The following is a 117,266-nucleotide window of genomic DNA, read 5'->3' as shown; positions in this document are numbered from 1 at the left end:
GAGGAAGAGTGTGAGTATGTAAGGGTGAAAGTAGAGAGGGGGATGAGGCGGAGGAGGAGGGCTGGTGTGAAGTGGTGGAGTAAGTTTCCCCCCTCATCATTTCTCTCTACCTGGCATAAATCATCCTCATCCAATTATGATAAAGTCTGTAGCCCAGATTACGTGGTTTTACCATGAGGCAGGGGAGAAGATCATTCTTACAGACGTCTTCTACAGTGAATAAGAGTGAGATTTCATTTGGGCTTCAACGGGGCATGTCCTTTTAATTAATGGGGCTCGGCTGAGTTGGAGATGGTGCAGCTATTTAAAATGCTAAATGGTTTTTCGGATTTTCTCTTTCTCGCTCAACAGACCCCCCCCCCCCACACCAGCACTGCACACACACACACACACACACACACACTTCTCTCTCAATGCTGTCAGACTCACTCTTGGTGGCATCTGTGATTAATTTTGCCTGTGCTGAGAGGAGGGCTTCGTTGTTCTGGTACGGTATGAAGCGTGTATGTGTGTGTGGCCGAGATAGAAGGAGGTGCAGAGCAGTGATGGGTTGATTGATTGAAGCCTAATGTCATCTGCAATCTGGTATTACCCCAGTGTTTTTTTAACAGGTCCACGGACATTGAGGTGTATTGTTCAGGAAGGATTGGAAGCCAAATCACTCACCTGGCATCTGGTGAATTTGTCCTGAAGGGAGTAAAGGACAGACCCTTATGTAGGGCAGCGTCACATGGGAGGTTAGAGAAATAGGCCGGTGACAAGACATGTATGTAGGAGAATGTGGTAACAAAAATTCTCAGCTATGGAAGCCTATAGGGACACTGAAGTATTGAAATGTCATTATATGTCTTGATCAGTATACTGTATAGTGTTCTGTTGTTGGAATAGCACATGGAAGAAGCTATATGACACACGTGTTTCGTTGTGATTCCCTGTGGATAAACTGCAAGCCATGTTTGAATCATCAGGATGACAAATCAGGAGATGTAATGATTTTCCATTTGTGCATCATGATGTCATACATTACTAAATGCCTGTTACAGGAATGCGAAAGAATGTGGCTGTGGAATAGTTCTACATTTCGGTATAATATTTGCTTTCTCACTGAGTTTGATGAGAAGGTCGGTACCACTCTAATATTTGTGTGCTAAATTTGAAGCTACACCCAGCAGCCAATTAGCTTAGCTTACCATAAAGACTGGAAACAGGGGGAAACAGCTAGCCTGGCTTTGTCCAAAAGTACACCTAACCTCACCTCTAAAATTCACAAATTAACACATTCTCTATCAGGTCAATTTGTGGTTTTTCAGGGGGTTATTGGTGCCTTCAAATGAAACTAGTGAGCTCTTGTTTACAACATGGGAAGTCGTGTACACAATATGCTTGGCGTTCAAGTGGTTAAGTCGTGAGAACACCGCTGCTAAGCAACGCATATTAACGTTACTGTCGGCGTCTAGAAGCTACAGAGGCTAACAATTTAGCAAGCTAGCAAGCGTGTAACGTAATGCAGGAAATGCAAACTAATAATGACCGAGGAACTAGATGAGGCCGTTGGGAATATCAACATTTTCCTCATCCTCATCACATATTATAAAATTATGAAGGAAAACAATATACGACTAAAATTACAATATACTGTATTAACTTATTGTACGCCGAAAAATGAACATCCATGGCTCCGCAATTTCTGACAACATCGACAAACACGTCACAACTCGTTAACATTCATATGGACTGTTCTCGTGAACACGGTAAACACAACGCCATTTGGAGGCACCATATGTGTGGGGTTGTTTCTTGGCTTCCTTCCTGAGTTTTGTCATCAATGTGAAGTTGCCAAGCAACCAGCGGAGACTCCAGGAAATCACTGCAGATTAAATAAAAATGAGATAAAACATGTTTATTTGTTAGCTATAGATGTGCTGGTAGATGGATGACTTCTGACTGTAGTTTCATATTTACCACACAGACATGAGCGTGGTATCAATCTTGCTGTGTAACTGTCAGCAAGAAAGTAAAATAAAAATATTTCCAAACTACTGCTTTAATCTTGAGTAGCTTGAAGTGACCACATGTATTGACCTTGTTGTTGACCTTGAATAATACCTTGTGCTATGAAGGCTTCACACAACTATCCTTATAGCTACAGAGTGTTTCTCTCAGCTGTGTCTCATCACAGAACTGTAGCTAATAAATGGTGAATTGTGGACAGTTTTATTTGGACATCACAACAAAGGGCAGAGAGGTTGAGGGAGAATCCTGGCTGCACTGCAGATAGTTTACCCTCGCTAGCCCTTGATAACCCCCCCGACCCTCCCTCCCTCCCCAGCATGCACCGTCACCCTCTCACCCCTTCCCACCTCCCCCCCCCCAACCCACTGGTCCCTAGGGCTACCATTTGTGAATTCATCTCTGCCCTCACAGCCCTGCTCAGCTGTCACATCGCATCTTGCACGCGCAGACAGTCAACGATAACCGTGTTAGGGCTTTTCATATTCCATATACACCCAGTTTCCACCTCCCACTAGACCGACATGCAATGTTACCCACAGTCTCTCTCTACTGTTACCCCTGTATCTGCCTCTATATTCACCCACCCACCACAGCTGTGGTTGAGTGGCAAGGGCTCTTCCCCTTGCCTTGGCTTTCTGTTTTGGTTCTTCTATTTCTCTCTCTGGAACGCATTGGATGTTTCTTTTAGGGAGATCTGAAGAACGTTGGCCTTAAACTCTGTATTTACACATGAGAAGCTGTTTTTTTCATTCACACTGCTTTCAGTGCTTCTTCTTCAAAATAATTACAAGAAATATTGAATATAAAAATGAAACTCTGGCCTTGAGATTTCATTTTTACATAATATGTGAAAGTGTTGTCATTACTGTGTTGTAAGTGGCTACTGCCTCCCTTTTTAAATGGATGTTAAAGGAGTTAATGTCTTACATTTCATTAATTCACAAGTGATGAGTGTATAATGTTGGTGCCTTGCAATGCTCAACTTCACTGCTGTAGTTCTGTGCACCAAGCTGATTGGCAATAACACAGTTTTCAAGTAGTTCTGACCCCGGTCATACTTGTATGTAAAAAACAAAAAAGAAGCATTCAAATACTGATTTGGCAATGGTCGAAGCTTCGAAGCATTCGGGTCAGCCCTACTATGTAAATTCACTTGATATTCTCAAGCTAAACAAACTTACATCTTCTCCCCTGCATACTGGCGACCACCCTCTCTCTCTTGCTTCACTACTCACTTCCCATGTACACACGCACTGGCTCTGCTATTCTTCAAATTACCTACACTACTCTTACAACAACTGGCTCTAGATAGGTCCATTCGTATTTTGTATTGGACACCGTAGTTCTCCTACGCTTGGCACACGGGAGAAGTTAACATGGTTGCAATCGGCAACCTCACCTCTAGATGCCGCCAGATCCTACACGCTGCACCTTTAAGATTCTTCTATCCTGCTTTTACAGAAATTTGGACTTAACTCGCATACCTCATCTCTATGCTTAGACCCAAACAAAGCTTGAAATAATAGCTGTTCATCCAGCTGCCAGCTAAAGACAGCTTAAAACCAGGGCCCGCTTATAGATGTAGAGAATTCCAGTTGAATGTCAAATGAGTTCCAGATAATTGTCAGAACACGGGCAGGGTCATCACCACCCTGCTGGTCAGCCTCACACTGTCCCCATCATTATCAAGCATGGTTGATATTTGATATCGACTTGCAGACTGTGCCTCTCTGGCCAATCGGCAGTGTCTGTCCACTAGTATGTGAAATCTCAGCAATGCCTGCTACATAAGTGAAGCTCTGAATTGTACAGCTATTTTTAATTCAGCAACACCAATGAAGACAGAACCAGAAGTCATCTTGTTGATAGGGGTGCCTGCCTGATTAGAAAATGCTCATATTGGTCGTTTGGAAGGAAATCACACACGGCTTCTTTTCAACTTGTTGGTGTATTAACTTACAGTATACCCTGTGTTATCTTTCAGTGTGTCCACTGTTCCAGCATCGGGACAAAACGGCTAATAATAAAATGAAAATGTAATTTTGAAGTAGTTCATAGCCTCTTTTGTATCACTACAGATTTTGTACTAGTTAGTCATAAAATGGGATATATATAAAAGCGAGAGAACATCAAAAACATCTAATCATAAACCTTAGGGATCTGTGTTTTAGAATTTAGGGCAGGATACAGAAGAATGGGCTTAGCTAGAGGAAAGAATATGTCTTGAGAGCTGGTCGAATGTATTGTAGAGAGTGCAGTGTAGGGACAGGAGGCCTAGTGGGATCTTCTAAAGTGGAAGGAGAGACATAGTGAGAGTTTGACGGAATACAGAGAAAAAAGGAAGAGAAAGGAAGATGAAACAAAATAAGAAATGTCTGTTTAGTGCTAGCTGAACAGGACAAAAGACAAGGTGAGAAATGTTTCTTTTCTTTCTCTTGTTTTATAACTTGGGTCTTACTTTCATAATTCTGGCAATACATTTAATCAGTTATTATACTATTTTACACTCAAGCTCAGTTTTAAAGACAGTCTACATCACCATCAGTCCAGTTTAAGCCAATTACATACATGATCAATTTTATTAAAATTATTATTTGTTTTTATTATCAGAAAACAATGGTCAATTGTCCTGAAATTACTGTTACAATTGTCTTATATTGCATTGCAAAATTACATGTGCGCACAAAAACAGCAGGTTTGGCAGGACAAAGCAATGGAAATCCTCCCAATGTCCCATTTAGCACCTTTAATTGTATCTCAATAATTCTCCTTTCAAGAAAAATGTTATAAGCAATGACAAACGGAACCATGGCCAAAACTATATCTATAATACACGTGGCATAATTCCCAGTATCAGCTCACTCCAAAATACTCTATAACAAGAGAAATGAACAGTGTATATTGACCTGGGGATGTCAATCACTTTCAACAAAACAGTTAATACTGTCAGAGTGCCCAGGCAGAAAAGACAGGTGTTCTTTTACTCCAAATGAAGAATTTATTTTGTCAGTTAATCCCCCATTACAGTACCAGGGAGACGAGGCTGAAGCTCAGTAGCATGGAGAGACTTCAAAACACATGCTTTAGACTGGAGTCTGTCAAATCGATAACACCTCCGTGTGCATTGCTGCCAAAACTACTCCAATGACCGCATGAGAGGCCAGACAGCACGGGGAACTTTTCAACAAGTTATGTGGGCAGTAGTTGAAGCATCAAGCCATTGAACTAAATATACACTTTCATTAGTGGGGAAAACATTGCAGTAATTTAAAACAGAAAAAAACGTTTTCTTGTAACATGCCAGGCTGGTCTCATACATACTGGTTCACAGCTATACCTATGAAAGGTAATGCACTCTAATTTGTATATATCCCACAAAATCATTTCGTATGTAATCCGTGTAATCGTGAACCAGGAAATATAAAGAGCGATAAACGCTGCATAGGGAGGAGGTCAGGGTGGATGGGTGCGTCAAAAAACACCGGATATTCGCCCAGAAAACCAGCATTTGTATCCTGCATGAGACCAGAAGTCAACATTGATTTATTTGTCACATAACTTCCGTACTTAAGTTACGTCACATCCGGTGTTATTTCAACCCAAACCACGATCTTTTCCTCAACCTAGTAGTTTTGTGACCTAAACCTAACCAAGTTGTTTACTGTGAACACAGAAGGTTATTTTGAAAAGACTGGAGTGGGAATTGTCGGAAACACGTGCATCAGGTTTTACTTTGACATTTGTAGGAAAACGCATGAAAAATGAGGAATAACTTTGAAAATACGTTGAGCATGCAGAATAGTCACAAGTGACAGACGGACCACAAGACCAACGATCCTTAGAGCCCTACACTGTTGCTACCAAGTCTTAAAATGGTTCACGGTGGCCAATCAAACAGTTTAATAGCTACGTAACTGCCTTGTTTTACATTTGGAGTGGAAATGGGTAATACTAGAGGGGACAGGAAAACCCTTTTAGGGGTATCCGACAGGGGGAATCCTTATCAATGAAAAAGTCCTAAAGAATTTAGAGACTAAATGTATAATATTCTTTATATGTGTTGCCACTAAATAGAATCCTATGAAGTGAGACATGTAACACGTTGAAAGACAACCCAATTTGCATGACAACCAGAATAACATTTTTGACACAAGCCTGAAATAGCCTTGCTAACCCAGATAGATTCTGTTGGTTCAGACGAATGCATTATTTCAGAGATAAAAGTCACGCAGAGCCGTGTTTGAAACGTTGTCGTTGTGAATAACTGCCAGGACGTGGTGAACCACTGAACCGTTGCCTGTGTTGTGTCCCGTTGTGCTGATATTCATTTTTGCTGACAGCCCCTTCCCAAAACCCCTTTATCACCCATTCTCCTGGACATATTTTTGTAGCATGTCAAAGGAAGGTCTCTCTCCCTCAATCACGGGGATTCAGCCTTCCAGATGCAAACACACAAGTTTTCAGATGTCACGAAAGTGTGTCGCTTCAATCGGCTGCCCTATTGAGAGCGACGATAAGGGAAAAGTTGAGCATGAGAGGAAGGAGGAAAACAATAACACGGCGTCACTCGACTTGAGTGAGTGACTGACTCAACTTGTTATTGAACTGCGTAAAGCTGACAAATAAAAAAGGGAGATGAAAACACAGTATGTCAGTTCTTCAATTTCACGCAAGACTACCTTGCATCATTGCAGTGTATCCCTATAATAAAGAGCCTTTGCGTTCTGAATAGTGATTACCTCTCCTCCTTCAGTGTGCCACGCAGCCGCACCAAGGATTCTTCTTCTTCTCAGCTGACCTCGATCCAGTCGTATGAGGACACCTTAGTGTTTGTTTGCGACTGATGTTTGTTTGTGTGCTAAAGCGTTTGTTAGGCGCGAGCGTGACTTTGGGTACAGGTCACTGGCGACATATTAAAGAGGGAGCCACAGAAGCAGGTGTCTTTCTGTTTCACCTTTGTATTTTGTCTGCGCTTTCCGTATCGACTGGGACACCTGTCACGCGAACAGCCCCCTGGGGTACCGCGCCCCGGTGAGGAAAAGAGAAGGAGGAGAGACAAAGCGGTGCACGAGGAATTAGGCCGACAAGGACACCTGTCAAACTAGCTGGCAGGTTGCCCAACATGGTCTTTCAACTGTGAATGTGATCGATATTAGGCCGACGTTGTAGACGGATACACACACACAAGCACACACATACCCGGGGATGCTACTATCTCTACTCCGTGATTACCCTAACTCACTTATTTACGTGTCCACTTATGCCAGCAAGAAAAATGTCCTGCATCAGCATTGTGCCGCTGGGTCGTGTTTGCCATTAAGCTTTTGATTGCATTATGGGACATAAGCATGATTGATGCAAGTGGGGAAAATGGTGACGCTGCAGAGGGAAGACAGTGCGCCCACACAGATAACTCAACCCATTTGCAGGTTTACCATTTTGATCATTGTATAAAAGTCTTCTAGACCATATAAATACACACCCTGTAGATTCTGCTCCAAACAATATGGAGTATTTAGATAGCAAATATCATATGGCATTTATTTCATATCAATGCCTAGGTATGGGGAATTTAAATAATAAATAAATACATGTAAAAATAAATTAAAAATAAATGCTATAATAATTTTGAAAGATAATAGAATAAATAAATAAATACAAGGGAAAATTAAATAGAAGAGTAAATAGGGGAATTAATAGGTAATTAAAGGTAAAGCAAATTAAAACATAAATATATATTTATATCACATTTAATCAATAAATGAATGCCTACATTTATTTTTAATACTATTTTTTGGGATATCTAATGGCATATTTATTTATTTATTTATTTATGTATTGAACCTAATTTATGATAGCCTACACGGGTACAAAGCATGGGGAAAATCTTTATATTATTATCAATATTTTCCAAATGATAATAAAAACTGTTATATTGGGTTATTTTCAGGCGGCCTTCACTCTTACATGACGCAGCGTGCCTCAGGATAGCATTGCACTTTAAGAAATAATCCACCATAAAATGCCTCTCAATAATCCCCTTGTAAAATCATTAATTCATAGCCTGATCAACAGAGTAAGTAGTAATTTGCTTTTATAATATGGCATTTGCCCTTTGCATTAGGCCTGGATGCTGAGTCAGAGCATTATTCTACATTGTTACTGCCTAAGCCTGCTCCTCAGGGCAGGGTCTGCGAATGATGACCATGACTGATGACTTGGTCGTGCTGTTCTTGCCATCTGTATTTCCGTTTCTTAGACCTAACATAGGGATTACTCCCATATCACTTCTGATTAAATCAGATATATGCCTGATGCTCCATTGTTCTTTCTTTCTCATGATAGCTCTGTCACATCCACTCATCGTTGCCATTTAATCGACTCCAGAGCTCCAGCTCTTTTTATGTATATCCTGGTTTTCCTTTTTCTTTACGGGCTTCAGCTAAACATTAAGCACATTGTCATCGCGTTTGGAGGGATTTGTTCACATCTGCAGTCGAGTTCACAATACGATACGATACATTGTCCTTCTCTGACACTCATCCCCTCTCCTCTCCCTGTCTTTTTCCTTCTCCTTCCCCAGTTGGAGAGAAATGACAAGCCGATGTTCTGGAGCCAGCCAGACACGCTCTAGTGGATGGACTTCGGTGTAATGAGTGACAACTGCAAGCTAGTCAGTCCCAGCAAATCAACAGTGAAAACAGAGAGAGCTGATCCGCGGGCCTAATGGAAACCACTGGTCCTGTAAGTGCTCGTCTAATGGGCCACAAACACACACACACCACAGAACTCAGTAAGTCACAGGGGATCAAATCCGAGGATATTGTCTGTTCTTGCTAAAAATATCTCTCATGTTATGAAATTCGACAAATTTGTGTCACCACTACCGCTTGACCATGTGAGAAAAAGATGGACCTTTTAAAACAGCAGAATATGCCTGTGCCAAGGCTCAAGGGAACAAGTGTGTCCATTAATAATTCATGGACACACAATCAGAGAAAGGCAGGTTTTCAGTTAGCAGATTTTTTTTTTCTTCACAGTGTGAAAATGCAGGATACTCATTGCTGCGGGGGAGGGCAACTCCACACTTCCTTTCGCTTCTATTCTTTTCTCAACTTCCTCCAATTTTCTTCCTGATGCACCATCTGACCAAAACCATTCTTCAGTTCCCGTAGGCAGAGCTGGTGTCAGACAGGGGTCATTAGTAACCATCTGGACATTCTCCCCAAACAGCACCCACTGTGGGAAAACCACCCAATATTAGGGCCATGCGCCTATCATATCGTATTTCCTGCAAGCCGATGATGGCTGGCACCTCTGTTGACAGGTTTAGACTCTACGGCCCCCAAATCCCCAGTCCTGACAAGATCCTGAAAATCCAGGACACCTTGTCTCCAACACCCCTTCAGTCATCCCTCAGAGGCTGGCTGTGGGATGGATGGAGAGAGGCAGGGATCCAATGAAGGGAGGACTCTGCCTGCAAAGGGCTCTTAGCAGCTTCTTGTCCGTGCACTTTGATACACATGAGACTGGCAAAAAGTGAATAACAGGGAGCTTTGTGAGAAGTAATCAGCCGGAAAGAATCTGACCTTATCACAATACTGAGATAAGTCCCTTCTTCTTTGCTGTCACTTGTTATAGGGACACATCAGATCAGACGGCTGTATTTGGCCTCTTTATTGAGGTGACAGTCAGTCATGTGAAACACATGCAGCATGCAAACCACTTTCCTGCTCTTGAACACCCAAACAGCTCTTGTTGATTACAGAGATTGCCAGGTGGCAAGGCCTATGAAGAGCCATTTAATAAATGATGATCTTTAATGGCGGTAGTTCACAAGTGCATTTAACCCGTGAGTAATGCTGTCATTTTCTCACTTGTGTGGGTGCTAAAAGGCGGGGGTCCCCATTTGCCCTAAATGAGTAGTGCAAATGGGTTGCACAGTAGTGGGATTGTGGTCTGTGCTGAGCTAAATGGAGGCTGTCTGTAGAGGGAAATCACTGATCTTCTACTTATCCCCGCTGATGCATCTCACTAAATATAACGGGGCAGGAATCCTATCAGAGAGAGGCATGTAGCGTAACAGTGTGCGATCTAGGTGCCCACCAGCATAGCGTGAGATTCAACTCCAATTATGATGTTCACTCTAATCTTGGGTGCGCTACCCTGCTTGGGGTTTTGCTTGTTTGGCACCATAAGATAACTGGCTCAATTACAGAAGTGTCTGGATGTAAACAGTGTTGCCTCAAAGAAAGAAAGGTAGACAGAACAAATGAGGAAGAAAGAAATGTTGAAAAGTGGTGGTTTTCTGTGTCAGACCTAAGCAAATGTAGCCTTTCCAAACCCTTGGGGTGATTCATACTGATGATTTTCTGGCGCATGTTTCAGAAAAAGAGAGAATATTCGGTACCTGGGCAGGTAGTCAAAGCTTGCCCGGCTGTGTGATGCTAGTTCCCTCGGTGGGCACTTAGCCAACATTTGCATTTATTTATGCCGGAGCTCGCTCACCCAGCAGGCCCCGTGATATCCTGCCAGTATCAGCAATCTCATCTGCTGCCTCGCGACTTGCTGCAAACTTCTGTCCTCACCTTAAGCCCCCTTACTTAGACACGAGTTGAATTATGCATGTTCTCCCCCACCATACACACATACATACACAGATTCAAATGATATTATGTTGTAACAGGACCGTATGATGTGTGTGAGGTCAAGTCACATATGGCTAAACTTTTCACAAATTTCCCATGAAGTCTAAGAATAAAAGTGTAGTTATGGCACCTGCATCGGGGGGTACCAAATGATTAAACGTCCCATATTATAAAAAAGTGAGATTTTCATGTTTTTTTTATTATAAAGCAGGCTTACGTCCATAAGCTAAAATACTGTGAAATTATCGAAACACTCAATCCACAGGGAAATACACACTGCCCGTATTCAGAAACTCTGCATTTGAAACAAGCTGTCCGGATTTCTGCCCATTCGTGATATCACGAATATACAACATTTAGACCCTTGACACAATTTTAAACGTAAACATTTTAAATGTGTCCCAGTTTATTACTAGTTGCAGTGTATGTGAATGTCTTCAGCTGACAGGAAGTACACATGGACCCAAGCTGTTGCCTAGCAACGCAATTCTGTTGCAATTCCATCAAAATGCACTAAAACGGAGCGTTTCAGACAGAGGGTAAATACAGGTATATTCAGACAGACAGTATGAGGAAAATAAAGTTGTTTTTTTAACATTACAGCATGTAAACATGTTCTATTAGAAAAACTAAATACAAGTATGGACCTGAAAATGAGCACGATATGGGACCTTTAAGACAACGCCTAGACTTTTAAAATATTTGTCATGCTTTCTATATATATATTATTAACGCACAAAATTTGATATCATATCAGACATATTAAAAATGGACAGACTAAAAAATGCAACACAATCACAGCACATAGCCACAATTAAAAAAAAATGTGCCTGCTATCGCAAGCTGTCAAAAGGGGGAGGTGCGTAGAAACAGCTGTTTGCGTCTCTCTCTCTCTCTCTCTCTCTCTCTGAGGAATTAGGGCTAAAAGTTCTATTTGCAGCCATGAAAAAGCAAGCACTGAACTAAGTGATGTGTTCTGTCTTTTTATCGATCTCCTCCGCTCTGTTTCAGTGCTGGACAACACCACACCCTCTCTAAAGACAACTAACAGGGCTGTCCATGGTTCTGAAACAACAGCTCGGCCACGAAATGTAGTTGTTTTTGCTATTTTTCTAAAGCCTAAACAGAGGGGAGCAAAAAATACAGCTGAAGGAGCTAAGCCACCTCAAGGCTCCTCACGGCACCAGTGTACTATAAGTGCATGTAAATCTATGTTTTTTATACCCATAGTAAATCTGTAACCTCACCGCTAGATGCCGCCAGATCCTACATACTGCACCTTTAATTATTGAGTAGTACTTGTTATTCATGTCAGAAGGTTGGAGCATTTTTGTAATCCTTTGACCACTATAGTGGTATGTCATGCCGCCCAAATTGCCAGTAATAATTTCTGATGCATGTGTCAAAATATATCTAAATATTAATTGACATCTAGAGAATGACACCACACCAATTTGGTCTTCATTGGGATTGATTAAAAGACAGAAATGTTTTTTTACGATGAGAGGTAATATTCACAAGACAAGAAAAAAACGTTTTTCTTACCGCTCCTCTTCATTAGTGTGAGATGAGTGTTGTGTATACAACGACATCGCCTCAAACAGTTGGCGACGCTCCACGTTAAATGTGTACCTTGGCTCGCAACATCAAATAAACAGCTAAAAGCCTGGAGGAAATGAGGGAATGGCAAATCTCTGTTAATAGACTGTTGAAGAATGTAGACAGGGTTAATGTCAAGGTTGCAAAGATTAATATAAAAATCTGATTTGCTACAGTTTACTGATTATCTGATGAAAATCATAATTACCAATGTCATCCACTGAAAAGGTCAAAGCGACTGAATAAATGGTGTTAACCCTTTTGTTACTTGCAATCTGACTAATAAAACCCATTATTCAGCTGACAGAATGTTATTATTCTTAATATAAAAAAATATCTAATTGCATTTCATCCCATTATCGTCTTGTTTGTACTTCTTTCCTGCAATTGAAACTCACCGGGCTCACTCCGACTGAACTGTCCATGTGATGCAATATAACATATAATCAGGACTAAACATCGGAGTTTACACTAAGGGGAACCATGACTTACTGTAAGTGTAAACAGAAAATGTCCTGCCTTCCGGTCTGGATGTTAAGTTTTGCTTTGTGTCACATAACCTGCCGTTTTAACGGAGACCAGCCTCACAACGTGTGAATGAACACCGTGGCATGTACAAAAAGCAGCTCTCTTTTCTGTCTTTTCTCAGCTTCTTCCTCTGTGTCTGTATTTTCCTTTGTGTGCTTGCATGATGAAGACAGAGACAAAGTTAGTTGCTGTCGTGTGTGTCTGAACCAGTCCCTTTCCTGGATTCATATATCTATAAGGCAAGACATTTTTAGGAAACAGAATCCTGAGAGTTGCCATGCCTACCGGGTCTCCTTGTTCTCTGTAATTGCTTCCACTGCCATTGGCCCGACCAGCTCTCGCTGCTCTGCGCAGGACGTTGCTCGTCATCGTCTCAAGCAAGGCACTGACCAAAAATAAACGGCCACACTTTCTTCTCCACAGGCCCATCGCTCAGCACGCCTCACAAACAGATGTCCAGGGATTACCCCATCCCGGTGGAAACACCGTGGGCTCTGTTTTTTGTTTGTGAATTTGCTTTAGTCCCTCGAAAATGTCAAGTATTTTTAGACAAGACTGTGTTGAAATGCTGACTGAGTGGACTGCACAGAACATGCATCAACACACTGGATGTCTTCCATTGTGACAGGATGTGATGCTTCATGCTCTGCTGCGATGTGGCTCTATCTGCTCCTCTGCAAAATACTGTGTATTTTGTATGTTGCTGTCAGTCCCATCTGGGATATGAGCTCCCCTTATGTTACTCTGTGACTCTGCCTGGATATATTAGTTATTCCGTGCAGTGATTTAAAACAGAGAGTAACGTACATAGTGGTGAGGTTACAGGACTACCCATTGCTATGAGTTGCTATGAGTTTGAAAAATGTATTCCTCCTTTTTTCGTTGTGTTTTCCTACGAATGTCCAGCAACACTTGTTAATATCCGCTTGTTACGTGTGTACAGTCTTTTCAAAATAAACTTCCATCCTCACAGGAAACAACTTCCTTAGGTTTAGGCAATAAAACAAACTAAGTTAGGTTTAGGAAAAGATCATGATTTGGCTTAAAATAACTCTGGAAGTGGCGATACTTAAGTAAGTAAGTTACGTGACAAATAAATCAACGTTGACTTCTGGTTTCACACGGGACACTAACGCCGGCCTCCATATAATAATAAACCGATTTAATATATGTAATTAATTATGATCTATATAATAACCTACTATATATTGCAATATTATATATTCTATATACAGTATAATGATGATATCATTGTACATTTTACCACATACTGTATATTCTGTTGTTGTTTTTCTGTAGGTCACGGGGTGTTTAATTATTTACGTAGTAGAATTTCATTGTGTGTTGCCTCTGCTTCTGCCCGTCTCTCTCTATCTGTCTTAAAAGCTCTTCTGCCTGTCAGTTATTCTATTCCCACAATGACTCCCTGCCATCTGGCTTTCTGATGTATTGATACAGATTAGCGCCGGGGAGACACGCATTAAGTCGTGAGAGAAAATTTAGTTAACCCTCTCTCGTATGAGAATCCATTTCCGCCAAGTTGCTTCGCAAACTATTTATGTTCCCCGCCTCCCACACACCTATTAACCTTTTGTTTCACTCAATTGAATTTGCAAATGATTCTCTTGTGAAGGCGAACCCAGAGATAAATTCTCCTCCGGACTGGAGTAATTGTCTATCGATGGAGATGTAGCCGCTTGAAGTGGTAGCTCATGTGAGGCTCTCGAAGACGTATGAGTATGTGTGATAATACAGGCTACACACACACACACATAATCAAATGTACTCTAAGGACTGCTGCTTCTGTAGAAAGGGAGACAGGCAGGTCGGCAGAGAGGTGACAACATCCAAGCCAAGGTGACCTTCTTAAATCTATCAGCTGCTCCTAAGTGTGTGTACAGCTGGGTAATACAATGAGCTCCAGAGGCAATAGCATGCCCACTAAATGTGGTTTCATCCTGGCATGAAGACACCCAGCTCTGGATGAAACCTTCCCTATATTGGTGATGTTTCAGTGCTTCAAGGTCCAAACTGCTTTTGCTGTACACATTTTACTATGCTTCTTTGTTTCTCAACTAAGTTATCATATCTGACACATGAATAAAATGTTGTTCTATTGAGTTACAGTGGCTTAAAGGAAAAGTTTGGCACCAAGCTAACCAGCTACTGGCTGTAGCTTATTATGCACCAGGCAGATATGATGGTGGTAATGATCTTTTCATCTAACGTTTAGCAAGAAAGCAAATAGCTTATTTCCCAAAATGTCAAACTATAGCTTTAAAGGAACCGTGTGTAACATTTAGGTGGATCTATTGGCAGAAATCGAATACAATATTAATAAGTATGTTTTCTTTAGTGTATAATCACCTGGAAATATGAATCGTTGTGTTTTTGTTGCCTTAGAATGACACGTTTATATTTACATAAGTAGCGGGTCCTCTCCATGTTTCTACAGTAGCCCAGAACGGACAAACCAAACACTGGCTTTAGATAGGGCCATTCCCGTTTCCGCGTTGGCCACTGTCGTTCTCCTACATGCTTGGCACACTTGATAAATTTCAGCTGGTTGCAATCTGCAACCTCACCACTAGATGCCTCCAGATCTTACACACTGCACCTTTAAGAAAGGTTTAAGAATGTATTTTTAATTTAAAAGACAACTTCTTTTTAAGGATGAGAAATAATAGAAGTCTATTTAACATAGTACGTCTTTAATGATGTCACGTCTGCGCGTGATCCATCATCACAGGTTCTGGTTTTAGTGTGGGCATCAGTCGCCAGCCCTTAACCAAGATTTATTTTAGTAAAACAGTTTCTTTTGAAGGATATTTAAACTCAAGAGGTTAAACATAGTTTTTTCTTGATTATATCTCCAATCATTTTGTGGCCCCCTCAGATTTATTTCATTGAACCCTTAGATTAGCAAAATGTGTAAAAAAAAAAAGATATTTAGAAATGAGCTTGCATTTTGCTCAGAACTACCAAAAGCTTTTAACTCTGTAAATGAATATGGGGATTAAAAGTGCTCTGATATTAAAGTGCAACCAAGGCTTCTCAGCCAAGCTCCTAACAAAGTCATAAAGACATATATTTAACTTCCTTAGATGTAATTAAAGTGCTCGTCCACTGGGGCTGTAAGAGAAGCCTGCTTCCTCTGATATGCAGCTAATTGAGACCACCTTCTGGTTCTTTAAAGGTCACAAAGTGCTCCTCCCCCATCCTCACAACCGGGTTCCTACAGTGCGGCCAGAGAATCCTCCTTCAGGTATTGGTAGTACTGTGTTGACAGTAGGGATTGAGAATGCATTCAATGAACCATAACACCTCTGGGTCACTTTCACTGCTGTGGTTGTCCTTGGCTTGTTGTTGAGGGAGGGCTTCTTTAAATGGTGCCACTTTTTCTTTGTCTCAGCTTATCCCTTTTTCCACACTCGGAAGCCAGCTCCTCTCTCGTTTCCTCTCACTCACTCTTACCCCCCACTGGTAAGAGCGCCGGCTTTTTCCTCTAGTTGCTTTGAGCGGACTAATTACAATAACTACACCTGCGGGAACCATTTTTTGGTTTGACACATTGGGTAATAGAGAGCAGCGATTAACTGCTGTGATTCATTGTTCACTTCACCGCAGACTTGTGACATGATGGTAGTTGGCTCTCCCTGCCCAGTGTGAGCAGGGATTTGTTGTTAGTTTTAATCTTGTTTTGTTATTGTTTTTAAACCGTAGGCCATAATTAGTATCAAATAATAGGGATTTTATTGTATTTTTCCTCAAAGGTGCTTTGGTATGCCAGTTCTCAACAGAAATTAGTGATGATTCAAGTTTCAAGTTATTTATTGTCATATGCACAACAGTTACAGAGAAGCAGTCATTAGCCATGTTTCCATTTGTGTATTTTTATGCACATTTTGAAGTATTGCATTAAAAAAAGCTGTATGGAAACTGCAAAATTCAATAAAACATCTTCAATTGCGAAAAAAAAAAATGTTTTTACGCTTGCTTGAGGTGGTTTTTGCCTTTGTCGAAAAAGAGTTGATGCGCTAAATGGTTTATGGAAACACCTTTGCACCTTTTGAATAAAATCTGACATAGTGAACATTTAACCCACATGACTGATCAGCTATTTCCGCTGTCGGTGTCTTCTCAGTTATTCACGTGTGAGCGCTTGTCTTCATTTCTGGACAACATGTAAAATGGCCAATATGAGCCGACATGAAAGAACAATTTAAACTAATTCCTGAAGACCTCTCTCAATTTTTCTCTCGCAGATGGTTAGATGGCCAAGCCAACTTTTTTTCTGTATTGTTTGCAACCTCTACTTCTTCTATTTTGTTTAATTGGGGATCACAGCCATGCGTAGTCTACAGCGCCAACTTCTGACCAAACCACGCTGTAGCCGAAAAGCCGAGTTAATTCGCTCCAAACCAGTTGATGGAAGCGCGTCTAATTCCTATTTCTCTTTTTGTGACATTTCAAAAGTTTTCTTAAAATTCGCTTGACAATCGAATGGAAACACAGCTGTGATCTCAGGCTCTCTCCAACAATGCTCATTAAATATGTATATTATATGTATGCAACTAAGAATGAGAATCTAAGACATGAAATAGTGCAGAAGTTAAACTACAGAGATAAGATACATAAATACATATTTGTGATAGACAGGTGTAGCCTACAGTAATAGCAAAATGAATAAACTGAATGTAATCTGGAATGTAGTAATCTATATATGCATAATGAGAAGTAATATATATGTATACAGATATGTAAACAGGCTGTAAAGTGATAATATAATGGGGTAAAGTGACGGTGTCAAAGTGCATGAGCTCAAGAGTTCTTAAAGCAAGACAAAATCAAAGAATACAAAAATGTTTCTGCTTATTACATTATTTTCATTTCATCAATGGGCAGCTGATAAACCTTAATGTTATATAAAGTGTGTCCCCAATGACATTGGCCAATGGGCCCACTAATGTGCGCTGTAATTGTATGCACTAAGTAAACAACACTCCAGCTGAGAAATTAGCCGGAGGAGCGCATCAACAAAATGTGTCCCTAAGCTTGTTAGCCCACCTCCTATCACAAACTAATTACAACAAAGTTTGACTTTTCCATAAAACGACACAGCGTGTCCCTGGAAATACAAACAATAGGTCCCCGTGAGTGACACCTGCCAGCAGACAAGGCTTCTCTCTGCATTTCCATTAAGAAACATTCTTCAGGGCTATGGGCTCTCCTTCCTTTGTCCTTTAAAATCAAAGGGGCAAAAAAAATCAATGCTGCTTTATTGTGGCTCTGCATCCACACATACAATAGTAGGATAGCATCGCATAGCGGGGAGGGGCTAGCGAGGATATCTGGAGGAAATCAATACATAGTCAGTAAAAATACTACTAACAATGTCACTAAATTCCACGCACAAAATAATTTCTACTGCAATGTTTTGTTGAAAGCGTGCCCTTTTGCTTTATTGATTTACGAAGCTTTAGTACTTTACATGTCAATAGCAGGTGCGGTATGAAGAAAATAAATGCTGAACCACAAAAACATAGGTTCATTTTACTGCTCCAGTTATGGCAAAGGGATTTGATTTGGCTGTTTTATGGTCATTTAGAGGTTATAAAACCTCTTGGTAAGAGCTGCAGAGGAAAAGTTCCCTCCCTAAAAAATGAAAATGATGAAAGTAATCACTTCTTGAGTGAAGACAGATAAGAGGGGGAGAAATGAAGAGGTTTGCTCCTTGGGTTTAACCCACTCGACCTCATGGCTCTTTAAGATCAGGCAGCCAAAGTCAAAGCTTGATGTTGAAGTCAACCTTATTCTTACAGCGTGAAGGGGAATATTGGATGTGTCTAGGAATGGGGATTTACATCATAAAGAAATTCTTTACAGATGTTCCAATAGCACTTTTTTTTCTTCACATCTCAGGCACCAGGGAGGAGTGAGTGATGTGTTCAGTTCCTGTGTGTCCTACTGTATCTCAGTCAGCAGCAGTACATGATGTTGAAGAGTCCTGAAGACACCTAATATACCGGTGACTGTTCTGAATGGGAATATCTGCCAGAAAAAAAAGAAATTGCCGGAGGATGGAAAAATAGGCCCAAATCTTCTCAATTCTTCAAACTTCACTAATATTTGAGCATAATAATGTAACGTCTGGCCCGAGGGTCAAAGGAGGAAAGGCCACGTTCTCACCTAAATCCAAAAATTGTATGTCTGTCATTTTAGTCCAATGAAACACGATAACACATCCATTGTCAGATAGGATGGGTACTGAATCAAAGAAATATAGCAGAATAAAACAGATAGATCCGCACACCAAATAGCTCCAGTTTGAAGGATCTTTATTATACAGTAACGTTTCGAGCACCAGGCTCTTCCTCAGACTTCTGATAAGTGCAGAGAGTCGTTATCTTAAATACCCATACTGCTTACAAAACTGTTACATCATAATCAAATCCTTCAAATCAGAGCTATTTGGTGTGCGGATCTATTTTGTTATGGTGGCCTTTTAAGGACATCTCAGGTTCACTCTCCACTCTCTTCAGCTTTTGGTCAGACTCAGCTAGGTGCTCTGAGCATTAACATAATTCTGCTAACATTAAGGTGTAGCATGTTAACGGGTTTCATGCCATGAACTAATTGGTACCACAAAATCACAAACGTTACATCTTTTGGGGAATGTAATGTACCAAATATTATGGCAACAATAATTGTTTTTTTTTACTGTAATGGATGTTGAAATAAACCAATACCAATGTGATTATTATATTACTGTATTTGATATCCAAACAGCATATAATCTTTATTCTTTTGTCATATTTGACTTTTGTCTCCTGCTGCATCCTTGTGGGTTGAAACTGGAGTAACAGGATTAGTCACTCACCTAATGTACAATGTTAGGCAGTTACCTACTTTCCATCCACAAGACTTCAATTCTCCAGAGCCCAAGGGCATCAGCTGCCCTGTTAAAATCTCCATCTGTCCAGTCCCATCTGTGTAGACACAAGGATTTGCTCTCTGCTTGCTCACAGGTGCTCTTCACCAGTCATCAAGGTGAGCAACCACCTGCACCGCTATGTGTGACAGTTGGGCTGAATAGATTTTCAAGCACAAATCAAAGTGTTTCTCCTGAGTGAGAATGAAATTACACACTTCCTGAAAATGGCATGTTTGAAAGGTGTTATGATGAGTGTTAACAACGGCTGCCAATCCTGCATATTGCAAGGTCAACACCCAGGGCTACTATCAATACTGTTTTCTGGAGATGGCTGCAGAACATTTTTTTTATGTGTATTCACAAACAAACAAGGTGTAATACCGTACTTTAAACGTCCTTGTGAAAGTATATGTTGGTTTCATTTGTGTGAAATAGAGAACTTGGACATTACAAGGGCTGGTGCTAATCTGTATTGGGAATGTGCTGAGAAGACAAAGTGCTACAGGGCTTTTCTTTTTTTCCTCTAATGTCAGCAACGTGCCGACATGGGGACAGTCCATCAAATATTCCTCCCAAAGTCATAGTCCCACTGACTCAGCATTATGACCTTTTTTAATGCAACTGACTAATCCAGCCGTGCCGCTCTACCATTCAGCATTTTTTTTTTATTCGGTAGACACAGCTGAAACAAGACAAGACTGTGCTGGAAGCAACCATGTTGCCTACGACATCGATACATTATTGAAAACGTCCCAAACACAGCATTGTCTTGCTCTTGAGTTGCTGCCTTAAGTCCCATTAAACAATTACGCAAAGCTGCTAAGGAGTCACTCAAACTTGCCTTAGTCATTCATGTTGGATGACGATCAGCAGAAGGTCTTTTGGACTTGAATTGTAAAGGCAATCTATGTATCTCTGCTTGACGAAATGTCTTTTGGTGTGTGTTTGGATCCTGAGTTCAAAGGAGAAGATATGTCCATTTGGATTACTTTATAGAATCTGAGCAAAAACAAAATATCCCTCTCTATCCTGTTTTTAGTTTTTCAGCTGTCAAGTACATCTCTGTTCCTCTTGTTGACAGTTCTCTGAGCTGTAATTGCGCCTGTAAAACAGAGGAAGTCTTAATAAGTTCAACAAAGTTGCTGTCATAGTGTAAAAATGCATGACTCATTCACAGCACATGTACTGTGGATTAAAGAGGAGACTGGAACATGGCCTGCAGTTTTCACTCGCAGCAATAATCATACGTATCTTCTGAACTACTTTCCAGTAGAGCTAACAAAGACTCCATGTCCCTGAGGGAGAATGACTTGAAACACGTTATCCTAGATTTTTACATTGTACCTAAGTGTTCGGTAGACTTGTAGAATGGGGGGGATGTAGACTTTAGTCAGAAGTGGCCCATATTGTCTCTGAATCAAAGACTTCTATTTACTTAGTTGTTAATGTTGCAGTTTTTGTTATTGTAAGGAATAATCGTTGGCCACTCAAAATGCCAGCATCAGATATTTAAAATCTAAAGTAAGGTTAGATTACAATTGTTGTGAAAGTCACAATATTCCCTCATCAAGCGTACTTTGTAGCTAACTAGCATGTTTCATTATTTTTTGGTTGTGTACATGAATTTTGTAAGATATCTCATGTCTATTTCCAGGGTGCCTTTTTAACACCTGGCCAGGGACAACAGATGAAAATTATTTTTTTCTTTTAAAGGGGACTTATGATGCTTATGTGCTTTTTTCCCTTTCCTTTAGTGTATTATATAGTTTTTTTTGTGCATGTGAAAGGTCTGCAAAGTTGCAAAGCCCAAAGTCCACACCAAAGGGAGTTACTCTCTCCCACAGAAACACTGCTCCTGAACTGCCTGAAACACCTTGCTTGAAGTCCTGCCTGTTCTTCTGTAACATGGTGATGTCACCAAGTAACACATTTGCATAATACCTGCACGCCTTCAAACAAAGCCAGTTTCAGACAGAAGGTGAAAAGAGGTGCTGTAGCACAGCCGGTATGAGAAAAATAATGCGTTTTTGGACATTAAAGCATGTAAACATGTTCTAGTAGAAACCCAAAATAGAAGTATGAACCTGAAAATAAGCATAATAGGTCCTCCTAAATCAATAAGTACTTATGGTGCAGATTTACAGAATCTGTCTGTTTGATGTACCTTACACTAGTGTCATAATTTTGCTTTAATTTATGGCTATATATTTTTCACGAGCACACCAATGAGATCAACACTAATGAGACAACGTTTGTTCGTCCGCACTCGAACAATCGGACCATAGGCTTGCTTCAGACTCTTGAAAGTGGAGTCTGTTTTTCAGGAAGTGAAGTTTTAAGCCCCGCGGAGGACCAGACTGGAGCCTCATGGCAGCTCCGCAAAAGGGAGCTTTATTTTTAGCAGTTGAACAACAGGAAGGAGAAAAGGAGGCCAATTCTACCTGGCAAGATATGTAGGAATGATAACATGGGCTCAGTGGAGTGTAAAGTGAGCACGGAGAGGTTGGTACAGTTTGATAGGTTGAACACTGTTGAGGAAGAGAGGGGGTGAAAAGTGAGGTAAAGAGAGAAAACAGACAGTGGAGCAGTGACAGAGGTCTCACAGCATATAGGACTCAGGTCAGAGAGCTCCTCTGATGATCGGCCACAATGACCCACAGAATTCCCAGGATGCTCTCTGGCAAAGAAGGGAAGAAATGTTCAGTAAATGCAGTTACAGTTCATGCATACAAATTCAAACCCCCAGTCATATACTGGATACGATATATCTTTAAATATCATTGTATCTGCAATTACTGAGGAGAAAAAACAGTAAGAGGGTTAAATGCTTAGCATCCCAGTTTTCTATCATGCATGAATGTATAATCAGAATATGACCTTTTACTGGCTGTTGGCAATCACATGCACATAATATTACACAGGATACATATCAAAGTAGCATCAGAATATTAGCGTAGAACAAGTAAACACAGTAAAATCAGATTGTGTCATTCAACCTTTTCCCAAAGCCAGAGAGCCTGACCATCAGTGCAAATGTTTTGTATAACCTAAAGCTGCCCAACATGCCCATATTTTAATGTTTTCCTATATCTCTCGTCTTTTTAGTCACCATTAGCAAATTCAATATTTTGAAAAATATCAATATCGATGCATGAAATAGCAACTTTACTTTCATATTGTGACAGACTCCTCTGCGGTCTTGTATTCAGCAGTTTACCTCTCTTCCTCACAAAGCTTTTGTACACACTGGAGTTTACTGTGTGCTGACAGCTCTCGGTATGGACACGTGACCCGTATACTGAAATCTCAGACTTGGCTCAGTGTGTCATCGTTGGTACTGCACGTTGGAGATACTGCTCGTCTCAGTGAGCGCTGCTTTTCAGCGATTCGTTCAGGTACCAGAGACCAGTGGATTCAACGCTCATCTCATGACAGTCTGCAGATACTGTGCCTGCAGGGTTTTGGCGAGGCAAGCTTTTGTAGCTTTTGTTGTTAGTTTTGTTGTTTTGAGCATTGGTGTATTAGAGTATGAAAAGACTTGAACTGCCAGCCACTACGACAGTATTCACCTGCACGGAAAAAAAAAAAAAAACACAGTACATGCTCTCTGGAAACTCTTTACACAGCTTTTTATGTGTCACCCAAGATATCATAACATTGTGCTCATAGCAGAAAGAATGGATGGCATCCTGGGTTTGGATTGTTTGAGGTTTGTCAGAGTGAGAATGCATTTGACATTCCCACAATGAGTAGTTTAAAAAGAGAGAACAATATGCAGGCTCTGAATCCTAAATGATCACAGCAGACGAGAGTCATCTTAGCCTACATTTCAGTTTGTTGTGTTCCCTTTGAACCACCTGTATCCTACACAACCCTCTGCCAGACCCTCCTCCACCCGCCTACCCCTTGAACTACTGCCAGTGTTTTAAATGCAAATAATATATCAGGCCAAACTGTACAGCAGCCTGTTTAGGAGGCCTTTTTTTTGTAGATGGAGATTAGTGAATAATTTAACAGCAAATCCAATCTGCAAGTCACAGGGGTGGCACGCACGTGTGTTAACTTGGCTTACAAGGCAGTGCTGCAGGGGGAGGCCTTCTCCTCTTTTCATTACAGAGGGCGGATTGGGAAATGGATCAGGCTCTGCATTCATTAGCGTGCACAAAGAGGCGTGATTACGCCACACAGACCTCCAATTCCTCACATGTCAGGCTTTTTCTCACAGGGAAGTATTTATCAAGGTGGGAAATGAATGTTCCCCCTCATAAACACCTTTTGATTCCAGCTTTCTCCAGGTATGACGACCATTAGCGGTTAAATGGCATTAGGGGCAATTAAAAGAAATGATGGGGAGGTAATCACTGGGTGCCCGGAGCTATCACCTCCACTGATGTGTCTGAAATATGCATACTGTAAAGGGGGGAGAAGACGGAGGCTCTGGAACCAGGTTCAGGCTCTAATTAAGTGAGAACGCCCCCAGTAACTCAGGTGTCACGGAAACAGTTTGATAGGTCGAAAAGTCAAGCTAGAAACCCAACAAATCAAGATACTGTGTGCACACGTGGTCTAAGACTATTACTACATTCCCTGGGGCAGACTTTTCAGACTCCTCAATTATACTGTAAAATAGTCTTTGATTGCACTCTTTTCATCCCGTGTGGAAATCATTTCGATAATTGGAATCAGAGTGCACAATGTGCTAATTAACAGCACAATCTTCCACAGTTCTTCCCCACTTTGTGTATTTTTCTTGTCTCCAAATGTTATCAATAAGTAATGCTGGCGGTATCCGAGAGTGTGACTGAAATGTAAATGAGATTTCTAACCCCCGTGTTCCACTGTTGGTTTCTGGTCTACTTTATTCTTAGGCAAATTTGGGTCACGACTCGCAAGGTGTTGTTCGTAAACATCAGCCCCTTTGGCCAGTGTCTGAGCCACAATAAATTCAGCCAGGCTTGATTTGCATTTTTAAAAGGACAGCTTGGAGATCTGGTGTTGGTCTTATTCCTGTTTTTTTCTCTCTCTCTCTCTCTCTTTACATCAGAAGGACAGCAGGAGTTGTTGTGTCTGGCTTTGGTCGCATCCATTGTGATGTGGAAGGAGACAGCACTTGAAGCCGCTCTGTGTCTGTCAGCATATTGAAGCGAAAGTGGTTGACTTGGATGCTTGCACGGCATCGTGCGTCACACAGACGGGCTTTAATTAGTTTCTAGGTTCTGTGTTACGATCCTCAGTGTCTATATTTGGATGTTGAAAGGCTTACTTCTCATATTTGTTCCGGAGTTTAGCTTCGCCATTAGTGCTTGGCTCTGGTGACTGACCACATTTTGGCATGGGGGTAAATGATATGCGAAAAATTACTTTTTTTTTTTAAGGCGTGCGTGTCGTCGATGGCTTTTCCACTTGACCCCTTTTCCATTACAGAGTTTGACAGAGCTCGTATTTAATATTCTGCTACTATTCTGGGCCTTCCAGAAATCCAATTAGACTCCTGAATTTACTGGATTATGACACGACCATTTGGGATTTAAAAAGCCTCGGTTCAGTCTTTGTAGAGGAATTATCAGATATTTTAGAGGGAGAAAATTTAATTGGCGCTCTATTTGTGTGTGAAAACATACAAACGTGACACAGACAATCAATTTGCCCTCCGTTGTGGTCACAAATGCAGAGTTTTTACGACGTCTACGTTTCACAAATGAGGAAAATGTGGGCAATTATGTGTGTACTGGCACACCAGGTATACGGCTGTTATGATGTTAGGTGTCAGTAAAATGTGTTTAATAATATGATGATGTTTTATTGTTTTTGCCTTTAGTGACAGAAATGATTGTAACTAATATAAATAAAGCCAGAACACCCCCAAACTGTTCTCTGATTATAGTAGAAGTTTATTTATATTAGCATTACTGGGAGCCTTCAGAACGATCGCACTCGTGACACATTGAGAGAAATTTGCTATGTAGTACACTTAATTATGCTGTTTGGTTCACACTCGCTCAAAGTAACGTACACATTAATTCATTCTGTTCTGTAAATGTAAGCCATCTTGCTTCGAGCGATGCCTTCAGACATTTTTGTGGAGGTTGCTGTTAGGGAGGAGTGTGATCCGCATGTTGTTAACAACAGCCCCCCTGTCACACCGCGCATCCAATTTACACCTTCAGATGTTTTATTTTGAAAACCGCGTTTACATCGCCAAGGCAAATAGCAAATTAGAAATCATATTGCAGACGACCGGCTGTATTTGTTTTCCACTGCCGCCTGAATTTCATCTGCCGTGCATGAATGATGCCCCCCCTTCCTTTCAAGTGGCGCAGGAGACCACGCCATTTGTCTGAGCTCCTCCATTCTTTATGTGCACAGGAGACACTTTTTTTATTTTTTTACTGTCACATTTTGAGTAATTTGTTTGCTGAATCACACAAAAGGCATTCTCAGTTCAACGAGCATCCCCCAGGTTTGGCCAGGGGAAAGAAAAAAAAGTGTGCTCCTTCAAGCACAACTCTCATGTCCATGCAATGTTCTGATATTTTCTCCCGGTTGTTTGGCGTGCCAGGGGAAAACACACATTGTGTATTCACCAATCACAAACAGCAAGTGACAGATGATATTCCGCCGCAGTGGCCAGATATGTAAAGTCTCTGGGAATGAGTTTCAGCCTGCGCCGGTGCCAGAGTGATCTGCAAGTCTAATGGTTCTGGCCCTGCATGGGCTAATCCAAAGTAAGGGAAGTATTTAATGAATTTAAAAGACCTATTTAGTATCACACCATTGTGGAGGGAAGCATCCATCATTTGTTGGACTATTCCCTCAAGGCCATGTCTACCTGGCCATGACGTAGCTGCTCCAGTGGTACTTTGTAATGGATGTTATTAAAGTCATTGGACATTCACACAATCAAGTGGCCCGAGCTTCTAAAGGCCGCAATGAAACATTTAGAAGAAGGTCCGCACACCATCTTAAAAGGTAAACGCTGTGGTCACATGATAGTCACATGATACCGGCAGTGACCTCCTAAAGGTCAACACATTCTCACTCCCAACTCGTCAAATACCGCCGCTTGGTCAGTGCCCCTTGGTATCGGAAACTGACGCACGAGGTACCCCTCTTGCGTTACTTTTGGACGTGTCAGGGGCGGCGTGTCAATATACGCTCGTTACACGCATAGCGTCCTTTCAAAATAAACACGACCACTTAGTTAGGGTGAAGTTAACGGTCGTCGCTGACGTTAACTTCACGTGACTAGCGACTCACGTGACTCACGGGACTGACAATACCGACGAGCCACGTCACTAACGACTGACGTGTTTCCTTTAGTTTCACACGGGACACCAACAACGCTCTCCTGACTGAAAGTCTTGTGTTTGTTTGAGCCATCCACCAAGAGCAGACTCTTATGCCATTAATACTGTCACTTGCTCCGACTGTCGAAAAACGCCACGGGTGGGTTTACATGGATTGTCATTAAAGGGTGCCTCCGTGCGTCAGTTTCCGATGCCGGGGGGCGCTGCCCGACCGCCGATATTTGACGAGTTGGGAGAGAGACCGCGGTGTAAAGGTTTTCCTCTATAAGTGCACTCCTCACTTGGCTCAGGTTTTGATATTCAACCAGGCTCAAGGTGAATTCTCTCACTGTGTTTTATGGCATGTCCGGAAATGATTCTTGTTTGCTTTGGACAAGCAAGCCATATATCACCTTTCCGATTCCTCTCCATGTACTCCATTTCTGCCTGTTGGAGCTCATTAAACGGGGCTAAGGGACTGGGTGAAGTGAGCAGTATGTCCTGAGGAGGAAGCCTGTCTTCCAAAAGCATTACCATAACCTAGCGCATCTATCCTCCAGGCATGCTGGTCTGCTTCCCCCCCCGCCCCCCCTCTGTTTGCAGTGGCCCTGAGCTATGTGTGTATATTTGCTATTATTAGGAGGAGAACTGCTGGAAGGTATAGAAAAATGCCAGGGAGGGCAGCTATTTTTAACAGCCGGTGCTTGGCCTTGATCCTTGTTTTCCCTCCCTCTTCTTCTTCTTCTTTTTTTTCTCATATTTCAGCTCGCCGTATGCTCCGTTGCAAATCGTACCATGTGCTGGCTGGGCATCGGTGCAATGCCCCCTCGTTCAACTTCACGCCCTGTCCACCTCCGTGTCCACGTGCTGATGAATCACAAGGTGGCACGCTCCTCCACCTCTTTTATCTCCCACATGGCAACAGACACAGAGGTTGACTACGGAGATAAAGAAACTATATAACAGTGAGCCATACAGTAAGAGCACCATATAGGTGCTATGTTTAGAAAACTTATCTTGCGTCTTTTAATTTGACTCAGCCAGCGGCAAATTAATGAACTGCATAGCCGGGCGTTTAAATAGTTTCTCACCGGAGCTGTGCAAGAAATCCATTCATACAGTCAGTGATATACGCTAGTCCTCACTGACATTGCAGTGCTAATGCAGGCAGGAGAACTCCTCCTCTCACCCTATGCAAGCACCACAAGCTGAGAGCAGCAACAGAAGAAGCTCCCCCTCTCTCTCTTTCTCTCTCACGTGTGCTTTCTCACTCTCCACTCAAACATTTGGCTTCTCAATTTTGTTTGACTATCATTTCTTTCTCTCTCTCTCTCTCTCTCTCCCAAAACTACTCTCTCTTTCCATTCAGTTTTTTTTTCTTTGACCCCCTAACTATCCCTTTCCATCCTGTCAAAAGAGAAGAAACAGTCACTGGAAAAAAAAAATCTCTCCCCTTTCCCCTCATTTCAGCTGCTTGCCTCAGACGCACAAAGCACACAGTGTTATCAACCACTTTAAAAAATCATCAGATAAGATAATCTCTTGATTGCCTTGATCATATTGTTTCTGGGGCACTTTTGAAGAGTAGAAGAAGAAGAGAGGGGTATGACTCCGTGATTATATCATCCCCTAAAAATATCCAATTTGTGAGCTGTCATTCTAGACCAAGAGAGTAGCAGAGCAGCGGGGAACCGCTCCTCTATTCATTCATCTGGAAGAGAAAAAAAAGAAGAAAAAAAAAACATGATTTAACTGTTCTGCTTCCAGCGAGCTATTTTGGGTTCTGAATGTGACAGGTGTAATTATGGCAGCCATATGGCATTTTCTTATCTGTATTTTGATGGCGGCGCAGAGGTCATTCCGCCACCCGTGTTCAACACTGAAGTTAACAGGGTTGTCAAGGCTACCGCATGATGTGAGAACACATCATTTTCTCGTTCCATTTTTAAAGCCATGACCACAGCCTATGTGCTTCACGCTTATCCCAGTGTATCTTCCTCATTATGAACTTCACATTAAAAGAAGCTGCAGCATTTGTCTCATTTTAGTGATGGTCAGAGAATCAAAGTTGTCAAAAATGCATATCTATATATGTCTATATATCTATATATAATATTTTGTGGCACTAAGCAGAGATTTTATTAAGGCTGAAGTCCTGTACGGTCTGCCTTGGCTATTACACACACACACACACAGCATAGCAGTGGATGTCCTCAGCTAGAGAGAAAAAGCCGAGAAAGGGAAGGATGAAGGTTATGAAAGACTGTAGATGGAAAACGAGAGAGGAAGTGACAGAACGAGAAGACGGAGAGGCTGCACAGCTGGCCTCGGCCCAACAAATTCATTTTGTGGGGCCACAAATCAGTCAGTGTTATGTGAGTCACAATCCGCAACTTGTGTTTGCAGTGAAACGGCAGCGAGGGCTCACAGTGTTGGAGCACGATCAAAGTGGATTGCGGTGCGAGTGAACACACCCCACCGGAGCGGGCCTGGAAAGCATTTTGCTTTAAATTCACTTAAGTCCCTTGTTTAGCTCATTTAATGAATGCTTGTGTTAGAAGCATTAAATACAGCACTGTTATCCACCTACAACACAGCTGTTGACCCTACGTGGTGCAGACCAGTTCAGTCATGCATAAATGGCAACCATCCCCACGGGGCGTGTTGTGTACAAAAACTACCTTGTTTAACCTCATCTTGTGAGTGTACATTCAGTAAAACTGACTTTCACCATTTCATAGAGGAGAGTAGCTTTAGGTCTGACACTTCCTATACCAGTGTGATATATTATTAGTGAATATTATTAAGTGTATAAAGTTCATACGACACAGCACCAAATCAAAACATACACATCCTAAAATGCAAGGTGAACACATGCCAGGATTCTTCTGTTGTACATCACAGTGTGTCTCTCTTAGAAATACCTCTATGGATTTTTATTTCCATGTGCAGCAGCCATAGCGCTCGGTACAGTAATGAGCTAGGTGATATTTAGTGGGTGGCCCTCCCGACTAAAGCAAAGTGACAGCTGCATGCTAGGTTGTAATTTGTTTCTTATAAAACCCCAGTTCGGTGTCCGAGCTCATTACTTGTGAGAATGTGTCACACAGGTTGTATTTCACTGGTAACTAAACAGCACTTTGAAGCACACAGAACCTCCAATCTCCAGGGCTGATGCAAGATGCAATCATATCTCTGCTAAGCTACATTGTGCCAAACTGCAGTTTTAATGCATCTGACACAAGACAACTGCAATTTTTTAGTGCAATGTGGTGTACTGTCGGGAAAAAATGATTGGTTTACAAGTTTGTTTGTTTTTTTATAAAGAATTGAAAATGAAAACATGATTTTGTCATTCAGATTTATGTATCCATCTCGGCGATGTATTCCAGGCTGCTTTCTTAAAAAGATATTCAGATATGGACCACTTAAAGCTAGAGTTGGTAGTGTTCTTCAAAAGAAGTAAGAAAATCCAACATCTGTGGCGGTCACAGGACTGGAATAAGCCATTCGGTCCGAATGAAAAGATGTATTCCTAATTTGGGTGAAAAAAACTGCCAGAACATAATTCTTGTCCTATTCAGTGTCAGATTTTTACATTTTACCACTTTTAACTGTTGACTATGTGGTAAAGCCAAGCCTCGATTCATTGTGTAGTATTGACAGCCCATGTTTTCGATTAGTTCTCATATTTGAATTGCACCATAACCTTTACCCCTCACCTGCCAATCAATTACACAAACAGGTGACTAGTGCTTGCTAATTACCTATTAGGATACATTTCTTGACATTAAAAAGAAGAAGGACATTTAATTATAACACATGACACTTTTAGGATTACCCCACTAAATCTATCTAAGTTTAGAATATGCACTGCCTGTGTTTCTGTTTAGTTTTTTAAGCTTGCGCTTTCACAGAGGCAGGCAGCTGTAATTAGCTTGATTTTACAGCATTTACAATGGAAACCAATGCCAACTCAAACCGCCCATAAAAACTTCTCACACCAGTCTTGCAGCATAAGCATTATTTCATGTGTTCAATATGCTCCAAATGCACAGCTTATTAGCAAAATACACTTCTTTCTGTCATGATATCAACAGCGTTTACTAAATACTCAGCAGCAGGACTAAATTGGAAAAAGTAATTATTATTACGATATACCAGTGGGCAACTTCCGAGTCTTAAAAGTGAAGTCAATGCAGAAGTGCCTTAAACTTGAATTCTTTCTAACAGCCAGCAGGGGGCGACTCCTCTGGTTGCAAAAAGAAGTCTGATTGTATAGAAGTCTATGAGAAAATGACCCTACTTCTCTCTTGATTTATTACCTCAGTAAACATTGTAAACATGAGTTTATGGTCTCAATCACTAGTTTCAAGTCTTCTTCAATACAGCATTATGATGTTCATTTAATGTAACCATTTTGGTCGCCTAATAATGTCTTATTCAGTGTTCAGTTGTTCTTAGCTCCGCTCTCTTGTGTCACTTCTGGTTGCAAAAAAAACAAGATGAAATGCCGAAATAGAGGCAAAAAACAGCAGTCCACAAACTTATCAGTGACATCATGGTGACTATACGTCCACTTCTTATATACAGTCTATGCTCTATGCATAGCGTTATTCTGTAATGCAAAACGATTTACTGCAAAACAGGATAGATTTGAAAGCTTTGCCAGCGGAAGCATATTTAACTGATCACTCTCCTCACCGCTCTCTATTACTTACTGCTCATTCGTTTCATTTGTCAGAATAGTTTTACAAGTAGCATTTTTCAAATATATATATATATATATTAAATATCTAATTTTGAAATAAACCTCTTTGAATTGTTGTTAGAAATGTCTCTAGAAAAGTGCATGCATGTAAGATCCAACCAATTCTGTTGTGGTTTGTATATTTGAATAAATGGAAATAGCGCTCTATTTTTGTAGCAAGAGGTTGAAGCAATCTCTATTTAGAGTTTGCTGCAGGCAGCATCCCAGAGGACTCCGGGACTTGTAGCTGCACTTGATTGTGTTTCTTCTATCCATGTCTCTGGAGCGTTTGCATCAACTCAAGCGTGATGCTTTCCATAGCACGTGCCACTTTCCCTGATTTGAACATGATTGACATATGAGGCCGACCAAGCTTTCATTATCATATTCATTACCTGTGTTATTGGAAGCCACACATACAGGGCCAAGCTTTCCACCGTGTCTGCAGGCGAGCCTTCCCAGGAGACACAAGGTTACTCGTGCCTCTTTTTCTCTAGCTAATGTTAGTCTTATATGGAACTACTCTCATCATGACTTGTCCTATGTGAGCTGTGACTGGGTGTGCACATGGAGAGATCCCATCAGGACAAATTAGGAAAACCATGAATAAGCTTGTCCGTGAGGGAGGAGGCAGGGAATCAGGATAGACATCAGAGTAGTACCTCCAAGCCTTTAAGCTGATGTGATTTACCCCAAATGGCTGGATAAAACCAGGATGTTGCTGCTAACAGTTGTGCTTTCACCACAGAGACGAAGGAGTGATCTATAGAGATATCTTTTTTTCCAACTTTAGTGATAAATGAAACCTGTACCCAGTCTGAAAGGTGAGGACAGAGATGGAGACTTGTGTTCGCAGCCAGAAAGGTGATAAATCGAAACAGTGATAACCAGAAATGAACTTTTTATCCGTGTAGTCGGTTGCTCCGTTTTTGATAATTTGTTGCTGTAACACCCCATCCATCAACAAAAAAACGAGTTGATATGAGTTGGTAGGCAATGTTAATCATTCGAAGCGTTTGCTGACAGCATCATGAATGAGGAATGAAAAGAAAACTCTTCTTTACCTTAGGCTATATCTTAGCCTTTTTTTTGCATTTTGTGTGATCATGTAATTCCCTTCAACAAACTTATTTTATGTGTGTGTGCTAATTCAGCTGTTGCTTGTGAGAGCTGAAGTCAAGAAATCATGCGGAACCAAACACCAGTTTGGACGCCGTATGAATGGACGGATCGATTGATTGATTTGTGTAAGTGTGTAAATCCTGGTTGCCTGCAGATGGTCCTAAAATCCCCTCAGCATGATTAGCAGCTTCCCACTGAGAATGCGAAGTAGCCCACATAATGTATCAGGGCTCAGACAGAGGGGGTCGAGTGTGTGTGTGTGTGTGTGTGTGTGTTTGTGTGTTTGTGCTGGCAACCTTTGGTATTTCTCTAAAAGCCGATTCTTCTGATTGTTTGATCGCTGCACTGAGACAGTGTCACTGCAGAGAGGAATGTGTGTCTCTTTTAACCCGTGAGAAGGGAAGATATTTATGGAGCATCACTGATGTTTCATCAGAGTAACCCCGGCTCAGTGAGGCACGGTGGATTGACTGGAGCCTCATGATCATCTGTATCAAAAGAAGTCCCCGAACAGTCAGATGTGTGTGTCACATGGTCCACGCTGGCCAATAAGGGTATCATTGCTTTGTGCTGAACTTTTCATTTCTTGTCAGTCTTTCTTGGGAAGGCTTGTCAAAGAAATGATCTTGCTTCACTGGTCACTGCATCAGTCACGCCTCAGCCCATAGTTGCTCTGGAAAATTGCCTGGGCTTTAGAATAGTCCCCAGCTCAGGGCATGGAATTGTCTGTGACCAATATCGTTTTTTCCTTCAGAAAATGTTTTTTTTTTTTTCAATTCTGGGGTTATTGAGGCAGCCCCCAAAGCATACGCAACATAATCCTACATCATTTTTTTGTGCCTAGTTAAAAAAAAAAAATGTTATCCTTCGGCTCTATGTGTCCCCACTTTATTTCATTTTCTATAAACATAACATTGTCTTTTGTCATGTCTTTATCAGACAAGAGTTTCCTTATCTTCATGTTGTAGAAATAAGTAGCCAAAAGCACAAATCCGGGCCCGCGTAGTAGTGCGATGTAGTTGCTACAGCACAAAAAGCCAAAGTGAGCCAGTCCCTCCTTGATTGCTGACCTGTCAAACTGCCAAATGTAAATATGGAACGGAAACGTGAATATTGTACAACATTTCTTACAAATCAAGACGTACCTTTACTGATCCATGTCTAATTAATCAGACATGTTGTAGTGAAAATACAAACTTAACTAAAAACGTTCAATACAGCTTTCAGTATTTATCTTCTTCATTCTGATGAATGGAATTCCATTCATGTCTCATGCATGTCTTACATACTAATTAATGTAAGTCCAACATTCAGTTTTTTTGCTCTGTTTTTGGTCCCTACCAACTCCTGAGGGAAATATCTGGCTCTTTAGCTGCTAAATGTTTACATTTGCGTTATCAATGGTTATAAACCTCATAGATGTGGGTCAATAGAGGCCTACTACAGCCACTAGTAGGTGTTTTCATTGATTCACATGGGCGATCAGCGAAGGAAGGAATAAAAGAAGAGAACAGCGACCTCTAGCGACTGTAGTAATTATGACAGGAGCAAAAGCGGAAAGTCAGGCTCTGTTGTAGGCCTATAGACAGCGTTAAAGTCCATAAAGTATGGAGGTCAGGGGGGATGGGACACAAAACACAGGACCTCAAGTTTCACTTTCGCTTTGCAAACAGTTATTTTAAACCGAAACAAATCTTTTTCCCAAAACTTGTGGTTTTGTTGCCTAAACCAAAAGAAGCTGTAGTTTTGTTGCCTAAACCTAAATATGCTGTTTTGTTTTTTTGTTAAAAATGTAACATTTATTTCAGTTTTACATGTTAGAACATGTTGCTTTTAAGTTTCGCTTTCACTTTTACAACGTAGTAGGTGTAGCAGGCACCTACTGACCCACATCTATGAGGCTTATAACAACTGATAACACACATTTAATGAGCTGATAACGGTCGATTTGTGTGAGCTGTATCTATCCGCTGCTTGTTGCTGGACAGGTAATGTACAGTCAGTTTTAAAAAATAGCTGCTGCGGCCAAAAAAACTTTCACATTCAAGTAGTCATGTGATCTATTGCTAACATAAAAAATATTGATTATAGCCACTTTAAATATCTTTTTTAATGCATGATATTTAAGTGTAAAGGGATACTTTTTATGATGCATAAATTTCTGCTTTTACTACCTTAAATGATTTAAATACCTTGACCGGGGTATAATTATTCCTGACTTTGCAATTAGTTTCTCTCAGTCTCGTTCCATATCCGATCACTTCATGACTATAAATTGAAATAAAGTCATTTTGACCTTTGCTAAGTGAAGAATCTTTCGACACAAATAATCCTTTCAAAAAATGCAATCACACATTTGACCTTGCAGGCTCTGCTGGCCGGGAGAAAGCGTAAGGGGATAGAGAAGCATCCTTCAGTCATTTAACAGACTAATGGAACAGATTTGTTCAAAAGCCCCTTGACATCTCAAAAGAAGCCTTCACCTTTTAACACACAGTATCAGTTGGCCTGGTTGCCCTTCACTCTTGAAATAAGAAACAGTGGTGTATTTTGGTGCAGAATTGTGCGTCAGTTTCCGTCAAATGCAGATTTAGATAAATATTTGGTCCTCAGTGGAATGGTTATACAATGTGAGACTGAGAGTAATTCATAAATATCGCTTTTGGTCAAAGTGTTTATCAACATCTTGGTCATTTCCTCAAGTGATGAATAGACACGTGTAGAAGATGGATGCCCTCCAGCTACACCCGCACCTGACATACAGTATGATGCAAAGCGTCTGCTGATTTACCACCATATGGCTCACATCACTCATTCCCCCAATGACCAGGATGGAGAGCACTTCATCAGGGAGAGAGGGCAGCAGTCGTAATAGTTGTGATTGGGGTTTGGTCAGAGCAGAGAGGGGGAAGGGATAGGGGAATCTCAAAGTCAGCCAACCCAAAACAAACACCTGCTACTCCCCATCACCCACCTTCGCTTATTCCTCAATCAAGCTGGCCTTTGTTTGCGTTTGTTTGCTAAACAAAAACAGCCTCACGAGCTCTCCATCCCGTGTCAATAAACCTGAAGAGGCAAAGCGATCAATGACAAAGACGGCATTCAATTTGCGTTTAAATCCGAGGCTAATCAGCTAATTTGCTTGGTTCAATGTGGTATCCTAAGCTCCCCACAAAAGGCTACTCAAATGTCCTGGTAATGAGCATAAAGATTGTTTTCTCATCTTACATGAGTCAGTTAACTGTGGTCGGAGGGGTCGGGTTATATAACCGCCACAGTTTTTCATTATTATGTGTCAGAAAAGTGTGCCCTCGTTGAATGGTGAGGCTGCAATAGAACAGAGAAGGTGGTTTTGGGGAGCAAAGTGAGCCACACATGTATAATTTTATGCTCTGGATGTATTTTTTGTTATCAGTAGATCATTGCAATAATGCACAAATTAGTTTGTTTTACTGAAATTAGGTTTGTTTGTCAGGAACAGCTTTGAAAATGATCCATTTTTATTTTAACGCAGGCTGTATATGTGGCTGATTAAGTCGTTTTTTTATGTTGAATAAAATGAAATAATTGAGAGTTTTATTATTCTATTTATTATTATATTATTGCAGCTTTCAGGTTACATACATACATATTGTAGTGTGTTGTTCATTCATGCCATCACACTAATGAAAATCCATGTCTAAATAGCCCAAACAACCTCCTCTAATTAAAAATGTATTGAATTTTTCTTTTTGTATGCTAGAGACGGGCAGGATACAGCATTTCCCCCTAACTGCTGGTGTGGAAAATGCCAGTGTTGAGGAAAACAAATTCTAATGTAGCGTACAATGTGGTGGAAATTATAATCAAACGTGATTGATCTGTTTATCCTGAACTGGTGCAGGCAACAATTTAACATCATTACTTTCCCCAAAGACAGAGTATGCGCTTTAAAATAAACAACAATCAGTCTTATTTCACTCTCCTCCAAATGACACCATCATGTGTGTTTGGTTTATGCAGCCATTTACTCTTGCTTTGGTCGATGAATTCATTCATTCAATCACTCCCATTCAGCTGATTCATTTACCTATCCACCGCCGCAGACTAACAGATGTAAAAGTATGCTGCTGGGTTCGTGGATGCGATGCAGTCGCCCGCCTCGTCTTTAATTAGAGCATGATAACATGTTTTTAAACTCTATCCTTCACTGGTTCATGTTCCCCGTGAAAGGCTCATAAATAAATTGAGGAGGAACATCCACTTTTGAACTCACTGGGCTCCACAGTACAAGGAGACAAGTGCTGCGTTTGCAGGACTATGGAGCAGGAGATGACAGGAAGTGGTCTAAAATCACATATTATAATATGTAAATATGTAAAATACAATAAAATAGAAAGTGTCATGGGCTGAGATTTTTGTCCTGTAGATCAATAAGCCTGCCTCTGTGTAAAAACCACATGTAAAAAAGGAAACCTAACATTTACAGTAGTCTCAATAGGACCTTTATATCCATGGCTGCGTTCTCTACACTTCATGGCACTGCAGTTTAACACATCTCTGACTGGCCGTCACGATCTGCTGTATGTTTAAAGAGAGACTAAAATAATGAACATTGACTCAGAGTGCATTTATTTTATTGGCTTTAGGAGGAGCTGACAATTTGAATATTCCTATGCTGGGGTTGCACGGTACCGGAGGGAAAGAGCTTTACTGACCCATAAACAAACATCAGATTTGGATCAATATGCCGAGTGGCCAATGCCGCCTTGAGTCGCTCGCCATAAATCTCCGAGGGCCGCCCTCTCCCTCATTAAATTATAAAGGATCTGCGAGCCGTGAAACACTAACGGAGAAGCATCACACTGGTTGCTAAAAATAGAGGCCTAAACAAAAGAGGGCTTTTTTTTTTTTTTCTTTCTCCACATCCATATTGTTACTCAAGAATCCTTTTAACTATCCACTTCTTTCGTTCCCTGAGGTCAGGAGAGAGAGGTGGCCAAACCCAGGCATCCCGGCGTGCTCGTGTGTGTTTGCAGGGTGTCGTCCGTGCGCATCAGCAAAACAGGAACACGTCCCCGTGATGTCATGATGAGGGAGATACAGCTGTTCTGGAGGATGGGAACACTCTCGCTGAGGCGCTCCATCACTGCCAGCAGGTCTGAGGGGCATCTTGTTGCCCAAATTTAAATTGCAAATCCACTTAAAGTATAAGTCAAGAGTGCTCCCAGCTAAAATGCAAGCCGTGTTGGGTCTGGAAGACTTTAAAAAAATCATGGTCCCTGCACTTAGGAGGATTACATTTTCATGAGATGAAAAGGGGGGGTCCCAAGACATCGTCGTCGTCACCTTAAAAAAGGGGCACACAGCAAATGATATTCATTCCAAAACAATATCATATTTGCTCCTAATGTCTCATAATATACATTTCACAACCGGTCATATGTTTGCAGTGCAGTGAGAAATGGGTGCCGTGTTCTTGGTGATGTGAAACTAATCAGGGAGAAAGAGCAGTTTCCACACTAGTGACTTTTCAAGGCCCCGTGGTATAAATATCAACCATCTGTGATGCCATCTGCATTGGGGTGCTATATCATGCACCAAGGCCAGGCCACCAAACGCAGACAGGCTTCCTCTAGTGGCACTGTATCTGCACCGCTAGCATGAGACAAGTAACCTATCGCCGAATCACCACTATCAACAGTGGATCTGCCCCATACGTTATGTAGGGTTGTCATCCCTTAAGTGAGGTCATCTTTTAAAGGAGCGATCATGATAACCTCAGCGCTGTATAATGCATTGCACAGCTGCATACTCAACCCTGTACGCCTCCAGATCTCATCTTTCTGTAGAAAAGCCTGCTTTATGGGGGAAAATTGAACATAGATGTAATATATGTTGGCTATCAGGTGCGTTTTCAATCAAGTGTTTTATCTGAACTTCGATTACAGTAGGGCTGCGGTGATTGCAGGGGCAAACGTGTCTGTTACAACCAGCCATCCATCACAGTTTGACAGCTGATATTGCAGCAGTTTAGAGTTTTGTACTTTACTACACTGTGTTTGGAGCTGGCTTCTGTGAATACCGACTTCTGCGGAGACGAGTCGCATTTAGACCGTGACCTTTTATATTCAGCAGGAAATACAAAGGTAAACAGAGCAACACAAGCAAAGAAAAAGGACGCAGACGAGTGTCGTTATCAACAAAATACCCGACCATGAAAAACTAAAGACGTCACATCACCGCGTCTTATCTTTTCTGCCTCTTGCAACATCTGGAATTGTGTTGTGACCTCTCTGTCTCATCAACTGTTCTCTGCTTACATGTGTTTCTTTGTGTCTGCAGCGAGAAAGAGGGAGACGGAGTGTATGTGTGTGCGTGTCTACTTGAGCATGTGAGACATTTTTTTTCAAGCTATCTAGTTATTGGAACGGAAAGGAATGGAGGATGGCTGGTGCTGAAGAGCAGGCCACTCGAGGGGGGAAGAGAGAGCGAGAGAGAGAGCAGAGGGCCCGCTGGCGAGTGAAAATCCTTTTGTTATTTCTGTAGATTGTTGAGACACAGAAGAGAGGGGGGATTAATTTGTCTCAAGGTCTGAGAGCAGCAGGCTGCAGCACTCCCCCTTCCTGTTTGTTTGCCTAACTTAGACCACGCTGCTCTTGTGAAATATCTTACCCAAAGCCAGCGATGGGATAAATATTGTGTGACAGTTTTGAAAAAGATTGATAAAATAATCCTAAAATTGAGAAGCAAATAAAAAATGGTAAGCGTGCAAAAACATGCCTTCTGGTTCAAAACAGATGTTTAACGTGCCTTTGATCACAAGCATGTGTCATCACAGCCTGCCAAATATAAATAGCGTGGAAAATATATCATGCTTTGAAATTTAAACGTTTTTCTTGTTTCTTGATCTGAAATCACACCAGGTTAGCCCGACGATTCAAATCCTTAAGAAATAGTAATAGTAGTGAATTCACACAAATAGGTCTGCAAATAACAATTATATCGATTAAAAATTAATCTGCAGATGATTTCCTGGATTAATGTATTATTTGTTTGGTGTATTAAATGTCAAATGACAGTATATCACATATGCAGAGCCCAAGGTGATGTCATGAAATTGCTTGTAATGTCCGACCAACGGTCCAAAACCCAAAGATATTCACTTTAGGATCACATAAGGCAAAGAAAAGCTGCAAATCTTTTCATTTTTAAATTTTAAAGGTGCTAAATGCGATGTTGGAAGCATTTCTATCACCTCCGCACGGCTCTCAACATGGCGACGCCTGAGCCGGCGTGTCGCAGCTAACGGTGCTAACATCGCTAACAGTAAAAGCAAGTGCAACATTGCTGACAGAGCTAACAGTGTTAACCAGAGGGTGGGTGCTACGCCTCTGTGACGGTACCGCCGTTATCAGCTGTAACTGCCGTATGAGAGCAGTGCAGAGTGGCGGCCGTCAGCTAGCCAGTGGGGCATGCTCACATGCATGAACGTGCACTGAAAGGCACGTGCGGCTGGCCCAGCTATGTCAAAAAAGCACGGAGAAACTCTGTGTGATTACAACACACACAGAGGGAGAGGGACATTATACTCTGCTCAGGTAGACATAACTCCTCTATATCTTTACATATCAAATAGTTGTTTGATCATATATTAATGCTCTGGATATCGTAAAGAGCAGCTTTAAGATTTTGGCATTTTTTGCTTTAAAGATTATTTAAATGATTAATCAATCATTAAAACAGTTACTGCTTCATTTTCTGTCAATCAAATCATCATTTAATGACTTATCATTTATTCTTCTATACTTAATTTTTTCGAGGTTGTTTTCATATATGCAATTTACAGTTCGTAATTACAATAGTTTATAAACCAATTTTTTAAGTTGTTGAGCTTATAGACAAACTCATTAAGTACACTAGAGAAAACAACTTCAACATTCGAAATTGAAATAAAATTAAGAAAAGAAATAATAATAATAATAATAATAATAATAATAATAAGAATAATAAATAATAAGAATAATAAGAATAAGAATAAGAATACGAATAATAATAATAATAATAATAATAATAAATAATAAGAATAATAAGAATAATAAGAATAAGAATAATAAGAATAAGAATAAGAAAGAATAGAATAAAAAAAAAAACACTTATCATTTCCGCCCTAAAATACACAGCACACTGTTAAACTACAGTATATCTCAAATCATATATAATATTTTAAAGCAATGTCACAGTGATACTATATTAAGATAATAAGAAAATAGAAAATACTTTAACCCCCATGCTCTGGATATCGTATAGAGCACCTTTAAGATTTTGGCATTTTTGCTCTAAAAGATTATTTAAATGATTAATCAATCATTAAAATAGTTGCTGCTTAACTTTCTGTCAATCAAATCATCATTTAATAATCATTTCAGCCCTAAAATGCACAGCATACTGTTAAACTATATGTCAAATCATGTATAATGTTTTATAGCTTTGTCATAGTGATACTATATTAAGATTGAAAAATGTTTACTTATACCTCACCCTATAATAATAATATGGCAAAATGTGAGATAAAATAGTCCCACTATAAACTATATGCAGTTCTATATTATAGGACTCGTACTTATACTCATAACAAGATTTCCATTAAAGGCAACATTAATCCATTCATATCAGAGATATATCAGCCTGCAACGCCTAACAAAGAGGACATCCTCTCAACAAGCCTTTTAGTGTTTGTAGCAGGATGCTCTGACTGTGTAAGAGAACTTCAGACTCTAGAGGTCTCCATCCTTCAGCATCCTCTCATCATCCACCTATCCGCCCTCCTCCTCCTCCTCCTCCTCCTCGTCCTCCTCCTCTCTGGCATTTTGTGCAGCGGAGGAGGAAAGGAGGAGAGAGACTGCTGAGGAGGAGACAGAGGGGACCCTGAGACAACACGTCCCAAAGCCAGAGCCAGAGCCAGACAGCACAGGGAACTTTGATTTGACGCCAAGTATAGCCTGCGATGAAAAGGACGATGAAGAGAAAGAGCCACGTTTCTTCTTCTTCTTCTTCTTCTTCTTCTTCTTCTTCTTATCGGGAGGTTTAGATATGTCGTGCGTGTGCAACATATGATGTCCTTGGACTCATATGCTCAATGAAGATCTATTTGTCTCTGGTTTCGCTCCTGTGTGCGCTGATGGTGCCGCTTCGTTGAGGTTCAGCCAGATGAATGTGAAGGCGCTCTGAGCGCATTGTTTCCAGCTCCTGTTCCATTATTATGGGATTTCCAGCCGCGATGTCTGCAATATTCCGCTCTTTGTTTCTGGGTAAGTCACTTCCCATTGCCTTAATAAAAGATTCATTTATAAAAGCAGTGGATCTGGGTTCGTCTCGCCATTCTCACTGACGATGTTGAACCATGATGTCTGTTGTTTATCATATTTATAAGGATTTTTTTTATTGTTGAACACATCTGGCACATCTTTTCAACCACACGATTTAGAATGATGTCAGAATATATTTATTTATTTTTTATTTCCCTATAGTCAGCTTCGCACTCATGCGTAATGCACATATGTTATTATATTGCTATTTATATTTAATCCGAGAAATGGAAACCTTGATTTCCAGGCTGCTCTACTTGGAGGAGCTCTCCAAAAAAGGGGGGAAATTAAAGGGAACAAAAGTTCACCTGACCCCTCCCTTTATATCTGCTATCCACATCTATTCACCCTGTATGTGCATCTATTGGCACTCAGTCTTCAAAAACAGAATGTCTTTGTACCATTTTTTTTGTTGACAAAAGCAAAATAAAAATCCAAACATAGTGCATTCAGCAAGACCCACAAGGGTACATATTTTCCATATGCTGTTTCTTATTGTTTGGCCCAATTTTAAATGTCCTGAATATGGTTTTAAGTATGAAAAAAAATGTTTTGTTGGGCTGCAGTATTTGTTTTTCAGTTGGAAACTGAAAGGTTAATTGAAAATGTTTGTTTTTTCATGATAAATGAAGCTTCCTTTGTCTATTTATGTTATCACCAATACGGTTCTTATTACTGCTATATCACAGTAATGTACTGAGGGGCCTTTCCGGCTAAATTCAGAGCTAAATGAGTGATTGTTTAATTCCGCTGCGACTTCTTCACTGACTGGAAGTTACTGTGAGACGTTGTGTAAGAAATGACTTCCAGTAAGAGGTTTCACACTCCTTACTGCTGTCTCATCACCTGCAGTGAAATTTCCCCACAGCATAGCCGGGTGTAACTGGGGACAAACCAGCGTTTTCCAAAAGGCTTGACAGTCTGAAGTGACTCTGAATAAGGATACTCGGATATGAAAAAGTTAGGAAACCCCTGAGTAAAAAGTAACAGTCGTTTGAAAGTGGCCACATGAGGGATAATGCACCGGAGAGCTGGCGACTCGTCTGCTTTGGTTCGAGTCCAAAAGTCGTGCTCTGGTCTGCGTGACGCTCGCTGTTCGCGGCGTTGCAGTCTGGAGAGAAATCAAAAGGACCATTTGTGTTTCATTTTTCAGTTTGGACATAGAGCTGGTGTTATTTTTGCTTATGCGGGATGTGGATTGTGCTGCAGGCTTGTAAAGAGTTTTTCTCCAGCTGCCATTATTCAGTTACTTATGTATTGCGGTGACCTCTCAGGAGAGTACCCTGCCCCTTGCCTAGTGCATTCTGGGAAAAGGCTCCAGCGCCCCTGTGACCCTGAATAAGATAAGCAGTGAGGAAAATGGAAGGATGGAGATATGATGTGGACCTGCATACATGCTGACTGGTTCAGGCTTACACTGGTCAACCAGTGAATCCACTCAGTGGTGATGGGCCACTGATCCTGCACTTTGACTAAAGCAGCTGACTCTGCATACCAACACGTATTTGGGTTTCAGTGGTCAGCCTGGTTGTATTAGGTAATGATGTGATTCAAGCATGTCGATTATCTAAATGGCAGTGATGGTGATGATGATGATGATGATGATGATATGCCAGCAACACCGAGGTGAAAACATTACACATGAAATCATACAATGGTAATTTATTCCCCTAATAAATATAATAATGGTGCACTTTTCTTAAAATAACCATCAGCCTGTGCCTAGAGTATTAAATGACTTGTTGTTGCCATGGTGAGGCGTTTTCTCCTTCCTCTGTCATGTCACAAGATATGACTATATAACACAATTTGTGCAGCTGAAAATGATATTGTTCGGGTGAATGTCCAGTACAGTGCAGCAACCTGGGTCATGTGTCTCTCATGCGGGGACAAAGTATCTGCCAGTCAGCCAAAAGACCAGGATGGATGTGTAGCTTTTCAGGCTATAGGCTGCTCTGCGGCTCCGAGCTGAAGGACGTTTTCCCAAAGTTATATAGCCTGTATTAATTCAAGATCAACACCGAGGCCAAGTAATGAGAGGAAGTGGCTGTTTTATTATAAAAGAATCAATAGTCATTAATAGGGGCTCATTTCCTTTTTATTTGGCTTTGGCCTCGCAAGTCCTGAGCCGTCCTTAATTTAATATCGGTTGGAGATGTAATATCCACTGTTCACATTACAGATAAGTAGCACAATTAATCGCCACAGAGAGAGCTCCCTTCTGTGACGCCGCTGATACAAAGTAAGAAACCGAACAAGGTCATATAGAGTAACAGTGTGGTAGATTCAGCCAGGTAAATGAGACTGGTGATGGATTGCCTATCTGTCCTTGTGCCAGGATTAAATGACTCCGAATGAGGGAATTTGAAAATGACTGTCCAAGAAGTAATAATATAGCGTAAGTCACTTGACAGAAATGTAATTGGAAAGAATGAGCAGCTTTTATGTGAGATCTAAACCTCTGCACCCATCGCTTGGCGGAGTCTTACGTTCAATCCGTAAGACGATGCAACGTGAGTGATCATGGGAATAACATGAGTGTGCATGCTGATGTGATGTACATACATGTGTGCGACAATGAGAAGATGGCAGTGCCTGTGCACGCCTGCTGGTGTTAGATGTAGATAAAGAGAGCAGTGGCTCCAAACAGAAATTCTGTCCCCATTCTATATTTAGCATGTCTGCCGGGGTAGGCAGAGGATCTGTGAAATGTGAAGATGACAGGAGCCTCCTGAGCCAGAGGTTATGAAGTGACATCTTGATGTGTTTGCGCCCGAATCACACTCCCACACACACACCCAGCCGCCGACTTCTGACATTCCCACAAACCCGGAGACGTTTCGATATTTGACGTCTAGTTACCATACATTAAGTCTTCGTTTTGATCTCCTGTTGATGCGCGTTATGCCTAAGCAAGCATTATCATGTGGAACCCCCCTATGTACGTTCTCGGCTTTGAACATGTTTGTTTTTTGCGAGCACGTGACAAATTTAGCAGACACGCTTCGCAGGACTCGAACGTGTGCGACATTTAAAGCATTTGTCGGTTAGGTGCGGAGCCTCGCAGCAAGTTAACCTTCATCTCACATTGTAGAAGCGGAGACCTTTGAATGACTTTAATTGGCTGGTTGGATTAATTTACAGGAGTTTATTTGATGAACGTGATGCAGACATATCAACACATTCAGCACACGTTCACACACAGACTGCATCACAATACATACCCAGGAATCCAGTAGATATTATTACTTTCAAGGTGTAAGATGTACAGTACAGTAAAGATGCAGGGAAGAATAGCAAATAGCTGGCAGTGCATCGCTCCAGATAGTTGAATGACTTCCCTTCCACCTACAATGTCAGCGATTTGACACGCAGAACAAAATGTAAACAGATTTCCGTCAAGAGAGGATTTTATTACTCAAAGCAAAAATGGCAAATCTGAACGGCTCAGCAAGGACGGAGCGCTCTGGAATACAAAACCTCCACCAAGGGTGATTGAAAAGGCCTACAGATGAGCACAGAGGTCCAGCCGCCCTCAGAACAATTGACCCATATCATTAACAAACACTGATTTGCCTTCCAAGCACTTTCCCCCCGATGCGCACGGCCTTTGAATGACAGCGCGCTTCCCTGAATAACAAACCGTCCTCTTTTTGTACCTGAGGGATTCTTCATGTTTCATTGATTTTAGTGCTTTTAGTCAGACCGTCTCTCTATTCTGTCGCAACAAGCTGGAAGCCATGCTTCCAACCGGAGTGTTTGTAGGTGAAAGTGTACCTGCTTTGTACTGTAAGTGCTTTTATTCCTACTACTTGAGGGTCTAAGCGGGTTGATTTTTATAGCAGCCGAAGACATACGAGGTGAAAGTAAAGGTTGCGCTGGTGGAACGAACGATCTGCTGCCTCTACAATATTTCTTTGTTTGACAGTTTCTTTGTCTTTCTCCTGGTGTGTTTGAGCCACACCCTTAATATCCAGGCTGTCCAAGCACGGGCCTTTTGGCACTAAGCATCTTGTAAAACACAAGACACATGCCTAGACAGAGCTGGGTTTGTGTCGGGTTTCTGACCGATGAACCCTCCCCCCTTTTCATCCTTCACTAGGAAAATGACTGCCAGATTATTTTGGAGCGTATGAGCAGGAACTGCCTATTTCACTTTACTGCTAATCTTTGACAGATGTTCGGGAGAGGCTCACATTCACATTAACTGGAGCCACATGCACAACATACACAGGACATTACACTACTCTTGTACAGGCCACTGCTGTACAGCAACAATTAAAGACATTTTGTGCATATAAACTGACACATATACATGTGACGAATACCTGCTATTTTATACAATAGGTGAGCCATGAGAATGAGTAAATGTTGTCAGGAAGATCAGATTCAAATGAGGGATAAAAAGGATCTTTGTAGTTAGCCATTTTGGGAAATACAACCTCTTATCTAACTCTTGGCAGAAAAATGAACCGGCAACAGTTTTGATAATCGATTCATAATTTAAGTCATTCACTAAGCAGAAAGGCCAAACATTCTCCGTGTCCAGCTGCTTAAAGCAGCAGTGGGTAGAAATGGAGCAAATATGGTAAAAAAAAAAAAAAAGTTATTTTTATAAAACGGTTACTATATCCTGACAGTAGTGCATGAGACAGGTAATCTGAAAAAAAACATGTGCCTCTGTGTCCTCCGGTGCTCCTAATGGCATCTGCAAGATTTCACAGACCGGAAGAAAATGTCCAATCAGAGCCAAGCTGGTGTCTGCCGTCCAGCTGCCGTCTGTGAGCAGCTGTCAAACTCAGACCAAACGGTCATACTAGGCAGCGCTGATCAAATATTAATCAATATTCTGTTACTGTTATACCTATTTCTCCTCTCAAATGTCTTCAGAAACATCTTGTAGTGCACGGTTTAGCTGTAAAATGATAAAGTTTTTGACCCGGCAGCCATGTTGAGATCAGTTGAGGAATAGGAACGCTCTCTCTCTGAAATGACCTGTGATTGGCCAAGATTTTCTAAAGCCTGAAAACAGAGCCATGAGGAGCAGCAGAAATCTACTTTTCTCTCAGAACACTTGAATTACAATATGCTGAAAGGTTATTATGGAATTTTGCAAAAATCATGCCAAAAATATACTGCCTACTGAAGCTTTAATCATTTCGGGAAATACGACTTCTCATCCAACTCTTGGCAGAAAATTAACCATCAACAGTTTTGATAATCGATTAATAATTAAAGTCATTCATTAAGCAGAAAGACCAAACATTCTCCATGTCCAGCTTCTTATATGTGAGGATTTGTTACTTTATGCTGCTACTTATATCATTGCAAGTTAAATTATTTGGGTTTATTTATGTAAGGGGACACATTTCAACTGATCAGCACAAAACTTGCCTTAGTGAGGCTTATTTTGATCTAGTGACCACAAGACAGCAATGTCAATAGCAATCATACTACAGAATAACCCTTCACCTCTAGAATCCCTTGACCCCATTTCCCCTGGATCTCTCACCGGCTGACCTAAGCAGAAATGGATTCAGTTAACCATGTCATTAACATGGTTAAGTGAATAGTTTTGGCATTACATTGTGGCACCAGGAGTGTATATTTCATGGGACCGCAAATGCCAAAAACATGGAGCCCCGATCCATTATAACTAATATTAGATGATGCAAAAAGCAGAAAGAGGTAAATTAAGATCAGCAGCCTTCAAACTAAAATGGCTAGCCCTTTAAAACCTTGTTTGGTCATGACACTGAAACATTGCATGGGCTCCTTGTTCCCTGTAATCTCTACAGTCATGGCTATTTCCTCCAAAGGGAGGATTTCTGCAGATTTAAAGTCAATGGAGCAAGTGCAATTACAGCTTTCTATTTTCTTAGAAAATGTGCTGCTTGTGTGTGCATACATATTTGAATCAAGGTCTATGATTGTTTTATGTAAGCAGTGAGGAGATCAAAGAGTGAACAAAACGGCGAGATAAACGCTGATGCTGTCGGCGGGCGAGGTGGAGCATGGAATTGTCTCCCATTGATTCACCCCACTAAAGGCCTGTGCTGATATTAATTCTTCCCGGCTATCGACATTGCTGGAAATAAGATTCCATCTATCACCAACCTTCGGCTGCAAGAGAAAAGGTGATCAAAATTCATACATCTTATAAAAAATACCATTTAAATTGTATATTTTTTTATCAGTAGTGGGGGCTGAGATGCTATCATCCCAGAGCTCCCAGCCCTGTTGTGGTGCTTTCAAGTACGTTAGTGAAAACTGGCAGTGCGGAATAAAGCTGGCATGCTTGTGTTCTCTAAGCAGAACATGCTTTTGATCTATGTTCTCTGTCTCTGAAACCAGGTATATCTCTGTTGTCTGTGCAGCTGCACCATCCAACAGTGCGGGAAAATAAACAGCTCAAAAACCAAAATCCCTATTGCTGAGGTGTTTTTCACTTTCAAGCAGCTTAGCATAGCGCTTACATCAATGACACAAAGGAAGGAAAAGCAAACTCTTGATAAAACATTTACAACCCAGTGAGCAGCGCAGAGGTGACATTGGCTGTGTTACAGTATAGCGGTCACGCCTGTGTGTCTCTTTAAAGATGTTCTCTGTCACCCGGAGGCCTCTTAACATGTTGACTAAGCCTGATCATGCTTAATGCACGTCAGGTCAAGATGATATGAAATCTCTTAACTCTGCAGACCTTGTTTAAACAGTTTGATATTTTTACTGCTATAGACTAGGGCTTTCAATCGATTTCAATATTTATTAGCGATTAATCACATGATTGTCCATGATTAATCGCAAATTAATTGTTCTATAATTGCATTTATCTGTTCAAAATGTACCTTAAAGGGAGATTTGTCAAGTATTTAATAGTCTTTATCAACACGGGAGAGGGCAAATATGCTTTCTTTTTACAAATGAATATATATATTTACACAAAACAATTACAAATATTGTCCAGAAACCCTCACAGGTACTGCATTTAGCATAAAAAATATGCTTAAATCATAACATGGCAAATAACAACAGGCAACATCAGCTGTCAGTGTGTCAGTGTGCTGACTTGACTGATTTGCCGCAAACTGCATGTGATTATCATAAAGTGGGCATGTCTGTAAAGGGGAGACTCGTGGGTACCCATAGAACCCATTTTCATTCACAAATCTTGAGGTCAGAGGTCAAGGGAACCCTTTAACGTTATCTTTGAAAGCCCTACTATAGACTAATGTTTGCTTGACATTTTCAGGCAGTGACAAATAGTGTCAAAACCCCAGTAAACTGTCTGCCAATAGTTGATCGTTTCTTACTGGTCGCTCAGCACTTTAATTGGTCATGGGGTGCACCTGTCAGACCCCAACCTGTGTGGCGCCTCATCTCCCGCTGTGATTATTGATTATCATGTCCAAAATATCAACGTGGACATTCAAACAGCGTCATGCTGCTGAGATGAGAATACAGCTCGCAGCCAGAGTGCGACCGCGGGGTGTCCTCCCCGTAAATTGTAACGCTTTCATGCAGACGGAAAGAATTCTGAAATGTGCATTCATTTTATTTATTCCAGTGTGGTGCCGATGCACAAAACATTGACTTTTCTTCCACTCTACGTGGCACTCGGCTGTAATTCAATCCCCAGAATTGATTGCGTGATGAATAAAAGAAACTTGCGCTGCACCAAACAATGGCAACCCAGGCGAGGGTTTTTTTTTTCCCTCCCTCTTCTCCCGCTTTTCCAATCGGGAGCTGACTGAATGAACAGAAGCAAATGTTCCACGTCGCTCTATTTAGACGCCCGCTGTTCCTTTCAATTTGAAGCAGTTTATTAGCCCAGCAAGCAGGACACTCCATTAGGTGTTTTGAACCCGCATGCTCCATTGTCTCACTCCATTTCCTCTTTTGCTCGCCAGCCTTCCCTAAAGCGTTAGTGGCTTTAATCAGCAGAGGCCCTTCTGCCCTTTAAACATTTATCTTCAGCCGCTTTCGCTCGTCACCGAGCAGCCTGGGAAGACTTGAAGATGGATGGCGTTTGGAAGGGAGGGAATTCGGTGGCCATTGATTAGAGTGGCGGAAGACAAAGCGGTCACCTGCACAAGACCTGGACACCATGAGGATATCCTCTCCACTCTTAGTGCATGATAGCTGAAGTCAGGACTCAGCCATCTGTCCAATTTAGATCGATGAGTACGAGAAAGAAGGATTATATTTTGGTTGGAGACGATCGTGCGGTAACTTTAAATAGCGGGCTTAATCTATTTATTGACTGTAACAAAAACTTTGGGAATGACCTTTAAAGCTGTATAGGATATGCAATTCTGCTGATTAATTCTTTATAGAAATCCTTGGTCATCAAAACCTTTCCTCATGTAATTCACTAGGAACTGTAAAAAGCAATAAGTTAGGCCCAGTCTTGGGTTGCCACCAGTCCTGTTCTCTTGCAGTGGATGTTGTGTGATGGATGGTTTAATTATCCAACCACAATACCAGCCATTTGGTCTTTCATAGCACAGCGAAAACATTGTAAGCCGAACATCATTGATCAATTGCTAGGTTGTCCACAAATTAAGTATGTAATGTCGCTGATTGCACTACAGCTCTCCACTCACTATTTCATATTAAAGAGCGCAGCCAGAGCCCTCGATTAGGCCCAAAGGTTAGTTTCCGCAGGAGATAGGCTGTGGTCAGAGTACAGTTTATATTTGCAGTGCTGAAAAAGCTCCCCCCCCTTGTCCTCCCACTTTTTTCCCCCTTTCCCGGCAAAGTGGTTGAGAACAGATGGCACCACCACCTTTGTTTTTTCCGACTCGTTAAACTTGACTTGTTGATGAAATGGAGCCTTTACGCTATACTGCCCATGCACATGTGTAGCTGTATATTTTCTAATTTAGCCTCTGTCATAACGTGCCCGGCAGTAAGGGTGGTATAATTCACAGCCTGTTAGATATATGTTGCGCTTTTCCAGAAGTGGACTCATTTTCTCCATGAGCGGGGGGGGCAGCAGTAGCTTTGCATGGACATAAAGTGAACGTGGAGTGTGTTTGTGCTCCGTACTGCAACTAAGCACTCAAACACAAGCCCCCTCTGCAGCTGTGGGTTAGTGGTGCTCGTGTGGTTGTGTAAACTCACTACAGTAATGGAGTGTACCTCGGAGACTAGCGAAATGATGCCAACAACCTCCCAATCATAACTCGGTGCTCATTCAGGGAAGATAACGGCGTGTTTCCTCCATTTGTTTTAGTCATCTCCTGCATTTTCTGTTTAGCACACGCTTGTTTAGCCTGGCCCCATCATGCAGTTTGTCAGACCCGACTTATAGATCACCGCATCTCCAGCGAAGAGACAGACAGAGGCTTAGGACTGCGTTCAAAATGCCCGTCATGGTTTGGCGTTGTTGTCCAAACTGTCACACTCTGAATGAAATTGTCTCATTATGGTTTCTGGATGAGGGCGGCGATGCTCTTTAGCGTGCAAATGGTGCAGCGGTGAGTGAAAGCCGGGCTGGGCTTTATGTCTCTCTCAAAATTATTAAACATGAGGCTTTTTTGGACCTCACATCTTCCCCTCAGCAGCAGACATAATTTTTATTTTGTGTGTCTTTCTTCAAGAGGGAAATCAAGAGTGTTAGCATTTGGCTTGATTTGCTGTCTGGGGTCCAAAGACGCTGTAGAGGAGGAAATAGCAGAGTTTGCAAATTCAAGCTCTTAAAATAATTAAAGTTGGCATGATGACTCTGCTTTCTAGACGGGTCCAAGCTTAAAAGAAGACAGCTCGGGGAGTTACCACACAGTAACAGCAAGCTGTGCTATATACTCTGAAATTAGAAATAATGAAGGTTAGAATAAAATGTGCAGATGAAACGAAATGACATGCGTTGTTCTGTCACTGTGGAGTGAAATGAAGCTTTTGGCCGCTGACCCATCATACCAGAAAACAAACATTTTCTCATTGAGGAGAGGGAGATGCTGTTTACTCTATTAACCTTTCTTCTCGGTTGCACTCTTGACATTGAACAATGTGGAGGAGGCCGACTCCTCGCTGGCCCTTTTGCTAATGAGGCAATTAAGTCTCTCCTGCCTCGGTTGAGCAAGGGGCAGAGAGAGCAAGGCAAGTCATCTGCTGTCTCAGCAAACACCAAGCATCTTAGCCGCGCTGCAGTCAGAATACATAACAAGCCCCCCGCTTTGTTGTCGTGGCCGCCCAGTCGCTGTGGTCCTCCCCTGTCAGTGCAACCCTTAGCACGGCCGGGGATCACAGGCAGCATCAGGACGCATTTATCCATGTGCACTGAATCGCGGCAAATGGAAATGGAAGAAAAACATTGAATTAAAATGATGTCTGTGCTCCTCTTGTAAGCTATTGTGGAGCCGTGGTGGGCCACAACTGCTTGCACATCGTTTTGGGATAACACAGCAGCACATAGACCGCCGCTTTGGGATAAAGTAGTGCTTTTACTCCCTGCAGTTCATTTCAGAATAAATACCGCCTGCTTCTTCTCATTTGTTAATGCTTTAACATCTCAGAAAATGTTACTAATAAAAAGCAAAAGAATACAAATGTTATATTCTGAATCATATTTCAACAGTGATACCTGTTTCATGTATTAGCCTCTGGGTGTCCTGTTGACTCGAGTATTTACCATGTTTCTTTTATGTTATGAGTTATTCATGCAGTTAAAAGAGCTCTTGCTGGTCGACAGACTGAGAGGATGTCGAGCTACTGAAGGCCGGTATCAGGAGTGGTGTGTGCGCTGTGGCTGGAGATTTAGTGGAGAGTACAGTGGAATGGAGTGAGGATGTAGCTCTGATCCTATAGTCCCACAAGACCTATGAGAAAAGCAAGGTTGGGCCTCTCTTTTTCACCTGTATGCTGACAACGAGAAGACCAATGAATGGCAGAAGGAAAGAGGAAGATATGGATACTAGGGCTGTCAAAGTTCATGCGATAATAACACGTTAACACAAATTCGTTTTAACGCCACTAATTTCTTTAACACATTAAAGCAATCGATCGTTCGGACATTGTAGCGGGCTCATATGAAATGCAAAAACCTAAGGAATCCATTGGTACCAACCATGTCATACTAGCTTGCCGAGAAGGAGGCTAAATAACGCTCCAAAGGTACGCTAAATTTTGGCAAGGAAAAACTGGCATGGCCGTTTTCAAAGGGGTCCCTTGACCTCTGACCTCAAGATATGTGAATGAAAATGGGTTCTGTGGGTACCCACGAGTCTCCCCTTTACAGACATGCCTACTTTGTGATAATCACATGCAGTTTGGGGCAAGTCATAGTCAAGTCAGCACACTGACACACTGACAGCTGTTGTTGCCTGTTGGGGTTGAGTTTGAGCACATTTTTCTTTTTAATTTGCATAAAGCAGCATATTTGCCCACTCCTATGTTGAGAAGAGTATTGCATATTTGACAAATATCTCTTTAAGGTACATTTTGAACAAATAGAAAACATGTGATTTATTGCGATTAACTACGGACAATCATGCGATTAATCGCGATTAAATATTTGAATCGATTGACAGCCCTAATGGATATACAATCATGTGCACGCATACATGATTGAGTGTCTGTCGGTGTGTGTTCATACCTGATTTTATCATTAGATTCCCTCCATGTCTGCGGGATAGCACAGAATTGCAATAGAGCTTTCCAGGATAACGTTGATTGCTGTCAAATGTTCTGATACTCGGCATCCATTAAAAAGAACACACTTGTTACCCAATTAAATGCCAGCAGTTAGCATGTTTCTTCCCTCTTAGCCTAGTGACTGGCTGCTATGAGCAGCTGCGGCGTCCTACAAAAGGGCCCAGCATTAAGGCCTAAGTTAATGTGTTTAAGGGATGCACAATTCTAACGAGCGATAACGGAAGGCTTACGGCTGCTCAGAAGGGATTAGGGGACATAGTTGTCTGTCTTAAAGCTCAGGCTTAACCATCATACTCCCTTTTTTTTTTTTTTCCTCTCCTCCATCTCTCCTCCCTGGTAATGAATCGCCGGTGTTTCCTGACACAAGGCATGAAAAAAAGAACGTCTCACTCGGCGGGGAATGAAGACGGCTGCTCATTAGCTGAGGAGAGGTGTACCGAACTAGAAAGAGGAGATGTCCGGACAGATTTGCTTGAAATCAATGCCTGTCTTCTGAAGCCTGTCTCTACAGTATGTGGCTGCCACAACTTATCAGAAGAGATTCATAGGAGCTTATGTAAACAGGGAAAAAGGTGTGCTTAAGCCACACAGACATTTGTAGCGTTAAAGAGTGAGCACTAGGCTCCCTTTAGTATCACATTTCAGCCCTCCTGTGCCGGTCACAGTGTCCACTTTAACATATTTGCCTTCACCATGTGACCAGATCAATACTGGGAGATTACCTCTGCTCGCTGCGAGACACGAATGCCTCTGAAGTGGCAGGATTGGAGAATGACAGAGCTGACGGTTTTCAGTTACAGGACGCTAAAGATGCATAGTGGCAAGGGCGCCAGGAAAAGTGCACATTTAGCAATAGCCTAACTGACCATGTGTGTTCGCCGCTGGCTAAAATTACACCGGACACCACAGGTTACATTCCTTTACTGCAAAATATACGGAATAAAAACAGAACCATCACACACTTGCAGTCGTCTTTATCTCAATCCAGACTTAATTCTTTGGCTCCACATATACTTGAGACAGAGCTTTTATGACGGCATTTCACTGAGACATCATTCAATATTCAGCTCACATAGCAGCAGCAGCACAAGACAATGGGACACTCCTTTATGCTTGTGTTGTATTTGAACTTGAGTCACAGTTTAATACCTTCTGTTGCTACAAGCCCTGGACAGATGATATGACTAACCTTTGGTTTATACCGACGCTGTCCTTTAGCTCGAGCTAACAGCCCTCTTGTGAAGACAGATAGACCTGGGCGCCGTTTTTCTGAAGCGACGTCAATAGTGTTGTCACTCACCCCTCGCGCTGCCCCCGCAAAGTGTTTCGGGAGACCTTTACATTGACATGCGACTTAGCACCGTTTTGTCGTCTGCTAACCGTACGGCGCCGGGTTCTTCGGGGAAATCATAATGCGACGGCGCCAGCACATTTTTGATTATTAATGAAAGTTATTGTGTTGAAACGCCAAGCTCTCCTTGCGACCTAGTTAGAGCTGACGTCTCCTCGTTTCCCCCCTTGCTTCACTTCTCCATTGTCCTTTTTCTCAGCCAGACCAACTGCATATATAATCACCTCCTGCAACTGATCTCATGAAAGGGAGAGTGGTGCTTATACAGTAGAACAGATATCCAACCTACCCTGTCCGGTAGGTGGACGTTTTTATGTATTATTGCACACATTATTATCTGAATGCCCGTAGTTTGGCTCAAGTAATCCCACTTATTGTTTATTTATCACATCTGTCTCAATCTACAGCATAAAAACTACTTTTTTGCAGACCCCAAATGTTCCCTCTATTGCCATTGTTTGCCTACATGGCACTAGAACGCAATAGAAGTATGAATGATGCTTCACTAGAGTGACCAGCATGGTCATTAATCCTAATATTTAGACTGTAGCCACCATCCACTCCCAGCCGTGGCTTGACTACAAGTAATCATAGCCATACACCGCTGTGTATTGTGCTGCAGGAAAAACACTACAAGCGCAGAAGCTTAGTCCATCAATCTAAGAGGCCGGGCCTTTTTCCTCCAACCCCATGTTGGAGGATTTTACATCCCCCCCTCCCAATCCTGAGGGAATATGTTTATGAGCCCTCTCTCTGACTGTCCTGTCTCTTCCCAATCCCCGCTCCCTCTTATGAGACGAGGGGTCTGAGCGGATGGAGCGTGTTCAGCTTTCCGCAGCAGGGTCGTGATGGATGGCCTCTCGGCTGTCCCCCCCTTTGCTCACCAGAGGCCGGCCATATTTCTCCTCCACCGGCCACGTATAGTTCTGCATCTGCATGAGGACAGTCAGTCGGGGATGCAGCTTTCTGTGAGCTCAGCAGGGCCGAGTAGGAGTATTTGATTAGGTGTAATGGAATTACAGTAATCTGATTCCAAAAAGACGACATCTGTAATCTGTTGCAGTTACTGTAAATATGCGGTAATCAGATCACAAATGCTTATGATATTTCAGAGTTATTGCATTGCTCAATAAAACTGTGGCATCTAGATTGTGGAACTCCTTCACATCTTGCAGATTTAAAATGAGCCCTATTTAACTGAATGCTTTTATAGGAGTGTGACGTAAATTAACCATTCCAGCAGCATTACTGGTCACCATTTTTCTGCATGTAATCAGCACTTTAAGTAATTGCCTCTGTGTGTAATCCCCCGAACCCTCATAACTGGTGTTGCAGTTGAATGGTGGGCTTGGGATATGTAGGGGGGGGGATGGATTGCCATGATGAGGTGGAGTATTAGCAATAGGATGACCCCAGGGCCTTATTGGAGGCTACTGCTCGGTCATAGAAGGAATAAACGCTGCAGGGTGCTCTGCATGGCAGTGCGCTGCTGCTTTTGGGTCAGAGAAATGAGGGGAGGGAGAGAGAGAGGATCTGTCATTGATCCTGTGGCATTAGCCTTGGCTGCAGTCATAATGAAGCCAGTGCTGTGTGCTCCATTTGTGAGTGTGTAGATGTGTGAGTGTGTGTGCATAACTGACAACTCCTGTAAATATCTGCATCTGGAGTGTTTATATCCCCGTGATTAATTATAACTCATGTGGACACAAATAAATCACTCAAAACGTGTGTGTGCACGTGTGTGTGTGTATCCCCAGATGGCCTTGTGCGAGCATATTTGTAGTGTGTATTCTGTTTGTGCAGGTGTGTGTGTGAGTGAATACTGCATTTGTGTATCCCCAGATACTGTTGTGTGAACATATTGCAGAGTTTGCATTGTCATCGTGTGAGCATACTATGTGTATGTATTTCCCTGACTCTGAGTGCATGTGTGTGTGCATGTGTGTGTATGTGTGTGTACGTGTGTGTACACAGTGATGAAGCAGGAGAGCCTGCTTGGCGACTCATCCATCATTTTCCCCCCTGGCCCGCGGTGCCCTCAGAGGAGCGCTGCGCTGTCACGGTGACATTGGGCTCATTTTGGACTAGAAAAATGGTGCATCCGCCCCTTGCGTCACCCTCCCCCCCACACACACACACACACACACACACACACACACACCCCACCCCCCCTCCAGCCAACCATCCAGCTTAGCCGCCCGCCGCAGTAACAATCCCTCTAACAGTCTCAAACTCCTTCCTCTGCCGTCAGCTTTGCACGCCATCTCCACGGGGACAGATTGCTAATCAGAGCCAGCGCGCTATTGAAGGGCCCTCGTTTGTCCGCGGCCGTTTAGTAAAGCTGCTTCAGGTGTGTTGTCACCTTCTCTGACCCTCCCTACCCCCCATCACTGCTACCCTACTACTCCCACCCCCTGCTGGATAACCTTGGAAAGGGTGGAGGAAGGGGGAAGCAGGTTGGGGACAACAAAAAGGGGAGTGATGAGGCCACTTTACGATCGTCCCGCGGTCTCTCTCTGCCCTGTCCTGAGTCCCTCCCTCGCTTGTAATGTACAAGGGTGAGTCAGCATGAGCAACTGCAGTATGGCGGCCCAGTCGATCTGTTTACGCTCGCCTCTGAAGAGACAATGCCAACGCCGTGCCACCGAGCCGCCGCTGCCGCTGCTGCTGTTGCTGCTGCTTCGTGACTCGGTGTGGTGTATGTGTGTGCACGTGTCCTCCAAACACTCTGCACGGATTTGCCCGTGCAGGACTGGCACTAGCGCACATCGAACCAACTTTCAGTCACTGCTGAGAGTAATAGGTGTCATGGTCATGGGGGCACGCGGTACAATCTAGTAAGAGATGAGGGAATGAGGAGGAGAGGGAGAAACTTGTACGATTTTTCTCAATTCCAGATCGCTGTGTGCTTCTGCTGCAGCACAGCAGGTCGAATGCAACACACAGTGCCACTATCTCTCTCATCAGTAGTTAGAACGAGTGTGTGTGGTGAATGCATGTATAAATCTGTCTGTATGATGTGTTTTTAGTTTATTAAGATCCCCATTAGCTACAGCATTGCAGCAGCTATTCTTTCTGGGGTCCACAAACACACTTATAATGTGACAGTGCAAGAATAAGCAGGGCAAGACAAAAACACACACACAGAATAACAGAACATTACAGAATAAAACAGCACAAGACTGAAACACAGTCTCAGACAAGACAAGCTCCTGACAATCAGTTAATCAGAAAACTTTTAAGTAATCCGTTACACTCAATTGTCCAGCAGTTATCGCATTTTCACTCCAGAATTCCAAGTCCACTGACTCATACAGCCTCTCCACGTCCACCAGACCAGTCAACGTAATCCAACTCACAGTATATTATATACACACCAATTTGTTCAAAACTCAGCCAAACTAGTATCTACATTTTTTCACCATCTCCAATTAAAAGATGCTGTTTTACTAAAAAATTTGGAATCAAATTTTTACTGTTTTCTTGTGCGATACGTCCAGGTAGCAAATTCCATTCATGCATAGCTCGGTACATGACTTTTCATGTGATTGCTTTCGGCGATGTGAACTTTCCGAAGTTTTTGTAACAAGTAATGAAATGGAGCGCTATACGTGCTGCCCTGTGTGTGGCTAGTAGTGCATGGTTTGTATTGCAGGTATAGGCACATGATACTCTGAGGACAAAGTACACATGATATAAACAACCATATTAAACAATCACGTTGGTTCATACTCGCACACACACAGAAATCGGGTGCTGTTTAACACATACGCACAAAAAAAAAAGACACGGACTGTTAGTTCAGACGCTGATAAGCACATAAACGCATGCAGACATAGCTCAACCACCAGCTCCCATTATGTAACTGCAGTCAACACGTTTTAATGTCATTCCTCCCAAAAGCGGCACCTTGTTGTTGGAGGAGGGGGGAGGGGGTGAGGGAAGCAGAAGCAGAGAGATAAAAAAAGAAGAAGGGAGAGAGGCATAAAGGGAGAGAACTGAGGGAGACGAGGAGAGACAGAGAGAGGAATATGAGGAGGAGGAGAGGGACTGCAGCATGTTTGCCCCCCTGCCTTCCTCCCGTGTCTGCAGCTAAAACAGTTGCTAATCAGTCCTGCCACTTCACGCACACAGACAGAGGGAAACACACCATACACACACAAATCTACTGATACATCAGCACACACACACAGACGCACAGCTTTTCCTCAGTAAGCCTCCTTTCATAGATAACCTCTCCAGCTGACAACAGCAACAATAGCATAAATCCTGATCCTGACAACAACAACAGCGACGGACAGCCACGTCCTTCACTGAACCCACGTCAGCACATTCTCCCTTCGCTGTCTCGCCTCCAAATCTTTTTATTTTGAAAAGGATCAGTTTCCAGAGCTGCAAGCATCCTGTTAGGACACGCCGGGTCGGTGGCCGATTGATCAGCCCGTTCTGTCGCTGGAGATCAATTGCCATCCGTCCTCTTCTATTGGGGATCTAGTTTCCTCCATTTGCCTGAAGCAGCCTGCCCGGCGACCTCATATTCCCACCTGACCTCACCTTTCCCATAAATCAGGCCGAAGGTCAGAGCATGTTATTAATTTGTATGACCTTGTTGACTTTGATGTCCCATTGAGCGGCCGCTCAGTGGCGCATCTGTATTGTCTTTCATACAGCCCTGAGAATAACTTCCTTCCTGTGCAGGGGATCAATAATGTAGCATGGGCCGTAAGAAATATTACGCCATTCCCCCCCCCCCCCCCGCGCAATACTGACAGGAATCGTGGAGAATATATGCAAGCCAGCCTGGAATCAATAGCGCTAATGTAAATGTAAGCTCTTCCCTTCCTGTTTCACTGACGCTGTTGTGGTTTGTTTATGTACATTTCTGTACACTAAAGGCAGATTTGTATCTGAGGGAGCTACACTGAAGGCATTTCACTGTGCAGGGTTACAAATATCCCTTTTCTTCTGAGTATCACAGCCAAGCGTTATGATGCATTGCTCCATGGACTCTTATCACAGCCTCTCACCATGAAGGAATGGTGAATAGCACATTTCAATCATTCTGTCACGGGAGAACTATAATCTTTTTCTTCCGCACGGCATATGTCCTTCCACTTCTAACTAATCCTTATTATGCCTCAGAAGCGAAGGTCATTGTCAAAGCCGAGGGGTGATTAAGTTAATCCACTTGTTTTCTGAATCCGATTTACCTCATTTTCCAAACTGGGGAACAATGTACTGGCACAAAGACATCAAGATGATAGCGCGGCTCGCATTAAGAAGGAAGGCCCCTACACTGGAGAGGCTCCTATTATCTGTCTGCATCATCTGCATCCCATTCTGCTTCACAGTCCTATCAGCGGATTTCTTTCAAAGCTATCTCTGCATATGGAGAGTGAAAGTGAGAGGACAGCACACAAGTTAGAAGCAGCGTGATCTCTCCTATTCATGGATCGATCTATGTCGCTGCAGCATAAGCCACTAGCAGAGAAAGGCACAGTGCCCCGGTGAGCAGGAGCCCCGCGCTGCTGCTGTTGCTGCGGCCGGCCAGCCTCACGGAGTTATACGCAGTGCAGTGGCATACGATCGACTTCATTAGCCGGTCCCTCCCTTCAAGGGGATGGCTTATTTACTACTGCACCGGCACGGACAGATGCTCCACACATATTATACTATAGAGAGTGCAAATAGGTGTGCGTAAGTGGGTGAACGTGTGTGTGTGTTTCAGGGGCAAAGCTGTTTGGATCCCTTACAGTCAGCAAATCAGGCTGAACCTATAATAAATCCTGAGTTAAGTATTTTAATTCAGTGGATGCGGAATAAAGTGATTAAACCGCATCCAATGTTAGCGAGGGAATGTGTGTGTGATTGTTTTTAACTGCAACTCTGCATGTAAGCTCACACACATCAATGCTAATGCGTTATGAATGCGTGTGTTCATCCGTATGTCATGCAAAGTCTGCATTTATGAATACTTGTGTATGGATGTATTAGTGCGCGTGCCTTTCAGTACATTAGCGTAACCATTAGCCTCTCCCTGTCCGATCTGATCACTCTCTTTTGCCTTCTTGTCTCGTGACGTGGGAGCCGCTATTAGTAGTACAGGGAGACACTCATATTTCTCCAATTATAGACACAATTTGGCACTCGGACATTGTTTTCAGCCACCTCCTACATCATGTCGACACAGACAGGCAGTACAGATGGATATGTGTGGTGTATATGTGAAGTGTCGAGGCTTTTATTTCCATGATCAGGAACTCATATCTGAATGTGATGACCAATGAGAGAAAACCCCAGAAAAAAAACTGTCTTTTTATTTTCCAGTTGTGTGAGAGGTTACATTTTCATGAGATCATGGTATTGAGTTGCATTACAGCACACTATGTCTTTACCTCATCTCTGAATGTGTTCCATTATGCAATTAGAGATGACAGAAAATCAGTGGATGATGGTGGTAAAGTATGTGATAATTAACCCTTTCAAACTTTTCATTTTACTTTGCAGTAATAGAGTCCAGGATGGGCAACCATTCTCAAAACCCAACCCGGTATTAACCCACTGACTTTTCTAGTTTCCCTCTCTCTCTCTCTTTCTTATACATACAGTAGCTACACGCTGGTACCCCATCCACAATCTTAAGTCTGTTGTTACAAGTTATCGATCCATCTATCATGAAGCATCAAGTAATCCACAACCAACTGTCAATATTACAACAAATAGCGGTAACCTCGCTAGGGCTGCAACTAATGATCATGTTCATCATGAACTAATCTGCAGATTTCTTTCTCAAATAATCATTTAGTCTATAAAATCTCAGAAAATAGGGAAGATCACGTTGTTTTTAAATAGCTTATTTTCTCCAACCAATACTCTAAAACCCAAAAGTATTACATTTACTACTATAGCAGACTAAGGATATTAGCAAATTTAAGCACATTTAAGTAGCTGGAGTGTAAACATTTTCAGCATTTGCATGCTTAAGACATGACTTGAATGATTAATCATCAAAATGGTTCAGCTCTTCACCTCGCCCTCACAAGTTAGCCAACCATCACAAATGTGCAGACAAAACGTTTAAGCCCTTTGTTTGATGAAATAAGATCAACTAACAAACAGCTGCGTAATAAATCAGTACCGTGGTGATGTTATAGGAAATTGCCGTCAGCTAAAAGTTCTGCATTACATATTTTACGCTTTATACCAACACATAGCCAAAACATGAGGTAGCCAAGCAACAATTCTGACTGATTCTGCTGCGGAGTAGAAGCCTACATGTGTGATAGAGTGATTCAAGGACATTCAATTAAAAGTAAATGAAATTGTTAACAATGAAATTGATGTCCAAATGCAAGCTGAACCTGCAGTATGCACATAAAAATGGGCCCAAACCCCAACTCGGGCTGGGTTGCAGATTTCTATCGTATACAGTGTAGCACAAGCACGAAGCAAGAGAGGCTGGAAAAACACAGAGAATGGAGAGGCAGAGAAAAGAGAGAGAGAGGGAGAGGGGGGCAGGAAGAAAGGGAGAGTAGATGAATGTGGGGCAGACAAATAAACAGACAGCGAGTTAAAAGGAAAAAAATGAGGCACAAATGAAAAAATGCAGATGTTTGAGGGTGTTTAGCAGATCCTGTTGTGAAGCTCTCAGTCAGTCATAATAAACAGGCCTAATGCACAATTAAAACCACCTGGAGCCCCTCCATCACTGATTAAGTCAAGCTTATAATCATTGGGGGGCAACTTCACCGCGAACCTAATAGCTATGTGTGTAAGTGTGCATGCGTGTGTGTGTGTGTGTGTGTGTGTGTGTGTGTGTGTGTGTGTGTATGTGTGTGTGTTATTCCTCTCGCCTCTGTCTGTCACTCCCACAGCTTTTGCAAATGAAGGTGTGACCGAGCCAGAATGAGATCTCTGCATAGCCAGGACAAACACCATAATAGGCATTTCAAACAGAGACCCTATTATCTTTCTTTCTGTGCTGAATTATATACGACGCCGGTGTTTTTATCGGCGCTTGGTTCCTCACGATCTTCCCTTCAGAAACCTCCCCCATTTGTGAAGGAAAAGAAAGAATAGGAATTTATGATTCAAAAGATTTGAATCATAAAGTCGTTCTCCCTTCGCGTATAGCCTGAGCGTCTTATACTCCTTCGCTCAACAATGATGGTTACGTATCAGAAGACTTGATTGCTTTTAGGTGAGGGAATGCATAAATGACACATTTGTTTTTTTAGAAAAACTGGAGCACATCGCTCGAGAAGAGCTGCATTTCACTTTTGACAGTGAGAGAAGTGCTCAAATTCAACATCAGACAGAGATTGATAATCCACTGGCAATATTGTTGGTCTATTTCAAAGCCACAAAAAATGAAAGATAATTCTTTTGTCTGAAAATGGAGATGTGGAAAAAGTTATAAAATAATCTCTGAGCTACTTTTGGGGTTTTGGGGAGCAGCCTCTGAGAGACTTGGCAGAACAGAACCTAAGATCATTTTTAAAATCTCTGATGGGGGGTTAACTAGGGCTGTGAGTATTCTGCAGCAGGTTGCATGAGGTGTGTTTAACTTGGACTCGCCGTGGGGAAGGCCAGAAGCTTAGCATTAAAGCTGCAAAAGCTCCCAAAACAAAAGGCACTTTTATCTCCTCCATTGTTCTCCAGCTTATATCCAGGACCACAGTTGTGCTTGCTATACAGTTTCTGCTTGTTGATGTAGCTGGCCTCTGGAGGTAGAGCAAACTGCAATCAGCAGAGCTTTGAATTATTCCACTTTTCCTTGTTACTGGCTTTCCTTTCTTCCTCTGCAGCCCACCACCCAGAGTTTCTCTGTGTCCGCTTCATTTGCCAAAGCAAGTCTGCTAAACAAACCTTTTGAACTCTGGCTGGCTGGGTTCATTTAGACGAAGCGAGCGGAGAGAACAATCAATCCCAAGATGTCGGAGTCGCACCAATCTAAATATTTTATCACCTCCAGTTCTGCATGAAGGCTGAGTCTGAGGCAGGGAAGAGGGAACTTTAGCTGAACTACAGTTTCTCAAAAATGACTGCATCCACCGTGATTGAGACTGAAATTAATTATTGCAGAGAATTTCATTAGAGGAAAAAAAAAAAGTATGCTGGGGGGGGCGGTTTAATCGGGGCCCTTTTCTTGCTTTAGTGTTTTCTGGACGGCTGTTTGTGATGATGAAGCAGTGCTGGTAGTGGCCAGTGTGGGAGCAGATCCTTATCACTCCAGTTCTTTGCCAGATGGAGCTCTCGGTGGCAATTTCTGAGCTCCAGCTCGGTGAAGTAAGAACACACTGATGATAGAGGGCCTTAATGGTTTAAAGTGTTAAGCGTTGTCTCCTCCTACACATTATGGGCTATTAGAGTTTATGTTAATTAGCTTGTTTAACAGCCTGGCTGACCTCTTTTGGTCTGTCTAATATGTACTTCCTTGAATCCTGCTGCCGACAAACCATCACAGGTACTTTCATCGGGGGCGAGTATGAGGTTGGGTTTTTAAAGAGTGCATTAGCTGATATATTAGACCCTTGGGATTTCTTTCCTTTTGGTTGGGCTTTGATGGCATTTGTTAACCCTTTCCCTTTGCGTAAGTTAAAGTGCATCTGTCTGGGACCCTGACTATTCACCCGCATCAGTGTCTTCTTTGAGACTCTGCCTGTCCCTACAAATTACCTCTCGCCCCGCCCTGGGAGCTGGAGCGCGATGCTCCATTTGAGTAAGAGAGACACCTCCCCCATTAGTCTCAGATTGAGCTTGGCACCCCTCACACTGGTCATAGACAGGGCAGAGTGGAACTCGTTTATGCGGAAGAAGGGGGTGTTTAAGTGCATTAATCGGCCCCTAAATGGACAAATCTGGTAAATTTGAGCAGCTGCACCTGCATCCTAATCAGTCAAGACAGCATTTACAAAAGCTCCACTTACAAAAGCCGTTGCATCACCGACGCGTCTTGGGAAATTAGCAAATAGACAACGACGGCAAAGCCTAAGACTCAGGCATGACTGGTTATAAGATGATTTAGTGAATGAAAGGCGGTTTTGACTCACCGAGAGAGCCATTGAAGACGAGCCTCGGAGGGTAGCAGAGTGTGGTTTATGCTGTTTCATCCCTCCGATCTCTGAGGAAAAGTGAGGAGACGGGGAGTCTGCACTGCTCAAGGTGTGCGCCGTTACTTATTGAGAGGACGGGCGGAGATCAGAGAAGCTCTGGTCAATAAAACACCATTTCCTACAATAACTCCTTCCTTTGTCTCCCTCTCTCTGTCCCGGTCTATTGTTCTTTAACCAGCATCTTTTATACTCGGTTTGATTGCAGGAATGTAATTTCTGAAATTCATGAAAACAGCAGCACAGATAAAGGAGAAGCCACACGAGGCCCCGGAGGTGCACCAGATCAAGCTTTGCATATTTGACACAGTTAGTTTCCGTTAAGTTCTCTGGAAGCTGCTGATTCTGACACCTCGGCTCCACTTCATCTGCATAGCTGCTAATTTGCTGATCACAATAAAGCTGCTAACAATCCAGCAAAGCAAAAGGAAATGAGAATCTCTTGATGATAGTGAGTGTAAATCCTCTGGCATGCAATCAACATGTTTTTATTTGTTTTGTTCTGTTTTTTTACGAGAGCTGTTCCCCATCAGTGTTAATCATCTCCTCTTGGTAGAACTGTACTTTATTCTGCTCTGCTTAGGTTATTTATTATTTGTTGAGTTAGCAATTCAGATGAACTGCAACTCCAACACAGCACATTAGAATCAGCTATTAAGTTTGCTAATTAAAACAATAAAATATGTCATAAATCTTTACGCGGTTGATTTTAGAACTCTTTCTCGCTGAATCCATTTTGTCGGAGGAGGAAAGTTTAGGTCGTCACTCAGCTGGTATGTTGACAAGAGGAGTGTGTAACCTCAGAGACGCTTGTGAAAGCCTGGTTTGGATTCACAAAATGAGAGGCCAGAGGGGCCGAGGAGGAATCCGGTTTCTCCGTCACTGATGGGCCGGGATGGGTTGGGTGCCAGATGTTTGTGGACATGCACGGAATATGGCGAGGGCGGCCCTTGCAGCATGCTGCAAGATGTGAAAAAGCTTGGCACAGTCGAGGCAGCTCTCTCTTCTGGCACAGCGTCCTTGTGTGCAACCTAGTCTTTTAGTCCCGGCTCTCTTTCTCCTCAGCTTCAGCCCCAACCCCATCAAACGCTTCCATGATGTCATTAGATTGAACTATTTCACCATTTCAACCATTTTTCTCTTGCGGTTTCTTTCCCTTTCTTTTTGCATTTACTAATGATATGCTTTAATAGAGGACGTCGGGGTAGCTTTTTCTCTCTACCCCAAGGTATGATGTTATTTTATCACAGGGGTATGATGTTGCTCTAACATGCGCTTATGAAATAAACAACTTGTCTCGAGTCAGGGAATGGAAAAGAGGGAAACTAATCAAGGCAATTACCGCGTCTTGCTGTATTGGCATCCGGTGGATCTTTGCAATCATCTCAGCGGAGGCTCCTACATAATGCTGATTGTCTCTTCCCTCTCAAAGTGCTGAATATTGCAGGTACTGTGAGGTTTAACCGATAGTAGTAGGAAGAAGACGATGGATTGAATGAAGGTCTACGTCCACTGCCGACACTCATCTTTCAAATATGTCCGGTCTCAAGGTTGTTAGTTCCTCTCGGCCCTGTGGCTATTTCATCCTGGCTTTATGGTGCAGCATTTTGCTAACTTGTCACCATCATGCCTAAGGGGTCAACCAGAGGGCTTGATCGCTGACCTTTCAGGTCTATACGGCCAAGCTTCGACCACCCCACCGCCCACCGTGTCAATGAAGGATGGCCTGTTAGCATCACAGGGAGCACCCATGCGTCCCTGAAGCTGATTAAAACACAGCTTGATGGGCGTTATTTACTGCACGGCCCTCGCGTGTTCTGTTTACGTGTGCAAGCGTCTCAAGGTCTCTAGCCCCCGCAGCCGCCTCCATCCCCCTCATCATGCAATGGATCATGTGAGGGAATGAGAAAGAGGAAGGAGGTGCCAAGATGGCTGTCATTTCTTTCTGCTGGACGTGTCACCTCTTTAGCCTTGGCGAATAGCCGGTTGAAGGTTGAAGGCTGCTGACATACGCTGAGACCATGATAGGCCAGAATGTGCCGTGTTTATGTGCATGATGGTTTCGTGTGGCCTTGTGTGTGTTCGTACGTGCATGCATGTGTGCGCGTATGTGTGTGCACCTTAGCCGACATTGCAGCTGATGGCTTGTCACTGACAGTGGCCCCACCGTGAAACGAAGGTCACGGCACTCTCTGGGTTTCATCTGGCACTCTCATAGGAGTAGCGCTGTAGCTGTCAGCTAATGAGACAGTGGAAAGGAGCAAGGGAAACAGAGGATAGATAAAAGAGCTGGGAGAGAGGAAGAGAGAGAGGGAGATGGTGTGTTAATGAGAGGGTAGACGAGGAGAAGAAGAACGGGAAAGTAAAAGAGAGAAGAAAACGAGAGGGACAGAAGTATGGAGTCAGGAAGGTGGACAAAACAAAATGTGCGAGAAATGAGCACAGAGAGAGGGGAAAAACGAGAAATGAACTACAGCAGCAAAAAAATGGGATGTCAGAGAGAGGCAGAGTTGAGCTCACGGGAAAGCAGCAGACAACGGGGACAAGGAGGGGCGAAAAAAAAGCAATGAAAGGCTTGAAGAAAATTAAAAACAAAAATGGTATTTTCAAGCGAGCCATAAAATGTATTTCCACAGAGACGTATGGGTGTGGCGTCCTGCAGTCTGCCACGCACCACACCTTCTTACCGCCCTGTCTCCTTTATATCCCCTCTGTCTCCTTGTCTTTCTGTTTTGCTCCCTTTTTGACTCCCCCCCCACCTCCCATTCCTGTAGAGAGAGCTCCCAGACAGTGCCTTGAGGCCACCGTACTCAGGAATGATGGATTGGGTCGAGGGCGCATGCAAGCGGAGGGGGTTGCGGAGCACTGCGGTGTAACATGACTGATGGGAACATGCATTATTTTCCTGGTGGGGCCAGAACGTTGTATATCGTCAGCTCCCGCTGAAAAGGCCTGCAGTACAGAGAAAAGGGCACTTTTTTAATGGTCAGTGTGCATTAGCTCATGGCAGCAACAGAGGAGGATATTGGCAGATGTTCAAGCCGCACTACAACGTCGGCTCATTGATGGTTTGCCCGACATCCCTTGTTCTCCTCCACAGACTACAGAGCAGTCAGAGTGTCCCTAAAAGGCTGCTTGGCTCAGACGCTACCCGGTGACTCACCTCCACCATGGGACGTCATCCCACACCCACTCGTCTCCCTGTCATACATCATACATATGCGTTACTTTGGCCACCACCCACCTTAGACTCTCCCTGATTTGTTTTTTCCATCTCCGGGGTGAGCACAGAAGGTGGAGTCATTTACAAAACAGCCAGAAACATCCACCCAGCTGCTCCGGCAATGCTTTTAAGTCTGGTCATAATGGTTTTAACTTAAAATCAATATTCTGGGCTGTGAATTTCCTGCTACTTGGTTAAAAAAAAAAAAAACGTCTGTAAATCGCCCCTTCCATTACACCGGGCCTGTCGTGCTGTGCATATGTACTGTTGCCTCGGCCCGACTCATTCATTTATAATGAGTGGGTTATAACTCCCCTGAGTCATCCTGGAGACTAGAGTCTTACTGTTCAGTCAACCAGAACCTCCTGTTGGAGCAGGAAGGCAGGGATGTGCCACCGTACAGGGTTTGTCACAGGAAAGCTGCTGTAAAGCATCTAAAGGGGGCTGAGAATTATAGTTCTATTTAGCACAGAAGATTTGGTTATAATTGCCAATGTATCATCACAGGGCAGAAAAGAACAAAACTCCAGCTGTGGTGTTTATTTGATCTGAAGCTTAATGTGACCCATTTGAGTGAATTTCATAATCTGAATCTGAAAACCCACAGAAAAAAAGTCACTGAGGTTGCAATGAGGAACTATTATCTAAGATCATTTCAAAACGATCACGTATCTTTGTACACAAAGCTCATGAGTTTAAAAGAGATGTGTTTTGTTTCAACATACAAAACACCTGACACCATTTCCTTGATCCTAATAGATGATTGATTTGTACTTCTCCAACTGAGAGCTTTAGGATTCCTATCATTGCACGCTGTTTCATAGCTTCCTATAGCTTTATGTTCAGGTCATTAATGTATAAATTCATAATGAATATTAGGCACTTAAGGAAACCCACAAGTCTGCTGTCCTACACTTTAACAGTCAATGAGCGGAATTTCTTTATGATCATTATATTTAGTACATGTCTGGAATTTTACTGTCAAATTTATGCTGCTTGATTCATGTGACGTACATGGAAAGCAGTCAGTTATAAATTAGTGTATATTGATGACCTCTGTGCTTCCTCACATGCTTTCCCCTCAGTGATATACTCCAGGCTGGTCTCATAGACAGCTCATAGCTTTACTACAAAAAGTAATGCACTGTAATATCACACAAAATTAATTTGTATGTAATCCACGTAATCGTGAACCAGGAAATATAAAAAGCGGCTAACGCCGCGTAGGGAGGAATCACCAGACTTTCCTCCAGGAGACCGGTGTTCAAATAAGTTAACGTTGATTTATTTGTCACGTAACTTCCATACTTAAGTTACACCATTTCCAGTGTTATTTTAACCCAACCCACAATATTTTCCTCAACCTAACTAAGTAGTTAGGAAACAACCTAACCAAGTTGTTTCCTGTGAAGACGGAAGTTTATTTTTAAAAGACTTGAACAGAAATTGATACGTGCGTTGCGTGTTGCTGGACATTTGTGGGAAAACGCACGAAAAATTAGGAATAACTTTTCATAAGACATCACAAGAACTCTTTAAGGATACGTTGTATACTCATAACATCTTTCTTCCATGCTTTTAAAATGATCTCTAAGGTCACCTGAGAACTGTTGACCAGAAAATCGAGGAAACAAGAAATCTGACTTTTAATACAAGCCTTTCCAGAGAGGACAGTGTGGTATATTTTCAAGTCTTGCACAAAACAGTGAGACCCCTAATTGTAAACTTATGAGTAAGAAGCATGCGTGGAGACATATGATCATATGATATGACCGGGGGCTGAAAGATAACATGTAGGACAAGGGATCCATACAGGGTCATGCAATATGTCCAGGGGCTGAAAGATAAACATATAGGACAAAGGAGCCATACATGGTCATGCGCTCAGCTCAGATGTTACATGACATGAACACATTATAAGGAGGCGCGAGAGCCCCGAAGTGCAGGACTTTCAGATTTGACTTGAGACCTCCGGACGCTCTAGACGTTCGTTATGACATTTGTTGCTTGTTTGTAATAAACTCTATTATACCAGCAAGAACAGTGTCCGCGGAGCATCCTTTCTCATCACTTCAACAGCACTGTCGCAGGAAAGATACGACAACAGTATAATAGTCACAATAATATTCACAACAATAGGCATTATATCACAGTGGTAATTGTCTAGATACAATCAGCCAGTGCCAAATACAATTTACCACTGCATGGTCCACACTGGTCAGCACTCTGAACTGAAACAGTAGTACCAGACTCAACGACATTTAAGACCAATTATTATAAAAACATGTCAATGATTCCTTCCTTTTTCAATACAGCTGGTTTGTTAAATGCGCATTTGGCACGAGCATTATGTGTGACACACATGGAAGTAGCCTGGAACATAATTCTGCAGTGAGGAGTTTATCAACTGGCAGTTGCCACAATTTGTTGTTGCTTTACTTCTTCTTATGAGTATCAGCAGACAGATTCTGCTGCCTGCTGTTACTCAATACAATACTATGATGTCATATTCATTTTTCAATTTTTAAGATGCGTTATATTCTTTTATACACCTCAGTACCTTCATTTAAAGCGTTCTGTAGTTTCCTCTTTTAGTTCTTTACCAACCAGCGACACCAGATCAGTCCTGTGGGTAACATCTGCTCCATCTGTTAAAAGCTATTTCGGTTATTTCGGATTAGCTTGAACTAGTGCATTATTCTGCCATTGTCAAGGTATGCTCTGTCAAGTTTTATGTCGCTGATATGTCACTGATCTCCACTATTGTTGGCATTTTGGCAAGTTGTTCGATGAAGTTCTATAGGTTCAGTATTTAACAATGTGTCAGAGTTACTGTTCATCCGTGCGCCATGACCAATTTCTGTAAAATTCTACTTTATTACATCACATTATCCTTTGCCTTATCCAATTAGCTCTGTACGCAAAACAGGTGCCAACCCATTTTATGTAACATGTCAGCAGACAGTGCTCATCTGTAGAAGGATGACTCCATATTTATGAAGAAGACAGGACTTAGTGTGAATTAACTTTAGCTGTTGAGAAGCTGAAGGCGCACACTGCTGTCACAGTCCAGCCGTCTCCACTCGGCTCGGATCTCGTGGGAGCCTCTCAGGTGTTTTTTGGAGTCTGGGAACAGAGGCTTTGTGAGGGGAAGAGGCTGGTGCCAAATGACTCAAAACCTAAACACTGTGAGAGCACACTTCATCCCCTCTGTCTCCTGCCGTGTGTTCCTCCATTCTCTCATCTCTCCCTCCCTTCCTCGCCCTCTTCCTCCATCCTATCCGTTCTCAATGCAGCCCTGCTTTTTATCTGTCTTTCTCCATCGTTCTCTCCCTCCATCCCCCTCCTCTCCTGCTGTGAACTAGTTGGACTGCAGAGAACACAGAGCCCGAGGACAGGATGTCAGGAAGTCAGCTCCCATGAAAGGCAATGGGTCGCCACCATGCCTGTATAAGGCCAGATGACTGGCCGGTGTCGTGTCGGTGTGAGCGTGTTTGTGAATGCTTGTGTTTATCTATGGGCGTTTGAGCAAATTTACCTCCCGCCGTGTGTTCTTGTGCACGCACAGGAGTTTTTTGGGGGGTTTGACTTTGTGTGTACGTGCACTCGCTTGAATATATGTCATGTTACCGTGTGCGTGTGTGTATCTTTGTGTGACTGCAGCCTAGCAGCAGGCTGACGTGTGCCGTGCAGCCACAGGGACCAAAGGGGTTCTGCTCTCTCTCAGCTAATCCAAACAAAGCTCAGGCTGAGCCAGAATGAGGAATGTCGGCACTGTTGGTCATGGACGCAAAGGGTCAACCGGGATGAGTGTGGAGGGAGCGGGTTTTAGTGTGTTTGTTTGTCTGTGTGTGTGTGTGTGTGTGTGTGTGTGTGTGGGGGGGGGGGAAAGGCATAGACTTGTGTTGTGGTTTGTCCTTGCATTCTCCTGTATTTGTGGGTGTGCATGTACTCGTGTATGTGAGTGTGTCTCCTCGCATTCAGCTCAGTATTCTCACCGTGCACTCGAGCCGAGGAGCTGTGTTAACTTGCAGGAGCCTCTTCGTGGGCGGGCTATTCTTATCCCCAGACTTACCTGATTGCCATGTATAGTCACAGAGAGATGATAAATTCTCTCTTGCTGGAACATTTTCAGTCTGCACCAGAATCATACACAAGGGAGTTAAAGGGAAAAAAAACCTCATCCACATACACACATTCACCATTGCAACACTTGTATTTCTCTCAATATCTGTGTGACTTTTTCTTCATGTGTTTATCCGTCTTCTTCATGTGTTTATCCGAGTTTAAGTGCTCGCTCTAAGGCAGTACGTTCTGTATACAAAAACAAGTCATTTTATTTCCTGAATGTAGAAACCTCATATCCTTTTTTTTTTCCTCCAATTGCGCAACACATTCTCATTTGGCTCTTTCCTCAGATTCCTGTTGCATTTCAAATCTCTAACCACTGACAGTGGATTTCCTCGGGGTGACTGGTGAAATACAGTCGAGGTTTGGAAACTTGACTGTTTGCCTGAGCTACAGTAGAGGGATCATTAGCCGCTTGCCATCAACGGGGCTATTGTATGTCATGGGTTTTCCACTGAGCAAATGGGGCCCGATGAACACACATGAGGTTTGCATTCACGGCCAACTTGCTCTGAAGATCACAGGAAACTATCGCAGCACACTGCAGCCTTGTCTTGAACTCAATCACATCACCAAAAGAGGGATTTTAATGCACAACCCATCATATAAAGGAACAATTCAGTTGAAGAAATCTGACCCATTCCCCCCTAAAAGACCCATTCTTCCTGCTGGCAAAGTCAAGAGTGGACATGCCAAGATTGAATCATGATGTGTGAACCCTCTCATAGCCACTTGCCTCTGAAGAAATGCCATGTATGTGAGAAAACAATAGGAACTCCGAGCTCACTTTACTGCAGCGTGCCTGAAGCACCGCCGTGTGTCAAGAGGCTATTGTGAGGCCACTAGTCTGGCACAAGTGGAAACCCCCATCACGCACATTAGTGTCACTGTGGTCAAATGAGAGAACGAGGTTGGCAAGGAGTTTGGCATGTGATGGTCAGTGATGTGATACAGTATGCACACGATGAGGGTTTGGAGCCAAAGGATTGCGAGGAGAGTATGGCAACATAACAAAAGAGACAGAATGAATATCACCTTTCTGATCCAGTTTATATTTTGGAAATATTTGTTATTGTTTTAATGGATGAATTCAGTCTTCTCTGAATCTTTGTGAGCATCATGGATGTGATGCGGGACACTGTATGTCGCATCAGATGATTCCTGTAGCCTGTAATGTCACTGATGCCCTTTTCAGCTTTGCGCTATACTGTCTGTATGTATGAGACATACAGAGACAGCAAGAGGGTGAATGTGTATATGTGTGTGTCTGATTAGACTCCATGTGTCCCCAGAGCCCATCGGCTATGGGCTTTAGAGCAGCTGTGACTGGTTTGACCTCTGACCTCTGAATGTTTTACTCCCAGGGTACATCCCAGGGTGCTGCATTTGCTTCTGCAGACTGATATTTTTTCCTTGACTGTATTATAGATGAAGTGCATAATAAGCAGTACTGTATTTTGTCCTATACGTTATTGTTTGTATACTGCACCACTAAAGTGCTATGGGACTGTTGGTATAAAGCTTTGCAGTGCATCAGTGGTCCTGCAGAATGCTTTTTTTTTATGTGTTGTGGTGATAATAATGAAAACAACACTTTTTTTTGGCATAGAAAAACTAAACTCTTACCCTCCGTGCACTTTCTTTCACACTCCATCGTGTAGAATTCCTGGCAGTAATGAAACAATGCAGCAGCGGAGCAGTCCATTTACGACTGGGCCCGGCCCATTTGCAGTGGCACTTGTTCAAACACTTCAGCTATTTGGCGCAGGGTCTGGTGCACTGTACCGTAGCTTAGTACCAGAACTGGAAAGGATACAATGATATGCATAATATTTAAACCCCCTTCCTTCCTTTCCTTCCTCCCATCCATCCCATAGCTCTCAGCCACAAGTAACGCTGCCATTTCACAAGCAGGCCAATTAAAAGCCAGTGACATTCAGGTGTGGTAGACTGAGTGACATTAAAACTAATTCCTGCTAAAACCCAGTGACATTACAGCAACAGTCAGCCAACTAGAGCGGCAGGCGTTCACTGACCATCTTTAATCTATTGCGTTCTTTAGTGAAGAATGCAGCACTGTGTAGGGAAATTGCCAGTGGGAACTCTGTGGCGACGAGCAGCCCTTCAAATGTCATTAGGCATTTTTCTCTGTGCTTTTAGCAGTTGAGTTGATCTATACTGTACGGGGTAGCTGGGGGATTGAAGGGGAGGGACGCGGCCCCCTTCGAGCCGTGATCAGAATCCAAATCACCTTTATTACTGAGGACATTAACATGTTAGATGCATTTGCGATGCATGTGTTTCACACTTTATGCATGCACAATGGTTAAAGATATGCATACTGCGTACGAGTAAAGGGAATTGCACATTGTTACTGTAGTGACGGGAATACATTAACTATTCAGAAGGGATCTGCTATGAGAGAAGGGGAGTCCCCACCTCCACCACCACCCATTCTCCTGTTATATTCTCCTGCTCATGCAGATGTTATTCCCACCCCTCCTCCCTTTGCATTAGCGTGGGATAGCGGCATGGCTGTAATAAAGGACATCTCAGGGACGAAGGACATTGAGGCTTGAAGGTCGTATACCGTGGAGTCAGTAGCACATTGCTTAGGGCAGCATTACTCTCCCGCTTAAGTGCGCATGCACGTGTGCATTCGCGAATCTGCAAGGTATGCATAGCAAAGCAGTGTGTATGCGAGTGCACAAGTTAATTAGGTATGGATGCTCCATCTAGCGAGTGTACGGGAGGAGAAGAAGACATTCTGTCTTTTACGCTGGATGTGTGTGTTTGCTCCCAAAGACCTCGCTCCAGGCTAAACTCTTCTGCTCATTAAACCATACAGGAGTAGTCTTCTTCCCCATCACTCTCGCACAGAGAGCCTTAATCAGCATGCGATGCAGCCCCTGATCGCACTGCTTACACACCGAGTGAACATCTGCATTTACAAGTGCAGCACTCAAATGTGCTTATATGCACACAGCAGCACCATTATGCAGACACACACTCTGCGTACGGTGCACGTGTATGTATACACACACACACGTTCAGACTTGCAGTGGTGGCAGATCTCAGGTGGAACGAAATCGTCCTGTCTCCCAGACTGACCTCCTCTTCTATCCCACGTATTAGCCGGGCTTCTCGAGCGGAGCCACAAGTGTCACATCACATCATCGCGAGGCACCACTAATAGAAATATTAATACGGGGAGGATGAGAGAGAAAAGCTTTTTTCGCTCCCTTTCTCTCTTTTCCCCCTCAGCAAACAGATTAGTACCTAATCCGCCAGGGATAAGAGGAGATAAATTGTCCCTGATTGGCTACATTGGGATAAATAAACACATGTCTGTTGCAAATGGATCTACGCTGCAGAAGGCAATTTTTATCGAGTCATTTCGTCTCATGTGTAGTCTTGAAATCGTACTTTGTGAGATAATTGAATTCTGCCAGTGGGATAGCTCCACTTGTTTTCCAATGCAGTTTTTTGGTTCAGGAGTTTTCACAATACATCTTCAGATTAAAGCACAATAACAGATCCAAGCTTTAAGAAAAAGTCATTTATTTTTACAGGATGCAAATTAAATCCCTCCACCCTGTACAAGATGATGACTTTTAACATTGATCTTTAACTCTTTGTTTGAGCATCTGTTTAGAGGTTCAGTGTTGCAGTGCACAGCTTTCTCCTTCTTTGATATTTCTCTTGGTATATGATGCTTCTTTGTGGGGCGTTAGTTTTAACAAAATCTGCATTGTCGCCTTGATCTCCGCTGTGGTATTTTTACTCAAACCCTGCATGCCTCTTCACATGGAATTAGTGGTTAGCGATGTACCGGGCCAGCATGTGGCACGTAGGAGGAAAGCTGAGATGTCTGAACAGTTTCTTCTTCTGGACTCAGGGGAGAACATTGTCATCGTCCTGGCACCGGTCCAGCCATGCATGGCACAGGCATTAAGCACTCTCCGCTGAGCAGGCGTCATGCAGGGGCAAAAAGTGTGCTTTTACGGGTTTGTGCGTGTGTTCTTTATTAGGTCTGATGTACAGCGAGGCTGAGTGATGAGAGAGACGTAAGATAGATGATGGTGACGGGGGGGATGGGACGGAGGAGCTGCTGGTGGTAGTAACCTCTCCCTCCCGGCCTCCTCCATCTCCCATGTGAGAGCAGACCCACAGGGATGGAGAATAGGATTTGAGACCCATAAGCGGAGCAGTTCACAGAAGAGATCAGTCTGAAGGGATGCTGTGTGGCCAGTGGCACATTTCCTCTAGAGCAGGGCATCACAGACAGCGGGGCCAGTTCTCTTTTTTTTAACATTCCTCCTCAAAGGCTCCAAGGTTAGCCAGAGGGATTTGCACTTTTCATTTTATTTAATCATGCATGAAGGTTCTATTCTAATCTTGAATAATGTCAAGTAAGATTTGATGTTCACACCTGCTTCTTTTAGCCTCACCATAAGAGAGATTCTCACAGTTGATCTCAGGAACAACCCACTGTGACATTTGAGTAGATCTACCACAATAGATGAGGCTAAGTGTTTATCTCAGGAAGCTTTTGAGCTATACGATAATTTTGCCCTCTGTACGATCAATAATGCCAAAAGTGCCATAATGTACCTATGATAATTTGACTATTTTGTGACGCTGTGTTTAAAAATCTCTTCTCATGTGACCTCTTTCCAACCAATCATGCTCGGTGTAGGCTATGATGTTGACGCACGTGATTCACGAGCAGGGCTGCTCAAATCAGGAAGTATAAAGAGCACAAACGCCGCGTAGGGAGCAAGGCCTTTTGAAAGAGGGACATGGTTTTGAGCTCTGGGGTATGACACATGCGCAGTGTAACTGGAGCTACGGTCTTGCGTTGCGATTGGTTCAATTTCAGCGAGGGCAGATCAGATTTTACTGCGCATGTGTTGTACCCCAAAAATATGACGCATTGATCTCCTCGACGTTCGTACCCCGTGTGAAACCAGAGGTTGATTTATTTGTCATGTAACTTCCGTAGTTAAGTTACGGCTCTTCCAGAGTTATTTTAACCCAAGCCATGATCTTTTCCTAAACCTAACTAAGTCGTTTTGTTGCCTACAGTAAACCTAACCAAGTCAATCTTTTCCTGAACCTAACTAAGTAGTTTTATTTTGAAAAGACTGGAGCGGAAATTGACACATGCATCATGTGTTGCTGGACGTAGGAAAACACAAAAAATGAGGAATAACATTTCGTAAGAAATCATACGAACCGTTGTATGAGGATATGTTGAGCTACGGTAGCATGCTTTAAAAAATTTTTTTTTAAAAGGATGATGGGGGTAGATTTATAGATGTCAAAAAGTCATTTAAATATGAGTTTTGTAAAATTACACATTTACTCCTATTTGTTATGTCTCTCCTATGATAATTTTCCTCACAATACAATCATTTTAAACCTCTGGTATGATAGATTAACATTTCATATTTGGCAACACTGCCACCCAGAATCCCCTCGCCTGACCATCCGTTAACACCTGTTGTCCAAAGTTTCTGTAACACAATAGTCGGAGTGATTTAAGAATACATCAGACTGTTTGTAAATCACCTGTCGTTAGCCAGGCAGACAGATGGGACCTGTAATCTCCACCTGGCTGCCTGAATCACTCCTCCGTGATAATAATAGCTATGCCAGCATAGCCATGGAAGATCCAGTGTGTTGTTACACTGAGGTTTTCTCCTGACATAGACATGCATTAACCAGATTGTTGTTATTAATGTCTTCATGCTGGAATACGCAACACATGGACACATAAGCACACACCTGTTGGAAAGGAAAAAAAACATTCTGCAGACTGGAATCGAGTTTGTCGGCAGAGATACTCGGAGAGAACAGTTTGAAATACAGCTTCACTTTTTCATCTATTTGATGTGTCGGTAAAAACGGTAGAGAAAAGTGTAGGATGAAAGAATTGCTACCCGAGCGAGCAGAACGTTCTCAGTGGCGCGTCCCATAAAGCTTTCACTGGTCACGGGCCGTTTTAAACCTTTGTGTGGGATCCAAAATGCCAAAGAGCCAAACGTCTTTCATTAATCTCAAGACAAAAGCTCCTTGCATCAGCACAGCCTGCAGAGTGCCGGCAAAGTGAGAATCATACCCCAAAACTTTTACAGAGAAAAAATCCACCGCCGGGCCGGGCTGCTCCCACCTCTGTTACAGCACACTGCCTACACTGGTTTGCACCCGCACCTTGTTCTTTTTTTAATTAGGGAGGAAATACTGCCCGAGGGCCGATGCATAAGGGACAAAGCACTTAGCATGTCTGGCCCTAACTAAGATTCTACATTCTGGTTCCTAAAATAAATCCATTTATTGCTCCCTCCTGGGTATGCTTTCTCATGCCTAAAAGGAGCACGATGTTGATTATAGCTGTAGCTGCCACACTCTGTAGACTACCCAAGCTTAAGCTGTGTGGCCAAATTTAAATGAAAGGACTGTGGGACATGAATTAGCATAATACACACATGGAGAGGAAAAGAGGGAGCTCGAAGGTAGAGCCTGAGATGAAGCGACTGCTTCTTCTATGAAGCAAAAATTAAAGTCCCTTGCCCTCCCCAAATATCCCCCACTCCTCATCCAGATGCTATCATCTGTTAAATTACTACTTCAACTCAATGACATCTCCTCAGATACACCTCATCCTAATGTTTAATTCACTTTAGAGTTGAGCACAGGGCATGTTTTCCTTTCCCTCCGCTCCCTCTTCCTCCACGTCCCTGTGGCGATGTCACAGGGGATTAAGTCACGGAGGCCGAGGGGACTTGTTTATGATTCATCTGTAGGGAGGCTGAAGCCGGTAGTAGTACCCACAGGGCAAGCAGCGAACTTCCCCAGCTCCCTCGCTCTCCTGTAGGACACTCGACACTGAAAAGTGCCTCAAAGAGACGACGTAGAGGGAGAATTCCTTGTAAAGTCAGATTACACATTTCAGGATGACGTAAATCTTTATGAAGTAAATCCTGCGTCATGTTGTGTAATTATATGAAGATAGGCTGTTAGCATTAATTTGTCATATTTTAGATTACTAATAGATTGCCTGCTTTGTGGTAGTCATTGATTGAATATTTTCACCAGTACATGATGAGGAAGGTTGAACGTTAAGTATACGTTTGCAGATTATGTAAATAATACTAAATTATGTATTGGAAAAAAGTAACAACAAAATTGTTACAATCTTTTTTTGTTTCTTGTAATTTCTTGATTTAAGCTAAAGTTAAACCAGACCTTTTACATCCACAAAATAATATATAACACACTCAAGGAAAGGGAAAAAGCACAAAAGCATAATAAGTCCCCTTTAAAGGTGCAGTGTGGAGGATTTGGCCACATCTAGCGGTGAGGTTGCATATTGAAACCAACTGAAATTTTTCCCGTGGGTCAAGTATGTAGGAGAACTAAGGTGGGTGACACAAAAATGTGAAAACGCAAATGGCTCTATCTAGAGCCATTGTTTGGATTGTCCATTCTGGGCTACTGTAGAAACATGGCAGCCAGGTCTGTGAAGAGGACCCGCTCCATATGTAGATATAAAACGCTCATTCTAAAGTAACGAAAACACAACAAGTTGTATGTTCAGGTGATTATACACTAAAGAAAACTATACTTATATGCTTATCAATGTTATATTCCATTTCTGCCAAAAGATCCCCCTAAATGTTACACACTGCTCCTTTAACTCCACATTCCTTTTTGAAGGTTTCGTGCCTCAAATAGTGTTTTTGGAGCACCAAAGGTCCCAATTCAAAGAACCGTGTTACCCTCATAGATGACATTCAAGTCTCCTCTAATCCAGTCTCAACTAATTGCATGTCAGATTTTTAACAACCTGTTGGAGTTGATTAACTGCTGTAATAGTGTGTGCGTGTGTATTGTGGTGAGGCACGCTTTTAATAAGGCGCCTCACAGTAGGTAAACCACAAACAGCTTTAAAGGTTAGTTTGAAGCACATGTTCAACCGCAAAACAAGCTAATCTCATGCCAGCGTTTTCTATTGTTCCACTGTTACTAGTCTCCTTTGTTTGTAATGAAAAGTGGTTTGTTATTAGTGACAAACTACCAGTGTTATTCCATGTTGCTGCGCTGGTGTCAAGGGAACACATTACCGCTGTTCAGTGGGACTTACTGTCTTCTTTTAATTGCTCTTTTAATTAACTTGTGTCTAGCCTTCGTCTTGTCAGAGGATGCCCGAGCTCGGCATTTAGCAAAAGGTAATGAGATTAACCTCTCGTTGACCAAGCAAATGTAGATTAAACATTATGGCCAAATGAAATGAGCTGGGCCTTATTTACTCATGTGTACAGGCAGGCGACAGGCAGGCGAGCCGCAACTCTCTCAGCGGTAACATAGCTAAAATGTCAAGGGGATAGAGGGGAGTGTGTTTGGCATGGAGCGGCGAGTGTGGCCGACCAGCTGCATGGGGAAGGAAGGAGAGAGCAGCCAGCGCTGGAAAATAGTACGAAATTCCCCCACTCTGCCTCGCTATCTCGGGAGAGGCGACTGCAGACAGTCGATGAAAACAGGCCGCTAATCAGTCAGTCACACTCACACATGTGTTAAGCTGCACACATAGACACACACACCTACAGCACCCACACTCCCTCTCTGTGTAGCAGCTAATAGCTTGCCTCCTGCATATGTAGGCTGTAGCATTATAAAATGCAGACTGCACAACAGCTGCTAGCAAAGACAACAAGGTCAGCAATGCCTGTAATTTGTTACCCATGTTGAATTAAGCACTGGTCATGGCTGATGTCGTTTGTCTTCTTTATGGTAGCGTGATCGGGGCGTGACAAGTCAGGGAAGGACACGTTGTGACTGATGAGACCCAATCAGGAAGCAAACGTGGGTGTCTGCATCATCGTTTTCAAAACATAGACTATATATAGTATAAGAAGTGGACGTATAGTCACCGTGACGTCAACCATTGGTTTGTGGACTGCGGTTTTGAAGCCTCGAGTTCGGCGTTTTGGCGTCGCTATCTTGTTTTTTTTGCAACCAGAAGTGACACAAGAGAGTGGACAACTGAATGCTGAATAAGACATTTTTAGGCAACCAAAAAGGTTATAATTACTTTTCATGAACTGAAAACACACTGTGAAAGGGTTAAAGTTCTAAGACGAAAACACGGACAACTCCCAGACCGGACAACTCTGTGGTAGCGACCTGTCAATCACAAGGTAGCCACGCCTTAAAGCATACCCTGCTTTATGGTCTATTTGACTCTAAATGGGACCATAATTTACTAGATGAACATCATGCTGTATTGAAGAAGACATGAAACTAGTGATTGAGACCATAAACTCATGTTTACAATGTTTACTGAGATAATAAATCAAGTGAGAAGTAGGCTCATTTTCTCATAGACTTCTATACAATCAGACTTCTTTTTGCAACCAGAGGAGTCGCCCCCTGCTGGCTATTAGAAATAATTCAACTTTAAGGCACTTCCTCATTGGCTTCACTTTACAACAGTAGTGTGGACGCTAGGCGTAAAAGTAGCAAAAGTCATTTATTTTAAATCATATTAGTGTGAATGTAGCCTCACTCTCTTGCAGTCTCACTGTACATATTTACCCAGAAAAAAAATGCACATGACATCCTCTTCTTCCATCTGCCCACACACATGCATACATACAATGGCATGACCTCCAGCGTTAAGACACACTCGGAGAGCACTCTAACTGGCCAAGGCAGGAGTAAACAACGTGTGTTTTCCTTTCTTCAGTGAATTCTTGTCCAAAGATTGCAACATTGCTCAACACTGACTGTAATGTCTGTGGACACAAACATGAACATTATGCCTCAGAGTTCTTGAAAACAGAGTCATTTCCTGTAAGTATTCAGGATTTATTCTTGACATGTACACTCCACCCGTAAAATACGAAACACAAAACCCTTTATAGGCTACATGATACTCTACAGGACCCCTAAAAACTCCTTACATTCTCAAAGGAGCATTATTCAATTGAGCATTATTCTAAAAGGTTATTCTTGGCACCAAAACAGTTCAGCCATTGTACAAATAAAAAAAAGTCATAGTGATGTATCTATAAGTCAAACGTGGAATAATATCTTGGATTTGAGTCAACAAAAATCCAATTTCTATACAGTATCGTGGCTTTAGTTTTCACTGTGATCCATCTCACGTTCTATATCTATGTATGATGCTAATAATTCTTGCTCCTCAATTCTTGCAGTTTGCCCTCATTTCTTTTGGCACATCAGTTAACAGTTTCCACACCAATGGCCTACTTTATACCTCCTCAGCCGCTGTACCCAACACACAAAAAAAAACAATAGAAGGTGACAGATTCCTCCTTATTTTCAGGCCGGATCAAATTTGAATAAATCCATATTTAAATGGGGGCAGTGGATTTATTTTATCTGTGGAAGTGTAGGAACTTTCCATGCTTTATCGAAGAGACTTTAGTTGTGACCTTCGCCCCGTTTCCTCTTCCTCGCCCAGAGTGTCACTGCAAGCAAATGTCCTTCTCCGAGCCGGAATAAGCTGCCTCGGCCCAGCTAGTGCCGCACCTTGTTTTAATCAGGCTTTGGGGAGTGAAATATGGGCCTGGCAAGCAGGCTGTACCCGAGCTCCATTCATCTGGTTTCAATCTTCTCTCCGCCCTCGGATGTGGCCGCGTGGGCATTCCTTTTCTAGACACTGGGGGGTGGGGGTGGGAAGAAGTGGTGCTGAGCAGCACAAAGGGCAGGCCTATTTGTTTGGAGGAGCGTGTCTGCGTGTGTGTTTTTGTATCGCTGTTAGGAGACAAGGACTTACTAACTCTGGTTACTTTAAAAAAGCTTTTTTATGGTGCTCTGAAATGGATGAAAAGGATGCACCTAAACCACCTAGAGCCATATCACACTTTTCATGGCTGACCTTTAACCAGTTAATGTGTCTTTTGCTTTATTTTTCAATGTCAAGTTAAATGCTTTCCACGTGCATGATGTGTGGTGAACTTTTAATAAAAGCATCGGCACATAACATATAGTGGACACTGTGTGTTTGTGTGTGGGCAGCAGGTGAATAAGGTTAGTGTCCTGCATGAATTGGCTTAGTTAATCATAAGGACAGATGGTATGTTGGTCCATTAACTCTCCTAAATGAGCCTAAATGAGGTCTTTCCTGGAAGCCTCGCAGCCCCTGTTGACCTGCCTGGCCGTCGTGCAGCCACCGCTCTGCCTCTGTCAGCCGCCCCACAAGTCAACACCTCTCAGTATACAGCTGCCAAAACAGACGTGGCATCTGCTCACCTCTGGGGAAATGGCAGCCATCGACGTGTCCTTCCTAGTCACGGGCTCGGATGGATAGGTTACCTCTTTGTCCTTTGCAGCTGCAGCTTGAGCGGCTGCAACAATAATATCATCCTCTCGTTTGCGCATGAGGCGTCCCCTGCTTTGTTATTTTCTGCTTAACCGATCAAGTAAAGTGATATGTCAAATGCATACCACAGGACTGGCGACAGCGCTAATATGTCAGTGACGCAGCGCGCTAGAGCCGGGCGGATGGAGAGAGGGAGTTAGCGTCCCGTCTGTTTCCAATTAGCCGGTGAAATGTACAACATGGGAGCTGCTCTGTTGTATTCAGTTCCTACTTTCCCGTGGACCCAGCCGCAGTAAATTAGCGTCTTTGCTGAGAGAGGCTTCGCCGTCTAACCCCAGGTGAACTTGGACAGTGACAAATAATCGCAGTGACCTAAATAATGGAATTTAATCTGTGTGTGCAGAGAGGCGAGGAAGAGGAGGAGAAGAATACGAGGAGCGTCCAGAATCCCCACGCTCTCCCGACTATGAGCTCCCAAAATGTAGTGCTTTACATATCCAGATTGGGGCTATCTTACAATGCCTCTAAAGCTGAGCTTTAGTGCTGCTCCAAATATAGCACTAGCTCTGGGCTTGTTTTCCCATTCCCCTTGTTCGTCACGTGCAGCCAAACTTAACCACTGTGGCTTTTATTGTCTTCCCACAAGTTGTTAAAGGCTTCTTTGAAACACCACTGGGGTATTGAATTGCATTTAATAAAAGTCAGGGGGTGTAGTACTTTATAGAGCATGAGGTGGATAGTATTCGTTAAGTTTTCATCGGTCTCGCACTATTGTGAAGCATCCATCATCAGGGAGAGCATGGGCGACCGCGATCCATTCCACTTCCTGTGGTCATACACCTAGTCAGCTCTATTTTCAACCTAATGGACATAAAAAATTGCAGATTGCAGCAAAATGGACTTGGCAGCACAAAAGCTTATTAAGTATTGATCCGCTGAGGTCAGTGCCCATGTCCAGCCACTCCAACAATGTGAGAGGAGTTCGCTCAACACGCTTGCCAGCCACAAATTGAGATTAGTCCACATAAATAACTGGGGAAATTGAGGAGCATTTTGTGTCCCGGGGGAACTGTGCCCTGCACGGTTGCATGATGAGCCTGGGAGGAGAGGCAGGAGAAAAAGGTTGTTTATATGTGCACTGTGGGCATTACGGCTGTTTATATCAAAGCTAGCCCATCTGTCCGAACTCCAGCAGTGCTTAGATATCATATCATACCCAACATGAGAGCTTTAAGTTGATCAGCAGCAGGCAAAACTGTCTTCTACAGTGTTTTAATGACTGCAGCTCATCTAGTTTCTCTGTGCACCATCTGTCAGGCATGCAGGGTCAAACAGAGCTCTTACTCACAAAGCCCTGCCAACAAATATACCGTAATGCCACACAGACCAAGAAATAAGCTCAGCCCTGGGACAAAACATTGAATAAGGAGGAATAAGAAAAAAATGTTCTGTGCAGGAATGGAAAGAAAGTTTTCTTTGTGAGGGAAACCAAATTTGATTTCTGTCAAAGCAAATATAATTTCTCTAACCGGATTTGGAGTTGTTTTCTTTTGATAGCCCGGATTGCTGACTTGCCACTTTGAGAGCAAGCAATCGTTTTCTCTTCAGTTTTAGACACAAAAAATGACTTTCAGCAAAAATGTTCTTGGAAACGGCAAAAACGATTTTTGTGCATGTCTTAATATGTCAAAGGATTCGCTCTCCTCTGTCCTCCATTAAAATGTGTTTTCTCAGTGGGGGACGGCAGGTTTATTCAAGGCTGTGTGCATCTGCTGCAGGGAGGACGTACCCTTTACACACACGCACGTTACCCACACACAGCTTCAGCAACCTTGGCGATAAGTTCCTACAAGACATTAACTCTCTCCTCTCTTTTGCTGCGTGCTTCTCTGTAGTCTCAGTTTTTGAGACGCTCATGCAGAACAAAGTGAATGTGCACACATGCTGGTCTGTTTGGGCTTCGCCAGATGTTGGGAGGATCTGTTGCTGCAGCAAAACAGAGAGGTCACCGTCCAAGCCCCACTTAACTGAAGCGTGTTATCTGGTGCAAAGCAGCCCATTTGACATTTGGACCTTGTTCAGTCTGAACACATTAAAGGGAGGAAAAAAATGTCTTGAATGGTGTTTTTTGAAGCCGAATTGTAACCCCGTAAACGGTTTAACACCACACAGGCTTCTAGAGATTACTCTGTAAGTCAGGCTGAAGTCTCTAAGATGCATTGCTGTAATTAACATTTTAAATGGGGACCATCCTTTCCAAAATGAAGAATTGGTTTTTAATTAAAAAAAAAGAAAGAAAAAAAACTTCCAGCCAATGACAATCACTGTTTTCTTGGTCTAGAGACAGGAGTTCTAAGTCTGCTGCTTCTCACTCTTTCCACTCGGTCACGTGTCTAGCTGTGTGTTTTTTAAAAAAGACACATAAGGGGAAAAGAATTACAGTCAGGCAGTGTCTCAGTGTTCTCTTTCATTTTTAATATCTGTGTATATGTGTAGAGATTATTGTAAAGAGAACAACCCAAACCCAGCGCAGTAAACTTGTACAAAGATGGTAAAAGCAAGCAGCGTTTGTGTCGTACAGGTTGGTGAAAGTGTTGCATGGGAGAGAAAGACATTTTATGAGGAGCTCTGTGCTCTTTGGACCGTTTCAGGCTAAAACCAGAAGATTTATGGAGTAGCCGTAGCATCTTGGACAGCTACACCCATGGGCGTGGGTGACGCCACCAGATGCAGCGTTGATAAGATGTGTATAGCACTGTAAGCAGGTTTCACTGACTCTCCCTCCCTCGGGGGAATGATGTAATTAGCTTTTTTTCCCCGCATCTCCTCCCTACTTCCTTATTTTGTTGAGAGAAAATGCAGAATACTTGGGGGGAATTAAAAGTGCTTGTCGCGAAACTAATTTTGGATCTATTTTTGGGATCTGTCAGCGGGACGGCGTCCCTATCGCTCGACGTGACAACAATGACGAGGCCATGAAAGGGATGCTAATGAAGGCAATAAGAGCGGCAGGAGGTGAACATTTACCACAGGGCCTTACATTATGCAGACCTTGGTGGTATTGCATCTCCCGTTTCCCCTTTGCCATTGGTCCTCCTTCTCTTTTTTCCCATCCGCCATCCCCCTCCAGGTTCAGGGGATTATCGTGGAAATGATTCCATTGCTTCTTTTTCGTCCTCAAACCCATCTATTACCGCTCCAGCCAGACTTCTTAGAAACCTCTCATCAAAGATGAACATGAACTTGAACCCTCACTTTTAGATGTTTTCAAGCTCCAGATGACTCACTCCTCAAGTAGCCTTCATGGTGGTACAAATAATGGAAATAAAAGGGTGACACTCTGAAGCTAGATAGCATATCATCATATAATTACTTTCTGCTGACGTACTGTAGTGATAGTTACTGCAACGTATTCTCATACAATAACTTTTCCGTAATATATTATATCTTACGAAAAAGTTATTCCTCCTTTTTTGGTCGTTTTCCCACGAATGTCCAGCAACACGTGTCCATTTTCACTCGTTACATGCATACAGTCTTCTCAAAATAAACCTCCGTCTTCACAGGAAACAACTTCCTTAGCTTTAGGCAACAAAACGACTTAGTTAGGTTTAGGAAAAGATCGTGGTTTGGCTTAAAATAACTTTTGGAAGTGGCGTAACTTAAGTACGTCAGTTACGTGAAAAATAAATCAACGTTGACTTCTGATTTCACACGGGACACGAACGCCAGTCTCCTGGGTGAAATCCAATATTTTTAGACCCATCCACCGCGACCTCCCTACGTGGTGTTCGTCGATCTCTGTATTTCCTAATTCCCGATTACGTGAATTACACACAAATTGATTTTGTGGGATATACACAAATTATGATGTATTACTTTTCGTAGGTATAGCTACCAACAGTGTATCAGACCAGCGTTGGTTACTGTACTATTTCTGCATCAGGTCAAGTAAAATGGTGCCTCATAGTGAGTTTTTATATGAAATTCATAATTAATTCATAATTACTTTAATATACAATGTTTACGAGTTAGCTGCCGAGCATGTAGCATGTATTTCGTGTCTAAATGGTAGCTGCTTGTCAGTTGGATGTGCTACTTTCTCCTTAAGGAGACAAAACTGGCAAGTCGGTGTAAGATAGTCATGAAGCAGTGACACATTTCTTGTTCTCACGTGAGGGTGGCACAAAAACAGTGATATTTATGCAATGAGGAAAGAGGAGGGAGTTACTACTGTAAGCTATTGCTTATTAGCAGTTAGCTCTTATTTGTTCCTTACCCATTCCTTGGTAATGACTCTATGCACCTTATTGTGAAGTGTTGCCGACAAAAGCTCCGTGTCAGCAGAAGGGAGCGTCGGTCGCTGGGTGTGAGGCGAGGAGGATTATGGGATTTTATCCCTTCAAAGAGTCAGCCTCCAGTCAGGGAAAAAAACAGCCCCTTTGATTTTCACAGGGGCAATATATTCATGAGTTGGACCTTGAAACTACAAGGAGACTAGTGTAGTGTGCCATATGCAAAACATGTGTTTTAATAGGGCATGATAACTTGGTGCATTTAAAGAGACTTACCCCTTAAGAAGCTGTAATTAAAAAGGGAGCCGTGGCTGTATGAATAAAGGAGTCTCTCACCGAGTGTGCATGGGGGTTGTTTTTGTAGGCGAAACAACTGGAGGCTGCGGAGACATCTGAGGATTTTTTGTCGTTTCAAGCAAGTCTGTCTCGAAGTCCTCAAAGACATCAGGAAAGGGCAGGATGTAACCTACTATCTGTGCATCTCTGTGCCACATCGGTGGTATTTATAGCATATATGTTTGGCATTTGAATAGCCAATTCAGGTCACACAAGAGTGCTGTACTATTGGCAGGGGCAGATGCAGCCTTTTAAACAGCACGCTGAGCTGTGAGTATTTTGTCTCATCAGCCCCATGCTCCTCTCAGCATGTCCCCAACTCAGCTAAAAACTAGCTTTATGTCAGCAATAAGAATGGAAGAATTGTATTTATATTTGCCATGTCAGATTTTGCTAGTTTCACGCATAAAGTCCTACATTTTAGAGAATTTAAATGGAGGTCATAGCTGAAACGTTTCTCTTTTTCCTGCAATTCAATTCCTGTTCCTTGATAAGCCTGTAATGGACAGAAGACAAACAGTTCTTTTACAGATTGGCAGGGTTGGGAGATGATTGTTTCTTTTGCCTGCTGGCTGTACACGTTACGCAAATGTGACTTGAGTGTGTAAGACTGATGACAGCTGTATTCTAAATCAAAGGTTTGTGTGCTGAGGCGCTATTTACTGTCGGCAGAAGATAGACCGTCGCATCTAGGCGGCATGTGCTCACATAAAGCATACATCACACACACCAGCAGTACAGACCATGTAGATTGGCCCACATGTATTCTGTACACGAAAAAGCAGCGTGAATGCACACAATAGGAAATTGTCAGCAGGAATGAAACAGTGATACCTGCAGTCTTTTTCTCCTATTGTGCATCTGCTAACCTGTGTCTAAAACCACTTTTGTGATGCTATAATCCATCCTCCACACCACTGACTTACAGTAAGCGCTCAAAATAAGGCATTGCACCATCCCTCCACCCCTCCCTCAGCCCATTTTTCTCTGTCCTTTCACCCCTCTCACCCCCCTCCGTCTCTCTCTCTGTCCCTCTCTCGTCTCTGATCTGCTGTGTTTGAGCACCAGAGGTCACAAGCTTTGGACATAGCAAAGGCCCCAGCCAGGCCAATGTGCTGACTGAGGGGATATGGGGCTTGACTTTGGGCAGTGTGAAAGATCCAGGCCTGCCTTGTTTGTCTGTCTGTCCGTCTCACTGGCCACACTATAACAAGATTGCAGGGCTCTGTAAGGCGGATTTACTGGAGCACAACTCCCCCTAGGGCCTTTTCATAGAAATGGGTTCCTCCATGTTTCACCATAGCCTCTCTCTCTCTCTCTCTCTCTCTCTCTCTCTCTCTCTCTCTTTGTCAAATCTTTCTCTCTCTCTCTCCAAACCTCTGGTGTTAGCTTCCACTTTCTTTTGTTAATTATGATATGCTCCTTTTCTTTCTTTCTGCGGGTAAAGATTGAACCTCGCCACAGATGAAAGCATGAAGCTGAGCCAAACAGAGCTGAGAAAAGCAGACACAATGACAGAGAAAGAGCGATGGAGGACATGGCCTGGGATGTGGCGCCAGCTACCATATCACAAATCCTCTCCCCATTTATCTCTCCCTCAAGATGGCCATGTTTATTTAGATGGCCTTTCCCGTGTCCTTATGGAATCTCATAAAGACGTGCGAATGCAGCACTGTGACCAGGAGCGTTGTCTCGGTTTAAGCCGATATGTTTCACAGTTTTTATTCTTTCTAGGTCACCTTATTGCAAATTGAAAGTCAAGGTCATAAACCCAAACTTGACTGAGCATACACATTTTTCACACTGTGTGTGCATAGCTGCCACAGCAATGAATTCTGTTGTGTCTCGTAGTTGATGTTGACACAAATGATGGGGTCTCGCAGTCCAGCCATCCCAGCTGTGCACACGGCGAATGAGGCCAATGCAAATGCAAATGCACATCAAGGCGAGCTTTATTTTGGGAGCACTGTGTCATCCATTCCACAGCACAAAAGCCCCTCTGCAAGACCATAAATAAGTGGGAAAGTGGGGAGCAGCGACTGTATACCAACCAATACCCATTTTGATTTGTCTGCCAACTCTTTCTGGCAAAAACTAAGACAGTTTTCTTTCCGTCACAGATGCAGCACATTTGCTTCCTTTTTCTTTCTGTGAAATACATACAGTTTATAGTACTCAAATCCTCATTGTAAGCCAATGAAGCATATTTTTGTCACTAGCAATGCCAAAGTTAGTGAGCTGACCCCAGTCATTTTTTGAAGGTCAGTTTAAAGTCAGCTTGTGGGAAAGTCGAGTACTTTGTCTGGGAAAAGATTGCAATGCTCCGCTTTCAGCGGTCACCCTGGCCCTATCTATCTTTCTGGTAAACTCTTCCATTTACAGCGCCTACAGTTGAAGCGGTGGGCAGTTAAGTAGGAGGTGGGAGGTGAGAAAAGGAGCAGCGAGCTCTTATCAGGCCCGCTACACAGTGCCGGGTTCATCCCGAGGCTGCTGATGGGTGTGGGAGCGCTGATTACAGAGGTTAGCCTGAGGAGCTGAGGGGAGACGGTGGGCAGAGGTCTCCCAGCACACCACTATACCACCATCGAGCATTAACTCGCACCATTAGGTCTAACCAACTGAACACACACACACACACACACGCACACACAGTCTGACCATTCACTCTCTTTTCACTGCAGAACTCTCTCTCTCTTTCCTGACATCCAAACTAATATCGGTGGGGAGCCCACAAGATGAATGACCCAGCACAGGCTGCATTAAAAAGTCATAAACAGGGATACCTTCAGGGTCCTGGGGCTCCTGTTTGGAGGGGTGGCCCGTATTTTTCTGCTGACTAATGACTTGAATTGAACAGGTGGTCCAACAGAGCAGAAGGACCACAGTCACTCCTGGGCTGCCAAATGGACACATGCAAACACTCAACCGTGAAGTGCCCTCTCTCTGCCCAACTGGTGAATGGCAATTTGGAAACGTTAAACGTGATTGACAGTGAGTAGCCCAAAGCTCAGGCTTATAGACTCACAAAGTTAACAGACAGAGCTTAAACAAAACTTTGAATAACTGCTGAAATTCACCAGATGATGTCATCCGTATGACTGACGCTCCCCTGGTAGACGTTGTTTTTGTGAGGCTTCTCCTCTGTGTCCTGCGTCAGCACTGACTCATTGGTTTCACAGCACAGAGCTGACATTTTCATTGGCCCAGAGATCACTTGTGGGACAGGGTGTTGGCTCCTGTGAGGGTGGACCAGTGAGCAAGTGGACGGGCGCCCAGTGAATGTTGATGCATTCACAAGCCACATTTGGCCTCCCGTGGAACATTTGACAGCATGCAATTGTGCCTGTTGAGCACAAAGGGATTCTTTCAAAGAGTGGCTTTGGGTTGAATCACTCCACCGCAGACACGACACCTGTGAATATACAGAGTTTTTCTTTAAATACGCATCCCACACCATGGTGTTTATTTATTCTGTGCAAACGGGAGGAAATATTGAACCTCCGAGCTATTAAGCAGCATGATAATGAAAAGTATATGTAACAATATTTACACACTCAGGAGCTATTGGCTCATTTGGCAATTAAATTAAAGGCAGATAGCTAAGTTAAATGTTGTAGAGCCAAAAATATCTATCACATTTGAGTGTGTAAGCTCAGTGGCGCTCTGCGGTATCGTACAGTCTTTCTACCTGGTGGAGGGAGTCGAATATCTCAGCAGTGCATCACCCCCAAATCACACACACACACACCAACACCATACGTAGCTTCTTCAGCTTCCAGCAAACCCCCCTGACGCCTCTGGCTAATTCCACTCAGGCCCGCCGGGCTGTCCAGCATCCTCCAATAAATTAGCCTCGCTGCTCCCCCACTGAGACACAGGCCCTGACAGTCTGGCTGGTGCCCAAAGTCACTCGCTTGTGCACACAATCATAATTATTGCTACTTCTTCTGCAACCCAAGTTCTTCACTAGAGTAGATTAGTAGGTTTTTTTGTGTGTGTTACTGTATGAATGCATATTCCGTTTAATCTCAATCCCATTTTGTCTACTTTGTCACACGCACAGACTTTTTATAAAAAAGTTTGCGTAGTCACCGTGACTTCACCTATTGGTTTGTGGACTGCCATGTTGTTTTTTTTTGCAACCAGAAGTGACACAATAGGGTGGAGTTTAGTACAACCGAACACTGAATAAGACATTTTTAGGGCGACCAAAATGGTAAAATTTACTTTCATGAACTGAAACCACACTGAGAAAGGGTTAAAGCTGAAAGTCGAAAACACGGACAACTCCCATACAACGCTGTGGTAGCAACCTGTCAATCACAAGGCAGCCACGCCTTAAAACATACCCTACTTTATGGTCTATTTGACTCTAAATGGGACCATTATTTACTAAATGATCATCATACTGTATTGAAGAAGACTTGAAACTAGCGATTGAGACCATAAACTCATGTTTACAATGTTTACTGAGGTAATAAATCAAGTGAGAAGTAGGGTAATTTTCTCATAGACTTCTATACAATCAGACTTCTTTATGCAACCAGATGAGTCGCCCCCTGCTGGCTATTAGAGAGAATGCAAGTTTAAGGCACTTCCACATTGGCTTCACTTTTCAGGCCCCAAGGTTACCCACTGGTCACATGTGATAATAGGAAAAGTAGCCAGGACTAGTTTGGAAAATGTTAGTAATACAAGTGACTCAATAGCTGCATCTCCCCAGTTTTATAGCAGACGTGTCCATGTGCAGGCAGTGTAGCCTCGGTAGTCAAAGGCTGTGTACCTGTCCTTCCCAGGCCACAATTCCCCACAGCTGTTGCTGTGAATAAGAATGTGTTCTTTGACTGGCCTTGTCAAAAGGGGTTAACAAAAAAGATCATCATAATACTTCTCTCTGACCTCCCATGCCAAACTCTATTTCCTGTAAAAAGAATCCTCTCTCCTCGGTGTCCTGATGTGACGTATCTCAGCATCTGTCAGATAGTGATTGGGATTCTGGGTCATATCTCTCGCTGCGTCTTCCGTTTCAATATCCTCTATTGGCTTCCTATCTGCAGCATCTGCCTCTTGTCTCAACTCTGAAGTGTCCCCATCTGACATCTCTCTACCTCTCCCTCTCCTGTTTTTGCCCCCCTCTCTCTCTTCCTCAGTTCTATTCAGCCTGCTGTCAGCGGGTGCCCAGACTGAGATGAAGAAGGTCGTTGGGGACAATGCCACCTTACCATGCCACCACCAGTTCCCGTCGTCCAACTCTCTCGACATCGAGTGGCTACTGCAGAAACCAAACTCCAAACAGAAAGTGGTGAGACGACATTCCCTTTTCTTTCTGTTTTTGTGTCTTTTTAACACATTCATTGAAATGAGTCCCTCGGAAATTGTAATTTCACTGTGTCATGAGTAAAACAATGTAGTGCTTCTGTAACTGGTCATTGTCAACAACAGGAGCAGCCTGAATTTGTCCTCTTCAGACGTAAAAGGTGTTTTTATGCTACAGGCAGAACATAAACACAGGAACACCTTAAACACACTTTTGATGGCTTTGAATCCCGGGGTTACAGGTTTTGTGACCTTTTCTATAGAACTTTCAAAATGACAATGGGAACATTTGCGCTAAAACGCAGACCTCTGTCTACTACTATCTTCTTCTATATCTCCTCCTTCTTTCCCTCGTTCTCTTTCAAACATCCACTTTTTATCTACATTCTGTCGTTCCTCCATTTAAGTCATGCTGATTGATTTCCAACAGGAGCCATAATAGTTGCACATTAACTCAATGCCCAAAGTTACTGTGGCTCTTCAAGTTTTAGTGCCTTTCACAAAGGAACAATCATGCCCAGAATGTTCCCCAACTCATTTCGTAGTTATAGCCTAACCTTGGACCCTTTTCCTAAAGCATGAAAGGCACAAACACAACTCGGACATGATTTAACACCTTTAACACAGAAACAGTCTTAATTATGTTTTCATCACTTTCCAATATGTGGCTGTTAGCTCGGTAGCATAACCGCCAACACTAACCTGAAGAACGAGAATATTTTAAAGGATAACTTCAGTATTTTCAACCTGGACCTTATTTTCCCATGTTGTTGTGTCTAAGTGACTAATGGGGACAACAAGTCTTGAAACTGGTCCAGTGTTGAGGGATAACGCTGCAACTGGCAGCTACCAAATGAGCTGCGAGGGCAAGTGAACAGCATCAATGTAACATTACGTCCACTAACAGTGCTTGTTTTTGCCTCTGACAGGCTCAGATTGTTATTATAAGTGTCTGACAACATTATGGAAAGGACCCTACAGAGAAGTAAAATATTCTTCTTACCTTTCACTTGATCTGGCCTGTTTGTTATTGTGTCCAAGTCCCACTCAAGGAGAAGTCGCGTAGTGAAATCTGAATATCCGTATACTCTGGCTTAAATAAATACGGGCGGCAATCGAATTCAATGACGCCATCCACATTGTTGAAATCATCTAAATATTCAGCCATGACATTGAAAAGCTTTTAGATAACACTAAACACTAACAATCAGAGACTGTCATGGCAAAAACAAGCACTTTTAGTGGACGGAAATGATGGTGCCAGCTTGCCCCAATAGCACTTTATTACAGCGCTCTTTCTCAATACTGGACCGATTTCAGAAATTGTTATCCTTATGATTCACTAAGACACAAAACCATGGGAAAATAGGTTGAAAAATACCGAAGTTACCCTTTAAGCTAGCTAGAAATCACGAATTCAAGCTAACATTAGCTGACACACAGAGTAGCATTTCTGCAGTGTTTCTCTTTAAAACAGCTTCAGCAGAGACTCCAGGTTCTCTAGAGCTTTTACTGTACACTGCTTCACCAACACATAACTGACGTGAGACTGCACACACACTCCCTAAAGCTCTAAGGAAGGCATACTGTTTGCGAAACGTCAGCTCATGGAATAAAGACGGTCTACGCTGCATGTCTGTCACTCGAAAGTGCTCCTGCTTTCTTTGCAAGTTGTTATACTTGTTTTGTACTTGAGATTGAATTACATCTGAGCATATTAAGCAACTGTTATGTACTATCTGTCTTTTAAATAGTTTTCTTAACCCTTTAATGTTCTGCTCCACCGTTTGGTAGAGCACAATTTGAGTCACTATATCTTATATATACTTTATATATCTTTTATACTGTATACTGTATCAGTGAAAAATGTGTTGAACTTAACTCAACCTTATTGAGCCATCTCTACCACTCGGTTTAGGTATAAATAGCCTTTTCTGTCTGCCTCCTTACGCTGCTAAGTTAGCAACAAAAAAGTCACTCCAGACATGAGGACTCTGTTTGGTCTAATTTTCAAAGGTAGGCATATTTTTTCGACGTATCATAGTTTCAGAGGCCTTACTGAACAGAGTTATGTAACTTGATGCGAAAAAGTCTAATAAGGGTCAAATAATTTTCTAAAAACGGTTCAGTTGTCTTTTTATGGTAAAGGTAGTAAAAATAATGATGTTATTAAAATGTACTATTTTCTACTAAATAGAAAAAGTTTTGATCATTTATTGTCGTTAATATGGTCAATTTATTGTTATTCCATTATATATATGCTGAAATAATTTAATAAGTATGATTTTTTTTTTACTGTCTCAAAACGTGCTCTACCAAACGGTTGAATTGGTAGTGTAGTGATTTTAAGACAATAAATTTAAAAATTTTATGAAATAAAAAACTTACATTCACTGTTGTTAATATAATTTTTGAATATTAATGTTATGCCATTATATACTGTATATGCTCAAAATATTATATCAGTATGATTTTCCACCATTTCTGAGATGTTTTCAAAGAAGTCATTGTAAATATGATAAAAATCTAGAATAAATACATGGAATAATACTAGTGCTGGTAATACTACTAATTCCATGGTAATACATTTACATATGTTGGTTTATTAACCTATTAATAGCATAATAACAGAACATGGTTTAAATTTTTCTCTTCCCATGAAGCAACACCTCTAGCGTTTGTTAGAGGCCTTTATTTAAAAAAAAAAATGAGGTCTGTTTAGGTCTGTTTGTCTTAATGACATTAAAGGGTTAACTCAGACAAAGAAAAATTAATTCCAAATATATGATATATGTTATTACATTGGGTAAATGCTCTACTTACAATGATATTTCTTTAGGTTTCCTATGTGTCCACCTGATAGCTAGAAATCACACAAAACACGAAATCAGTCGATGGCCGCTGATTCTAGACTTCATCTTAACAACAGCACAACTATTCAGTCCTAAGTAAAGTATCACCTGGCTGAAAGTCTTTAAATAGCCTTAACTTGGTTTTGTGTCTCACAGCCTCTGAGCCGTTTTTGGCATCGTTTCACTGGTTTTAAATCATTGCCTTTCTTCACCCCAATTGAGCGTAGTATCTGATAACAGACAGAGCGTAAAATCTTACCAACTTTCTGTCGGAAGAAAGAGATTTCCTTTTCTTTTTGGCAGTCGTTTGTTCATGCACTGATGTGTTGGTTAGCACAGACAAAAGAAAAGGAGTGTGTGGAGGGGGAATCAGAGGGGCGAGGAATGAAAGAAAGGGGAAAACAAGTGTCTTACGCTTTGATGATTCAGAGGGGGGCTGCCACATTGCGATGAATATTTAACGGGAAGATAACATTGAATGCGCCATTAATTAAAATCAAACGTCTGAAAATTTGATTAGGAAAGAGACTGTGCCTGTAGCTGTATGAATAAATCATTCTTTTGTTCTGCTGGAGGGCCGTGTTGAGAGGGAAAGAGCATCTTGTCAACATTTAGCCTCTGTTAGCAAATGTACAGGCTACATGTGTTAAGGACACGGAGGGGCTGGAGACGTCTCACTAAAGTTCATACATGCTTCAAGACAAAGAGTAAAAGACCCTGCTGGTTTTCACTGTGCTGACCTGCAACTATAAGTATAGTCACTCAAAACACTGGCTATTACCATAGCAACAGCGGTGGCGAAGACATTGAGGGATGTCATTTTTTTTTATTTTTTTTATGTAAAACAAGCTACTCAAGGCTGAAAGTCTCAACTTGGAAAATACACCAGCCGCAGTGGGTTACTAGTTAGAGTTTACTGTATGCTGTTTATTTTCAATGCAACAAAATTGCAGCCCTTCCAGCACAACATTTTGAACATACTTTTGGCATTTATTACCAGGACAATTGTGGCCCACTGAGCTGATTAATATTCATGAATAGTAGAGTGGAGATTGTCTCCAACAATACAAATTTGTATTTTTCTTTATTTCTTTTTCTTCTGTATTTGTGCCTTGAATGTTTGAATGTTAACAATACGTTTGTGTGTAATCTGGTTTGAATAATCTTTAACAATCACTCCTTGATCAGAGAATAGGTGAATAGCCAACCTGAGTGTTACGTTTTGCCTCGCCGTGGCATAAATATTACACACATGTATGAAGGAACAACGCCACTTAGTTAGGTTTAGGAAACCCATCATGGTTTGCCTTCAAAAAGGTAAACTAATTAAAATATGTACGGTAACAATGTCACAAATGTCACAAATGTAACTTACAAAACAAAACACTGGTCTCAAACACCGGTCTCCTGGTTGAAAGTCCTGTATTTGTTGGACCAATCCACCTCCCCTCCCACCACAATGAGCAGTCTTTCTCACTTTTTATTCTATGTCACTAACTCTGAGCGTAGCATATTTAAGCGGATGCATTTACATTGCAGTAAGTACAGACTACATGCCGTACAAATGACACACCTCAAGCAAGAACGGCGCTCTTATTGCACGCTTTTGCCCTGCCCGTTATCGTGTCATTTATACGGCTTTTCGTGCGACTGGTATCATATATGATGCATAATATACATAAATGAGAATCTAATATTTTTGCCACGCGCATACACTCCAGGCAGAGTCCAGGTTCTGTTACACTATGGTTCATCTTATGACTCTTTATCCAGTCAAAAAAGCTAGGGAAGGTAGAGACGCTCCATGTCTGCATACAGCTTTTTCATTTTGTATTGAATAAACAAACCACCTCATTTTAATTGCAAACTATGCTAACAGCCCATAGCCATTTTCTAAATAATTCTTAAATTCCTCACACTCACTGGCACCTTCACTCTCTCTCTTTCTCTCTCTCTTTCTCTCTCTCTCTCTCTCTCTCTCTCTCTCTCTCTGTGTCATGAGTATGTGTTCAGAGTGCACCCAGACATAACCAGAAGCATGAATACACATACACTTGCAGTGTAGTCTACATGTGTATGTGAGTAATAAATGCCCAGAGTTCATGAAGGCAGCAGAAGAGTGCCCGTAGGCAGGTGCTTTTTAAAATATGTCCCACTTTTGTTTAGGTGTCGCTCTGTGCCTCCAGCTATGGCACATGTAACGTATGTCTGTTTGCATTCATAGTGTGTTTCTACTCTACATTTGCTTAGAAGCTACTTCGTGTGTGAAGGTCTGTGCATGTGTGTGTGTGTGTGTGTGTGTGTGTAAATGGCCAGTCGTCACCTGTGATCACGGCAGGTGCCCCCGCTTCTTAGGCACTGATGCGCTGTGGCACCGGCATTTAGCAGTCCCCATCTGCAGGCTCTCACTTGCCCTGAGTAATAGGCCACTGTGACAGCTGTGTTTGTTTGTGTTTGTGGATGTGGATGGAGAGAGAGAGAGAAGGAGAGAGAGAAACAAGGAGAGTATATAGAAATAAGCATACAAAGGCATAAACAGGCAGAGAAGAGAAAATGAAAGCTTTCCAGTTCAGGTTTACAGATGTTAGATGTCTGCAGTGAAGTTTCAAATCATCTGATTTTTCCCTTTGAAGACCAAGTCTTTGCAAACATCAATGAGCCTTGTGCTAAAAATAAAAGGGAAGAAGAAAATAACAGATTGTGTCAATCGCAAACCGCAACACAAACATGCTTTTCTGTACCAGCCTAATTTTAGTTTGTTTCAAAGTTCTGATAAAAGATACACTTCATGTGATTGTTGTTTCTTTTGTGTTTTATATTTTATTTATTTTGTGATATAGTTAATTCACAAATTCTCTAATAAGCAAATAAGGTAACACTTCATTTTACAGGTCTGCAAATTTCATGGTAATTAGGTGATAATTAGCAAGTAACCTCTAAGCACCCAAATGTTTACCTCAAAATGTATCAAAAATTACTATATTCTAAACAGTCTTTAATAATTATATTCTGCTATTTCCCAATAGCTGGTAATTTATTTAATACATTTCCAGGAAAAGAATACAAAGTTAATTGATATGCTTTATTTCCATGTCTGCTGGTAAATAGATGATAATTAGCAAATAACTTTGAAAATTTGAAATGTCTTTAATAAACTCCCAGAATCATGACTTTAGCTACCAGGTTACATTTGTGTAGACAATAAGTCACACAATGGTGAGATTTGTGCCTGATCAGAAGTATCTTCTATTAGTTTTCCACCTCCAATGAAGAGCAGCGCACAGCCGCTTCTCAAGCTTAAGGGCCCTAACGATTATATGCCATTTTAGCATATCATTATTAATGAAATGTTTATAATAAAGTAATTTTTGATTAACTTTTTAGGTAAACATTGGGGTAATTTGGCAGTCATTCCAAAGAAATTTCAAAAAGGTTACTTGCTAATTATCACCTAATTACCGTGAAATTTGTGGACCTGTAAAATGAAGTGTTACCCCAAATTATAAAGAAAACAAAATAACAATATAGAAACCCACATGAGTATATATGCATTTGAATTTAAATATACATACATATATGTTTGTACCCTGAATGTGTGAGGTGCACACATATACAGGCATCCATACAAACATACTGTACGTTAACAGTCCTGCTATTCCCCCACAGAAACACATCAATACATAGTATTAATGCACTTCAAAAGTCCACCCCATTTGGTCATTTTATCACTATTACCAGGTATGTTTATTATATTTTTGAAAATGACTCATGCAGTGCTACTGACTTCAATCCAATACTGACTGCAGTAGCTGTTCATTGTGAACACTAAATGGGGAGATCCAGAGGCGCCCCCGTGTCATGACACTGCCCAGCCATCCAACATGCTAATGTATGCTAATATTTTGATGGATCATGCACTATATGGTGACAATAGTATAATGCACTCAAGATTTTTTGCAGTTTATGCCATGCTGCAGAACTTTGGCAACCAATTATTAGATAACAGTATCATAAAACAAAAGAATAACTTTTGTAAACTAATATTAATGCCTCTACTGGTTTGCATAAAAAAGGGCAACAGTGTGGCACTATAAGATCCAGATCTGACCAAAATCCAACATGACACATGGTGGCCTGATTTTGTCATTTTCATTGAAAACCGTTCAGTATTTTGTGGGTGAAACACACATTTCTTGTCTGAACGCTAGTATAGGTTACTATGGATGTACTTTTTTGTGGGTGTGTGACATTTGTTTAGTTCTCCAGCCTTTTACTTTCTTGCCAGAGTGCTAACATCACATCAGTGCCACTGTGGGCATTTTAATCTTTTATCTCAGCACCAGAATAGATTTTTATTTGGTCAATTTGACAGCTCCGCTCGTAGAAAGAGCATAAGGAGATAACGGCGCACGCAGATAATCAGCTAAATGAATACTGGCAGGATACTGGCATTCCAGCAAATGCGTTCATTTGTAAAATATTATTTCCCAAGTGTTAATTAAAAAGTGATTGTTAACAGTGTTACCCATGAGTGCTGGTATTCTGTTTTTCTCGACACTGTTCACGCAGTGAGGGACTGTGTGGATGTGTTTGAGCTCTACGTACAGCATCATCGGAGTTATATAATTTTAAATGTTAATGGCAGGCTACCAGTCAGATATATCAAGGGTATTACTGTTGGGAAATTACAGTAAATTAACCAAAAGTGTTGTTAAATGATATAAAAGCCTCATTTGGGGGATTGAGTGCATTAATTAGATACAAAAAATAATATTAGTTTACCAGGTCCAAGAGGAAATTGGAAAATTCTCCTAAAAGGACGAGCTAAGCGGCAGTGGGACGACTGTGATTTGATGTCGCCCTCAGGAATGTAGAGGGAGACATTAGGAGCTTGTCACACAAGAGAGTACTGGGAATAGTCAGTGAATACAGTAAACAATGTTCAAATATGTCTTTGTTTTTCTGCTCTTCAATATATCTAGATCATTACCTTCTTTGGGGGCCAGGTGTACACCAATGAGGGCAGCGAGGCCAGCCGTCTGTCCTTTGCTGGGGAGTACCTGGCCGGAGACGCCTCTCTGCTGATCAGCGACCTGCTGTTGACCGACTCCGGGGAGTACTATTGTAAAGTCAAGACTGGGGGAAAGTACCACTGGAGCCAGGTCAACCTCATTGTGCTGGGTGAGTGTTGGCAGACACATTGTAATAGACACACAGTCGGGTCATGAAGAGACCCAAACCCATTTGTACACACTCATATATACACACACAGACCTAATCAGTGGATCATTAGCCTGGCACATTTCCTCCGTCATGCTGACTGTCCTAATGATTCAATTTGATTCAGACAGTGTGATTTGATTTTCGCTCATGCTGTTTGGGTTCGTTTGGATTGGTTTGTTGATGAGGTGAGACCAGAAACATGCGACTGGGTCTGGCAGAACATGATTGATTATGTTAGAGTCTGAGTTACAAGGACAAGCATCAAGTTAAAGTCTTTATATGCCTATATAGCACAGGCTAATACATTTGTGTCCTCTATGACATCCATGAGAAACAACAGACCTTGCTTTAAGTTTGAGGTACATTCTATAATGAAATTTAGCAGTTGAAAATGACATTGAAAAAAAATCATCTGTCATAAATCTAACCACGGATAAGCTACTTAGGAAATGTACAAGTCTGTACAAGTCATGTCTCAGCTCTTACAACTATAGAAAAGCCTGTTTTGGCAGCTGTCAGGCTATTAAATAGGCGTTATCAGTCGCTATAAGCACCATAGATGTGGGACAATAGGGGCCTACTACACCCAATAGTGGGTTTTATCATCTATTCACTTGGTTGATCGCCGAAAGAAGGAATAAAAGAAGACAAAAGCGACCTCTAGTGACCGTAGTAATTAAGACAGGAGCAGAAGCTGAAGTCAGGTGTCTTTGTGTTAACAAGCGTTAAGTTTCACTTACAAGATGTTTTCCCCTAAACATAACTGTTTTTGTTGCCTAAACCTAAAGAAGTTGTAGTTTTGTTGTCTAAACCTAAAGAAGCCTTTTTGTTTGTGTTCAAAACGTAATGTTTCATTCAATTTTACATGTTAAAACATGTTGCTTTTAAGTTTCGCTTTCACTTTTACAACATAGTAGCCATAGTAGGCCCCTACTGATCCACATCTATGGTGCTTATAGCAACTCATAATGCCTATTTAATGGCCTGATAACAGTCGAATCGGGTGCACAGCAAAATCATCATTGTATATTGTATTCCCTTCTTTTTGTTTTCCTCATTTGCACAACATACAGATGGTTCTAAATGGCTTAGCTTTACAACTAGTTCAGTGGTAATATGCGTCTCTGCCTGCATATCTCAAATAGCTAAACAACTCTGAAGGACAGACAGCAAAAGGGGGAGCGGCAGCGCCACAAAAGCCAGCCACAAAGTCCAGCGGGAGGAGCAAGAGCGTTCTCAATGTCAGAAAAGCGGGCGATTTATTAAAACATCATGGGAGATTAGTTCAACCCGCGGTTATTGGTTTTCTAATGGAACAGTCTGTTAATCCCCTCGCTCTCACTCTCCTCTCTCTTCCATAAAGACATTTCAGTTAGTTAGTGCCTCGATTTTTACAAATTGCCCTCAGCTTTGCGGTGACACTTTCGATTTTGAGAGAGACGAACATTTGCATTTTTCCTCTCGCTCCCCACGCTAAGATAATAGCTTGGCAGCCGAGCTGGTAGCTGGCTTGGCATGAGACGGTCTGTGTGAGTGTATGTGTTTGTGTGTATGCCAGGGTTTATGCGTGCCTCTCCAGTGGTTGTTTGTGTTGAACGGTAACGCCTAGATGCCTGCACTATTCTTGCTGCAGAGTGTGTGGATTTGCATGTGCAGATTTAGTGTGTTTGAGCGTATATGTGTTGTAATTTTTTGTGTGGGCAAATACAGGTGTGTTTGGATTTGTGTGTATGCCTAACTGACCCTGACAAAGCTGCGAAGTGCACACACAAATGAGGTTAGATGGACAAAGGCACATAAGCTATCTGGCTTTATGTACTTTATATACTCTCTTTTAGCACTACAGTTACTTATAATGCAACGCTGCTGATAAGCAGCAATAACCAAATACACAAAAGTCGACATCGCTAATATGACAGAGCAACAAAAACACAAAGTGGATGTTTAAATTTAGCCCACCACTGATCTAAAAATACCTCACTTGCGAGGGAGAAAGCGGTGTGCTGTTTCCCTGCTTTCATAGCTTTGCTGAGCTTCTCAGCGTGTATCTAAACAGAGCAGCTGTACAGGGCTCAGCAGGCACCAGCTATACTGTACTGTGCCTCCAGCTACTGGACTATGACCAAACCTTTGACCTGTGGAGAACATATTACCACAAGCATCCACAGCCAGCTCTGGGGTCACATTGATCCATTCCCTATGGGACTGTTCTTTTTCTGCGTGTGTAACCAGCTCGGAGAAATGACTGTGATGCTACATTCACCCTTATTAAAAAATGGTAAATGACACCAGTAGTGGATAAAGATAGATACATTTAAATAAAGTTTACAATGTATGTTAAACATTTCAACTGTGTGCAACTTAACAAGCCATTTGTGTTCTTATTATGTCACTTTTATGCCTTTGCTCTTCATATTATGTGGTGTTTTATTCTGAGGTGATTGTTGGACTGTTTCACTTGGCTTTACATTATGGGATAACTTGTATGTCAGTATTTTTTTATTTTTTATTTAAAGAGATAATCCATTGTAATTCAACTCATTTTAGACACACAGAGAGTAAAATCATCACTAACCCAACCACTGACAATGAGTGGAAGACTGGTTTTATTAACTCATAGAACATTTGTTTGAGCGTTTAAGCTTTATTTTATAATAGCAATAACAGTTCAAATTTTGGAAATGTGTCTACGTATGTTCCCATATAATCACACAGGCCACAGTTTCAGTAATATGAGTCTCTCATTCATTGTCAATGGATCAACTACAACGCTTGTTTTGATGATGCTACAGACTCATCTTTGGTCTAGTATCTATGGCGAGTTAAAGCTTCAGTAGGCAGAACATTTTTGGCATCATTGGGCAAAAATTCCATAATAACCTTATAGCATATTGAAATTCAAGTGTTCTGAGGGAAAACTAAACTTCTGCACCTGAAACTAGAAATTGAGACCATAAACTCATGTTTACAATGTTTACTGAGGTAATAAATCAAGTGAGAAGTAGACTCATTTTCTCATATACACCTCAATACAATCTGACGTTTCTGATTCCCATTGCGTCCTTACAGTCAAACCCTCCAAGCCGAGGTGCTGGATGGATGGCAAACTCCTGGAGGGCAGCGATGTCAAGATGAGCTGCAAGTCCAGCGACGGCTCTGACCCCATCAACTACAAGTGGGAGCGAGTACTGGACAAAGGCAAGAGTCTGGGCAAACTGCCAAACCTGGCACTGATAGGTAAGGAAAATAATTGGCACGACGCTGACGTGCTGATTCATCATTCAAGCCCTCTGCAGAGGAATGCTACGAAGATTCATGTTCATATTAGTGATTTTTATGGGCTGCATTTATCCGTGGAAGTGTTTTGCTGAGCACACTGCCTTTCCTTCGCCTCCTCCCAACTTCACATTTATACATTTGCAAACACTGACACTTAAATCTGCTCAGTACAACTACGTCCTCCTGAGCGGATACACCAGATCATTAACACTTACATTGCTTTACTAAAGGACACTTAGAAGGGCTCAGATTGTCCTAATTAGGCCACTGATTCTGCATGCCTTTCTTATCTTTAGACCCGGTGCCAGTACTCCCATCTACAGCTAAAGACCACATTATGCATACTACATTTTTTTTTTCCAGGAAATCAAACACAAAAAAAGCAGCCCTGTGATTTCTGGTTGTACTCTGTGGGGATGAGTTGTATAAACATGAGGATCCATGCTGATACTGTCATCTGACGAAGATGTCTTTGACATAGAAATGTCAGCCTGGCTCAAGTGAATTATACCTGCATGCATGATGTCAGTGTGAACTGAGTGTTTTCTTGGATTGTGTGTAAAGTGGAGAAAATCAAATGTAATACACAGAACCGGCCTGGCAGCTCCCGCTACATTCTGTACTAACAAAAAAAAAAAACACTGGCTCGGTAGTAGCCCTGAGGCACACTTCATTCACATGGTGTGGATTCTGGCATTCCTCTTGGATCATAACCAGGCATATCCGCCTGTAAATAGAAACAGAGACAGTTTATAGCAGAGAAGCTAATGGTAGGGCAATTCTCCCTACTGTGTATTCTCTAAACCGGCATAAACACCCCCGGGGTGCCAACCTCTCTGTCTCAGTTTTCCCTCCAGTGTTCAATTGGCATCTGCGATGGCGCGTGCCCAGACAAAAACCTTCAAATTAATGACCTCCACCGAACAACACCTGTTCAGTCTAATTAGTTTTCATTGGACGATAACACACAGCGTCAGCACCCATTATTTATGGGTCTGCTGAAAGGTAATATCACATGGTTGTCATTGGTGGGGATAACTAAATATCCCATGGGGCTGTGGGACTCCATCGCTCCTGCTACTCTCTTCAAGTCCTCCTCACTGTGATGGGCCTCCTTCTTAAATAAACACTCCATCAATGTCTCTCTCTCTCTTTGTTTCTGTCCCTCATGCCTCTTTCCCTCTTTATCTCTTCAACCATTAAAGACATTTCAGTTGTCTGTCATGTCCTGCGAATGTAATTGACATTGTGGATAAACATGCAGGAAACAATATACAGCACACAAGTTATTTATTTGAATTCCCCAGATCTCAAGAACCCAGAGCTCGTGACCCTGAGGAACCTCACCATGGACAGCACAGGAGTCTACAGGTGCACAGCGAGCAATGACGTGGGAGAGGAAAACTGCACCGTTGAGGTCACAATGCAACGTGAGTTTTGGGGATGGAAGGGAGAGTCGACCTCGCGGCATTCACCTCTCACCAAACTGCCACACTGATTGATGGTTGTTGTTTCAAACTGCAGCTGGAAATACATTTATTCCGCCACACTCTCACCCTCCCCGTCCTCTAACACTATTGGGATTGCACTAAACTTCAACTGGTGGCTACTGGTCACCACCTATGCTCCAACAGTTATGTTTCACTGTCACTAACACATTTCCTGAGAGGCCCAGCAGGACGGTTGGGGTCACGTGTGGAGAAAACGATACATATCAGCAGAAACAGTTTGATGGCCCAGGTGTTAAATTGAATTGGGGCACTGTGGCACAGATGTAGGGAGGTGTTGAGGTGTTTCCAGTGAACGAGCATGGACCATGAGTATTTGTGAACGATGAATAATAGGTGACAGTAAGTGACTCTATCTCTCATCACTCATCACTTCTTCTCCATTCACAGATGTGAAGGATATAGGGAAGGTAGCGGGTGCAGTGGTGGGAATATCCCTCGGTGTCCTCATTGTCATATTAATCATCTGGCTCGTCTTCCGGAAGAAAGAGAAAAAGAAGTACGAGGAGGAGGAGACTCCAAATGAGATCAGGTTTAAGCATCCTCTTTTCTTCTGTGACTGGTTCAATTTTTTTGTGCTATTATTCTAGTTAAAATGCTGACTAAAATTGTATGGATGTGTGGGATTGTGAGTGCAGATAGTCCTGCCTGTGTGTTCTTTCATCTGCCTTAATCAGGTCAAGCCAGTTACATTTTTTGATTGTCTGACAAACTGAGCAGGAACATTTACAACAACCAAGTATTAGCTGACGCTATTATATCTCATGCAAAAACAAGGTATCTCAGGTGCGAGAGACAGAGGCATGTGAGCTATAATGAGACAGAAAAAAATATATCTTGCAACAATACAATTATAGGCTGCCTGAGCCACCTGGGGCCGGGGGCGGTGCACCTGGAGATGTGGGTGCTGCAGCACCCGTACTATCTCAAGCTTAGTAGGCCGTATGATATACATAGTGTGTGCAAAGTTGGCAGGTGAGCCATGAAAAACCAATGCAGACAAATGAAAAAGTTAATATTACAATTAAAGTTTTAGGTCCCAATTTCTCTTGCCGTTTTATGCAGGTCGCTGCCCCAGACTAGACGGAAATAATTCTCTAGAATTAAAGTGTAAGAGTATTTTATTGCACTGGAACTCAGTTTGAGAACTAGATACAAATCTGTAGGGAAAAAAATTATAAAGGTTATTAATAATTGATATATACACAAGAATTAAATGTGCCAAGCCGATACATACTGTAACTGTAAATATCTGATGTTCCATGCCACAGTGTTTTCTGACTCTGCTTAGCAATTGCTTTAAAAAGGTGAATGAAAAAGTATATATTGAAAAAGTTAGTCAAATGGCTATAGGGAATCATATAATTGAATTTGCAGCACATACTAGTATTACGCAACATGCATCTAAAACACCCGCGTAAAGTGAGTTGAGTTCATGTTTAGCTGCAGTTCAGCTGAACACAGACTTGTTCTGAGCAATAGCTCTAACCTTAGCGTATAGCTGTGCATTAAAGGGGACATATCATGAAAAACATTTTCAGTGCCAACCCACAAACTGTGAATTAAGACAACCCAGTCAGTTTTTTGTGGGCTGCATAGATCAGAAAACATGTGACTCAACAAGCCATTAATATTTGGCTCCCCTTCCTATGTCACATGCAGCCTCATTAGAATATACCGCCCACGGCTTGAGAACTACCTTTGCAAAGGTGCACTATATTTTTCTCCCAAGCCAATCAGAGCAGACTGGGCTTTGTGTTGTGTGTCTTTTGGACATTAAAATATGTAAAGATATTCTAGTGGAAACCCAAAATACAAGTATGAACCTGAAAATAAGCACGATACGTCCCCTTTAACCTGTGTGTGTTACTCCATAAGCTCCAGTTCAACTGAAACTGTTCTAAACCAGCTACAAGTTACTGACACAGCAACAGCTCCTGTATGCTTGGGTGTGTTTGCTGTCTACCTGTCTACCTGCCTGTGTGTGCGTGTATGTGTGTCTAAAAATAACAACAACTACAAGGTCAAGTGTTCATCGATTATCTTTTCACACACCCCTTGTGTGTGTGTGGGATCTCACTAGTGTTTACTCCTCGCTCTGAAGCCTGCGTGCAGCGGCGGGCCCTGTGGACCGTTAATGACACTTGTAAAGGCAGCAGCATTGTTTTGTGACAGACTGGAGTCGGTGTAGGTGCATATTTACTAATGTAACAATGCATAATGCAGAATGGTTGAGGGACATCTGTAAGTAAATAATGTAGATGTTTTCTGTTTTTATACCATGTTAAGAGTCTGAGACTTTCCACTAATGTGCCGAACCAGACTACACCAGCTTTAGTGACGCACATCTCTTGGGTGTGGATTTAGAACCCGCTGTTTAAAAATGTTCTTCTTTCAAGAGTTATAGAACAAACTCTGGTGTGTCTGAGACGGTACCGCTCAGCTAACAGTGCACAGATGAGAGCTTTCTATTTCTGACTCTCTATAGAGAATATAAGCCTCATATCAATGGGATAATATTACCTGCTGACTTCGCCTCGCAACCCACACACCTTGGTGACCCGGTGACAGTGATTTATAATAACCGTGGAGATCCGCCACAATTTCAATACCATCCGAGTAACAATCACGGAACAAATTACCTTAGTTTCGGTGATTAATGCTACTGTCAATTTTAAGTTGTTTTTGCCGCGCGGTTTCTATTCTTCTGTGCTATTTTGTACATTTTTTATTCTCCTTCTGTCATGAAAGTAGAATTATAAAAGGAAAGTTTGCATTGTGTTCTCAGTGAAAACTTTTTTTTTTTTTTCTTCATTCAACAATTGCGTCTGGGGAACTAGTGATTTCAGCAGATTTTATTATTCCATGCAAATGTGTTCCACAAAACTCAGAGGCTGGGGGGTATCTCATGAATTACATGAGGTCCCCATGTAATACTGGTCCCATGTGAATAGGGTCTTAGAATAGTGTTAGGGAATGGTGCTGTGTTGAGCTGTTTTGCGGTTGTGTGTGTGTGTTCCTTTTCTCTATTTTTAGAGGTACAGTTGATATGAAATAAATGGACCTTTGTCGTCATTGTTTGCTGTGTGTGTGTGTGTGTGTGTGTTTCCGACCACAGGGAGGATGCGGAGGCTCCCAAGGCCAAGCTCGTGAAGCCCAACTCCCTCTCCTCGTCCCGCTCAGGCAGCTCCCGCTCCGGCGCCTCCTCCACCCAGTCCATGGTGCACAATAGCGCCCAGCGCGGTCACCGCCCCCGCCCTCCCGCTGTGGCAGCTCTCAAGGAGAACGGACAGCCTCCAGGCTTCCCCCAGTCCCCTCCAGCCTACACTTCAGTGGTGCCCAAGACCCCCGAGCCCCCTGCCACTCCCAAATACAACACCAGGAACATGTCTGGGCCCACAGCCCCGACCCTCATGGTCCCCGCCCAGACCAAGGCCTTTCAGACTGTGTAGGACTGAACGCCGACCACTTCCTGCAGCCATGTGAGACTCCCATCCCAGCCCGAGCCCCCTAGCCCCCCTTCCCAAAGACTAAGACTCTTCCATAAACAAAGAAATGCAACTAGTTAAAAGGATGTAATTAAAAGAATCAATATTATAAGTCCAAAAGTACTTTTAATGAATGCACACTTAAAAAGGGAAAATAAGACATGCTTGCCCCCTACTGAATTACGTAAAACAACAAAACAAAAGAAAAAAACAAGACCTGAGATGCAACACTGTTTGTTTCTCATGCCTGAAGGCAGAACTTATTTTCTGAGTTCCGTCTTTCGGCTTTGAAAAGGCACAGGGAAGTACCGCGTGCAGCGAGGTGGAAGGAGCCCCCTACAGTAGTAGAGCTTTTATTTATTTATCAAATCAAAGGGTTAGGCATGCAGTGGAGAAAAAGAAAACGGAGACAGTAAAAGGCTGGATGATAAAGAAGATCCAAACTCTGAGCCGGATACCAACGGAGTCACACAGCTGTTGAGCTTTGGTCGTCGACGGATACAAGATGGATACAAGCAGGGCGTAAACAAGGAGGACGAAAGTGTGAGACAGCTACTGATTTTTTTTCTCTGGGAGGAGGGGGAGGAGGGGCGTGGGTTGATTCTCTGATTCATGTCACCCGGCACCTCCGACTCGCTGCCTCCAGCACCTGCTCTGAAACCACAAACCCCTTTTGCCTCCCGTGGGCCGGGCCGATTGTGCCCATCCATGTGGACAGACACAGTGTGCGGGCGTGTGCATCATCTGCCTCAGTGCTCTCGGTCTTCCGTGCTCTCCATAACGAACCCGTGAGAAACCATGGCGGTCCTGAGACTGACTCAGCTGTCTCGCAAAAACAGCTCATCTGCTTTACCAATCAGCAGGGGAAACTTCAGGTACAATGATGTAGCATTGACGGTGGAGTCAAATCAGCGGAGTTAATACCTCCCCCTCCCACATCCTGTCTACATCTATGGACATCCTTTTCTGGTACTGAATATCTTTCCTGAATAATTAAATAGTATGTATTAGGCCTATAGCGAGTCAATACTTTAAATATAGGGGATAAGCATCTATTAGACCAGCTGGACTTGTTTTCTTTTCTTTCTATTCTCCTGTGTTTCTTCTCTCTGAGCAGGTTGTAAAGGGTGACAGACAGCTATATGTCCATTCATCCATATTAAGAAGTGCCACCAATCCCTAGGATGGGTTATTATTGTTGCTTTTTTTTTTTACTCTTTTGTTTACCTGCTACATTTCTGAACTGAAACCAAAATCTGTCACCATGAATGTGTGATGAACAAAGATGGTGGATCCCATTCTTTTCAGCTCCCTATAAGGTACCGAATCAATATCCGAGCTAAGGCACAAAGAATTGACCTTGACGTTCAATTTTACAATTACTATGTCTGAATGAAGGGAGCGAGGAGTAGGATTCCAGAGACTTCAATTGTATAGGGTGTGTATGGTATCATTGTCAGTACTCTCCCCGGATCCATAACAATGGAGTGGCACTCGATTGCTGTCTCGCTGAATCACCGGGACCCTGCTTGGTTATTGGTTCGAGCTGTGTGCTATCAGCCAATTCCCCTTTTGTCGTATCCTCAGACAGACCCAGTGCAGTTTGATTGAAAGTATATCTGAAAAGAAGGGGCAAGTAGCCTATCTATCTAGTGTGCCTTTGCAATCCCCTCTTCTCCTCTGGTTTCTTCCTTTGTCCTTATCTTCAGCACACCAGTGGTTAAGTCTCTGTTCACATCCAGCTTTGAGGGTCAACGGTAGCAAAATACTGAGAGATACAACTTCACAGAACTGGCCCTATAGTAATACCAGATGCAGTCTATAGGGAGCACCAAGCAGAGTGAATTATCCATGGTGAGAGAGCAATCCCATGCCATGGGAAAACGTACTGTACATTCTGTAATCAGTCTTGTTTTATATTGTACATACAGATAGATATACGCACATGATGTCATTTAATTTAATAAATAAAGGTATGTGAGGGGAGATATATCCCTTACAGAAGAGTCAAATGGGAAACCCCAAAAGTGAATTTAAACCGTGTGTTTTTTTAGACACATGTTGTGTGAACAAGTGAAGCCCCCTATTCTGATGTCATATTTTATATTTGAACTCATGTGAAACAAATATTATATACCTAATGGAAGTGTAGAAGAGAAATGAACCTTGTCCAAATCAAGATAGTGGCCACAAATAGTGGCCAGATTGTGATGAGATGTTGTATTGATTTTACTGATCCCCTGAGAATAATTTATTCTTATTTTTGGTGACCCTGTGACCTTTCCTCAGGCAACGCCATTGGGTACAAATTTCCCCTTGACCACAAATTGGTCATTGATCTTGAAAAGTAACTGCCAGATTCCCATAAAATCTTCTACAAGTATTTATAGTCAACACATAATGAATATTTTGTTGACCCCTGATCCTTTAATCTGGTGCACCATCCAGCTAAAATGTCCAATTGTGCACTTTTATTTTAATGGTTCACAGGACAAACTAAATAATTTAAGCTCCTAGGTTCTAAGAAAAAATGCCAGTATGTCCAACATCTTAATATTATACCTTATGATGAATATTGCTATTCTCTCTGGGCCCGTAGTGGGGCGAGCTTTAATCTTTCTAAATCTAAATTTTCACACTGGAGTAAAAATACATACGATGAAATCTCAAAAGTTCTGAAAACCAACATCCGTCTGAAAAGCACATGGGGTTTGACTTCACATGCGGGATTTCACATATGATTTATAACTGTAAGGGAATATGAGAAAAAAATGCCTTTTATATTCAACTAGAGACAGCGGTTCATATTTGAGCAGGGAAGCTACTGTGTGTGTGCGCGCGTGTGTGTGTCTGTGCGTGCGTGCTTGCGTGCATGCATGCATGTTTGTGAACGTGTGCGAGTGTGTCTGTGTGGGTGTGTGCATGTAAATTCAGTATAAGCCCTTGGGCCACACCCACACATTCTCATGTTAGCCATTCAAATGAGTGAGAAGGATCCAGTCAGGCAAAGTAACCTCTGTCCAAATTGATATGACTGCAGACTGGCAGTGTTTATTTTAGTTTCCACAGACTTCTCTGCCTATTGAACTTGGCTTCACAGGCAGCAAGTCATGTTTTTGCTTGTGGGGGTGGCGTCTCGAGACAAAGCACGTCCATAATTCATAATATTGTCAGCTCTGGAGGCCACTTGTACGCTCTCTCCTTGCTCTTGCTGTCTCTTAACATAGAATGCACTCGGCCCTGGGTGTACTGATGGCATCTCAAGGCGCACACAAACACACACACTCACACACACAATACAAAACAGGTCAAAGTTGTATATACACGCAGGTACACGTGGCACATTCAGGTCCGCACGGAAATACAGGTGTGTGCTTCACGCACATTCACAGTTGCACGTATGCGCTCACAAACACACACACACACACACACACACGGTTTGCACAAACATAAAGCCCCAAACTGCAGTCCTTGTTATTTCTGCTCCTTCAGAATCAATTTGATGGATCGAATGTCTCGAGGTATTCTGACTGACTGATGGAACCGGGATACTAAATGCAGCACAGAAAGGGACACTCTACTCTGCATCACCCAGGGGACATGTGCACACACACTCACTCACACAGTTACTGTAACAAAACACACACGTGCATGCAAACACACAACTCTGCTATGCATCTTAACAATCTGGATAGCATATGCTTCAAGACTTTTTCTTTTTTCCATGGGAATCTGCGAGAGTAGCGCTGGGAATCGGGAGAGGTATAACAGGATTGATTATGAGCCAGGGCTGTAGGCTCTTGCCATTGAAATTCCCTCCACCACAGATGAAAGTATAGCAGTGGAGGTGGAGGGTGGGATGCAAGTCTTCCAGCTGTTAAATTCCTCCCAAGCTTTTTGATTTGCTTTCCAGCAACCGCAAGTCTCAGGTGGCAGATTCCCCAGTTTATGAGCCCTCGCATTGCATCTCTCCTCTCATGTGTGCAGCTTTGTGGCCTGACAAACTTGCGCTCTTTCCAACAAAATGAATTTTAAGGAGCTTTTGTCAGTTCAGCGGAGAGCGGAGGAGGGAAGTCTTAACACACCTCAGAGTGTCAGCAGCACATCCAATATCATTCTTTAAAACAGTTACCATCAGCACTATATAATGTCTTATTATCAACACTCAAAGGTGCAGTAAACATGAAATCGTTAAGTGGTTATCCTGCGTTATATGATAGGAGTATGAACCTCATGTAGCCACTATGTTTTATGTTCTATTAAGCAGTTTTATTTCTGATTAAAGCTGTTGAGCAGGGCAAAGTGATGCTCAGACTTTGTGGTTTGGCCTTGTATGTCAGTATAGGGGAATGTGATGTATTGTTGCTTTTGAGAGAGGAGATGGACGGGGCTGTAGTCAACCTCCAGAAGGAAAGCAAAGGTACCTGCATGTCATAGGAGATTGAGCAGACGAACGGGAATGCTTTGCTTTGATGTAACATAACTGTATTCGGCTAAAAATAGAAGAAAAAAAAAAAAGAAAATCTACAATTGTAAATATATTCACAGAAAAATTTTATGAAGCTTTATTTTTGTCTTCTTCTTTTTTTTTGAATTTATCATCCATGTACTTTGCACTTTTTTTGTGTGCTATGCTCATCACCGGCCTGTGTGGGATCTGTGTGGTCGGCTGTTTCTCTTGACTACATTGTCTGGATGTCAGGGGGAGACACGCTCAGCGCGGCGTCACTTAAAGGGAAATGTAAGACACTTTTTTGTTTTCTTTACTCTCATCTGTTTTTTCTGCCGTGGCTTCTCTTTGGTTTTATAAAACAGTACAGAATTTTTTTCGTTTGTTCGTTTGATGAAAACAATCCATGTAAATATCACAAGTAAAAAAATGTATATTTTTACGACTTCTGAGTTATTACTCTTTCATTTGCAAATAAAATATTCAATGACAACTTAATTGCTGTTGTTGCATCTTGATTTGGATTTTGGCCTCTCTGAAAAGAGTAAATACAAAACAGGAATAACACAATGAGATGTGTCATATTCAGGTATTTGTAAATGTTCTTTTTGGCATAACTTTCCTTTGCAGTGGGTTTGGAAATGTATTATTGTCACTCTCCAATCTCCTCTGAGCTGATCTTGGTGTATGTTGATGTGGAGTAATGAGATCAGAGCCTCTTTTCATACTCTTTACTCTGAAAGGCGCTGTACAAACGTATTCACATAACTAATTGAGTCAACGTGAGTTGACCTGAAAATACCTGAAATACCTCAACAATTACTGAATGGATGGACAGACGTTCATTGTCCCCAGATAACGTATCCTAGTAACTTTGGTGATCCCCTGACGTTTCATTCATCCTGACAATATCTCAACATTGACAAGATGGACTCCCTACAAAATTGAATCCTATTGACTTTGGTGATACTCTGACTTTTCTTCTAGCACCACCTTGAGGTTGACATTTGTGGTTTCGAGAGAAATGTCTAAGTATTGGATGGATTGCCTTGAAATGACATGTCATTCATGTCCCCTTCAGGATGAATCAGTGTTGTAGTACTCAAGATTGGTCTTGGTCTCAAGACCTCTTTTTGAGGGTCTCATCTCAGAATTGATCGCATTTTTTCCTGGTCTCATCTCGTCTTTCCAGACAAAGAGGACTCAGGATTTTATTACAAGACCGGTCAAGACCACGACTGCAGGGTTCTCATTAAATTCCCTATGCATTGTCTGATTTATGTGTTAACATCATTACTGTGATTGCTCATAGAAAACAAAGACAATTTCCCTCACATATAATTCACTTCTGTACATATGGCAATCTTCTATTTGTTTTCTGAGGGTGTTTTTATGGGAATGTCGATCTTTCAGATCAATCTGAGGAGTGCCTATGGTTTATGGTTAATGGTTAATGGTTTTTGGTCCACTCACACTTTTCTAATCTTGGTCTTGATTCGGTTTCGCCCCCTGCCTTGGTCTTGGTCTTGACTTGATCTCAACCCCTCAAAGTCTTGGTCTTGTCTCGGTCTCGATATATTCTGATCTTGGTCATGACTTGGTCTCGGTTTAGATGGTTTTGACAACAGGACTGGGACTATAATTTTTCGAAAACCTGGAAAACAACTGAAAGTATTGTTAAAACGGTTAGGAATCATTTGTATTACTTACTTTATATTTCTTTTATATTCATGTATAAGTAATGAAGAGGCAAATGAAGAAGTTATTTTCATGCACTTTCATTGGAATGAATGAGGCACCATCTAGTTCTCTTACAGTAATACATCCATGGCTGAAACATACACTGGTATGGGCCTTTAAGGAGAGATATGGGCGTCCCCTTCTATACAGCTATATAACTAAGCCCATCATGATCTGTGGTCTTATAGTGGCTGAGGATGCAGGCATTGGGTGGGGGGGCTCCTTCTTCTCCTTCCTCCTCTCTCGATCTCCAGCCCTTCAACATGACACTCACGCCCGTGGCAGCAAGGTCAGCGATATCTATTGACCTGTCAGCCACTTATTGACTGACATTTACCTCCTCCCTCTGAAAAGTTCTTCTTATGTTGACAATCTATTGAACTGCCAAGATGGAGTGTCTGTGTCAACCCTGGTTAAAGAGACAGGGTGGGACTTTTTGCTTCTTCTACTTCAAGGATGCACACAAAAGGTATGACAAGTAGTCACAAAAGTGGGTTGAACGAGTGGAAATAACACTCTGAGTTAATGCACATGAACGAGCCACGGGGGATAATACAATTACCAGCGCGTCCTCTGACATCTGTTTGTTGAAGAGTCGGCTGCAGACTGCCTGCTAAATTTACATCTCTTCAAAACAAGGCATCCATATTAAGCACGATCACATTTTCAAGGCCAGATCACATTTCTCCACTCTGTGCTCCATGCCTCCGTGCCCATTGTTCCACATGAT

The 117,266-nt window shown here is 42.3% G+C and overlaps 1 protein-coding gene across 1 annotated transcript; it reads left to right on the top strand.

The window, feature by feature from the left end:
• The first annotated feature begins 41,725 nt into the window (after positions 1–41,725).
• On the top strand, positions 41,726–115,294 carry clmpb (CXADR like membrane protein b). Its single transcript, XM_037775871.1, has 7 exons — positions 41,726–42,170; positions 93,831–93,982; positions 101,831–102,029; positions 105,141–105,308; positions 106,658–106,780; positions 107,249–107,390; positions 109,977–115,294. The coding sequence occupies exons 1-7, from the start codon at positions 42,122–42,124 to the stop codon at positions 110,308–110,310; spliced, it is 1,167 nt and encodes a 388-aa protein (XP_037631799.1). The 5' UTR covers positions 41,726–42,121; the 3' UTR covers positions 110,311–115,294.
• The last annotated feature ends 1,972 nt before the right edge of the window (positions 115,295–117,266 follow it).

This window comes from Sebastes umbrosus, chromosome 7 (assembly GCF_015220745.1).
Source record: "Sebastes umbrosus isolate fSebUmb1 chromosome 7, fSebUmb1.pri, whole genome shotgun sequence".
NCBI lineage: Eukaryota > Metazoa > Chordata > Actinopteri > Perciformes > Sebastidae > Sebastes > Sebastes umbrosus.
The sequence above is the reverse complement of the archived record's forward strand: the minus strand, read 5'-3'. Positions and strand labels throughout refer to the sequence as shown.

Bases quoted from the DNA above. Each gene is read 5' to 3' on its own strand.
- clmpb (XM_037775871.1), top strand. From the start codon at position 42,122: ATGGGATTTCCAGCCGCGATGTCTGCAATATTCCGCTCTTTGTTTCTG. The intron at 42,171-93,830 runs GTAAGTCACTTC...TCTCTTCCTCAG, and splicing joins ATTCCGCTCTTTGTTTCTGG to TTCTATTCAGCCTGCTGTCA. The intron at 93,983-101,830 runs GTGAGACGACAT...CAATATATCTAG, and splicing joins CAAACTCCAAACAGAAAGTG to ATCATTACCTTCTTTGGGGG.